Source organism: Malus sylvestris, chromosome 3 (assembly GCF_916048215.2).
Source record: "Malus sylvestris chromosome 3, drMalSylv7.2, whole genome shotgun sequence".
NCBI lineage: Eukaryota > Viridiplantae > Streptophyta > Magnoliopsida > Rosales > Rosaceae > Malus > Malus sylvestris.
In genome coordinates this window covers 9310214-9452452 of record NC_062262.1, presented here as the reverse complement: position 1 = coordinate 9452452, position 142239 = coordinate 9310214, and the positions used below count along the sequence as shown (strand labels likewise).

The 142239-nt window shown below is 36.1% G+C and overlaps 11 protein-coding genes and 3 long non-coding RNA genes across 25 annotated transcripts; 6 read left to right on the top strand and 8 right to left on the bottom strand.

Annotated features, from left to right (window-relative positions):
• Nucleotides 1-9363: 9363 nt before the first annotated feature.
• Nucleotides 9364-19916, top strand: LOC126617489 (uncharacterized). The gene is made up of 3 exons (XM_050285584.1): nt 9364-9955; nt 10032-10093; nt 19576-19916. The coding sequence occupies exons 1-3, from the start codon at nt 9702-9704 to the stop codon at nt 19629-19631; spliced, it is 372 nt and encodes a 123-aa protein (XP_050141541.1). The 5' UTR covers nt 9364-9701; the 3' UTR covers nt 19632-19916.
• Nucleotides 19917-28613: 8697 nt separating this feature from the next.
• Nucleotides 28614-39024, top strand: LOC126617490 (uncharacterized). Its single transcript, XR_007621371.1, has 2 exons — nt 28614-29203; nt 38684-39024. It is a non-coding gene; the product is annotated as an uncharacterized LOC126617490 (long non-coding RNA).
• Nucleotides 39025-46797: 7773 nt separating this feature from the next.
• LOC126616182 (mitogen-activated protein kinase homolog NTF6-like) lies at nt 46798-49926 on the top strand. The gene is made up of 6 exons (XM_050284189.1): nt 46798-47213; nt 47607-47736; nt 47845-47982; nt 48540-48872; nt 49062-49245; nt 49344-49926. Exons 1-6 carry the CDS (start codon nt 47050-47052, stop codon nt 49517-49519), a joined length of 1125 nt encoding a protein of 374 aa, XP_050140146.1. The 5' UTR covers nt 46798-47049; the 3' UTR covers nt 49520-49926.
• A 2665-nt stretch (nt 49927-52591) lies between these two features.
• LOC126616690 (enoyl-[acyl-carrier-protein] reductase, mitochondrial) lies at nt 52592-56244 on the bottom strand. 2 transcript variants are annotated; one of them, XM_050284776.1, is made up of 11 exons: nt 55970-56244; nt 55779-55897; nt 55205-55336; nt 54972-55115; nt 54798-54900; nt 54555-54654; nt 54327-54403; nt 54151-54229; nt 53307-53425; nt 53093-53199; nt 52592-52957 (listed from the first exon to the last, which is right to left on the bottom strand). In XM_050284776.1, exons 1-10 carry the CDS (start codon nt 56149-56151, stop codon nt 53100-53102), a joined length of 1155 nt encoding a protein of 384 aa, XP_050140733.1. In that variant the 5' UTR covers nt 56152-56244; the 3' UTR covers nt 52592-52957; nt 53093-53099. The 2 variants fall into 2 exon arrangements, with proteins under 2 accessions (XP_050140733.1, XP_050140734.1); XM_050284777.1 differs by having other exon boundaries at nt 52592-53199; nt 55779-55876; nt 55970-56240.
• Nucleotides 56245-68572: 12328 nt separating this feature from the next.
• LOC126617413 (probable serine/threonine-protein kinase PBL5) lies at nt 68573-72513 on the top strand. Of its 3 annotated transcripts, none has more exons than XR_007621353.1 (6): nt 68573-68849; nt 69663-69946; nt 70179-70368; nt 70499-70890; nt 71433-71834; nt 72205-72513. XR_007621353.1 is itself a non-coding variant. In XM_050285483.1 (5 exons), exons 1-5 carry the CDS (start codon nt 68762-68764, stop codon nt 71733-71735), a joined length of 1257 nt encoding a protein of 418 aa, XP_050141440.1. In that variant the 5' UTR covers nt 68573-68761; the 3' UTR covers nt 71736-72034. The 3 variants fall into 3 exon arrangements, 1 of the variants encoding a protein (XP_050141440.1); XR_007621354.1 differs by having other exon boundaries at nt 72097-72513; XM_050285483.1 differs by lacking the exon at nt 72205-72513 and having other exon boundaries at nt 71433-72034.
• Nucleotides 72514-76133: 3620 nt separating this feature from the next.
• LOC126617412 (uncharacterized) lies at nt 76134-78781 on the bottom strand. The gene is made up of 3 exons (XM_050285482.1): nt 77519-78781; nt 76598-77140; nt 76134-76396 (listed from the first exon to the last, which is right to left on the bottom strand). The coding sequence occupies exons 1-3, from the start codon at nt 78449-78451 to the stop codon at nt 76295-76297; spliced, it is 1578 nt and encodes a 525-aa protein (XP_050141439.1). The 5' UTR covers nt 78452-78781; the 3' UTR covers nt 76134-76294.
• Nucleotides 78782-79840: 1059 nt separating this feature from the next.
• LOC126617408 (putative pentatricopeptide repeat-containing protein At1g12700, mitochondrial) lies at nt 79841-96505 on the bottom strand. Of its 6 annotated transcripts, none has more exons than XM_050285470.1 (2): nt 96358-96505; nt 79841-81987 (listed from the first exon to the last, which is right to left on the bottom strand). In XM_050285470.1, exons 1-2 carry the CDS (start codon nt 96400-96402, stop codon nt 80194-80196), a joined length of 1839 nt encoding a protein of 612 aa, XP_050141427.1. In that variant the 5' UTR covers nt 96403-96505; the 3' UTR covers nt 79841-80193. The 6 variants fall into 6 exon arrangements, with proteins under 6 accessions (XP_050141427.1, XP_050141431.1, XP_050141433.1 ...); XM_050285474.1 differs by lacking the exon at nt 96358-96505 and adding an exon at nt 89575-89838; XM_050285476.1 differs by lacking the exon at nt 96358-96505 and adding an exon at nt 89031-89801 and having other exon boundaries at nt 79841-81341.
• On the bottom strand, nt 93331-96351 carry LOC126617422 (uncharacterized). 2 transcript variants are annotated; one of them, XR_007621357.1, is made up of 6 exons: nt 96035-96351; nt 95671-95884; nt 95073-95556; nt 94419-94681; nt 93825-94083; nt 93331-93726 (listed from the first exon to the last, which is right to left on the bottom strand). It is a non-coding gene; the product is annotated as an uncharacterized LOC126617422 (long non-coding RNA). The 2 variants fall into 2 exon arrangements; XR_007621356.1 differs by having other exon boundaries at nt 93331-94083.
• Nucleotides 96506-100942: 4437 nt separating the features above from the next.
• LOC126617421 (uncharacterized) lies at nt 100943-101977 on the bottom strand. The gene is made up of 2 exons (XR_007621355.1): nt 101831-101977; nt 100943-101491 (listed from the first exon to the last, which is right to left on the bottom strand). It is a non-coding gene; the product is annotated as an uncharacterized LOC126617421 (long non-coding RNA).
• On the top strand, nt 101587-104952 carry LOC126617411 (BTB/POZ domain-containing protein At5g60050-like). 2 transcript variants are annotated; one of them, XM_050285480.1, is made up of 3 exons: nt 101587-102342; nt 102382-102869; nt 103778-104952. In XM_050285480.1, the coding sequence occupies exons 1-3, from the start codon at nt 102189-102191 to the stop codon at nt 104732-104734; spliced, it is 1599 nt and encodes a 532-aa protein (XP_050141437.1). In that variant the 5' UTR covers nt 101587-102188; the 3' UTR covers nt 104735-104952. The 2 variants fall into 2 exon arrangements, with proteins under 2 accessions (XP_050141437.1, XP_050141436.1); XM_050285479.1 differs by having other exon boundaries at nt 101587-102869.
• A 411-nt stretch (nt 104953-105363) lies between these two features.
• Nucleotides 105364-120956, bottom strand: LOC126617407 (DNA-directed RNA polymerase III subunit 1). 2 transcript variants are annotated; one of them, XM_050285468.1, is made up of 28 exons: nt 120821-120956; nt 120551-120627; nt 120311-120440; nt 119816-119968; nt 118564-118741; nt 118272-118456; nt 118054-118163; nt 117802-117901; nt 116462-116677; nt 116179-116327; nt 115937-116075; nt 115706-115846; nt 114900-115088; nt 114554-114764; nt 113397-113490; nt 112524-112758; nt 112045-112236; nt 111069-111167; nt 110043-110249; nt 109689-109964; nt 109123-109270; nt 108864-109015; nt 108260-108415; nt 108068-108184; nt 107835-107944; nt 106718-106922; nt 106390-106592; nt 105364-105766 (listed from the first exon to the last, which is right to left on the bottom strand). In XM_050285468.1, the coding sequence occupies exons 2-28, from the start codon at nt 120622-120624 to the stop codon at nt 105676-105678; spliced, it is 4260 nt and encodes a 1419-aa protein (XP_050141425.1). In that variant the 5' UTR covers nt 120625-120627; nt 120821-120956; the 3' UTR covers nt 105364-105675. The 2 variants fall into 2 exon arrangements, with proteins under 2 accessions (XP_050141425.1, XP_050141426.1); XM_050285469.1 differs by lacking the exon at nt 105364-105766 and having other exon boundaries at nt 106386-106592.
• Nucleotides 120957-124268: 3312 nt separating this feature from the next.
• On the top strand, nt 124269-125406 carry LOC126617415 (uncharacterized). The gene has a single exon (XM_050285485.1). The coding sequence runs from the start codon at nt 124355-124357 to the stop codon at nt 125180-125182; it is 828 nt and encodes a 275-aa protein (XP_050141442.1). The 5' UTR covers nt 124269-124354; the 3' UTR covers nt 125183-125406.
• A 1406-nt stretch (nt 125407-126812) lies between these two features.
• On the bottom strand, nt 126813-130080 carry LOC126617410 (laccase-17-like). The gene is made up of 6 exons (XM_050285478.1): nt 129894-130080; nt 129325-129476; nt 128935-129179; nt 128719-128847; nt 127548-128516; nt 126813-127192 (listed from the first exon to the last, which is right to left on the bottom strand). Exons 1-6 carry the CDS (start codon nt 130008-130010, stop codon nt 127062-127064), a joined length of 1743 nt encoding a protein of 580 aa, XP_050141435.1. The 5' UTR covers nt 130011-130080; the 3' UTR covers nt 126813-127061.
• A 1464-nt stretch (nt 130081-131544) lies between these two features.
• LOC126617409 (laccase-17-like) lies at nt 131545-135318 on the bottom strand. The gene is made up of 6 exons (XM_050285477.1): nt 135086-135318; nt 134709-134860; nt 134336-134580; nt 133172-133300; nt 132067-133041; nt 131545-131949 (listed from the first exon to the last, which is right to left on the bottom strand). Exons 1-6 carry the CDS (start codon nt 135203-135205, stop codon nt 131819-131821), a joined length of 1752 nt encoding a protein of 583 aa, XP_050141434.1. The 5' UTR covers nt 135206-135318; the 3' UTR covers nt 131545-131818.
• Between the last annotated feature and the right edge of the window lie 6921 nt (nt 135319-142239).

Below are 142239 nucleotides of genomic sequence, written 5' to 3'. Positions count from 1 at the left end.
TTTTGAAATTTTAGAGCATCTCTAAAGAAGATGTCAAATATAATATGTCAAAATTTTATTTGATGGCTGATGTGGCAAATTGAATACAAGTGCTAAATTCCTTTCTTTTCCAATGGATTGTTTATTTTATTATTTTATTGGGTCTGAAGTTATATTAACTATTAAAAAATAATCAAAATTAATTGTAGTTTTTATTGTATTGGTTGTTAATGGGACCCATGTATTAAAAATTCAATTAAACATATTTCACTCATTCTTTGTTTGCTGTAAAAAAAGACAGCTAAAAAATAAGGAGTTAAATGACTCACATGCCACATCATATATTGCATATCCATTGGAGAACACCTAAATTTCTTTTAATCCTATTTGACATATTTGACATCTTCTTTGGAGATGGTCCTAGAATGCAATTCTGGTAATGAGTGGTTTTACTGAAATTGTTTTTTATTAGAAGTACATTGATATTTTTAAGAAGGGTAATACTAAAAAGACTAAATTTTTAAATCAAAATTTGCAAACCAAATTATGTGTCATCAATAAGAAATAAGCACGTTAATCAAAGATTAAGTAATAATTCAATCATCATCAACAATCACATCATTTGGTTTGCAAATTTGGTTTAAAAAATTTGGTCTCCATAGCATTATTCTTTTAAGAATAATCCATGTTGGTTATTCACTATCTTTTCAAGGCTCCTAATGCGGTCCCGTGAGTTCTTATGATGGATTGGAAGAATTGTCTGGTGACTTCGTCAAATGCAATTTATGTACACATATCTATAGAGAAGGAAATCAGGTTATAGATGCTTTAGCTTCTTTTTGGGCATATATTTATGCTCATACTGGTAGTCCACAATTCCAGATTTTATAGTCTTTACTCATGCTCGTGACATTTCATTTTGTCCTTATTACCATTTTTGTTTATTGTTTTTGTCTTTGTGGGACCTTGGCATATCCCCCCCCCCCCGGGGAGCTTGTTTTTTTTTTCTTTGGTTTACATTTATTTATTATCAATAAGAGAAGGGACGGCCGGGGGTTTTCTGGGTGTAATGGTCCTCACCCCTTCGGAGGAGGGTAGGTGCCTCACATGCGACTATTGAGGAAGAGCTAATCTCACCTAATCTTTCTCCATTTGAAAAGAAAAAAAGTTTGTAGAATTTCAGCGTTTTTTCTCATATCAAATACGATCAAAAGTGTTTTTGATAATCTAAAAACGCTTTTACCATTCTATTTTATCCCCATATTTTCCTTCAATCAATCACCACATTACACTAATAACTAGCTCCCCCCAAATATGTCTAACCCCACATTACATAAAACCCAAACACATGTTTGACAATTGTGTACTATGATCACCTTCCATGAAATTGCCCAACAATCACTATTCACCTTCCTTGGGAAGCCATAGTCTCATAGCCTCATAGCCTCATCCTCCTACTTCAATATTCAATATGAGATCTGTATGAAAACAGATAGTATTAGTTAAAATGCAGGTAGGTCACACTTTTTAAGTCACTTGGGAGCCCTCCGTTGGCCATGGCAGTGTACCTTTTTCTTTGCCACTGCCTTTATAATGTAAAGTATCACTCAATTTTATTCAAGGCGACTTGAATGTCCTAATAGATCCTGTGTTTTAGTGCGGAAAGGGTCAAGTGCATTACTTCTTTAGGGTTACAGATCCATTGGTTTGGGGCCATATGCCTTGGTCCACAGGTTCTTCGTACACCCAAATTTTGTCTCTAGATACCTGTCAATTTTATTTAAAAGAAAACAATCTTACTCAAATATAAAATTACTGCATAGAAGGAAAATAGGCATAAAAAAAAAGGCTTTTTAGCCAAAATGCATAACACATCACTTTGGTCTCTGAGATTTGCATAACACATCACTTTGGTCTTTGAAATTTGAAATCAATAGAAGTGATCCCTGAAATTGTCCACCATTAATCATTTTGGCCATTCCGTGCAAAATTATGTTAAATAAGGATCAAAATAACAAATATATCCTCAATTTAATAAACAATGGACCAAAATGATTTGACAAAAATTAAGGGTATTTCGGTCATTCTATTCTTATTTAATGGAGATTTTTCAAGGAAGGGCCAATATGATTGATAGTGGACAAACTCAGTGACAAATTCTATTGATTTCAAATCTCAAGGACCAAAGTGAGGAGTTATGCAAATCTCATGGATAATTTTGGCCCAAAAGCCTAAAAAAATGAAAAATGGGTGTATAGAAAAAATAATTTCAAACAAAGTAAAAGAAGGGTATTTGTGGCCACTCAATACTACGATATGGTGGTATTCCTCTTCTCTTGAAAGTGAGAGGTTTTATATTTGAATCTCATTGATGGCTAATTCGATACCAAATTAGGATGTTCATTGTGTAGCCTAGCTGAACTCTCCATCTCTTTAGTATAAAAATATCGATATACTCAAAAAAAAAAAATTAGTATTTGTAAAAGTTTAATAAATTATTTTGATTATCCAAAAAGTAAATTAAGTGTACAGATAAACAAAGGTTTCCAAAAACGAAACTTAAAGAGTACGTGGAACCACTCCTAGAATAAATGAGATTTTGATTGCTTTGGGCCCTTGGGGACCCCGGTTAGGTCAACTAGTGCTCACTTTGGCGCCCACATACTCGTATAAATTAACAGTGGGGTCATGGGTCTATGGTCGGTGCTCTTGTGGTAGCCTTGGTTTTCAACATTGTTTCATTATTCATAGTGTCACTTTACCCTAAAGCTATTTTAGAGATCAATTTACATAAACGGATTTGTCATTATATGACGTTTTAGATGAATAATAAATTATCATGTTCAAGTTTATTGTCTCATGTCAATGCATTACATTATTCAAGGTTCTAAAAAATGTTAGGTGCTAGTTGGGTGACGGGCTGGGACCTAGCGATTAGGCGGAGCCTAGGTGGGCACCTAGACGAACTAGGCGGATTTAAGTAAATCTATTATATTTTGTGTAAATAAGTTTCTATTTATACTTAAAATATATGTAATTTCATCATAAACTAGAAAATAGAATAGAATATATATTATGAAGTATTAGAACATAATGAAAACATGGAGATCAAACATATAATGTGTGTTCATTTAAGTGTTCAGTAAGTCTCTTACAATTTATTGGAAATAATAAAATGCAAGATGAAAGTTATCTATTTTCTATCTAAGTGAGTCGCAACCTAGACAAATGTCTAGGCGGGTCTGGGCAGGTTAGGCTGGTGCTTAGGCGGTCGCATCATCAAGTATAGACGTCATTCCTAATTTTCGAACGCTTAGGAATTAATCAGAACGGTAACCAACCGTCTAGCTCTTAATTCTATTCGAGAATTTTTAGAACAATGACATTAATAGACCAAAACAATTCGGTAATAATGAACTTATTTCGGGTAATTGCTCTCATTATTATGGGGCAAAAACTTTTATTGGTTTAGTTTAATTTGTAAAGTGACCCAATATTGTATTCAAGGTGAAGTCTTGTCAATGTACGGAATGTCCCTACTTTGAATATGTTATTTTAATATTGTTCTTCGAAATTGACACTTGGAGGAAGTTATTCAGCACTTTTTTTTTGGTGTGCTATTCACACACCATTTTTTATTTTTTACACATCTTTATTAATTTCTATCCGTTCATCTTCTTTAATTCATCTGATCCGACGGCCGAAAACCAAAAAAATGTGGAAGAAGTAAAAAGAGGTGTATGGATATTACATCCTCTTTTTTTTTATTTGGCCACAATTCAGCAATTTTTGAAATTTTATATTGTGTTATTCTTTTTCTATACGGTCGTTTAAAGTGGTAGAATTAAATTTAGTACTTTGAGTGTAGAGGTAAATGTTATTAATCATTTTAGAAAGAAGTGCAGAGTACCTATTTCTTTTACCTATTTTAAAGTGCAGTGCTATTACCAGCTCTTTTTTGGTTTTTATACAAAGAGTAATGCTAAGAAGATTAAATTGTTAAACCAAAATTTTAAATTAAATAAGGTGTCACCAATAAGAGATAAATACGTTAATTAACATTAAGTAATAATCTAATAATCAATATCCACATCATTTGGTTTACAAAATTTGATTTACAATTTTGATCTTTTTAGCATTACTCTTTAAATATGAGTATGTAAATAGAGTAGTGCTATTTACACATCATTTTTTTGGCTCACACACACCATTGCTAAATTTTGTCCATTGATATTCTTCAATTCATTAAATGTAACAATTGAAAATTAAAAAGTGAATGTGAAAAGTAAAAATAAGTGGTTGGATAACACGAGTGAGGATCCTCGCCATATCCTCTTTGTGAGGATTCCAGGGATTCTCAAATCACATCCGTTCATTGTACATCGTACGGTTAGAAATCATTGTAATTTTTTTATTTAAAATTGAATATAAACAATACCTGAAGAAAACTGACTACACGATGTACAATGAACGGATGTGATTTGAGGATCTCCGAAATCTTCACAAAGAGGATACGGTGAGAATCCTCTCTCGGATAACACCACCCTATAAATAACCAAAACAATGCACCATGTCAAGATGTTGGCCCTAAAAAGGAAAACCCCCCAAAGGAAAAACTGAAATAAGCAAACAAGCCCCGCTTTGTTTAAGCCATTTCCTTTGCTTGATGTATAATTTGTACCATAAACTAACATTGATAATGGGAAAACTAATCATTGGTGGTACTATAAACCAAAATGAAAATCTTTGTTTTTTATTTTTTATTTTTGCAATTTTAAACTTTTTTAAACTCTCATTTGTTCTTATCGATGACAAAGTTGAATAGTCGGTACAACAATTCATTACTAGTTAACATTATTATCGTCTTCAACTTAATTGTATATACAATCTAGTAGGTGTGCGGTTTTACATAAAAAAATATTAGTGCAATTAATGATGAAATCATCGATCTTTAATTGGGTTAGCTTTCCGCGTAAACATTCTTCTATTAGTCCTTGAAATTATTGATGTCTATCAATCATCTAACAATCAAAGTTATGCATAATTTACCATTCAGTACTACAGTTTGGTAAATTCATTTTCACTTGAAAATGAGAGGTCTTTAGTTCAAATCTCGTAAATGGCGAATTCGATATCAAATTAGGTTACCCATCGTGTGGTTTAGTCGAATTCTCATTCCTTCTAGTGTAAAAATATCGATATACTAAAAAAAAAAAGTTATGCATGATTTGTTAATGGTTGTATGTATTTAAAGTTTGCTTTTAAATTTTATGTTGATGATAACGAGGGACTTAGATTAAGATAATTAGTTTTCATTTTACTTATTTTTGTTTTTATTTATTTATTTGTTTATTTATCATGCATGCATGCATGGTAGATTAGTGGGACGCGCTTTTGCTTGCCCTACAAATTGACACAATTTTACATCATCACACAATTTCTTGTGCCAAACTCTTTGAAATCGAATATTTTGCAACATCTCGCAATCGTCACAAGCCCTCCTGACAATGACGTAGTTTTCTCTACGTCTCAGACCAAATGAAGTGATTTTTCATTATTTACATTATTTGATTGAATTTTTCAAAAATTGCCAAATGATCCAAACCGTGTTCGCTGACATTTTTCTATCTAGTCCTCCCACACATACATTAATTTAATTTGGAATATCATATATGATGATACTAATTCTTTTTATTTGGTGTGAAAGTGATAGATGAAATAGCATGACTTTAGCTTTTGTATGATATGGTGAGGTTAAAAAATGTTTGGAACATGTAGAATATAAGACCCAGCCAAATATCACCATTCTAAATAGGAATGCATCTACATCTGGATAAAAAGAAATATATAAGTAAAGAACAAATGGAAATTGATCAAAATTATTATTATTAATTTCAATTGTTGGGATGATAGCTTTTTAGTATGTCGTTGGTAGCCGATCTAGCTTGATTCGATGATGGTTGCGGACTCATGGACATATCTGTTATCGAATCGCCTTTCACGGCCAAGTATGTAATGGAGACACTTTGATTGGGTTGTCATTGACGCAAATCCGGTTGCAGAGGGGCAAGATTTGTGCGCCTTGCTTTGTCTTTGTGGAGATGAGCTGACCATGGTTTTCTTCTTGGCTTAGTTGTATTTTGTGTTTGTGTTTGTGTATGTTTGTGTTGCCTAGCGGTTTGTGCGGCCTCACATCTTTACGATGACTTTGTGTGTTCTTAGGTTTTGGATATGTTATCACTGATTTATTGTGGCAAACTATATATCGATGGTTCATGTGTTCCTTCGTTCACTGTGGTTGCCATATAGGGGTTAATTAAGTTTGCTTGTTGTGCGTGTATTCTCTTCATATCAAGAATTTGATCACTGAAAAAGATGTCCTCAATTGACACCCTTCTTATTAGTTTTTTCGTATAAATAAAGTATCCCTATCATTTATTAAAAAAAACTATAACCCTACAAAATCCATAATACTTTAAAATTATTGATGTTCCTTTTTGGGAACTAAGAACAAATTAACTAAACCACATTTCTCTGTACACTTTAATGTCTCCTTCATTACTACAATTATAATCCCACATTTCTTCTATGCACCTACGGACACGTGTTGCTAAATTAAGTTCCTCCTATATTGTTATTTTGATTAATTAACAATATCCAAGAACATTTTTTTCTGAATTAATTAGCTCTTAGTTTGTCGGAGGCCTCCCTTAAACCAAACCCTAGCATATACTATATGATGTGGGATCGGGTCAACTTTGGTGGCGGACTTCAGTTTCGATGGCTGCACTTTGAAAGGTGCATCTCTTTCTATCTGAAAAAAGAGGCACTTCATCACATCAACCTAGCTAATTGGATAACACACAATTATTGTTGATAAGATTCATACTTTTTATATACCAAACATGTACGATATATAAGAAATAATACGAAATGCTTGCAAACAAGCTACATGTGGTAAATGAAAACAAATCGATCCATTGATCGTAAGAAAAACTTTCATGTCTCGAATTTACTGTACTCCTCTCTTCCTATAAACTCGTCAACTGATCAGATTTGGAAAAAAGAGATGAATATACACTTAAACTTGTGTAAGTTATTCTTGTATATTTCAAGTTAATAAAGTTATTAGTCCTACCAAAAAGTTATGGGTCGATACATACCATAATCATTATGCATCACAATGACATGGCATAGAAAAAAATTCGTAAAATCAAATGACGAGGAATATTGCCTCAACTCTAATTGGTCTCCTGAACACTAATTTGTTCTTGGCCTAGACTTGATTTTGTCATCATGTCAAAAATAAAATATATAGCAATTAATGTCAACTTATTAGGTACTACTTGAGATGTGAGATGTGAGATTTTGAGCCCACAAAATCTAATATCTATTGTCCTCGTTTACTTTCAAATTCCTGTGTTTGAGTGAGTATAATGCACGTTAAAGAGGGAGGGACGCGGTTTTCATGTAGGATAATATAATATAAACAAAACGTTGCAAAAAGTTTTTAGCTTTTTAGCTAAAATGGTCTCTGAGATTGGCGTAATTATTAACATTAATCGCTGAGATTTGAAATTGAAAGAAATTGTCCCTGAGTTTATTTACTACCAATTATTTTGGTCATTTCGTAAAAAATTATATCAAATAAGGATAAAATGATAAAAATACCCTCAATTTTAATAAACAATAGGCCAAAATGATTAGTCAAAATTTGAGATTATTTTTATCATTTTATTCTCATTTAATGGATATTTTTCATGAAATAACCAAAATGATTGATGATGGATAAACTCAGGCACCACTTCTACTAGATTTCAAATCTCAAATACTAAAGTGAGGAATTATGTAAACCTCAGGAACCATGTAAACCAAAAAAAAAAACCTAAGTTTTTACAAAATCTCCGTGATCATCCCAAATATAAATTCATTTTGCTCTTTGTGATTTAGAACCATAAGAGCTGCATGCAAAATTATGATATATATATTTGCAAGGGTCCCACGCGTTTGATTGTAAATTTTCTTCTTGCCGGCCAATAAATTACTAAATTTGACTGTAAATTTTCTTCTTGCCGGCCAATAAATTACTATAAAATTGGTTGCTACTGCTTCTCTAAATCTCTAAAATTGCTTGTTACATGGAACAAATTAACATAAAAAATGAAAATAATTAAGAATATAATTGTGACATCCATCCATCTCTTTCTTTCGTAATGTATCCGAATATTCCAACACCGCGTTATATGACATGATTTAGAGGCCCACACATTTAACTTGTTTCCAATGGTTCATTTGTAGATGCTTAATGTTTTTTCATAACTAATAACGAAGGAAAAAGGTAAAAAGTTATGGTTTATCTGAGCTGAGGTATTGGAAAAATCATTATGTGCCCTGCACCAAAAAGTGATATAGAGCTCCTGCTTTCAAAATGGCCAAATTATATTTTTGTGAAAATATTTTTATAATTAATATTTAACAAAAATACAATTGAATTTTGAAAACAGGGTAAAGTGCACATAACTAATGCTTCTTTCAAGAAGCATTTTAAGTGCAATTGGAACTTAACAAATATGTTCTCTTAAAGTGTTTTCAGTTATTTTAAAAGTACTTCCAAACAAGTTTATAAACGGTTCACATGTTATTATATAAATGTAGACCATGAATTTGTTAAGTTTTATGATGGAATATGAACAAAATCAATCTACGTATTATCATATAAATGGATATAATTATGCATGTGGCGATGTTTCAGTCTAATGTCTTCAAAACGTCATTGACCCAAAAGATTCATATGGCCATCTTTTGAATCAATAATATTTATGTTAAAAATAAATAAATAAGAGTGGGCCCCGCCCCTTCAAACCAACCATATGATGTTTTGGGTCATTGTTATCCACGTGGAAAGTTTTTATACGACATGTACCATATTATTCAATTGCATTTCTAATTGAGAAATGATTTCTAAGCTAGAAATGCACCATGACTCCCAAATCCCATCATCTTCAATTTCCTCAACCAAACATACTTCAAGATCGTATTATAACTGTGCAACGCTATGCTTACAGTCTATTTATACTATAATTTGTACTATTTTGCTAATAAAAATAGAACCCACTAACACATATTTATTTCATCTCTATTAAAAACATAGTACGAAGAAAAGGTAAGAGTAACATTTTTTATTCTAATTCGTTTAACATTTAGGTGACAAAATGATGCTTTGTTAGTGTGGTGCCTAGTTAAGACTCCAACAACAAAAGAGAAACGAGGTAATTAGGAAGATTTTCTATTTTTATATTTAAACGCCCAACAAATTTAATTACATAAAATATTCATCTTTTGACTAGTATTGCAAACTCTATTGGTAAAAACATGCAATTTTTACAGTTAATTTTATTTTTCAAACGATAGAATACTTTATTAAACTCAAATAGAGACGCATACATCGAATGCCAAAACATTGAACAACCAATCTAGTTCTGAAACAAGGTAAATCTTAGTGAGCAAGCCAAGTCTTTTGCGCCAAAATGCAAAATGCCTCTATAAAACCATCCACTCAAAATCCCCAAAGCACATTCACTTTGTTACAATTCACTCTCTTTCTTTTCCGTCCAAGAAAATCCTCTTTTTGTTCATCCCCTCTCTCTAGACTCTAGAGAGAGAAAAAGCCTTCAACTAAACACTCTGTTCTTCTGCTCTTGTCCTCACCCTTCAAATTCATCATGTCGAATTCGAAAAAACTGGAAATCCCAGGTTCCAAGTCCAAGCACGGCCGAAATCGAAGGCTCCCTCCCAGGAGGGGACAGATCAAGATCAAGATATTTAAGGAATTGGTCAAGTTCTTGGCTCCCATGGCGGGCGGGGGAGCTCGAAAGCCGAGGGAAAATGGAGCAGTACCCACTTGGGGTTTCAGCTGGGGTTTGGGTACTGCTCCGAAGCTCAGTCTGATCGCTCCGGATCCCTCATTTTCTGAAAAGTGAGCTTCTTGTTAACTTTGTATACTATAGTTTTGTTAATTTTTTTAATTTATTTGGTTTTGAGTTTATGGGAAGGAATTCTGTTCCGCATCACCCGTCTACACAAGACACGCGAAGAGGGACCTCATTGCATTCAGGTACCAGTACCACATGGACCCACTTTGGAAGACCTGAATGCACGAATCTTTCTTAGTGTGTGTCTTGAGCATATGACGTGACACGAAATTTATATTCAGAATTTCTCGGACATGAGGCATTGAGGTTGGGGGTTAAGAGAGAAATTTGGGGAAGTGGGTTTGCTGCGTTGGTGTGTGCCCGTAGGCGATTTAGATTTTGCTGCAGAAGTGATGTAGGCCTTCAGCGTTTTGTTTAGTATTACAGTGATTTAGAACAAGAAGTGGCTGTTTTTCAGCTTTGTAATTTTACTGTGTTTTCAATGTACCCATTTTGTTCAAATAAAATACTTTACCTTCCAATTTTATCGCCAGATCTGTGTTGCTTGGTATGTTGGGAGTTGGATTTGAGCATTAATTTCAGTAAAATAACAGCCCCTTGTTGGGTACAAAGCAGCTTTTGGTACCTTTGATCGGTCGTATTCGGACATTTTTCAACGTACACAAAACACAAGACATTACACTATGTGTTATAATATAAATGATGATACAATGTAAAAATATTTCATATTATCACTTATATTATAATATGTAATTTACCGGCTTGTGTTCTGGGTGATTGATGATGCTCTAATTTTCCTTATCCTGAAATTGTTAAAGATATAGTTAATACACCTACCATAATAATTCCGTCTTTTTAAGCCTAAAATAGTGATTGTAAATAATTTTTGGTTCTTAAATTGAAGGATTATTGTTAAATGCCCAAACAAATGGAGGATTAAATATATATAATATTAGGGAAAGCGCCTTCAAGACTCAACTTTTCTCTTATTGCCCGCCCCTTTTTATTTTCAATGTTAAATTGAATGATCAAAGGTCAAAACTAAACATTATATGCAGAAAGTTAAAAATAATATGCTGAAATCATTTCCTTATAAACAGGGATCGATTGCGAAAAAGTGTTTGTCTTTTGGGGGTTTAATGCTAAAAGCCCCTTGTTTATTTAACTTTCTTAATTTTTGTTTCTTTCAAAAAAACCCTAACAATCTTATGTACATTTTGGGGCCAATACTATGAATTTATTAAATTTTAATAAAAACGTTCAAATCTAGACCGAGAAAATTAAAAAGTGACAAAGAAAATTATTAAGTGAGCCACTTCATTACAATTGCACATAAAGGAACTCGAACCACTCCAATTTTGATGCAAATCGTGCAAAGTAACTTCAATACTTACATTCATTTCCAACTCCCACTCAGCACACGGATAAAGATTAGAGGAATCTAAGTCTCATGTACTTTGACTAGTTGGTATTTGGTAGTTGCTAGTTCTTGTGTTCAATGAATTTGATTTGCTTGGAACTTATTTTCCTTTTATTCTATGTATGCGGGAATTTTAGCGCGTTTTAGGATAAGGTGATTAACAACAAGATTAGTATAATTTGGAAACTTTCTAAGTTAATTGAGGAAATCAATGGGATCTTATTGGTACACAATTATCCAACTAGTTATGTCTTGGTGGTCGCTTTCTAATCATTTATTCCAAATTTTTTTGTAGGGAAAGATGAGAAAAGATGGTTGTAGGCACAAAAAAATGTTTGTTAAATTATTAGATACTTGAAAAAGCTCAAAGCTTAGTGTAGACATGTAAATTTCGGTGCTATAAATACTCACCAACACATTAAATTTTGATATTCACGACTTAAGTGGCATGCATGCGCCATGTGTCTCACAAATCTTACAAATGGCATATGACTCATCGAGACCGAACGAGTCGTCAAGGGTGTCACCCGTCACCATTTGACGGATTGTAATTAAGGAATTATCTTAGATTAAAACATTGTCTTTTTAGGCAACGATTAAGAAGAAATTGTATTCAAGTGATTGATTAGTCAATGGATTTTCGTCTAAAGAACTTGTATTCAATTCGTGATTAGTCAATGGCTTTGGGACTACGTGTCTAATTGGTGTGCGACAAAGATTGAGAAAGTATGAAGACAAATTAGGCTGCTAATATAGGCAAAGCTAAAATTTGAAGTCGTTTGGAAATGTTTGTTTCGGTTCACACTTCACATTAATTGCCCCTCTAAATTCCAAAGGGTGCTTAATGATGCTTGGTGATATAAATTAAGGTATATGGATAAAACTCAAGTGTTAACAATTGCTTAGCTTGTTTCTTATCTTTTTTTCCTAGGCTCATTTACCAAACAAAAAACATACATAAAAACCCTAGACGTCTGAAGCAAAAATCAGAGAAAAATTATCTGTCGCCTCCTTGTTTTGGCTTTGTTGGAGTTGGTGGAAATCATCTTGACAATCATTTTTGGTATTTCTCCTCTCTTCCTTTCCATTTACTTTGTTTCGGTGTGCTACATCTCCTGTGAATTTATGTTTGAATGGTGGAGCTGTTTGATTTGCGTAATCTTCTTCACTTGGTGTTCTAGGATCGTGACAGTGATTTGCTGATACTTCATTGCAATATTTTAAATCTAATTTGCAATTACCCTTTTAGAATTGAGTTCTTCATGATATGTATTTGTAATGTCATTTTTTTCAAAGATATTATCTTCTTTAAGAATTTGACTGAATCCGGCAATGAATCTGGACATGATGTTGTACTGCTAGTCTTTTCGGTCTTCGAGTCTCCTTCGATGTGTACTACTACGTTCTAAATCTTTATGCGAATGAAGAATTTGTCTTAACACCAAGGCTTTTGTAATACGGGTTGAAATTTCATTTGATTAAACAAACAAATCAAACGACTTATTAGCTAATGCTAACCATCAGATTAGAATAAGCAACTCTCTCTTTAATTATTTGTCACTTTCATTATCCTTCTGAAAGAAAATTAGGGAATGATCGATGCTTATGTGTCGCATATGTCATGCAGTGAGCCACTACACTAGTATTGGTTTGTTGCGTATCGTTTTTGTGACAAATTTGTATTGGTGCACTTTGATTGTAGTAGTCGTGTAGGGGTTTTAATTAATCGCTTGTTTGTGCAAATTCACTCCAAATCAATGTATTGGTCACTAGAGCAATGTACCCAATTAGCACCCTTGTATTTGTTTATGATGATCAATGAAATACCACTATCGTTTCTTGTAAATGAAAAGAAAAAACATCACAGGGAGGAGGGATCACAATATGCTTGCATCACATGAAGTTGAATAGGGATCCCATTCTTCCATATATTAGGGAGTTATGGGATCTAGCCATGTTGTTTTGCTTGTAAGGACAATCGATCATGCGTGTGTTAGTGACAACTAATTACGTTGTAAATGAGTGACAATCAATCATGTGACACAATACAAATCAAAATTAGACGGCCAATTGTAATTGTTCCCAAACAAATTAGTCTCCCCCTAAAAGGACTTGTGTACATGGAACATGCACGTTGCGGTATATGCAGGAGTAGAAAATAATGATGTGGGAGGAATAAATTCAATTGAAGTCCAACGTTATTGTTATCCGAAACTCAATTAAAGTCCAACGTTATATAATAGTGTGAAGGATTGACTAATTAATCCCATGTGTGTATTGACATTTCCCTCACAAGTCTCGTACATTTTTTTTTTCCTTTAAAAATGAGAACAACTAGTGGCAAGCCATGATTATCGATTTTTTTCGGGGGTCGGGAAGACTCACATAGACATTTCAATCTCCCCTGGCCACAAGTCTAGCTTCCACACCAGCAGCGGGTTTCGAACCCGAGAACTCCGGTTTTTTGTTTTAAGGAAGCCTCATAATTCGTCATTTACCATTAGTCAGAAATCTAGTACATTGACAAAAGATATTTATACAACCAAATATAGAACGTCCAAAGAGTTATATAAAGAACAAAATTTGGCTACTCAAAGATAAGTAGGAGCTCCTACTCAAAACTCTTAGTGTTTTAATCACAGAGTTTTGTGCTTATGATTTATGATCAGAACCATTTATATTTTGAATCAATAATATTTATGTTAAAAAATAAATAAATAAGAGTCCCCCCCCCCCCCCCCTTCTCTCTTCAATCCTACGATATGATATTTTAATTCGTTTGACATTTAGGTGACAAAATGAACCTTTATTAATGTGGTGATAGTTAAGACTCCAACAATAAAAGAGAAACGAGGTAAAGGAAGATTTTCTATCTTTATATTTAAACGCCCAACAAATTTTAATATATATATATATATATATATTGTCAAAGAACAAATTTTATTATATAAAAAATTCATCTTTTGACAAGAATCGCAAACTCTAGTGGTAAAACATGCAACTTTTACATTTTTTTTTTCAAACGATAGAATTTTTTTAAGGGAACTTTAACGAAAAGCATATGGTACTGTTCACTTTAACGAAAAACCACATTTTTACACTAAAAAATCAATCTTGATACTATTCACTTTACCTTTTATTTTGTCCTTATCATTAAAACTCAAAGTTTTCAAGCCATTTTCATTAGTTTTCCTTTTTTTTAAAACTCAAATAAAAACGCATACATCATACGTTAAACATTGAACAAACAATCTAGTTCAAAACGGCTCCATCTACAAAAGTCACTCTTGTGAACTCTTTGTTTTCTTCAAATAGGCTACCAACGTAAAATTTAAAAAGAATATGTCCTTTTCCGGCATACGAAAAATAGCTTGATTGCGGAGTTTTATGTACTTGCGCAGTTTTATCTACAGACTCCACATATGCTTCTAGAATGTCTTAGTGAGGAAGCTAAGTCTTATGCAACAAATGCAAAGTGCCTCTAGATGCTCTAAGTCAGCAAGCTGAGTCTTGTGCAACAAAATGCAAAATGCCTCTATAAAACCATCCCCTCAAAATCCCCAAAGCGCATTCACTTTGTTACAACAATTCACTCTCTTTCTTTTCCGTCCAAGAAAATTCTCTTTTTGCTCATCCCCTCTCTCTAGACTCTAGAGAGAGAAAAAGCCTCCAAATAAACACTCTGTTTTCCTCTGTTCTTCATCTCTTGTCCTCACCCTTCAGATTCATCATGTCGAATTCGAAAAAACTGGAAATCCCAGGTTCCAAGTCCAAGCACAGCCGAAATCGAAGGCTCCCTCCCAGGAGGGGACAGATCAAGATCAAGATATTTAAGGAATTGGTCAAGTTCTTGGCTCCCATGGCGGGCGGGGGAGCTCGAAAGCCAAGGGAAAATGGAGCAGTACCCACTTGGGGTTTCAGCTGGGGTTTGGGTACTGCTCCGAAGCTCAGTCTGATCGCTCCGGATCCCTCATTTTCTGAAAATTGAGCTTCTTGTTAACTTTGTTTACTATGGTTTTGTTCATTTTTTATTTATTTATTTGGTCTTTGAGTTTATGGGATGTGACCGGAGATTCTTGGGTAAGGAATTCTGTTCCGCATCACCGGTCTACAAAAGACACGCGAAGAGGGACCTCATTGCATTCAGGTACCAGTGGTCCAGTACCACATGGACCCACTTTGGAAGACCTGAATGCACGAATTCTTCTTAACGTGTGTCTTGGACTTACGAGTGACGTGACACAAAATTTATATTCAGAATTTCTTGGACACGAGGGATTGAGGTTGGGGTTAAGAGAGAAGTTTGGGGAAATGGGTTTGCTGTGTTGGTGTGTGCCCGTAGGCCTTTTTGTTGCCGAAGTGATGTAGGCCTTCAGGGTTTTGTTTAGTATTTACAGTGATTTAGAACAAGAAGTGGTTGTTTTTCAGCTTTGTAATTTTGCTGTGTTTTCAATGTACCCATTTTGTTCAAATAAAATACTTTACCTTCCAATTTTATTGCCAGATCTGTGTTGCTTGGTATGTTGGGAGTTGGATTTGAGCATTTATTTCAGTAAAAGAAAAGCCCCTTTTTGGGACTTTTTCAACATATACAAAACACGAGACATTACATTATATGTTATAATATAAGTAACGATACAGTGCAAAAATATTTCATATCATCAATTATATTATAATATGTAATCTATCGGCTTGTGTTTTGGGTGATTGATGATGCTCTTATTTTCCTTACCCTAAAATTGTTAAGATATAGTTAATACACCTACCATAATAATTCTGTCTTATTAGGCCTAAAATAGTGATTATAAATAATTTTGGGTTCTTAAATTGAAGGATTATTGTTAAATCCCCAAAAAAATGGGGGGACTATATATATATATATATATAATATTAGGGAAAGTGCCTTCAAGTCTCGACTTTTCTCTTATTGCCAGCCCTTTTTTTATTTTCAATGTTAAATTGAATGATCAAGGGTCAAAACTAAACAGGATATATATATAGAAAGCCCCTTGTTTATTTAACTTTCTTAATTTTTTTTTCTTTCAAAAGCCCTAACAATCTTATGTACTTTTGTGGGCCAATACTACGAAGGAAAAGGTCGAGGAGGAGACTCTGAACCTCGGGAACTTGGTCTTCTAGGCAGTGAGTAGAGGAGCAAAACCAAGCCTGAGAGAACTAAGAGCCAGAGAGGGTGAGTTTGAGAGCGACATAAGAGAGATTTGTGAGAGAGAAGTGAAACGGAAAAAAAGAATCGAGAAGATACAGTTGAAATAGAGGGTCAGTCAATGATCGATGCGTGAAATCGAAAGGGTAAAACCGCCTGATAGGTGCATTATTTATCACATTTTCAGGTTAATTCTCACTAAGTTTTGTTAAAGAATTGGTCTTAAAAGAGCCTTACTACTTTCCTTTTCTCTGTTTCTGTCAATCTGCGCATGCAGGACATTTTTGATGATAATTTGACTTTTCGGAGGAGTTTTGATGCAAGGACAATTGGAGAAGGAAGCTAAGAGATGGAAGATCATTGTGTCCAAATTTCGTAATTTTTCATGGAGTCAAACGTTCCAGTTTTACAAATCAATCCCACAGAAGTCACTGTCCCGTCAGAACTGCGCAGTTGTGGGAGAATGAAGATTTGGAGGCTTTCCCGATTTTTCCTAGTGATGTGGGATATATTCCTGGAAAGATAAGAGATAAAGCTACGTTTTCCATATTTTTACAGATTTTTCCAGAAGATAAATCGGCTCCAAATCTGGCGTGCAAGTCAGATGCCGTGTTTACCAAGTCAAGAGGAACTCTTTCCTAATTTGTTTTATTAATTACTTAGGAGTCTGTTTTCTTTTAGGATAGTTTTTATCAGACTTATGAGGGTTTTATTAGGATATAAAAAGGGCCCGAGGGTGTCCCAAGGAGAAGCGAGAAGGGGAGAAAAACGAAATACACAAGGAAGATTCGTCCAAAGTGAAGACAGGCTGTTGAGTGTGTTCTTACCATTCTTTTCCGGATTTTATTTTTTTCCATGATTTCTGTTGTGATTTTTATTATGACCATGTGTAACTAAACTCGTCTTCTAAGGTTTATGATGAAGCCATGACATGATTATTTCCGAATTATTTTGTTGATTATTATTTGATTACATGCCATGTTTAGTTCTTAATCTTTGTGCTTAATCTATTCTAGATTTACATGTTCTTGTGATTGGCCATCATTGTGAACTTGTTTCTAGATAATTAGATAAATCTGAGAGGATGACCAATATCAATTAGGTTTATTGGAACTAAGATTAGGAAGAGTAGACAAACTAGTGAGGATAATCAATATCAAACTAGTCCTGCTTGGTTGACATAATTCTTCTGTGTTTAATGGGTTTGTATGTGTTTAACTGTATGCCTAACCAATAGGATATAGTTTTCATGTATAAGCACACGAGTGGATGCCTGACCAAGGATCAATTCATATCTTAGAAAGAACAACCTTAAATGTTGGCATGGTAATTGGATAGTAATTGGCTTGAAGGAAAGGGAATAGGATTGTTATTGGTGGATTCATAACCTTAGGCTTTCATCACATTAATTTCTTTTAAACTTTCTTTTGTTGCGTGTTTTCATTATTCACATTCTTAGTCTAATTTGAAGTAAAGTTTCAATTATTATTCATAATCAATTAATCAATCATTCGTTCCTTAGTTAAGTTAAGTTTCGCGTAATCAACTGGTTGAATTGGCATTAAAGGCAATCTCTGTGGGATCGACCTCGTATTTGCGTTTATTTCTACAATTGATTCGTGCGCTTGCGAGTTTAATTTGGTTTAAATTAATCTATTATTTAGGTTAGTTTAAATTTACATCACCGCCCTTCCACCATACAAAAACCAAGACAAACCAATTTGAGACAAATATTTGGAGAGCATTTTCGTCATGCTACTGTTAATGAATAGTAACATTTGATTTGAGTTTTAGTATATATAAATAAATATATAATTTACATAAAACAGATTTACCGTTACATAACGTTTTAATTTAATAATAAATTATCATGTTTAAGTTTGTTGTCTTATGTTATTGCACTGCAATACAAGACCAAAACAATTCGGTAATAGTAAACTCATTACGTGTAATTGCTCTCACAATTCTGGGGCAAACACTTTTATTGGTTTGGTTTAATTTGCCCAATATTATATTCAACATGAAATCTTGTCAATGTACGGAGTGTCCCTACTTTGCTTATGTTATTTTAATATTTTTCTTCGACATTGACAATTGGAGGAAGTTATTCAGCGAGGGATCCTTCTACTCTTCCCTCTCCCTCTTTCGTGCTGTCTCCCTCTCCCTCTCTCTCTCTATCCAACTGCGAAACCCACAATCTGGGTTTTGCTTCTTTTTTTTTTTAATTAAACTTTTTTTAAAATAATTATTTTTTTGAATTTTTAATTTTCACATGGACCTCTTAATGACACGTGACGTTCAGTTATTATCTATATAGGCGTCATGTCAACATTTAATATACTAAATGTTGAAAACCATAAAATATGATGGAATAAACGGAGATTTACCCTAAAAAGAATATGTTCTTTACCGGCATACGAAAAATAGCATGAGAGTTCAAGCCAGCCACTACAAAGTGCCACGTCTTGAAATACGGCCACTCCAAATAGCATGAAAGTTCCACCAAAAATCCCTAAACAAAACAAAATGCCTTTAAAACCATCACACTCTCTTTCTTTTTCGTCGAAGAAATTCTCCTTTTTCATCGCCTTCAACTAAAAACTCTGTTCTCCTCTGTTCTTCTGCTCTTGTCGTCACCCTTCAAATTCATCATGTCGAATTTGAAAAAACTGGAAATCCCAGGTTCCAAGTCCAAGCACAGCCGAAATCGAAGGCTCCCTCCCAGGAGGGGACAGATCAAGATCAAGATATTTAAGGAACTGGTCAAGTTCTTGGCTCCCATGGCGGGCAGGGGAGCTCGAAAGCCAAGGGAAAATGGAGGGTTCCTGAGCTCCAGCTCCCAAACCCCAGCTGAAACCCCAAGTGGGTACTGCTCCGATGTTCAGTCCGATCGCTCCTGATCCCTCATTTTTCTTAAAATTGAGGTTCTTGTTAACTTTGTGTAATATAGTTTTCTTCATTTTTTTAATTTATTTGGTCTTTGAGTTTATGGGATGTGACCGGAGATTCTTGGGTAAGGAATTCTGTTCTGCACCACCCGTCTACATAAGACTCGCGAAGAGGGATATCATTGCATTCAGGTACCAGTACCACACAGACCCACTTTGGAAGACCTGAATGCACGAATCCTTCTTAACGTGTGTCATGAGCATACGAGTGACGTGACATGAAATTTATATTCAGAATTTCTCGGACACAAGGGATTGAGGTTGGGGTTAAGAGAGAAATTTGGGGAAATGGGTTTGCTGTGTTGGTGTGTGCCCGTAGGCCTTTTTGTTGCAGATGTGACGTAGGCCTTCAGGGTTTTGTTTAGTATTACAGTGATTTAGAACAAGAAGGGGTTGTTTTTCAGCTTCGTAATTTTACTGTGTTTTCAATGTACCCATTTTGTTCAAATATAGTACCTTACCTTCCAATTTTATTGCCAGATCTGTGTTGCTTGGTATGTTGGGAGTTTGATTTGAGCATTTATTTCAGTAAAAGAAATGCCCCTTTTTGGGACTTTTTCAACGTATACAAAACACGAGACATTACACTATGTGTTATAATATAAATAACGATACAGTGCAAAAATATTCCATATCATCACTTATATTATAATATGTAATCTATCCGCTTGTGTTTTGGGTGATAGATGATGCTCTAATTTTCCTTACCCTAAAATTGTTAAGAAATAGTTAATACACCTACCATAATAATTCTGTCTTATTAGGCCTAAAATAGTAATTATAAATATTTTTTGGTTCTTAAATTGAAGGATTATTGTTAAATCCCCAAACAAATGGGGGGGGGGCTAAATATATATATATATATATATATATATATATATATATATATATAATATTAGGGAAAGTGCCTTCAAGACTCGACTTTTCTCTTATTGCCCGCCCTTTTTTATTTTCAGTGTTAAATTGAATGATCAAGGGTCAAAACTAAACAGGATATACAGAAAGACCCTTGTTTATTTAACTTTCTTAATATTTTTTTCCTTTCAAAAGCCCTAACAATCTTATGTATTTTTTTTGGGCCAATACTATGAATTTATTAAATTTTAATAAAAACGTTAAAATCTGGATCGAGAGAATTAAAAAGTGAGAAATAAAATTATTAAGCGAGCCACTTCATTACAATTTACAATTGTGCGTAAAGGAACTCGAAACACTCCAATTTTGATGCGCATCGTGCAAAGTAGCTTCAATACTCGCATTCATTTCCAATCCCACTCACAGGGATAAGATTAGAGGAATCTAAGTCTTACGTACTTTGACTAGTTGGTATTTGGTAGTTGCTACTTCTTGTGCTCAATTTAAGTTGATTTGGTTGGAGCTTGTTTTCCTTTTATTCTATGTATACGGAAATTTTAGCGCGTTTTAGCGCGTTCTAGCTCATTTACCAAACAAAAAACATACATAAAAACCCTACACATCTAAAGCAAAAATCAAAGAAAAATTATATGTCGCCATCTCCTTGTTTTGGCTTTTGTGGCGGTGGAAATCTTCTTGACAATCATTTTTTATATTTTTCCTCTCTCCCTTTCCATTTACTTTGTTTTGGTGTAGAATTGTCACTGTAAATGTTATAGTTGTCAGGATTGAGTTTACCTAGTACGATACTATGGGTTTAGCCAGTTCGGTGCTATGGCTCTTGGATGTCCGGAGGATGTAAAGCGGCGACGCGGTTTTATTCTTTTATTTTGTTTCTATTTAATTATATACAGGATATGCCTTGGAGTTTGGTTCGGATTTCTCATTTTATGGAAGAATTTGCTAGTTTGATTGCTCTCTATATGAGAATTGCTTCATTTTAATTTTCATTTTGGTGTGCTACATCTCTTTTGGATATATGTTTGAATGGTGGAGTGATTTGATTTGCTGAATCACCTTCACTTGGTGTTCTGGGATCATGGCAGCGATTTGCTGATACTTTATTGCAATATTTTAGATATGGTTTGCAATGACCCTTTAAGAGTTGAGTTCTTCATGATATGTATTTGTAATGCCATTTTTTTTTTCAAAGAATGAAATATCGTATCTTCTTTAAGAATATGTTGCACTGCTTGTACTTTTGGTCTTCAAGTCTCTTTCGATGTGTACTTTCTAAATCTTTATGCGAATTTCTTAATGAAGAATTTGTCTTAACACCAAGGCTTTAGTTTGTAATACGGTTGAACTTTAATTTAATTTTGAAGGGTCGTCCTCTTGATTAAATAAGCTAATCAAACGACTTATTAGCTAATGCTAACCATCAGATTAGAATAAGCAACTCTCTCTTTAATTATTTGTCACTTTCATTATCCTTCTGAAAGAAAATTAGGGGTTTATCGTTTTTGTTGCGTTTGTTGCGTTTATCGTTTTTGTGACAAATTTGTATTGGTGCACTTTGCTTGTGGTAGTCGTGTAGGGGTTTTAATTAATCGCTTGTTTGTGCAAATTCACTCCAGATCAATGTATTGGTCACTGGAGCAATGTACCCAATTAGCACCCTTGTATTTGTTTATGACGATCAATGAAATACCGCTATCATTTCTTGTAAATGAAAAGAAAAAACATCACAGGGAGGAGGGATCACAATATGCTTGCATTACATGAAGTTGAATTGGGATCCCATTCTTCCATATATATATATATATATATATTAGGGAGTTATGGAATCTAGCCATGTTGTTCTGCTTGTAGTGACAATCGATCATGTGCGTGTTAGCGACAACTAATTTTGTGAATTTCAACCTCTCCCTGGCCACAAGTTTGGCTTCCACACCAACAACGGGTTTTGAACCCGAGACCTCCAGTTTTTAGTTTTAAGAAAGCCTTGTAATCCCCTCTTTACCATTGGCTACAAGTCTTGTACATTGACAAGTGATATTTATCCAACCAAATATAGAATGTCAAAAGAATTATATAAAGAACCATACTTAGCTACTCAAAGATGAGCAAGAGTTCCTACTAAAAACTCTTAGTGTTTTTAGAACAATGACATTAATAGACCAAAACAATTCGGTAATAATGAACTTATTTCGGGTAATTGCTCTCATTATTATGGGGCAAAAACTTTTATTGGTTTAGTTTAATTTGTAAAGTGACCCAATATTGTATTCAAGGTGAAGTCTTGTCAATGTACGGAATGTCCCTACTTTGAATATGTTATTTTAATATTGTTCTTCGAAATTGACACTTGGAGGAAGTTATTCAGCACTTTTTTTTTGGTGTGCTATTCACACACCATTTTTTATTTTTTACACATCTTTATTAATTTCTATCCGTTCATCTTCTTTAATTCATCTGATCCGACGGCCGAAAACCAAAAAAATGTGGAAGAAGTAAAAAGAGGTGTATGGATATTACATCCTCTTTTTTTTTATTTGGCCACAATTCAGCAATTTTTGAAATTTTATATTGTGTTATTCTTTTTCTATACGGTCGTTTAAAGTGGTAGAATTAAATTTAGTACTTTGAGTGTAGAGGTAAATGTTATTAATCATTTTAGAAAGAAGTGCAGAGTACCTATTTCTTTTACCTATTTTAAAGTGCAGTGCTATTACCAGCTCTTTTTTGGTTTTTATACAAAGAGTAATGCTAAGAAGATTAAATTGTTAAACCAAAATTTTAAATTAAATAAGGTGTCACCAATAAGAGATAAATACGTTAATTAACATTAAGTAATAATCTAATAATCAATATCCACATCATTTGGTTTACAAAATTTGATTTACAATTTTGATCTTTTTAGCATTACTCTTTAAATATGAGTATGTAAATAGAGTAGTGCTATTTACACATCATTTTTTTGGCTCACACACACCATTGCTAAATTTTGTCCATTGATATTCTTCAATTCATTAAATGTAACAATTGAAAATTAAAAAGTGAATGTGAAAAGTAAAAATAAGTGGTTGGATAACACGAGTGAGGATCCTCGCCATATCCTCTTTGTGAGGATTCCAGGGATTCTCAAATCACATCCGTTCATTGTACATCGTACGGTTAGAAATCATTGTAATTTTTTTATTTAAAATTGAATATAAACAATACCTGAAGAAAACTGACTACACGATGTACAATGAACGGATGTGATTTGAGGATCTCCGAAATCTTCACAAAGAGGATACGGTGAGAATCCTCTCTCGGATAACACCACCCTATAAATAACCAAAACAATGCACCATGTCAAGATGTTGGCCCTAAAAAGGAAAACCCCCCAAAGGAAAAACTGAAATAAGCAAACAAGCCCCGCTTTGTTTAAGCCATTTCCTTTGCTTGATGTATAATTTGTACCATAAACTAACATTGATAATGGGAAAACTAATCATTGGTGGTACTATAAACCAAAATGAAAATCTTTGTTTTTTATTTTTTATTTTTGCAATTTTAAACTTTTTTAAACTCTCATTTGTTCTTATCGATGACAAAGTTGAATAGTCGGTACAACAATTCATTACTAGTTAACATTATTATCGTCTTCAACTTAATTGTATATACAATCTAGTAGGTGTGCGGTTTTACATAAAAAAATATTAGTGCAATTAATGATGAAATCATCGATCTTTAATTGGGTTAGCTTTCCGCGTAAACATTCTTCTATTAGTCCTTGAAATTATTGATGTCTATCAATCATCTAACAATCAAAGTTATGCATAATTTACCATTCAGTACTACAGTTTGGTAAATTCATTTTCACTTGAAAATGAGAGGTCTTTAGTTCAAATCTCGTAAATGGCGAATTCGATATCAAATTAGGTTACCCATCGTGTGGTTTAGTCGAATTCTCATTCCTTCTAGTGTAAAAATATCGATATACTAAAAAAAAAAAGTTATGCATGATTTGTTAATGGTTGTATGTATTTAAAGTTTGCTTTTAAATTTTATGTTGATGATAACGAGGGACTTAGATTAAGATAATTAGTTTTCATTTTACTTATTTTTGTTTTTATTTATTTATTTGTTTATTTATCATGCATGCATGCATGGTAGATTAGTGGGACGCGCTTTTGCTTGCCCTACAAATTGACACAATTTTACATCATCACACAATTTCTTGTGCCAAACTCTTTGAAATCGAATATTTTGCAACATCTCGCAATCGTCACAAGCCCTCCTGACAATGACGTAGTTTTCTCTACGTCTCAGACCAAATGAAGTGATTTTTCATTATTTACATTATTTGATTGAATTTTTCAAAAATTGCCAAATGATCCAAACCGTGTTCGCTGACATTTTTCTATCTAGTCCTCCCACACATACATTAATTTAATTTGGAATATCATATATGATGATACTAATTCTTTTTATTTGGTGTGAAAGTGATAGATGAAATAGCATGACTTTAGCTTTTGTATGATATGGTGAGGTTAAAAAATGTTTGGAACATGTAGAATATAAGACCCAGCCAAATATCACCATTCTAAATAGGAATGCATCTACATCTGGATAAAAAGAAATATATAAGTAAAGAACAAATGGAAATTGATCAAAATTATTATTATTAATTTCAATTGTTGGGATGATAGCTTTTTAGTATGTCGTTGGTAGCCGATCTAGCTTGATTCGATGATGGTTGCGGACTCATGGACATATCTGTTATCGAATCGCCTTTCACGGCCAAGTATGTAATGGAGACACTTTGATTGGGTTGTCATTGACGCAAATCCGGTTGCAGAGGGGCAAGATTTGTGCGCCTTGCTTTGTCTTTGTGGAGATGAGCTGACCATGGTTTTCTTCTTGGCTTAGTTGTATTTTGTGTTTGTGTTTGTGTATGTTTGTGTTGCCTAGCGGTTTGTGCGGCCTCACATCTTTACGATGACTTTGTGTGTTCTTAGGTTTTGGATATGTTATCACTGATTTATTGTGGCAAACTATATATCGATGGTTCATGTGTTCCTTCGTTCACTGTGGTTGCCATATAGGGGTTAATTAAGTTTGCTTGTTGTGCGTGTATTCTCTTCATATCAAGAATTTGATCACTGAAAAAGATGTCCTCAATTGACACCCTTCTTATTAGTTTTTTCGTATAAATAAAGTATCCCTATCATTTATTAAAAAAAACTATAACCCTACAAAATCCATAATACTTTAAAATTATTGATGTTCCTTTTTGGGAACTAAGAACAAATTAACTAAACCACATTTCTCTGTACACTTTAATGTCTCCTTCATTACTACAATTATAATCCCACATTTCTTCTATGCACCTACGGACACGTGTTGCTAAATTAAGTTCCTCCTATATTGTTATTTTGATTAATTAACAATATCCAAGAACATTTTTTTCTGAATTAATTAGCTCTTAGTTTGTCGGAGGCCTCCCTTAAACCAAACCCTAGCATATACTATATGATGTGGGATCGGGTCAACTTTGGTGGCGGACTTCAGTTTCGATGGCTGCACTTTGAAAGGTGCATCTCTTTCTATCTGAAAAAAGAGGCACTTCATCACATCAACCTAGCTAATTGGATAACACACAATTATTGTTGATAAGATTCATACTTTTTATATACCAAACATGTACGATATATAAGAAATAATACGAAATGCTTGCAAACAAGCTACATGTGGTAAATGAAAACAAATCGATCCATTGATCGTAAGAAAAACTTTCATGTCTCGAATTTACTGTACTCCTCTCTTCCTATAAACTCGTCAACTGATCAGATTTGGAAAAAAGAGATGAATATACACTTAAACTTGTGTAAGTTATTCTTGTATATTTCAAGTTAATAAAGTTATTAGTCCTACCAAAAAGTTATGGGTCGATACATACCATAATCATTATGCATCACAATGACATGGCATAGAAAAAAATTCGTAAAATCAAATGACGAGGAATATTGCCTCAACTCTAATTGGTCTCCTGAACACTAATTTGTTCTTGGCCTAGACTTGATTTTGTCATCATGTCAAAAATAAAATATATAGCAATTAATGTCAACTTATTAGGTACTACTTGAGATGTGAGATGTGAGATTTTGAGCCCACAAAATCTAATATCTATTGTCCTCGTTTACTTTCAAATTCCTGTGTTTGAGTGAGTATAATGCACGTTAAAGAGGGAGGGACGCGGTTTTCATGTAGGATAATATAATATAAACAAAACGTTGCAAAAAGTTTTTAGCTTTTTAGCTAAAATGGTCTCTGAGATTGGCGTAATTATTAACATTAATCGCTGAGATTTGAAATTGAAAGAAATTGTCCCTGAGTTTATTTACTACCAATTATTTTGGTCATTTCGTAAAAAATTATATCAAATAAGGATAAAATGATAAAAATACCCTCAATTTTAATAAACAATAGGCCAAAATGATTAGTCAAAATTTGAGATTATTTTTATCATTTTATTCTCATTTAATGGATATTTTTCATGAAATAACCAAAATGATTGATGATGGATAAACTCAGGCACCACTTCTACTAGATTTCAAATCTCAAATACTAAAGTGAGGAATTATGTAAACCTCAGGAACCATGTAAACCAAAAAAAAAAACCTAAGTTTTTACAAAATCTCCGTGATCATCCCAAATATAAATTCATTTTGCTCTTTGTGATTTAGAACCATAAGAGCTGCATGCAAAATTATGATATATATATTTGCAAGGGTCCCACGCGTTTGATTGTAAATTTTCTTCTTGCCGGCCAATAAATTACTAAATTTGACTGTAAATTTTCTTCTTGCCGGCCAATAAATTACTATAAAATTGGTTGCTACTGCTTCTCTAAATCTCTAAAATTGCTTGTTACATGGAACAAATTAACATAAAAAATGAAAATAATTAAGAATATAATTGTGACATCCATCCATCTCTTTCTTTCGTAATGTATCCGAATATTCCAACACCGCGTTATATGACATGATTTAGAGGCCCACACATTTAACTTGTTTCCAATGGTTCATTTGTAGATGCTTAATGTTTTTTCATAACTAATAACGAAGGAAAAAGGTAAAAAGTTATGGTTTATCTGAGCTGAGGTATTGGAAAAATCATTATGTGCCCTGCACCAAAAAGTGATATAGAGCTCCTGCTTTCAAAATGGCCAAATTATATTTTTGTGAAAATATTTTTATAATTAATATTTAACAAAAATACAATTGAATTTTGAAAACAGGGTAAAGTGCACATAACTAATGCTTCTTTCAAGAAGTATTTTAAGTGCAATTGGAACTTAACAAATATGTTCTCTTAAAGTGTTTTCAGTTATTTTAAAAGTACTTCCAAACAAGTTTATAAACGGTTCACATGTTATTATATAAATGTAGACCATGAATTTGTTAAGTTTTATGATGGAATATGAACAAAATCAATCTACGTATTATCATATAAATGGATATAATTATGCATGTGGCGATGTTTCAGTCTAATGTCTTCAAAACGTCATTGACCCAAAAGATTCATATGGCCATCTTTTGAATCAATAATATTTATGTTAAAAATAAATAAATAAGAGTGGGCCCCGCCCCTTCAAACCAACCATATGATGTTTTGGGTCATTGTTATCCACGTGGAAAGTTTTTATACGACATGTACCATATTATTCAATTGCATTTCTAATTGAGAAATGATTTCTAAGCTAGAAATGCACCATGACTCCCAAATCCCATCATCTTCAATTTCCTCAACCAAACATACTTCAAGATCGTATTATAACTGTGCAACGCTATGCTTACAGTCTATTTATACTATAATTTGTACTATTTTGCTAATAAAAATAGAACCCACTAACACATATTTATTTCATCTCTATTAAAAACATAGTACGAAGAAAAGGTAAGAGTAACATTTTTTATTCTAATTCGTTTGACATTTAGGTGACAAAATGATGCTTTGTTAGTGTGGTGCCTAGTTAAGACGCCAACAACAAAAGAGAAACGAGGTAATTAGGAAGATTTTCTATTTTTATATTTAAACGCCCAACAAATTTAATTACATAAAATATTCATCTTTTGACTAGTATCGCAAACTCTATTGGTAAAAACATGCAATTTTTACAGTTAATTTTATTTTTCAAACGATAGAATACTTTATTAAACTCAAATAGAGACGCATACATCGAATGCCAAAACATTGAACAACCAATCTAGTTCTGAAACAAGGTAAATCTTAGTGAGCAAGCCAAGTCTTATGCGCCAAAATGCAAAATGCCTCTATAAAACCATCCACTCAAAATCCCCAAAGCACATTCACTTTGTTACAATTCACTCTCTTTCTTTTCCGTCCAAGAAAATCCTCTTTTTGTTCATCCCCTCTCTCTAGACTCTAGAGAGAGAAAAAGCCTTCAACTAAACACTCTGTTCTTCTGCTCTTGTCCTCACCCTTCAAATTCATCATGTCGAATTCGAAAAAACTGGAAATCCCAGGTTCCAAGTCCAAGCACGGCCGAAATCGAAGGCTCCCTCCCAGGAGGGGACAGATCAAGATCAAGATATTTAAGGAATTGGTCAAGTTCTTGGCTCCCATGGCGGGCGGGGGAGCTCGAAAGCCGAGGGAAAATGGAGCAGTACCCACTTGGGATTTCAGCCGGGGTTTGGGTACTGCTCCGAAGCTCAGTCTGATCGCTCCGGATCCCTCATTTTCTGAAAATTGAGCTTCTTGTTAACTTTGTATACTATAGTTTTGTTAATTTTGTTAATTTATTTATTTGGTTTTGAGTTTATGGGAAGGAATTCTGTTCCGCATCACCCGTCTACACAAGACACGCGAAGAGGGACCTCATTGCATTCAGGTACCAGTACCACATGGACCCACTTTGGAAGACCTGAATGCACGAATCTTTCTTAGTGTGTGTCTTGAGCATATGACGTGACACGAAATTTATATTCAGAATTTCTCGGACATGAGGCATTGAGGTTGGGGGTTAAGAGAGAAATTTGGGGAAGTGGGTTTGCTGCGTTGGTGTGTGCCCGTAGGCGATTTAGATTTTGCTGCAGAAGTGATGTAGGCCTTCAGCGTTTTGTTTAGTATTACAGTGATTTAGAACAAGAAGTGGCTGTTTTTCAGCTTTGTAATTTTACTGTGTTTTCAATGTACCCATTTTGTTCAAATAAAATACTTTACCTTCCAATTTTATCGCCAGATCTGTGTTGCTTGGTATGTTGGGAGTTGGATTTGAGCATTAATTTCAGTAAAATAACAGCCCCTTGTTGGGTACAAAGCAGCTTTTGGTACCTTTGATCGGTCGTATTCGGACATTTTTCAACATACACAAAACACAAGACATTACACTATGTGTTATAATATAAATGATGATACAATGTAAAAATATTTCATATTATCACTTATATTATAATATGTAATTTACCGGCTTGTGTTCTGGGTGATTGATGATGCTCTAATTTTCCTTATCCTGAAATTGTTAAAGATATAGTTAATACACCTACCATAATAATTCCGTCTTTTTAAGCCTAAAATAGTGATTGTAAATAATTTTTGGTTCTTAAATTGAAGGATTATTGTTAAATGCCCAAACAAATGGAGGATTAAATATATATAATATTAGGGAAAGCGCCTTCAAGACTCAACTTTTCTCTTATTGCCCGCCCCTTTTTATTTTCAATGTTAAATTGAATGATCAAAGGTCAAAACTAAACATTATATGCAGAAAGTTAAAAATAATATGCTGAAATCATTTCCTTATAAACAGGGATCGATTGCGAAAAAGTGTTTGTCTTTTGGGGGTTTAATGCTAAAAGCCCCTTGTTTATTTAACTTTCTTAATTTTTGTTTCTTTCAAAAAAACCCTAACAATCTTATGTACATTTTGGGGCCAATACTATGAATTTATTAAATTTTAATAAAAACGTTCAAATCTAGACCGAGAAAATTAAAAAGTGACAAAGAAAATTATTAAGTGAGCCACTTCATTACAATTGCACATAAAGGAACTCGAACCACTCCAATTTTGATGCAAATCGTGCAAAGTAACTTCAATACTTACATTCATTTCCAACTCCCACTCAGCACACGGATAAAGATTAGAGGAATCTAAGTCTCATGTACTTTGACTAGTTGGTATTTCGTAGTTGCTAGTTCTTGTGTTCAATGAATTTGATTTGGTTGGAACTTATTTTCCTTTTATTCTATGTATGCGGGAATTTTAGCGCGTTTTAGGATAAGGTGATTAACAACAAGATTAGTATAATTTGGAAACTTTCTAAGTTAATTGAGGAAATCAATGGGATCTTATTGGTACACAATTATCCAACTAGTTATGTCTTGGTGGTCGCTTTCTAATCATTTATTCCAAATTTTTTTGTAGGGAAAGATGAGAAAAGATGGTTGTAGGCACAAAAAAATGTTTGTTAAATTATTAGATACTTGAAAAAGCTCAAAGTTTAGTGTAGACATGTAAATTTCGGTGCTATGAATACTCACCAACACATTAAATTTTGATATTCACGACTTAAGTGGCATGCATGCGCCATGTGTCTCACAAATCTTACAAATGGCATATGACTCATCGAGACCGAACGAGTCATCAAGGGTGTCACCCGTCACCATTTGACGGATTGTAATTAAGGAATTATCTTAGATTAAAACATTGTCTTTTTAGGCAACGATTAAGAAGAAATTGTATTCAAGTGATTGATTAGTCAATGGATTTTCGTCTAAAGAACTTGTATTCAATTCGTGATTAGTCAATGGCTTTGGGACTACGTGTCTAATTGGTGTGCGACAAAGATTGAGAAAGTATGAAGACAAATTAGGCTGCTAATATAGGCAAAGCTAAAATTTGAAGTCGTTTGGAAATGTTTGTTTCGGTTCACACTTCACATTAATTGCCCCTCTAAATTCCAAAGGGTGCTTAATGATGCTTGGTGATATAAATTAAGGTATATGGATAAAACTCAAGTGTTAACAATTGCTTAGCTTGTTTCTTATCTTTTTTTCCTAGGCTCATTTACCAAACAAAAAACATACATAAAAACCCTAGACGTCTGAAGCAAAAATCAGAGAAAAATTATCTGTCGCCTCCTTGTTTTGGCTTTGTTGGAGTTGGTGGAAATCATCTTGACAATCATTTTTGGTATTTCTCCTCTCTTCCTTTCCATTTACTTTGTTTCGGTGTGCTACATCTCCTGTGAATTTATGTTTGAATGGTGGAGCTGTTTGATTTGCGTAATCTTCTTCACTTGGTGTTCTAGGATCGTGACAGTGATTTGCTGATACTTCATTGCAATATTTTAAATCTAGTTTGCAATTACCCTTTTAGAATTGAGTTTTTCATGATATGTATTTGTAATGTCATTTTTTTCAAAGATATTATCTTCTTTAAGAATTTGACTGAATCCGGCAATGAATCTGGACATGATGTTGTACTGCTAGTCTTTTCGGTCTTCGAGTCTCCTTCGATGTGTACTACTACGTTCTAAATCTTTATGCGAATGAAGAATTTGTCTTAACACCAAGGCTTTTGTAATACGGGTTGAAATTTCATTTGATTAAACAAACAAATCAAACGACTTATTAGCTAATGCTAACCATCAGATTAGAATAAGCAACTCTCTCTTTAATTATTTGTCACTTTCATTATCCTTCTGAAAGAAAATTAGGGAATGATCGATGCTTATGTGTCGCATATGTCATGCAGTGAGCCACTACACTAGTATTGGTTTGTTGCGTATCGTTTTTGTGACAAATTTGTATTGGTGCACTTTGATTGTAGTAGTCGTGTAGGGGTTTTAATTAATCGCTTGTTTGTGCAAATTCACTCCAGATCAATGTATTGGTCACTAGAGCAATGTACCCAATTAGCACCCTTGTATTTGTTTATGATGATCAATGAAATACCACTATCGTTTCTTGTAAATGAAAAGAAAAAACATCACAGGGAGGAGGGATCACAATATGCTTGCATCACATGAAGTTGAATAGGGATCCCATTCTTCCATATATTAGGGAGTTATGGGATCTAGCCATGTTGCTTTGCTTGTAAGGACAATCGATCATGCGTGTGTTAGTGACAACTAATTACGTTGTAAATGAGTGACAATCAATCATGTGACACAATACAAATCAAAATTAGACGGCCAATTGTAATTGTTCCCAAACAAATTAGTCTACCCCTAAAAGGACTTGTGTACATGGAACATGCACGTTGCGGTATATGCAGGAGTAGAAAATAATGATGTGGGAGGAATAAATTCAATTGAAGTCCAACGTTATTGTTATCCGAAACTCAATTAAAGTCCAACGTTATATAATAGTGTGAAGGATTGACTAATTAATCCCATGTGTGTATTGACATTTCCCTCACAAGTCTCGTACATTTTTTTTTTCCTTTAAAAATGAGAACAACTAGTGGCAAGCCATGATTATCGATTTTTTTCGGGGGTCGGGAAGACTCACATAGACATTTCAATCTCCCCTGGCCACAAGTCTAGCTTCCACACCAGCAGCGGGTTTCGAACCCGAGACCTCCGGTTTTTTGTTTTAAGGAAGCCTCATAATTCGTCATTTACCACTAGTCAGAAATCTAGTACATTGACAAAAGATATTTATACAACCAAATATAGAACGTCCAAAGAGTTATATAAAGAACAAAATTTGGCTACTCAAAGATAAGTAGGAGCTCCTACTCAAAACTCTTAGTGTTTTAATCACAGAGTTTTGTGCTTATGATTTATGATCAGAACCATTTATATTTTGAATCAATAATATTTATGTTAAAAAATAAATAAATAAGAGTGCCCCCCCCCCCTTCTCTCTTCAATCCTACGATATGATATTTTAATTCGTTTGACATTTAGGTGACAAAATGAACCTTTATTAATGTGGTGATAGTTAAGACTCCAACAATAAAAGAGAAACGAGGTAAAGGAAGATTTTCTATCTTTATATTTAAACGCCCAACAAATTTTAATATATATATATATATATATATATTGTCAAAGAACAAATTTTATTATATAAAAAATTCATCTTTTGACAAGAATCGCAAACTCTAGTGGTAAAACATGCAACTTTTACATTTTTTTTTTCAAACGATAGAATTTTTTTAAGGGAACTTTAACGAAAAGCATATGGTACTGTTCACTTTAACGAAAAACCACATTTTTACACTAAAAAATCAATCTTGATACTATTCACTTTACCTTTTATTTTGTCCTTATTATTAAAACTCAAAGTTTTCAAGCCCTTTTCATTAGTTTTTTTTTTTTTTAAAACTCAAATAAAAACGCATACATCATACGTTAAACATTGAACAAACAATCTAGTTCAAAACGGCTCCATCTACAAAAGTCACTCTTGTGAACTCTTTGTTTTCTTCAAATAGGCTACCAACGTAAAATTTAAAAAGAATATGTCCTTTTCCGGCATACGAAAAATAGCTTGATTGCGGAGTTTTATGTACTTGCGCAGTTTTATCTACAGACTCCACATATGCTTCTAGAATGTCTTAGTGAGGAAGCTAAGTCTTATGCAACAAATGCAAAGTGCCTCTAGATGCTCTAAGTCAGCAAGCTGAGTCTTGTGCAACAAAATGCAAAATGCCTCTATAAAACCATCCCCTCAAAATCCCCAAAGCGCATTCACTTTGTTACAACAATTCACTCTCTTTCTTTTCCGTCCAAGAAAATTCTCTTTTTGCTCATCCCCTCTCTCTAGACTCTAGAGAGAGAAAAAGCCTCCAAATAAACACTCTGTTTTCCTCTGTTCTTCTTCTCTTGTCCTCACCCTTCAGATTCATCATGTCGAATTCGAAAAAACTGGAAATCCCAGGTTCCAAGTCCAAGCACAGCCGAAATCGAAGGCTCCCTCCCAGGAGGGGACAGATCAAGATCAAGATATTTAAGGAATTGGTCAAGTTCTTGGCTCCCATGGCGGGCGGGGGAGCTCGAAAGCCAAGGGAAAATGGAGCAGTACCCACTTGGGGTTTCAGCTGGGGTTTGGGTACTGCTCCGAAGCTCAGTCTGATCGCTCCGGATCCCTCATTTTCTGAAAATTGAGCTTCTTGTTAACTTTGTTTACTATGGTTTTGTTCATTTTTTATTTATTTATTTGGTCTTTGAGTTTATGGGATGTGACCGGAGATTCTTGGGTAAGGAATTCTGTTCCGCATCACCGGTCTACAAAAGACACGCGAAGAGGGACCTCATTGCATTCAGGTACCAGTGGTCCAGTACCACATGGACCCACTTTGGAAGACCTGAATGCACGAATTCTTCTTAACGTGTGTCTTGGACTTACGAGTGACGTGACACAAAATTTATATTCAGAATTTCTTGGACACGAGGGATTGAGGTTGGGGTTAAGAGAGAAGTTTGGGGAAATGGGTTTGCTGTGTTGGTGTGTGCCCGTAGGCCTTTTTGTTGCCCAAGTGATGTAGGCCTTCAGGGTTTTGTTTAGTATTTACAGTGATTTAGAACAAGAAGTGGTTGTTTTTCAGCTTTGTAATTTTGCTGTGTTTTCAATGTACCCATTTTGTTCAAATAAAATACTTTACCTTCCAATTGTATTGCCAGATCTGTGTTGCTTGGTATGTTGGGAGTTGGATTTGAGCATTTATTTCAGTAAAAGAACAGCCCCTTTTTGGGACTTTTTCAACATATACAAAACACGAGACATTACATTATATGTTATAATATAAGTAACGATACAGTGCAAAAATATTTCATATCATCAATTATATTATAATATGTAATCTATCGGCTTGTGTTTTGGGTGATTGATGATGCTCTTATTTTCCTTACCCTAAAATTGTTAAGATATAGTTAATACACCTACCATAATAATTCTGTCTTATTAGGCCTAAAATAGTGATTATAAATAATTTTGGGTTCTTAAATTGAAGGATTATTGTTAAATCCCCAAAAAAATGGGGGGACTATATATATATATATATATAATATTAGGGAAAGTGCCTTCAAGTCTCGACTTTTCTCTTATTGCCAGCCCTTTTTTTATTTTCAATGTTAAATTGAATGATCAAGGGTCAAAACTAAACAGGATATATATATAGAAAGCCCCTTGTTTATTTAACTTTCTTAATTTTTTTTTCTTTCAAAAGCCCTAACAATCTTATGTACTTTTGTGGGCCAATACTACGAAGGAAAAGGTCGAGGAGGAGACTCTGAACCTCGGGAACTTGGTCTTCTAGGCAGTGAGTAGAGGAGCAAAACCAAGCCTGAGAGAACTAAGAGCCAGAGAGGGTGAGTTTGAGAGCGACATAAGAGAGATTTGTGAGAGAGAAGTGAAACGGAAAAAAAGAATCGAGAAGATACAGTTGAAATAGAGGGTCAGTCAATGATCGATGCGTGAAATCGAAAGGGTAAAACCGCCTGATAGGTGCATTATTTATCACATTTTCAGGTTAATTCTCACTAAGTTTTGTTAAAGAATTGGTCTTAAAAGAGCCTTACTACTTTCCTTTTCTCTGTTTCTGTCAATCTGCGCATGCAGGACATTTTTGATGATAATTTGACTTTTCGGAGGAGTTTTGATGCAAGGACAATTGGAGAAGGAAGCTAAGAGATGGAAGATCATTGTGTCCAAATTTCGTAATTTTTCATGGAGTCAAACGTTCCAGTTTTACAAATCAATCCCACAGAAGTCACTGTCCCGTCAGAACTGCGCAGTTGTGGGAGAATGAAGATTTGGAGGCTTTCCCGAATTTTCCTAGTGATGTGGGATATATTCCTGGAAAGATAAGAGATAAAGCTACGTTTTCCATATTTTTACAGATTTTTCCAGAAGATAAATCGGCTCCAAATCTGGCGTGCAAGTCAGATGCCGTGTTTACCAAGTCAAGAGGAACTCTTTCCTAATTTGTTTTATTAATTACTTAGGAGTCTGTTTTCTTTTAGGATAGTTTTTATCAGACTTATGAGGGTTTTATTAGGATATAAAAAGGGCCCGAGGGTGTCCCAAGGAGAAGCGAGAAGGGGAGAAAAACGAAATACACAAGGAAGATTCGTCCAAAGTGAAGACAGGCTGTTGAGTGTGTTCTTACCATTCTTTTCCGGATTTTATTTTTTTCCATGATTTCTGTTGTGATTTTTATTATGACCATGTGTAACTAAACTCGTCTTCTAAGGTTTATGATGAAGCCATGACATGATTATTTCCGAATTATTTTGTTGATTATTATTTGATTACATGCCATGTTTAGTTCTTAATCTTTGTGCTTAATCTATTCTAGATTTACATGTTCTTGTGATTGGCCATCATTGTGAACTTGTTTCTAGATAATTAGATAAATCTGAGAGGATGACCAATATCAATTAGGTTTATTGGAACTAAGATTAGGAAGAGTAGACAAACTAGTGAGGATAATCAATATCAAACTAGTCCTGCTTGGTTGACATAATTCTTCTGTGTTTAATGGGTTTGTATGTGTTTAACTGTATGCCTAACCAATAGGATATAGTTTTCATGTATAAGCACACGAGTGGATGCCTGACCAAGGATCAATTCATATCTTAGAAAGAACAACCTTAAATGTTGGCATGGTAATTGGATAGTAATTGGCTTGAAGGAAAGGGAATAGGATTGTTATTGGTGGATTCATAACCTTAGGCTTTCATCACATTAATTTCTTTTAAACTTTCTTTTGTTGCGTGTTTTCATTATTCACATTCTTAGTCTAATTTGAAGTAAAGTTTCAATTATTATTCATAATCAATTAATCAATCATTCGTTCCTTAGTTAAGTTAAGTTTCGCGTAATCAACTGGTTGAATTGGCATTAAAGGCAATCTCTGTGGGATCGACCTCGTATTTGCGTTTATTTCTACAATTGATTCGTGCGCTTGCGAGTTTAATTTGGTTTAAATTAATCTATTATTTAGGTTAGTTTAAATTTACATCACCGCCCTTCCACCATACAAAAACCAAGACAAACCAATTTGAGACAAATATTTGGAGAGCATTTTCGTCATGCTACTGTTAATGAATAGTAACATTTGATTTGAGTTTTAGTATATATAAATAAATATATAATTTACATAAAACAGATTTACCGTTACATAACGTTTTAATTTAATAATAAATTATCATGTTTAAGTTTGTTGTCTTATGTTATTGCACTGCAATACAAGACCAAAACAATTCGGTAATAGTAAACTCATTACGTGTAATTGCTCTCACAATTCTGGGGCAAACACTTTTATTGGTTTGGTTTAATTTGCCCAATATTATATTCAACATGAAATCTTGTCAATGTACGGAGTGTCCCTACTTTGCTTATGTTATTTTAATATTTTTCTTCGACATTGACAATTGGAGGAAGTTATTCAGCGAGGGATCCTTCTACTCTTCCCTCTCCCTCTTTCGTGCTGTCTCCCTCTCCCTCTCTCTCTCTATCCAACTGCGAAACCCACAATCTGGGTTTTGCTTCTTTTTTTTTTTAATTAAACTTTTTTTAAAATAATTATTTTTTTGAATTTTTAATTTTCACATGGACCTCTTAATGACACGTGACGTTCAGTTATTATCTATATAGGCGTCATGTCAACATTTAATATACTAAATGTTGAAAACCATAAAATATGATGGAATAAACGGAGATTTACCCTAAAAAGAATATGTTCTTTACCGGCATACGAAAAATAGCATGAGAGTTCAAGCCAGCCACTACAAAGTGCCACGTCTTGAAATACGGCCACTCCAAATAGCATGAAAGTTCCACCAAAAATCCCTAAACAAAACAAAATGCCTTTAAAACCATCACACTCTCTTTCTTTTTCGTCGAAGAAATTCTCCTTTTTCATCGCCTTCAACTAAAAACTCTGTTCTCCTCTGTTCTTCTGCTCTTGTCGTCACCCTTCAAATTCATCATGTCGAATTTGAAAAAACTGGAAATCCCAGGTTCCAAGTCCAAGCACAGCCGAAATCGAAGGCTCCCTCCCAGGAGGGGACAGATCAAGATCAAGATATTTAAGGAACTGGTCAAGTTCTTGGCTCCCATGGCGGGCAGGGGAGCTCGAAAGCCAAGGGAAAATGGAGGGTTCCTGAGCTCCAGCTCCCAAACCCCAGCTGAAACCCCAAGTGGGTACTGCTCCGATGTTCAGTCCGATCGCTCCTGATCCCTCATTTTTCTTAAAATTGAGGTTCTTGTTAACTTTGTGTAATATAGTTTTCTTCATTTTTTTAATTTATTTGGTCTTTGAGTTTATGGGATGTGACCGGAGATTCTTGGGTAAGGAATTCTGTTCTGCACCACCCGTCTACATAAGACACGCGAAGAGGGATATCATTGCATTCAGGTACCAGTACCACACAGACCCACTTTGGAAGACCTGAATGCACGAATCCTTCTTAACGTGTGTCATGAGCATACGAGTGACGTGACATGAAATTTATATTCAGAATTTCTCGGACACAAGGGATTGAGGTTGGGGTTAAGAGAGAAATTTGGGGAAATGGGTTTGCTGTGTTGGTGTGTGCCCGTAGGCCTTTTTGTTGCAGATGTGACGTAGGCCTTCAGGGTTTTGTTTAGTATTACAGTGATTTAGAACAAGAAGGGGTTGTTTTTCAGCTTCGTAATTTTACTGTGTTTTCAATGTACCCATTTTGTTCAAATATAGTACCTTACCTTCCAATTTTATTGCCAGATCTGTGTTGCTTGGTATGTTGGGAGTTTGATTTGAGCATTTATTTCAGTAAAAGAAATGCCCCTTTTTGGGACTTTTTCAACGTATACAAAACACGAGACATTACACTATGTGTTATAATATAAATAACGATACAGTGCAAAAATATTCCATATCATCACTTATATTATAATATGTAATCTATCCGCTTGTGTTTTGGGTGATAGATGATGCTCTAATTTTCCTTACCCTAAAATTGTTAAGAAATAGTTAATACACCTACCATAATAATTCTGTCTTATTAGGCCTAAAATAGTAATTATAAATATTTTTTGTGGTTCTTAAATTGAAGGATTATTGTTAAATCCCCAAACAAATGGGGGGGGGGGGGCTATATATATATATATATATATATATAATATTAGGGAAAGTGCCTTCAAGACTCGACTTTTCTCTTATTGCCCGCCCTTTTTTATTTTCAGTGTTAAATTGAATGATCAAGGGTCAAAACTAAACAGGATATACAGAAAGACCCTTGTTTATTTAACTTTCTTAATATTTTTTTCCTTTCAAAAGCCCTAACAATCTTATGTATTTTTTTTGGGCCAATACTATGAATTTATTAAATTTTAATAAAAACGTTAAAATCTGGATCGAGAGAATTAAAAAGTGAGAAATAAAATTATTAAGCGAGCCACTTCATTACAATTTACAATTGTGCATAAAGGAACTCAAAACACTCCAATTTTGATGCGCATCGTGCAAAGTAGCTTCAATACTCGCATTCATTTCCAATCCCACTCACACGGATAAGATTAGAGGAATCTAAGTCTTACGTACTTTGACTAGTTGGTATTTGGTAGTTGCTACTTCTTGTGCTCAATTTAAGTTGATTTGGTTGGAGCTTGTTTTCCTTTTATTCTATGTATACGGAAATTTTAGCGCGTTTTAGCGCGTTCTAGCTCATTTACCAAACAAAAAACATACATAAAAACCCTACACATCTAAAGCAAAAATCAAAGAAAAATTATATGTCGCCATCTCCTTGTTTTGGCTTTTGTGGCGGTGGAAATCTTCTTGACAATCATTTTTTATATTTTTCCTCTCTCCCTTTCCATTTACTTTGTTTTGGTGTAAAATTGTCACTGTAAATGTTATAGTTGTCGGGATTGAGTTTACCTAGTACGATACTATGGGTTTAGCCGGTTCGGTGCTATGGCTCTTGGATGTCCGGAGGATGTAAAGCAGTGACGCGGTTTTATCCTTTTATTTTGTTTCTATTTAATAATATATAGGATATGTCTTGGAGTTTGGTTCCAATTTCTCTTTTTATGGAAGAGTTTGCTAGTTTGATTGCTCTCTATACGAGAATTGCTTCATTTTAATTTTCATTTTGGTGTGCTACATCTCTTTTGAATATATGTTTGAATGGTGGAGTTGTTTGATTTGCTGAGTCACCTTCACTTGGTGTTCTGGGATCATGGCAGCGATTTGCTGATACTTTATTGCAATATTTTAGATATGGTTTGCAATGACCTTTTAAGAGTTGAGTTCTTCATGATATGTATTTGTAATGTCATTTTTTTTTCAAAGAATGAAATATCATATCTTCTTTAAGAATATGTTGCACTGCTTGTACTTTTGGTCTTCAAGTCTCTTTCGATGTGTACTTTCTAAATCTTTATGCGAATTTCTTAATGAAGAATTTGTCTTAACACCAAGGCTTTAGTTTGTAATACGGTTGAACTTTAATTTAATTTTGAAGGGTCGTCCTCTTGATTAAATAAGCTAATCAAACGACTTATTAGCTAATGCTAACCATCAGATTAGAATAAGCAACTTTCTCTTTAATTATTTGTCACTTTCATTATCCTTCTGGAAGAAAATTAGGGAATGATCGACGCTTATGTGTCGCATATGTCATGTAGTGAGCCATTACACTAGTATTGGTTTGTTACGTTTATCGTTTTTGTGATAAATTTGTATTGGTGCACCTTACTTGTGGTAGCCGTGTAGGGTTTTAATTAATCATTTGTTTGTGCAAATTCACTCCAGATCAATGTATTGGTCACTGGAGCAATGTACCAAATTGGCACCCTTGTATTTGTTTGTGATGATCAATGAAATACTGCTATCGTTTTGTGAAAAAAAAGAAAAGAAAAAACATCACAGGGAGGAGGGAGCACAATATGCTTGCATTACATGAAGTTGAATTGGGATCCCATTCTTCCATATATATATATTAGGGAGTTATGGAATCTAGCCATGTTGTTCTGCTTGTAGTGACAATCAATGTGCGTGTTAGCGACAACTAATTACGTTATGAATTAGCGACAATCAATCATGTGACACAATACAAGTCAAAATTAGACAGCCAATTGTAATTGTTCCCTAACAAATTAGTCTCCCTCTAAAAGGACTTTTGTGTACATGGAACATGCACGTTGCGATATATGTAGGAGTAGAAAATAATGATGTGGGTGGAAGAAATTCAATTAATGTCCAGCGTTATTGTTTTTCGAAATTCAATTAAAGTCCAACGTTATAAAATAGTGTGAAGGATTGACTAATTAATCTCATGTGTGGTATTGACATTTCTTTTATCACAAGTCTTGTACACTTTTTTTCTTTAAAAATGAGGACAATTGGTGGTAAGTCATGATTATCCACTTTTTTGGGGGGCCGGGAAGATTCACAAAAGCATTTCAGCCTCTCACTGGCCACAAGTTTGGCTTCCACACCAGCAACGAGTTTTGAACCCGAGACCTCCAGTTTTTAGTTTTAAGAAAGCCTCGTAATCCCCCATTTACCATTGGCTACAAGTCTTGTACATTGACAAGTGATATTTATCCAACCAAATATAGAATGTCAAAAGAATTATATAAAGAACCATACTTAGCTACTCAAAGATGAGCAGGAGTTCCTACTCAAAACTCTTAGTGTTTTAATCACAGAGTTTTGTACTTATGATTAGAACTATTCATATTATGAATCACACTGTAAAGATCATCTCTACAAAAAATAAATTAAAACTAAGGTTGTTTGGTCAATCTATTGTAGTAAATACATAAACAGTTAGTAATATTTTTTCCAATACCGTTCATTTGTTTTTAAACAGTTTGATGACTTAACGACCTTAGTTTTAATTGATTTTTTGCAGATGCGATCTTTATAGGGTGATTTATAATATGAATGATTTTGATTATAAACATGAAGTTCTATAAATTGACAACAAACAATTTTGAGAAATTTTGAATATGAGTTCCTACTTATTTTTGAGTAGCCAAGTATTACCCTATATTTTAATGGAAGAGAGCGAGCCTTGGCACAACAAAAAGGTTGCTCCCTTGTGATCGAAAGGTCATCGGTTTAAGTCGTGGAAATAGCCTCTTTGCAAAGTAAGGGTACTGATGTGCACAATAGACGTTCCCTTTCCCTTCCGGGACTCTTGCAAAGCAGGAAGACATGTTGGTTTGGAATCATCCTTTTATATATATTGATGGAAAAAATTCAAATAATCTTCACTAGTTTTCACTTAAATCAAACTAAACTACGCATTACCTAATAAGTTGTTCTATTGCAATTAATTGGAAGGTGAAACTGGTCGAAACTATATTGTATATGTTGCTAAGTTACGTATCTACATAGTTAATGTGAAGGGAAAATACCTATTTACTTTCTTCTACGTCACATATATTGAACTTTTTGATTGATTTCGGTATGATACTGAGTTGAATGGAGAGATGGATGCATATCAAGAACAATTCCTCAAACGCCGGACTTGACTCTTTTCAAGTGGTCTAGGTTTACAGACATTGGATATCAACAGCTCAACAAGGATTGAAAAATCGGACGGAAAAGGAATAATCTTTCACCTTCGAATCTTTAATTCAATCCGTACGGGCTTTGCCACGTGTTGCAAGAAGGTGCGTTATGAGCCATTTTTTCTGGATGCAGATGTATATATAGGAAAAGGATTCTCTCCTGAGCATATGCTCAGGATCCTGCTAAGCAGAACACGAGGATCGTTGGATGAAAATCCAACGGTTACAATTATTATAACTTTAAAGCGATCCACCTTTTTATAGCCGTTGGATTTTCATCCAACGGTCCTCGTGTCCTGCTCAGCAGGATCCTGAGCATATGCTCAGGAGAGAATCCTTTTCCGTATATATAGACCCTAAGTTTCTTTTCCGCCAAGCGAAAGTAGTAAGTTTGATGCATGTTCATGCTACTGTTTGACGATGCTAACTTCCAACGACAACAAGAATTTCTTAATACTACTTTCTGACTTTTTCGTTTGTTTTGATTCAAGATAAGGAAAGAAAACCCACGACTTGTTGAGATTCCATGATTAGTACGATGCAAATGATACGGACCGATGAATCTCATGGATAAATACACATTTAACGGTCAAAATCTTTTTTCCTTCTTCTCTTTCCCTTAACTTTTCTCTTTATCCCTCGCTTCAAACCTCTCAACCTTGAACCACTAGTCACCTAAATTCCAAATCAAGTTCAACCTCACCTCAAAATCAGCCCCAACATTGCCACAACACACCCAACCCACAACCCCCAATTGCAGGCTCTCACTTTACCCTCTCCAAAATGAGCCATAGCACCGTCACATCCCTCAATTGTTGGTCTTTCGACCCTAAAATCTCAATCAATATTAACGAAACAACAAAGAGACGGGCGTGTAAAACAATGTCTTTTGGTTGCAAAGATCTTTTTCATAACCGTAGAGGAATTATAGAGAGAGAAACAAAGACCTACAATTGAATTTGGGGTTTGTCAATAGCGGTGGGTGCGGTGGTGGGGGAGAAAGGAGTTGATGGGGAAGAGAGGAAGGGGAAGACATTTTGGCCGTCGGATTTCTATCAACGGATGAGCCTAATTGGTGCCGAGGATTCCCATAAAACTGATTCGAAGAGGATCTAAAATGAAATTATTTTTTATTGAAAAATTAAATGGAATTAAATAATAAAGCCATAGGTGCCACCAGAGTCCAGTACATAACTGAAGTCATGATCTTCGTATAAATACATTTAAATGCAAAAACACAGCAAAAATTAAAGCCTAGCGTGACAGGTGGGGCACTTATCCTTAATTGATAAGGGCATTATTTCAGAACCTATTGTTTATTTTATAAGCCCAAAAACCCCCTTCTAATTGTATTTATATAAGTTTTTTTTACTGCAATTTTATATTACTATTTTTATTTCGGTGATAGAAAAATAGAGTTCATTAGTTTCAAATTTTATTGGGTGCTTTTAGTCACACCAAACAAATAGGATAATAATTTCATCCACCGTGAGGGAACGCACATGTCGCACCAGTGCCGACATAATTGGAACTATTCAATTTCTTATTTTTCATTTGAAAATTATGCGTACAACAAAAAACATTTGAATCGAAAATCGTTTATTATGTGAGTACCAAATAACAAATTCATAATGAACCACTTATTTATTTGATACGTTTGAATGACTAAATAATTTTCACTTTGATTTATTTGTATGGATGATGTTCAAATAAGATTAAAAATTTGAACGATTTCAATTATAAAATTAGGGTTAATCTCAGTTTATTACTCTCAAGTTTCGTGTGTTTCAACATTTGGTACATGAAGTTTTTTTCGTTACATAGTCATACCTAAAATGTTAATTTTGGGATAGTCTCATACATTTGTTAAGTTTTCCGTCAGAACCTCCGTTAACTGATGATGTGGCGCCCATATAGACAATGACTTGGTGCCACATGTCAATTTGGACTCACTTAAATATTAAAAAATTAAAAAAATTAAAGAATTACAAATTTTAAAAATTAATTTTGTTTCCGTCTTCTTCCTTTCTTCCTCTATCTCTCTCCCTCTTATGTGAGAAAACCCAACAACCACAACCTAACCCCGTGAGCCGCTAGAAATGGGTCCCAATCGGAGACCAAGAGAGAATGAAAGCCACCGCCGATCTCGATTTTCTATGAGCAACATCATAACAATAAAACCCTTATTTTCTTTTTGGCTTATGATTTTCCCAGCAACCAAACACCAACCCAGCCTTCTTTATCTTCAAGCAAACACCAACCCCTATTCTACAATGGTGTAGCCACTCACAAGGCTAAGGTGGGCTATAGCCCAGGGAGGTTTTTTGTAAGGGTAGTGTTATCCATGCACTCATTTTTACTTCTTACACACTTCTCTTAATTGTCGGTTGTTCGGATCGAATGAATTGAAAATGATCACTGACAAAATATTAATAAGGATGTGTTGGAAGTAAAAATGGGTTTGTAAATAGATCTATTCTTTTGTAAACTCATGCTTATAGCCTACTCAATTTCAATACATATTATTATTTAATGTATATTTAGTAGAGGAGAGGTAGTAAATAATAGTTTTATACTAAAAATGATAAATTAGCTCTATCTCCAGTCCCCCTTTATTCTATTCTTTAAAGGAAAAGACCATTTACCCTATGTAGTTTAGCCTCTATGCTTCTTACTCAAGAAAAGATTAATAAGTTCTTTAATACACAATTAAATCCCTATATCTGCAATTCCTGACTTTCCGTTGCACTTTTTCAATGGATGTCACATTTGGTACATTCTTAATCTCTTTATTTACTTATTCTTGATTGAATTATTAGGTTAATTATTTATATGGTCCTTGAATTTATCGGTTATGGTTATGATTTTGAGAATAGTTTATATTATATTGTTGTTCTTTTATATTGATTATTATATATTTTATATAAGCAAAAAAAATAATCATATGATTTTATGGTACTATTTTCAACTAGCCCACCCAAGAAAAAAATCCTAGCTCCGCCCTTGCTCTTCTAGCAGTCTTCCTCTGTTCCACATATCTCTCAGCCTCAGCATCAACACCTTTCTTCTGCTGCAACCTGGTCCTCTTCATCAACGGGAACCGGTTACTACTCGTCGACACCGCCTTGCTTGAAAACCTAAAAATCGTCCCTTCACGCTGCTCCTCGAAGCCGTTGATCTCCTATGGAAGCAGGTGAGACATAAGTGCCGACGCGACCGATGGGTTGTTGGGAACTAGGCGGGGAGGCTCCGCATTGTGGTCGGTAGCGGGATTGGGATTGGCGGGACTCTCATTTTTCTCTCTTAGCCTCCAATTGGAAACCCATTTCTGGCGGCTCACGGGGTTGGGTTGTGGGTAAAGGTTGGTGGTTGCTGGGTTTTCTCACGTGGTACCAAGTCATTATCCATGTGGGCACCACGTCATCAGTTAACAGAGGTTTTGACGAAAACTTAACGGATGTATGAGACTGTCCCAAAATTAACACTTTAGGTATGATTCTGAGACGAAAAAAACTTCATGTAACAAATGTTGAAAAACACTAAACTTGAGAGTAGTAAACTGAGATTAACCCATAAAATTAATATAAGTTATCACGAGAGGTGGGACGTGCATCCTCTTGAATGCATCATATTTATTGGTATGCCTCTTGAAACCCAAATCATGTTTCACTTTATTTATATCTTGAAACTGAAAACAAAAACAGTTAGAGAAGGAGAATACATTTTGTCGTTAAGAGAGTTTGAAGGCCCACTCCTAGTTTGTAATTTCCGGTGCAGCCCAAGCCAGAAGGCAGCTCCATCCAAGCTGCAGCCTTATGGGCCTGCTCATAGTTTGGGCCCACGAAGACGAATTTTCAAGTTTCAACAGAATGTAAAGACTGGAAAAAAAAAAACAGAAAGAAAAGACCAAAACTTGACTTATGATTTCTTGACTCACTGACTTTTCTTTTTCCGCGTTCAAATTTGAAAGTTAAAAAGTTGGAATCCAAAAGAAACAAAAAAAGCAGAAGAGCTTGGTGGCTGTCAGGCAGAGGCGGTGTCAAATGGCCCCTCCATAGCTTTCACTCACCATTTTCAGGCGGTCACTCGACCTTTTCCATATCCTTATCTCTCTCTCCCTCTCCTGTGTTTGTGGGTGTGAGAACTCCGCAGGGCTTTCTTTTTTCTTGTTTTTATTCCTTTCTCTCGGAGAATTACAAGGAAGGAAAGAAAGAGATGGAGTCTGAGAATATTGAAGCTAATCAAGCAAACAAACAAGGGATTTCTCTGTACGGTGGCAAGTATGTACAGTACAACATTCTGGGTAATCTCTTTGAAGTCTCCGCCAAATATGCCCCTCCTATTCATCCAGTCGGTCGCGGTGCATACGGCATCGTCTGGTACCTATCTCTCTCTCTCCACTTTTTTTGGTTTCTGTTTTGACTTTGGTTTTTGGCTGAGAACTGGTATCTGTTTGAATTCTGGGAAAAGCAGGGTTGAACTTTTAAGCTTGGATTTGGAAAGTTTGGTTCCAAAATTGAACTGGGTAGGCTTTAGCTTTGTGGGATTTTGCCTTTCTTGGGTCCCAAAAGGATAGATTTTGGATTCAAATTCAATGACCCAGTATTCGATTTTTTTCGTTTTGATTTCGGTTGCTGTTGTATTTGGACTGGACATAGTGTTACTTTAGTTTGATAAATTTGAGAGATTTTATTGTGAAGTTAATTTGTATCTTGATTTTTACCCAATGAGAGCACTCAGCGTAGAGGTGGTTAATGTTTCCCTTATGGCAGCTGTGCAACAAACTCTGAGACAAAAGAAGAGGTTGCAATCAAGAAAATTGGGAATGCATTTGACAATAGGATCGATGCGAAGAGGACGCTTCGAGAGATAAAGCTCCTTTGTCATATGGATCATGACAACGTAAAACCTCATCTGCTGTTCCTTCCTTGTGGAAAGTTGGAATTACCCAAATGGAGCTGAATGATAAATATTACCCAAATAAGAAATAATTGGGTTGTTGTTTTGCAGGTTATCAAAATTAAGGACATCATAAAGCCGGCAGATAGGGAAAAGTTCAATGATGTTTACTTTGTATATGAATTGATGGATACTGACTTGAATCAGATAATACACTCCAGCCAGGCTTTGACAGATGATCACTGTCAGGTGAGTTGAGCATTGTCATATTGTGATAATTGTTTTGAAGGAATGTCGATTAGTCAAAATTTCAATGGTAAAACTATTAGGTTTATGATGTCGATGAATCAAGTGCTTTGTTGTTCAAAAACAGCTACTAATCTCTTGAATAAGGTGAATGTCGCTGTTAATTATGATCGGTATCTTTACAATTCGACATGTACGTTTGCTTGAATAAGGTAAGAGGCCATGTACAGCACTGTGTCACATGCCTTTTAATATGACCTAAAAGTCTGATATGCAAATTGGTACCTGGTAAGCCAGACATAAACATTGGACACGGGCAGGCAGAATGAATATTTGATCTGTATTTCATTTTTTTGCCGCAATTCTGAAATTTCGTGTTTCTGTTTGGTTATCTTTCCATCTCCCTCTCTCGTGATGATATGTAGATTATGTATTGGTCATGTGGTATTTGCAACATGTATATATATATACTCAAAAGTGTAGTAAATTACCTAATAAGTTCTGTTGAAATCAGAGTTTAGATTACTTAAATTTTAAGCAGCATATAATGTTTCTTGCAGTATTTCCTGTATCAATTACTGCGGGGATTGAAGTACATACACTCTGCAAATGTTTTGCACCGCGACCTGAAACCGAGTAACCTGCTTCTCAATGCAAATTGTGACCTTAAGATTTGTGACTTTGGGCTTGCAAGAACTACATCAGAGACAGATTTCATGACAGAATATGTTGTAACTCGTTGGTATCGAGCACCAGAGTTACTACTCAACTGTTCAGAATACACTGCAGCAATTGATATTTGGTCAGTAGGGTGCATCTTCATGGAAATTCTTAAGAGGGAACCACTGTTTCCCGGTAAAGACTATGTTCAGCAGTTGAGTCTCATAACTGAGGTATACGCACTTTCTATCATATTTTCTAGCGACTCTCGAACATGATAGATGTGATTCAGCTTTAGCAGAGTATATTGTTTATTATTGACATTCTTTAGAAGGGATGTCAGAACTAGTTACAGAATTTGGAAGTTTATGCCGTTAATTTTATAGTTTTGATGTTTCAAATTCTTGATTGTTCAAATACAGCTGCTAGGTTCACCAGATGATTCAGATCTTGGCTTTTTAAGAAGTGATAATGCTAGGAAGTATGTCAAGCAGCTCCCACATTTCCCGAAGCAACCCTTTGCCGAGAAATTCCCAAATGTCTGGCCACTGGCAATTGATCTTGCAGAAAGAATGCTAGTTTTTGATCCAAGCAAACGTATTACTGGTAAGCCTCGTAGCATTAAATAACGCTCAGTCCTCAATTTTCTCATTCATTTTCACAGTACTAAACATTTATCTTTTTGGTTCACTATGTACGAAAAGTGGAGGAAGCACTGAACCATCCATTTTTATCAAGTCTTCACGAGATAAATGAGGAGCCTGTTTGCCCATCTCCGTTCGTCTTTGACTTTGAGCAGGCATCCCTGGATGAAGAAGATATAAAGGAGCTTATATGGAGGGAGTCTCTACACTTCAATCCAGACAACATGTTGGGATAATTTTGTCGGCCGCGACCTGTATTCTCTTTCTGTTGTGTTTTCCACCGACCGGCATCTCATTTGAAGGATGCTTTTGGTTACGGAAGGTTGGTAATGTATCTCATTTGTGAGGAGATTCTATATAAGAAGATTAACTAGGGGAGACGGGGGTTCTCCTTTGTGTTGAGAGGATGAAACGGCGGTTTCATAACGAGAGTGATATGGTAATGTGAAGCTTCTGGATTGATTCAATCTGAGAGTCTAGTAAGAGCTGAGGGTTCTCCCGGCCTTCTTTGGATTTGACGTGGTTTGTATATAAAAGTAAGAATATAGCGGTCTTTATACTTTTTTGGATTGGAGTTTCTTGTGAACCTTTTTGAGTAAATTAGCATTCACTTAGTATGCATAAATATGTGACAATTGACAAAGCTAGCGGCTATATGGTCCCTTTGGAATGATTTGCATACAACTAGTACATTGTAGCGGTGAAACTTAGCTAAAAAATGGATAACTCTGTAAATACGGTGACATTCTTCGAATAGGAATCGATTTTCCGAAAAATCTTGGCTTTCGTGCTTTGGTGGGTTTTCGAGATCCTTTCAAGGACCTATGTTGTGTTGAAGGGATATTTATATGATCCAATTGGTTGTGTAAAGTCCACAGTAGCAACATAACTGGGGAAAGTATATATAAAAGACAGTTTTTCTATCAAATTAGCATTTTCATTAGTATTATTAGTTAGTGATCTTGCTTAGTGGGTCTTTTCTTCCGTGATGAACTGTTGGCACCAGTCCTACATTTTGTCTCTGTGGACTGAAGAGAAAGGGGGCGCAACAGGAAGAGGATTGTAACACAAAAGAAGCAAGGGGTCATCTTTTGTCAAATATACAACATGGATTCTGGCAATGCAATGTAGTTGAACTCTCACGTCGATCCAAATGGATTATTCTTTCCACAAAGGTAAATCTTTGCCTGCTAGATAAGTGAGTAAATATAAATGGTAGAGCTCAGGACCAGGTTAATATTTTATTTTTATTTTTTTGCTTTTTTGTGTTAATACAAGTGATTATAAGTTTTTCTATTATGTCTGGCTAATTAGCAATTGTTTACATTTATTTTTGGAGAAGTCATTACATTTACACGGATTCCAAGTGATTATTCAAGTGGACATTATATTTTGGCCCAAAAACCCAAGAAAAATTGGAAACCGCCAAGAGACTGTTTCCAGAAAGACAAAGATATTCCCTTTACGATTTGGAAATCAATTAGAATTAGGGTAGGATTAAGAAACTGGCTCGGTACTATAAATATGCGGTTCTGCCTCACGTTTTGTTTCACCAAACTCTCTCTACATCTCTTGTTTGTATGCAATTATATAGCCCTATACACCTAGCTCTCTCTTGTCCATGGATCCCAAGTTTGCACTCCGTTTTCTTCTCGTTCTTCTTCTTACTTCACCTCTCTTTGTTATCAACACCATGCAAGCTGAAGCCGTCCAACCCTACGGAGAAACGAACCAACGCGAACCATCCGAGATAATCAACGGCGGTTTGGTATCAGTCATCCTCTCGGACAAAGGGTATCATGCCATGTCACTTACCCTAGACATCCTTCTTGAGGCTGTAAACCCTAACAGCACTGTTACCCTCTTTTGCCCACAAGACAAAGCTTTCTTCAACTCCAAGTACCCACAGCCCCCATTGACACTCCTTAAGTACCATGCTGTTCCCTTCAAGGTGGACAAAGCTTCCATGGAGGTCTCCTTCCGTCACGGTTCCAAGGTCGACACTCTCCTGCCCGGTCATCCTCTCGTCGTTACTTCCCTACCGGCTGGCACGTATGGATATGCTTCTCTTAACCTAGTCAAAGTCACTGAATGGGATCTCTATAACAATGGACGGCTGATTGTTCACGGGGTTGAAGACCTGTTTGATCCGGCTTTTCAAACCCTAAGGTATCCAGAGTACGACGTGGTTGTGAAAGATGTTGTTAGTTCTGGTGGAGTTTCTTGGCTCAAGGAGGCAACAGAGAATTGGTTTCTTGTACTAGCTCTAGCGGCTGCTTCCACTTGTGCGCTCGTTCTTGTATTTTTCTTTTGTGCAAAGCCTTCGAAGATGGATGATTTTCACTATTATCCTTTGTACTATTAGGTTCTTGGTCATGTATCATATCATATGAGGCTAATTAATAAAGGTTTTTGAACTATTCTTATTATTATTATTATTTAAATCAAGCGATAACGGTAGTAAGTTAAATTTTAGATTAATCACCAACGAAGTTCGAAATCACGCCGTCATGCAAGGATACAACATCTTTTCACCACTGTGCTTTGAAGTTTATTGTATTTTTTTTAAAACTTCAACGGTACGAGGACAATTTTATAAGGAAAAAGTGTTGTATTAACTAGATGGGTTTCTTTATTTTGGCATGCATATAAAGGTCACTAGCTAATTGGAGCTTAAAAAATAAAGAAATTTACAATTATTAAACTGGTTACAAACTTTTAATAACAAATAAAACTGAAACGTGGACATTTAACAGATAATAAAGGGTACCACACCATGATTTATATATACATACGGCTAAAAAAGTCTCACTTCGTTTTCCAATCACGGAGAAAATGTCAAAATATAACTCTTTTATCCCCTCTAAAACCTCTAATTGAAGTATGATATCGTTCATTGTAGAAATATTTCATATTAACTATATTTTTTAGAAAAGAAAAGTTTAAATATCATACCTAACTCCCACTAATATTGATGCCTTTTGTAATAAAACTTCGTCACACATGTTAGATTGTGCAGATAGTAATTGACAAGTTGGAATTTGGCATTCATATCTTGTAACGAAATGTGAGGAAGAAGAGTATGATTCGAGTAAAACTATATCTATCTAATTGCTTCCTATGTTTAAAGTGTTTTTTCTTTTAATTTCCTAAGTTAATACGTACGTTTTATCAAATTTCTAGCTTTTAGATATATTTTAAAGAATAATGCTCATGTCCCTCCACAAGGGGACTTACTTGTCCCCTCATTTACGATTGAAAATTAGTGTGTTAAATTGGGGTTGTCAATGTTAAAAGGGCTAGCTAGGTTTTCAAAGTAGCAAGTCTCCACTTGTTTGAATCATCAACTCTTTGACAATTGACATGCTTGCATGCATGGTAAACTTGTAACCCTAATCCTTTTGAGTGCATTCGTCAATCTAGCATACCGGTCGTCTTGATCCGGACACTGAACTCGAATCATGGCTTCTGATGAACTATAATCTTCTCATCCACTTCCATACCACCCACCACCACCACCAGCCGCCGCTCTTTTACTATTACAACTTGAATACGTATCCATCGCGAAAACATTGACCCACATGATGCTCTACTGTTGTTGAAGGGATGAAGGACTTGAAAGAAGCAGCTCAACATTATGGTCTTGTACTCTTCATTCCAATAGGAAGTAAATGCTGTAAATGTCCAATTCCATTTGTTCTAACAATTACATTATGCACCGGGAGATCCCACATATGACGTAAAATCCTAACGCAATAAAATCCACCACCTTCTAATAAAACCAACGATCGCCAAAACAAAAGCCTTACGTCATGCTTAAAGCTGAAAATTGATAACTTGTTTCGGTTGGCTTCCTTGTTTCCCAAGCGCGTTGTCGAGTGCAGCACTGAATTTGTCAAAAGGAACCAGCTCCATTCTACAAACAGGGAAAACCTCTAAATGTTAAAAATACAGCAACTAAAATTTGAAAAATTGGAGGAAGAAAAGAAGCCGCAAGTGTATAGAGGACAAAAGAGAACTTACTCGTATTTTAACTTCCCTTCCCGTGCTAGGTCCAGGAGGTGATCTATCAAAACTCTACACTCAAATGCCTTTTCTGTACTCATCCATTTCTGCAACCAGAATCCCCTCAAGGAAAGATCCTACACACGGAGATATATGAGACACAGTACACAAGCAGAATGAAATTATCACAAACAGATACATTAATCTGTGGAACTAATGAGAAATTTCTCTACTAACAGGAACTGGTCGGTGTACAAAATTGTGTCCTTGAAGACTATGAAATCCAAAGGCGCGCCAACCAACATGACAACCCACCATGCCCCAACAGATAATTCCTATTTCTCCCTTCATCTCCGCGGCTACGCTACGTGAAGAGCTAACCTAATCTAGGTTTTAAATGCCAGAAAGGATTTCCGTAACTATACAACTTTAAATTTCTAACCAAATTGACCTCCTAGGGTTGTAAAACTAACACTCAAGAAAACTTGCTAGAATAGTTCAAGACTAGACATACCATAAATGCATATATAATGACACCGGGTCTACTCAATCCTTTTTTCGGAACGTGCAACCTTCATTCTTTTGACCTCTATTGGTATCACCCCTATCTAACTGCTTTTCTTCTTTGTAGGATTCAGATTTTCCTATGTGCTTTTGTTATTGTTCCCTTTCCTATTTCATGGTTTCCCCACGTCCTTTTATTTCTAATCTAGCATCCCTTCTCATTTCCACATGTTTGCCTTCACTCCCTGTCGCACCCACACTAACTCGCAGTTCTCAGTGGAGAAATAAAAAATTGAGGTTTCTGTGTGCAATATACTTTCATCTAAAAAGTAAAGCCAAAAAAATAGAATTGACATACCTTAAAAATAAAAGATGAAGTTGATACAGTAATAGGTTTCTTAGACATTCCACCATATGTTACCATAGTTCCACCATGCCTAAAACAGAAATACATTAGATTTAGAAAAGGATGTCAAATTCTAATACCACTAAAAATGTTGCACTGTTCAAAGCATACAGTAGGGCATATCATACCCCAAAAACTTAAGAACCAGAGAAGCAGCATTGCCTCCAACACAGTTGAATCCCAATGAAGGTTCAGGTATACCACCCTGGTATATAATCAGATTAAACGCCAACAGATTAGTGAAACAACTAAGTGGAGGAAGAACCGAACTACAATATACAAACTAATTAACCAATTCCAGAACTTGCAGAAGACACTTGAGAATATCAACTATAACAAGGAAATAAAGATAATACCAGAAGACCCTTGACATTCTTAACTTCCAGCTGACTCTCTGTAAACACTTCATCAGCACCAAGGTTTTTGAGTTTTTCTTTTACTTCATCGGATCCAGCCCTGTAGAAAGCATACAATGGTAAAACCAAGGAAAGATTCTTTTGAGAGAAAAAAAAAGTATTTTTCTGGGTGCAGAAATCAAAGAAATATACTGCTATCAGAAAACTGTAATTTTCTTATAAACCACTCTTTCGTATTAGCACCTGTCCCTTATTATGTTAATGTTATGGATACCACGATGCTGTGCAAGCTGAATAATGCACTGCCCCACGATGCTTGTAGCTCCATTTTGAACAATAGCATCTCCTATTCAAACCAAATTAGTCAGTGATAAGACGATTAAGAAACCAGCGTAGAAATTACAGATGTTGCTATACCTTTCTTTAAAGTGGTGAAGTCTTCTAGCATTCTTAGAGCAGTCAAAGGATTAACCGTAACAGTGGCAGCATATTCCAAGGGTGAATCTTTATTGATCTTATGCCATACACTCTGATCTTTCACAATATAAGTCTGCCATGTCCCTAAGCAAACAATTATCCAAATGCATTCAAATATTTTGTTTGCATCACTGTAAATGTAATGAAACGTGATCTTGAAATGAAGAATTTACCGAAAGAAGGCGGAGATGGGATGACCAAATCGCCAGGCGAGAGACCTTTAACCGCAGACCCGACTGATTGTACCTCTCCTACGCCTTCATATCCTCCAACTGCTGGAACTTGTGGCCTCACAGGGTACACCCCTTTTCATGGTTCAATTCAAGAAAGACCCACTAGTAAGCAACAAATAGTAAATTCAATAAAAATATTGTCAAAACATGATCTTAAATTATTTTGCAACTTTGTTTACTCATGTTAATTTTTGTTTTGAATTTTTCCAAACAAGCTAAAAATAGAGGGAAAAAAGTCAGGTGTTGTCCTATTACACTTGTTATATTAGGAGTGAACGACATGATTGATATGTCACGCTTCTAAGATGTATTATAAGAAAACAAATTTACGTATTGTAATTAGGGTTAACTTCATGGGCGTGTTCCGGATACACCGAAAAATTGCTCCTAAAAATAAAGCAAAAAATCGGAGCTCATGTTAAAAGTAATAAATTTACCTCCATTTTCTGAGCAACCAAACAGATAATAAACAAAAATGAGAGACTGAACCCAGAAAATAAAAAGAGAAATAAACCTTCAATTCGATTAATATCAGAAGGGTTGATAGGAGCAGCCAACATTTTCACACACACATCGTTCTCCTTCACTTCAACCGGCGGTAATTCTATCACTCTTCCAACCAAAAAGCCCCCACTAATTTAAAAATTAAGAATTTAAAATAAAAATGAGTAATAAAAGAGGTGAAATTGTGAGAGAAAGTTAAACCTGGTGACCCTGTCGGGAGGACCGTGTTGCTCGTATACCACCGCCTTAGACGGCGGCGATAAGGTCGTGGAGAAAGCCCGCACGCTCAGGGTTTGGGACCGGCGGAGGACGGCGTCATTTAGGGTGACATTGCAAAGTGGTTTCAGTGCTCTGAGAGTAGCTGATCGAACCAGAGACGCCATTTTTCAATCTCGAGACCGTTCTCTGAGCTCCAACCCAGGGAGCTTCGAGAAGCTTAAGGGAGCTATGGGCATAAGTCAATCGTGGCCGTTGGTTGAAACCGACGCCCGAGATTAACTTAAAACTCAAACCGGGTCTAGACCTCAAATTACCCGGTTAAGATATTTGACCCGTTTTACCCCTCCTCCACGGAACATGTGTTTACATCAAATTTTGGATCCTCTTTCATCCATTGTTAATATCTGATTTACTTGGCTTATAAGAAATTCAAGAGGTACATAATTTTTCTCTGCTTGAAGGTGTTCCTCTTTCACTACCGAAGTTCCGAACTTTGACATGAAACTCCTCTGATATGTATATATATAGTAGAAAATTCCCATAATTAACATATAAGATAAAACATTTCCAAGTAAATATCGATCAGTCTTTATTTTGCACAGGCATTCAAATCATGTTGAGAATAGCTGCTATTCAACACCCATTGTAGGTTAGCTCAAAAGTTAAGCTTAGAGCAGTTAATTGGAATCAAATTGCTAAAAAGACATTTCTCTCCCTTTGGGAGACTTTTTCTCTGCTTGAAGGTGTTCCAACTGTTTGCGTGAGTGATTACAATTTTCTTCAATTCCGGTGGCGTCGACCCTGGTTTCGGCCAGGGTCAGTAGTCATTCTCTCTTCTCTCTTTGCCGCTTTTTTTCCTCCCTTATGTTATTTCCCCTATTCTCCATCTGATTTGCCCTCTTCTTACCCCACATGCGTCCCTTTTCCTTGTTCATCCAAGCTCCAATATGCAGTCACAATTCCCCACTATTTGTTGCAGTCTGTCGAGAGATGGTGCGTAGAGCTCTGGTGCTTACACCGGCTCGAGTGTTCCCAACACCGCCACCTTCTCTCTATCTACCTTTACTGATAGTGTTGCTTACGGAATCCAATGGGCTTCTTTCACTTGGTCGCTAGCTCTTTTTCACTTTATGGTCAAGATGCACTGTTGCGATGGCGGTTGCAGCAGAATTCTCAGTTTTCTTTAGTTTTGTTTATGTTTTGGGCCCCAACTGTTGGTTAGGCTCGTTTGGTTGGGCCTTTTTTGCTTGTTTGCGTTTTTCTGTCTTTGGGCCTTTAGTTTGTAGATTTGTAGTTGCCAATGAGTTTTACCTTTGTTCCAAAAAAAAAAACCACAGTTAATTGAGACAAAAAAAATTAGAGCAGTTTTCTTTTTGGTAAACTGGACATGAAATTCCCGGGCAAAGCCAAAGTACAAAGAGAGAAGCAAACAAACAAACAAACTAAACAACCGATGGTCCAAATATAAGAGTACCAAGATCAGTAAAATGGACCATCCAAACAAGTCGAAACAAAGCCCAACCAACCGTGTGGGCCCAAAACAAAAAAACAAAAGAAAGCCGAGAAGTCGACAACATCCACCGCCGCAACAGTAGTTCCAAAATTCGCCCAAGTCCATGCCTCCGACCACACGTCAACTCTTTGATCAGAACATCCAAGTCCAAGCACCACCTAGTGCGCATCCACAATCGTAGAAAACAAGCAACCGGAAAAAGAATTCCAGCTACCAGAAGAAAAAAACCTGTGAGAAGCCATGAGCAACACCGCCAACAAAGGCAAACAGAGAAAGGTTTATGGTGTTGGGAACACCCGAGCCTGTGCAAGCACCGAAGCTCTACACACCATCTCAGGAGAACAAGATGATGGCAGATTGGAGCATGGATGAAGGAGGAGGGACGCCAGTAGGAGAAGTAGAAAAGGACAAAACGAAAAAGAGAGCAGGGGTAAAACGCTGCCGAAGGAAGGAACGGAAGGAGACAAAGAAAGGAAAGGAAGATCGGCTAACCAACCCCAGCCGAAACTAGGGTTGGCGCCCCCAGATTTGCACAAAATTGAAACCCTCAAAAAAAACCACTGAGAAAACCCTCACGTAGAGAGAAAGGCTCTCACAAAGGAGAGAAGAGTTTTCAAGAAATTTTTATATTATTAAAAAAAATTAGAGCAGTTAAACAATTTTTTTCATAGTAAAACATTGTTTTGACAGTGTTTAGGTGGAAACAACATCCGATCACCGACATTTCAATTTTTCCAAATTAACCATTGCACCTTATTCAATTTCCCACCTAACAGGCAGATTAGTTCTGTCTTTGGATTATATCATGATTTCAGGAAGTCTGTCTTTGGATTACTTGAGCAATGAGTCAAGAAAGGAAAGAATATACTCCTGCAGACTGCAAAGCAGTAATGATTAATGAGAGGACACCCAAACCAAAATTAGAATGTGATAAACGAGTGGTAACCGTACAAAATACGACGCTGGATCATGTTCATCAATTATTGCTTAACTTTGAACAATATATTTTGGATGTACTATCTACACACATATTTTTATTTTTCACATATTTTTTTTTCAATTTTTAGCTTTCAAATCGAATAAATTAAAGAAAATCAAATAACAGAAATTAACAAAAAGTGTATGAATAGCACACCCCTATATTTTCTCTTCCGGCATGCCACAAACCATTATAAATGGTCAGTGGCTGATTCAATTAGTATCCAATGGAAATAAGGAGTAGGTAATCACTATGAGATGATTTAGTGGTTTTGGATTACTAGCGTTGATGAATCGTACGATGATGGTAAGAGGAAACTGAAATGTCTCTGTAAATCTTTTTTATCTCTAAAAAAATGAACTTCCGTGACAATACCACCAACTGATTTATTTATTTATTTTTAAGAAAATAAATAGGGAGTAGGTAGTGCAATCTCCAATTAAAAGTTTTTTTAATTTGTTTTTAGATTAGATAGAAATTAAAAAGGTTTTTTAGTAGCTATACGTGGATGGCGGAGCTTTTCTCTACTGAAGCACAGATCCATGCACGAGATGACTGCCCATTAACTGTCGGCTTAATGCTCTACTAATGTAGTATATTTGTGTTTAGATAACTTATTCTATAATCTATCTGACTACTCCAAATTATTAGGGTGCGTAATATCTTAGTTCATGACACGTGTGGTATAAAAAAATATATATGAAATCATCATTTTGGATTCCTCTATTGTTTTATAACAAGATGTTGGAATGAGACGTGTGTAGAACGATTATTCTAAAGTATCTGCGACATTTCTTTAATTAAGACTGTTTATAACTTAGAACTTGACTAAGTGAGATTTCGTATTAGTCTAAACCAATCTCAAAATTGTTTTGGTATACAATAATCACTAGAACTGAACATGTGGTGCATAGAGCTTTGACACTTAACAAACTGAGTGACATACATTCGGTTAAGATGCATATGTGTTAAAAGATGGATCTAACTTAAAAATTTTAATGTGGACATTAATGACAATGTTTTTTATTTTTTTATTTTATTCTCAAAACCTGTTTAGCTCAGATAAACTACAATATTCTATATTTCTAAGTGTATTATTTGTGCTTTTTTTGTTGTTTAAAAACAGGGGAATAGCTGGTGGCTTTATCACAACACTATCATTTCAGATGTCGAAAAGACTCACAAAAACATTTAAATCTCTCTCTAACCATCATTGTGATTCATCAGTGTTAGGTATTGAACTTAAAATGTGTTGTAAAAAAAAAGAAAAAAAAAAGAGTAGTATTTGAGACGGTAAATCACCACGCACTAACGCCAATTATTGTGGTTAATCTTGTTCTTCCATGTGTTGAAATTTCTGTTGGTGTGTCCACTGCATGAACAGTTGAATTTCATTAACCAATCATAAAATCATTGTAAAACTGTTTCTTCCATTGTTGTGCACCGACCATGAGCGCAACCTGATAAGAGTCTCCAACACGTCCGTGCTCGACAAAGGATTTGCTCCTTTCATCTTCCATGCAATTCTTTTGGACTGTAGACCGTTGACTTTTAATTCTTCTTGTTCCCTTCTTTCTTCCTATTATGTTGAGGTATTATTTTATAGAAGGATAATATAAGGAGATTAAAATTTTAAACTAAATTTGCAAATCAAATAATATGTCACAAATAGAAAATAAGTGACACACCCCAACCGAAGTCGAGACGTGATGGCCATCACGTGGGGGTAACGTAGCCCAGTGCGCAACAGAAATGATGGTAATAATAAGAAAATGCAACTAAGTATATACCAAAACTAAACTTACTTAAACTAGAGATAATATGTAAGTGCGTGAAAGTGATCAAGTATAAGATACACACATATTAGAGCATAGGTAAACGAAAGTGCAGTCGAACTAACTAAGTATTAATTGTACAAATTGGGAGAACATCCCTACAGTTATTTAGAAGATCATCAGAACTGCCGAGAAGTCCTCATGAACCACCAAGATGTACAGCTACCTAGGACCTAGAGGGGTGCAAAATAGAAGGGTGCGTGGGAAAAAACAAAACGTTTGAAAACACATTTATCTTTTCTAAACATAATAACCCCTCATTGTAAAACCTGTATAGTTCCAGAAAATAATACTACGTATATACATACGAATATCAATGCACAAGGCTAGTAAAACTGAAGTATGCCATGCCATAACGTTTATGCATTAAAAGATGTAAGCCAGGTGAAATCAATATAAAATAATATATCAGTCGGAGTCACCTAATGTGACTTGTACGACTGGATCTATAGCTCATCAATATATGCTAGCACACGAGTCGGAACCACCTATTGTGGTCTGTATGATAGTGCTTGGTGTAAATATGTACGCTCAAGTACTACGATCACGTGAAGGCTGTGCGAATAATAGTGGGTCACCTACGAGTCGAAACCACCTATTGTGGTCTGTACGACAGGGCTGTCACCAAACTTGGATCCAAGGTGAGCGTGCGGTGCGGGAGGTGAACATCACGTGAATGACTGTGTCCTAGCCTCGGGCGGGAGCACTAACATCGGGGTGCAGCAATGATGAGCTCTAAATGCATTTATGCATAACAATATGCCATGCAACCAATACCATCACAATATACTCACTTGAGCCTTCGCAGCATCAAACGATATAGTTCACAATTTATAATAATGCAATACATAAAATGCAACTCATTTTCAAAGTGGCATTTAAAGCATAAATCATTTTTAAAATGTTATGGAAACCACGATATATATATACTCACTGATAAGTAGTAGGATCGTAGCCCCTTAATCTTGCTTGGCCACGCTCGTCCTCGGGGTACGTCTCACCTATATGCGAAATAACTAATTTTACGTTAATTTTTAAAGCACATACAATAATTCTAGGAATAACTTCTCATACATTGCTCAAATGAGGTGTTTGAATATACCAAGATGATCTACTTGACAACACGAACACCCCATATTTTTAGAAATTTTTTTGGATGTCCGACGCGCCGCCACGCACAGGCACGTGCCTGGCATGTTGACGGAAATCCTAACATCGTTAGGAGTGTTCCATCAATTAGACAGGGTATTCCGTTAAAGATAACTGATGGTACCTGACGCCGTTAAGAATATTCCGTTATCTTTGACAGAATATTCTCCTTATTCTTCAGTCACTTCGCCGGTTTCCACCGTCTGTACTTGCCAGAAATTGGAAAATTCTTATAAAGTTTATAACTTTCTCATTTCTCAACCAAATTTCATGAAATTTATATGGATTTGAAGGTCTTGAAGAGTAGAACATGTTCGTACATATTAAAGGTCCAAAATCCAATGGAAAACGGTCGGAAAAACCTTCAAAAGTTCCGGCCAACTATGTACCCTCTCGAACTTGCCTATTCTGACGTCCACTCCACTCCAAAACTACTCCAAAATGCTAGGGAAATTGATTGGAAGCTTCCTCAAGCCTCAAAACTTCATGAATCGTTCGCGATCACGTCGTCCAAAGCTCCACTGTGACGGAGCTCGAGAGTTGACGGGTCAACGTTCACCAAAACGAAAAACTAAGGGTATGGTGATGATTGTGAAGTCGAGAGGAGGATGATGATGGTCCTTATAAGCTCGATCAGTGTCGATTTGGTTAAGCTTGCAAGCTGTGGTGTTTCGGGTGTACGGACAGAGAGAAGAGTTAAGAAGGAAGGAGAAAAAGGGTGAGGGTGTACATGTGCGTGCGTGTGCACGATTGGCAGAAGATGAAAATAATAAAATCTGATTGGGCCCAAGGGAATAGGAGCCCATATAATTGGTTCGTAATTACTCGTTTACACACTTTAATAATTGTAACTTTCTCGTTACGACTCCGATTTGAGTCTAACTCGCATCAACGCACTTGTGACGTCAAGTCTAACTTGCATCCACATTATTTGGTTTACAAAATTTAATTTAGACATTTGATATCTCTGGCATCACCCTTTATTAAATATAGGCGTTTGTTACAACGCCTTTTTTATATGTTGTCTTAACCACATTCTAGGCTTTAATTATTGGAAGTAACTTGGATTCTCAAGGATGATGAGAAGTTCATTCTAATTAACTACGTGGCCGATTTACGGAATTTTGTGCTTATGACCGGAATGGATCATATTATAAAGCACTTTGTACATATCATTTTTTGTAAATAATCAATAAAATATGAGATCATTTAGTCATTGAATTGCATAAAGACATATTGACAAATTCGGTAAAAGCTTTAAGAACCATCAATCTATTTGCAACAATTGATTGACTAAACAACCTTAATTTTAATTGATTTTTTATATAAAAATTATAGAGAAACGAACAGTTCTGATAATAAACACGAAATTCTATAATTGGCCTTTAAACGAATTGAGGAGGAACTCCTCTCGATCTTGAGAAGCCAAATATTGCTCTTAATTATTATTAACTAATATGATCCAAGTGATTAGGTTACGCCTCCAAGTGATGCGTAACTTTTCTTGCCTTGGTTCAAGTGCAGTTAGAATAATATTTCTGACGATATATTATATCAGTGACACCAACTTTAATATTGATCAGTGTAGGGTTCTGTAGATGTCTATTTATCTTTATCTTTAGCAATTAGAATGATAAAAAATGTGTTTATCATTATCTTTACATAAAGATCGCATGGAGTAAAACTACTTTTTTTTTATTAATGAGAAAAACTATTTTTGATTAAAAAAATGAGTTTGGCTCCTTAAGGTTAAACAAGAGTTTTCCTTGAAACACTTTGTAACTTATTTACAAAATTTTGTGCTTATGATCGGAACATTCATATTATAAATCAGTCTATAAAGGTCAATTCTACATAATATCAATTAAATTAAAATTGTTAAGTCAATCAAGTGTAGCAAATAGATTGTCGGTTCGTAATGTTTTTATTAAATCTGTTCATATATCTGTATACAGCTCAATAACTAAACGATCCTGATTTTAATCGAGTTCTTTTGATATGAACTTTACAAGAAGTACAACTTCATTAGTTAGCTTCTCGAATAAAATGTGCTTGAGAAAGTGCGTGCTGCATGGCATCACGATAAGTATTGGTCGTGCATGCCGGTCCTTTTCGAAATCCCTTCTGAAACACTATGTGAAGTAGACTGCTCCTAAATGTTAGAGTGACGTTTACCATGGTACAAACACTTACCATTAGAGGTAGATATATAATATTCCTCCACCTAATTTTTTTCCAAAGTTTAAAGAGAAGGAAATTGTAGTAATGATCTATCAATTTTAACTCAATTAAAGTAATGATCTCTTAATTAAAAATCCATAACAAAAGGTCCCTTAACTTCTCAAAACGTGCCGCTGTGGTCTTTTTTTTTCAACTTTGTCAAAACTTATGTCAAAACGAGTCATGTTGGAAGAATCATTGCTACAATTGGGTTAAAGTTAAGAGACCATTGCTCCAATTGGATTAAAGTTGAGGAACCATTTCTTCAATTGGGTTAAAGTTGAGAGACCATTTCTACAATTTTTTCATTTAGTTTTCCATATTTGCCCCTTGATTCTGACCTCACTTGCGTGACACGTGACTTAATTTAACGGAAGTTTTAACGATGTTGACGAAAATGACCATAACTACACGTTTTGATTTATAGTTGAGAGACTATTGCTCTAGTTAAGTTAAAGTTAAAGAACCATTACTACAATTTTCTCTTTAAAAAAAATAACATAAACTGTCTCACATATTGATAGATCATTACCTATATGTAAGTCCTAGGATCGATTTCACCTCTTCCACTATTGTGTCAAAAAACGAGTTTGATGTCATACATAGAGAGACAGGTGCATGATAACATATTTTGGAACGTTGATAACAACTTCTCATAACTAACAAAACATGTAATGCTTCGTAATAAAATCATTGTTTGCAAAAAAAATTTGGTAAATGCAATTTAACTGGAGGAAGTTGACGTATTATGAATGAAATCATAGGGAGACAAATTTTTATATGTGAAGATTCTCAATGCATGTACTTTTTCAACTAGGGTGGGTTCAAAAAATCGAAAACTGAAAAAAAAGGGGACCGAACATCGAACACCGAACCAAAACAAAAAAATAAAAAACTGAAAAGAAATAGAACCGAAAAAAAAAAATGAACCAAACCAAACCTTATTGGTTTGGTTTCGGTTTTGGAGGTTTGGAAACCGAACCAAACCGAATCCCTTTATATTTTATGAATGTATGCTCATAATGTTTTTTTTGTGAAACTTTGTTGCCAAGTTTGAAACTAAGCCTAGGGCTTTTCAAGGAGCATACTTTGTTCAGATAGGGAGAATATTTCATGGGTTATAGAGGAAAGTTTTAAAAAAGCCTTAGAACTTAGATGAGTTTCTCTATTTGTTTATTTTTTTAATGGATACGGTGATCATTTTTCGTTGTTGATAGAATATGATTGGTTTATATGCTCTTATTTATATGTACAACTACCTTTCCACTTTCCCACTTTCTCTATTTTCTTATTATTAGTCTACCAATGCAAGCCTATTTTCTAAATTTCATGATAAAAAAAAAACCGAAACCGAATCGAACAAAACTAAAATAAATAAATAAACCTAGAAAATTAAACCAAACTGAACCGAACCAAAATTTTGATTCGATTTTAGTTTTGACAAAAAATCGAACCGAATGAAATCAAACCCACCCCTATTTCCATCTACATAAAAAAAAAACATACACCGCTAAATAATAATGTGTCAATAAACTAAAAATAATTAAACAAAATTTTACACGTACTTTTATTTCGTTAACGACAGTTACTAATTCATCCGCACCATGTACATCATTTTCCTACCCAAAAATTTCTCTCCTAACTTACCCACCTAAACAGCTTTTGGGTTCAAAATTTCACAAAGTAAATTAAATACAGTCAAAGCCAAGTGCCAGCTGTGATATCCACATGTCAAATTACAATTTGTTGGACACCAAAAACTCTATTTTTTTTTCCAGTTTTATTTTCCCCTGGGAAATACGCAGCAGAGTTATGGCAGGCGAGCGCGTCGATCACCGTTTGAGACCATCGTTTCACACAGCACGGCATTATTAAGGGCAAACGCGTAAAGTCAGAGGGGCCGTAAAATGCTGATTCAGTGGGACCCACCCGGGGAATATCAAGCATCAACTTTTGTTTTATTACAGATCCGACGGCTGTGGGAAGAGCTGTGACGGATGACCATCACCTGCCGGTGAATGTTCAGAAAGAAGAGATGTTCGGTTGCTCGCCACAGGAAAAGGACAAAGATTAGTTGCGAACCAGCTCGCAACTAAAATCACGAATACCAATGATAAACGGCCACGTAACCAGAGCACTTAGGCGATAGGAACACGTTACAGACATTACAAAAAATGCCGTAAATTTAATGCGAGTTTGACCAAAGAAAGCAATGTGGCGGAGCGATAGGCACGGCTCCGACGGCTCGGATGTTGTTGTTAGTGCTACGCATGCAGCAGATTCCGGCCCTCGTTATCTGTAGGGTATTTTATTTTTGAGTAAATTATATAGTAGCCCCTCAGGTTTGAGGTCTATTACAATCGCATACAACAACTTCAAAACATTTCACTTTCATACCTCAACTACTATTTTATTTCAATATAGTACATCCGTTACATTTTTCATTTATTAATCCGTTAAATGCTGACGTGGCTGCCAAATGTCTGCCACGTGACAAATAAAATAATTTTTTAATTTTTTTTAAAACCTGAATTTTCTCAAAAACAAAAAAATTGAAAAAAAAAAAAACCCATGACTCTCATCCCTCACCCACCCCCAGCGACCTCCCCAGAAACCTAAAAAAAAATTGAAACAGAAGAAGAAGAAAAGCTCAAAACCTTTCCCTCCCCCACCCCCCCGCCCCGCCGCGACCTACAACCCACCTCCCTTCCTCCCCCGGGCTACCTTTCGGCGACCACACCCCCCCGGTGCCGCCAGATCCCTTCCTCCCCCCGGCTACCTTTCGGCGACCACACCCCCCCCCGGTGCCGCCAGATCCCTTCCTCCCCCCGGCTACCTTTCAGCGACCACCCACCCGCGCCAAGATCTCATGATTTTCAATGTGGGTGAGTTTTGAAAATACTTTGAGTTTGAGATGATTTTTGGACTAGTTTTGTGGTAGATCCGCCTAATCTCGGGTGCAATTTTTGGGGGTGCGTGATGGGATTTAAGGAGTGAGGTGTGTAGAGGAGGGAAGCAGATGTGTGCGAGGGTGGGTGTGTTGGGTTTTTTTTTCTTCTTCTTTCTGGGTTGCAAGTTGGGGTAGCGGAAGATGCGTGCGGAGGAGGTGGAGCTGGGTGTAGAGGAGGAGGTGGAGGATGGGTGTGGATCATCGGACTTCGCCGGGTATGGGATCTAGGTTTTTTTTGTTCGGGGGAGGAATAATGGGATTTGGGGTTTTTTTAATAGGAACTGGGTTTTTGCATCGGATGGGGGGGGGTAATGGGATCAGGGTTTCAGAGTTTTTTTTTTTTTTGGTTTAAGGTTCAGGTACAGGGGCTTGGGGGGAGGATCTAGATTATCTAATTTTTTTTTCCTCGTAAATTTAGAAGATTAAGGTTTAAAAAAAAAAAATTGCCACGTGGCATAAATGTGACAGCCACATCAATATTTAACGGATCAATGGATGGAAAATGTAACGGATGCATTATTTTGAAATAAAATAGTATTTGAGGTATGAAAGTGAAATATTTTAAAGATGTTGTATGGAGTTGTAATAGATCTCAAACTTGATGGGCTACTATGTAATTTACTCTTTATTTTTAGATTACGAAAGTTATGCATAAGATTAAGGAATTGGATCCTCGCCCTCCTAATCCACTAATACGGACGGTTGAATTTTGATCCAACGGTTACAATTATTATAACCTTTAGAGGGATCCTCTGCTTGTAGCCGTTGAATCAAAATCAAACGGCCCGTGTTGTTGGGTCAAAAGGATTCCGAGGCTTTGATTCGCGGATAATCTTTTTCTAAAGCCATGTTTTATTCCTTTTTAATTGTAAGTAAGAAGTTTTAAATTCAATTCTCGCCAAAGGTGGATTTGAATCACATTATTGCTAGTTCATTGTAACGCTTAACCTAGTTCCTCACCCTTTTAGTGTAGATATCGTTTAAAAAAAAATTAAAAAAAATACTTCTTGGGTGTAATTATATATTGGGGAAATACCGTAAAGAATGCCTTATTGAGGCCAAATTGCAAACTAGTCGGCCATTTAGGTTTTCAATTATGTTGTTCTAACTACGAGATATGCAATTAAAAACATCAGATTTCTAATAATATGTTTGCCATATAAAAGTTTCGTTCAGTATTTGCTTCCAAATTTCTGATTTACAAATCAAACTGAACCTTACATGCAAGAAATTTAATGACAAGTAAGCCTTCATACTAAAATGTCAAAAAAAGAAAAAAAAAGAAAAAAAAAACCATATTGTCTTACCAAACACCGAAGAAGGCTAATACCATTTTGTTGATAGATTTATGCAACCTTCCATGGACCAGGAGATGGAACGTCTATCCTACGCAGCTTTACTCTTAAATAGCAAATAGGCTGTTTCCCAATTGATTAAAATTAATAAAATAATTAAAATACACACATTGTATACATGTAGAATACAATTTAGATACATACTGTATACATACACATCGTGTTAATCAAATTATAAATATAGTTCCAAAATTGAACAATGCTACATGGATATGGTATTGGCCCATCTACTTGTCAAGAAACGTTGAACATGGTATAGGGAATGGAATTCATGATGATACATCTCGTATACACATCGTATGTGTATAGCATACGCTGTATACACATCGTAAGCATCTCGTATCAGTCGAATTATAACCATAAGTCAAAAGATAACAACGACAGACATATAACATTGCGTAATCTACTTGTCAAAAAACGTCGAATGTAAAATTCCATAGATGCGTGGTAAATAAAAGATAAAAAATAATGTTGAAAAGGGAAAGTTAATGACGTGGCGAACATCAATTTGTCAAAATTGAATTTACTTTTGCGGTTGATTTGCATCACAAACCACCCCCCTCCCCATTATATTAAAGAAAAAGTTCACAAAAAATATACAAGAGTCTGTCACTTTGTGTCTGAGTTTTGCAAACGCTTTCTTCCTTCTTCTTCTCTCGTTCTGCTCTGGTTTCTTGGTTGGTTGGCTTTCTATGCTTATCTGGTGCTCTGTTCTTGTGCGCCAGTTGAGATAAGGAGTGAGAGCACGAGAAAAAAAGAAAGGGGGAAAAACGATGAGCTGTTTTTGCTGCTCTAAGAAATCAGTCAAAGAACCAGAGAAGGAAATTACCAACATCAACACCAACAAACCCAATCATCAAGGTGAAAATTATTTTCCAGAATTATTTGATTTAAATTTGGGGTCATTGAGATGAAACCGATGTGTTATATGATCATATTTGATTTTTTTTTTTGGTATTATTTTGAGAATATTTTTGGAAGTTTTTTTTTTTTACTTTTGGCATTGTGGGTTTTATTTTCGGTTGCTATAATTTGCTTTCTTTTTCTAAATCTGTTTGAATTTCGTGGGTGGTAATCTTTATCCTACCTGGGCTTATGTGTGTCTTTCAATCTGTGAATAAAAGCCTTTAAATTTCGTTTCATTGTATGAGTTATTGACTTTCTTCCATTATTTTTTGAAATTTCGATTCAAAAGGTGGGTGCTTTTGACTTTGCCATGAAATTAGTGTGAATATTTGAAATTTTGCAGTGGGTGAGGAAAGACATATGGCTGAATGGGATTTAATCACATTTGTAAAATTTTAATCCTTTTTGTTTATCTGGGATTATGTTAAATTGTTAATTTTCTCATCTGGTGCTAAATTAATAAATTTAAATTGGTTCCTGTTGGTGTTCAATTCGTTGAGACTGTTGCTCATTCATTTTGTTTGTTTTTTTGCTTGGTTGGGAAGGTCCAATCCATATTCCACACTCCTTTTAGTTTCGAATTTTGTCAGTTTGTATTCTTTGTTTGCATTTATATATTACATGACTCCGATTTTTCACCCCATATTTGAGAGAACTAATCGATATCGAATTTTGGATTTTGCTTACCATGTGCTGTATTTTGTCTTTTTTCTTGGCATTCTCAAATCTCTCTTACTTACTTGTCTGCATATTTGGCCGTTTTGATAGGTCAAGTGAATACGAATGGTGATGTGAAAAAGGAATTGGGTGTGAAAAAGGAAATGGTTGTAAAAAAGGAGGAGGCCACGAAGGATGACCAGTTGTCGTTGGATGTAAAGGAGTTGAATATAAAAGAGGAGGGTTCCAACGATGGAAAAACCGCTGGCAAGCGGGCACAGACGTTTACATTTGCTGAACTTGCAGCATCAACTGGCAATTTCAGGTCTGATTGCTTTGTAGGTGAAGGAGGGTTTGGAAAAGTTTACAAGGGTCAACTGGAGAAAATTAATCAGGTCAGTAGTGTTTATGCGAATGTTACTTCTATCATTGAGTGCTTTTAAATTACACTGTTAAAACTGTTTTCTTCAACTGAGCTTTGAACTTGTACGTTGAGTTGAATGCTGGACATTACACGTTCCCTTTTATGCCATTGTGTAAAATATGTGTTTTGTTCCTTGATTTTCATTTAATAAATGACTTATAAGCTCAAGGGCTGACCCAATTTTGCTGTTGTTGTTGTTCTAGGTTGTTGCTATCAAGCAGCTTGATCGTAATGGATGCCAAGGAATTAGGGAATTTGTTGTCGAAGTATTGACACTTAGTTTGGCTGACCACCCTAATCTTGTCAAACTGCTTGGATTCTGTGCCGAGGGAGATCAGAGGCTATTGGTTTATGAATATATGCCATTAGGATCTTTGGAAAACCATTTGCATGGTATGCATCTGAAACACTCCAAAATCCCGTTCTTGTGTTATGATTGAGATTACCTTTTCACTTTCTTTGCATCTGCCCTTTATATCGCAATGAGTTTGACTTAAGTATCACATTTGTTTTGCTTTTACAGATCCTTCACCCAGCAGGAATGTGCTTGACTGGAATACAAGAATGAAGATAGCAGCTGGTGCTGCTAGGGGTTTAGAGTATCTGCATGAGAAAATGCAGCCCCCTGTTATATACCGTGACCTGAAATGCTCGAACATTTTGCTCGGTGAGGGGTACCATCCAAAGCTATCGGATTTTGGCTTGGCTAAAGTAGGTCCCAGTGGAGATAAAACTCATGTTTCTACTAGGGTTATGGGCACGTATGGGTATTGTGCACCGGATTATGCCATGACAGGTCAGCTGACTTTCAAATCAGATGTTTATAGCTTTGGGGTTGTTCTTTTGGAGCTTATCACAGGAAGGAAAGCTATTGATAATACAAGACCCGTCAGAGAGCAGAACCTGGTAGCATGGGTAAGATAGCTCTAGTTGCACTCTCTTCTTCGATATCTACTATTACACTTCATTTGGTGGAACTGGATATGTTAAATTCATGGTAGCTGCTGTTCTTTGAAATATTGTGTGCTACACAATAATTCTCGGAAATGCTGATATTTCTGGAAGCCTTTGTTTATCAGATTTGTAGGCATATGTTAGGTCGGGCCCAAGAGGCTGGATACAAGTATTATGATCGGATTTTGTTGAAACTTACTTTCCTTACAGATGAAGGAAATGAACAGGGGCATCATTCAGCTAAAAGGGACTATCCTTGGGGGATTTTTCATCTTGCGGTTGATTTGTTGTCCCTACTTTGATATCCAAAGTAGAAATGTTGAGTATTTCCAACTGAGTTGCCCGCACATGCATAGAAACTAGCCGATGTAGTCCATATAGAATTGGAAATATTGGTTGTTATCTTTTCAGTGGAGTAAATAGAAATTCGTTACATGTATATAATTATCAGTAGTTTGGTTTCACAACTGGTTGTGTATCCTTAACCATTATATTGTTTTCAGGCAAGACCCATGTTCAGAGACCGGAAGAAGTTCTCAATAATGGTGGATCCGTTGCTTCAAGGTCACTATCCAGTCAGGGGATTATACCAAGCTCTTGCTATTGCTGCGATGTGCGTTCAAGAGCAGCCCAATATGCGGCCTGTCATAACTGACATAGTTACAGCGCTGCATTACCTTGCATCCCAGAAATATGACCCCCAAACCGATCCAGTTCAAACCTCGATAAAGGGTCCATCTTCTCCAAAAGTGAGGAGAGATGATGATATAACACAGATTGGAGGTGACAGGCCAGAGAGAGACTAGGCCAGAGGATTACATTAAAGAATAAAGCAGCCAATAACATTTTGCGGTCTTGTAGATGATGTGCCTAGTTATCAATTTTTGCATCATAGAAGATAACAGGTACGACTGCCATCCTCAATGTTCATACACAGAATTTCTGCCTTTTCTTTTCTTCTTCTTTTTTTCTTTTTTTTTTTCGTTCTTTTCTTTTTTGCGGTGTACATGAGAGATGGCGTTTAGTGTATGTAAAAAATGCTTCATTGTAGAAACATTATTGGATTAGTTAGCCTTAATTTCTATAATAGTTCCATTCTTTCGCATATTGCCTCGTTTTTCTCTTTTTGTTTCCCACCGGGCGTGTATACTTCCGCTTTTGTTTCAGTTTCATTTTCTGCAGTACAATATAGCTGCAGAATAGTGGATGTTCTCGTGCACGAGCTTTATTGTAAAAACGAAGTGGACATATCTACTTCCTCCTTTCTGCATGCAGGTAATGCGGGGAACATCGTTGTTGGGGAGCTTATGATGCCCCTCTTCCGGTTAACCCAATTCAAAGAGGGGCATTGGAGATTCCGGTGAATGACTTGTTATTGTGTAACCGGGGCTGAGTGTGGTAAGTTTTGAGGGTTTAGGGTTTAGGAGGGTAAATATCGTTTAGGCTGCCGAAAGTGCTTTGAGCTCTTAAGTAGCATTGGACAAATTTGTAAAAAGATGTTTAACTCGTTACTTTGTTGGCAAATGGATGTTTATGGATTGGTTTGGAACTATTTTTAAAATGATTGGATGTTCTTTTAGAGAATGCATTTGGTTTTGAAAAGCACTTAAAGTGCTTCTTACAAGGAGCACTTAAAGTGCTTCGTGCTTCTTGCATGAAGTAATAAATTGCTTTTTCAGGACTTACTTGCCATTATACTAAGGATTGGTTCCAAAAGCATTTTCACTAAAAGCGCTTTCAATCATTTTAAAAGCACTTTCAAATCAGCACTACTTCAACCATAGGAATTAGTGTCCTCCCCTACTTGAAAAAAAAAAGAAAAAAAAAGAGGAATTCTTTAGACAAGACTGGCATTAATGCTATATGTGTATTAACCGTTGGATTTGATTTCCATAATTGTTAAGATCTTTTATCTCAATCTCAATTCACTCATTATTTGTATCGTTTAATGTTACATAATATTGAAGAAAAATAATTTTTTGGACAAGTCGAGCTATTTTTGGCGGTGGTGCGCGCACTTGCGACATATAGCCTTGATTTAATAAGTACCATTGAACAAATTTGTATAAAGATGTTAACTTGTTACTTTGTTGGCAAATGGATGTTTACAGGTTTGTTTGGAACTACTTTTAAAATGACTGGATGTTCTTTTAGAGAATGCTTTTGGTTTCCAAAAACACTTAAAGTGCTTCCTACAAGAAGCACTTACTTTGTGCTTCTTGCATGAAGTAATAAACTGCTTTTCCAGGGTTTACTTATCATTGTATTAAGGATTGGTTCCAAAAACAATTTCACTAAAAACACTTTTAGTTATTTTAAAAGCACTTCCAAACCAGCATTACTTCAGCCATCGGAATTAGTGTCCTCCCTTATTTGAACAAAAAAAAAAAAGAGGAATTCTTTGGATGGGACTGGCATCAATGCTATATGTGTTTTAGTCGTTAGATTTGATTTCCATAATTGTTAAGATCTTTTATTTCAATCTCATTCACTCATTATCCCGTATCGTTTTTAATGTTACATAGTATTGAAGAAAAATAATATTTTTGGACAAGTCGAGCTTTTTTTATTTCAATCAATGCGAAGAGTTAGGCTAGTGTGGGGACTTTCAGTCTCAGTTTAGCATCCAACACATGCATTGTGAGTGTTGAAAATCATAAGATACTCAATTTGTAAGCGTGGGTAGTCAAAACTGGGAGTGCCAAAATCGTTAGAGAATGTTTGCTCTGGGAATATTTTTATTCACCATCCTATTTATCATCGTTGAATGAATTTAAAATTTAAATTTATATAATGAATAGACATAAATCTCAAAATATAAATTCTATCACTTGAGGGTGATAGACCATGCAAAAAGGCACCATGTTTGCTTTGGTACAAAACGTGATGCTTGTGCTCTATTTGGTGACAAGACGTGATGAGAGATAATACCATGCAAAGCTTGACCAATTGGGAAAGTGTTACCACATTCAAAGATTTGTCTAATAAAACCAAGGCATTCATCATCATCCATTATTATTACATTATTGTGAGAGAGAGAGAGAGAGAGAGAGAGTCGTGCATACACTCTCTTATGGAAAAGCTGTACCAAAATTGATGCAATTGATATCTTCATTTTTCCCATCAAGTTATCATTGGTTATGAGTTCTACTCGCGGAAGGTATGGTTTTCCGTTTGGGAGTGTGTCTATACAAAACTGATAACTCATCCAAGTATTTTTGTTTGAAGTGCTTTTATGGAAGTATATTGACACCCATTTGGATATGCTTGTTTGGAGCAAGTCCTGTGTGCTCTTTAGCCCCGATGGACCGGCGATTCCAATCATCCAATTGCCCCAGCAATCGGCTCTAGCCCATGTGGGTAATGGGACTTGGGGGAGGCCCGATGGACAGGCCAGACGGGAATCCATCGTCCGAGAGCCTGAGGTCCAAGTGATGAATGATTGACGTCAGCCACAATATAAAAATATAAAAAATTAATTAGAAATTAATTAAAAAATGAAAAATATTAATGAAAAAAGTAAAAAATTAATAAAAAAATCCGAAAAAAAAATTGATTTAATTTTTCTATAAATATGTTATCATTATCTTCCAACTTACACCATAATTTTATATTTTCTCAAATACTTTGGATTGTAATTTCTTATTTAATGACATGTGGTACAACGAGACCGATTAAAAATCATATATGAAATTACAAATAAAATTATTTTTTATTATTTTATAAAATAAAAAATACTAATATTTTATTGCCTATTGCCATGACTATTCAGTTTAGGGGTGGAGATACAAAAGGCAGTTACTGATCACTGAAGGCTATTCAATAGTGAGTTGCCCTAGGGGGCCTTTGCAACGTTGGAGTTGCTCTTAGAAAATCACTTATGGGCTTCCATTAGAAGCACATCCAAAACTTTAATATAAGTGTTTCCTAAAATAAGCATACATCATGTACTTCTTTTTGAAAAATAGTGTTTTTTAATATTGGAGAAGTTGATGTTGCACCACACAATTAATTGCTATACCGAGAGTAGCCCAGCTATTTATAAAATATTTTGAACATTTTTTTGAAAAATATGTTATAAGCGTTTTTGGTGTTCTAAAAGCATTTCATGACCTCACCTCACTATTTTCCAACTTAGTTAATGTCATTACAAATTTTCGTAAAACCCAACCTAGTTTTATGAATGACCGTTTCATTGTTCTGAAAGGAGATCAACAATGGAAGGGATGAAATGGAAAGGATGAAATGACCATCTTAGTCTTACCTGTGAGACCCACCTGCAAGCTACTAACGGAGGGATAACAGAAGTTCTAATTTCGGGCATAAATCCTAACAAACTTAGATCACAGGGGTAAATGTGCATTTTTTTTACTACAATGGCTATCTTCCGAATACCTTATAACCACGGGAGACCATTTATCCAATTAGGCCTTAAAAATAATACCATTCTAATAATGAGTGGTGAAGGAATGAGACCGGATCATTTCTGTGAGAATCTTAAGAATCAATTCAATCTAGCCGTGCACCACGAGGCTGGAAATCATTTTGAATTCTTTTATCCTTTCCACGTAGCAAGGCTCGATCTTCTAAGTAGAAAAGTACTCAACAGCCTCATGTAAATCATAAACACACAAAAATTCAAGCAAAACCCAATTTGAATTTCGTGTTTATACGATCAAATTTGTCGACTTTTTCGCTGTGGGACTCGGAACTTTGAAGTTTACCGGGTAGATATCGCATTTGGGCACGTGGGAGGACAGAGGAACCCTCTGGTGTTTGCTGACGAGGTTGCTCACTTTGTCAACCTTCTCGTCGCACATCTAGCACAGCGCCGCCTCGTCAACGCAACAGAGGACGTTCGCCTCCACCGCCTCGCAAACGTTGCACTGAAATCTCCTTCGGACACCCCTACGCCTGCAAGTCCATCCCCAAGCGCAAGCTCCTATGATGGGAGGATTACGAGGATGTCTAGCGAGAGATTCATATCATGCACCACCTCTCCGAGGACCCCCACGTCGTCAGAATCCACGGCATCTACGAGAACGCCACTGCCGTCCATTTGGTCATGGAGCTATGTAGTTAACGGCTACGATGAATTGATCCCTAGGATCCTAGGATCCCCTCAAAAAGGATTCGGAGAGGATCCTGGTCCGAAGGAACGGGAGAGAACTTGAACAAAATCCGAATTTAACTCCCTCTAATGATGAAGTTACAACTCAGTAGCTGTCTCATTTCATTGATGATATTCTATGAACTTTCTATTGACCTTTCTGTATTCGGTTCCCATCAAGAATCTCGGACCGCGGGAAACAGAACCAGATACAAAAAAATAGATCAAGGAGATATGTTTCCCAATTCCTATAAGCTATAACTCACTAACCTCACCTAGTCTGCAATTGTCGACCAACAAGTACATGGTCGAGTTCTTCTGCGATGGAAGAATTCTACAACAATCTTTCCTTGGTGACTGCAAAAGGAAGTTTCTTTCAGTTAGTAACGGAATTGTGAACGAAAAATATGAGGATTGTATTAGGAATCTAGGATCTGTGAGTGCAGTAAAATCAGTAACCCTAATTCATAAGTCTGATTGCTATATGCTTTTACGTGTTGTAAAAGAAACCATGCATTCAAATGACGAGTCAAATTTCATGTGCTGGAAACACCATACCTTTTCCCAACGAAGAGGATCCGGCCTTTTCAGTACTACGATGGAATCAACTTGTTCTGGTGAGGCCATTTTCCATCGGCAGTGAGGAACGGGAGATTTGTGACGAGTGTAGTAGCCAATGATTTTCTTTCTACCCTCATCATAGCGAGTTGAGCTCAAGTAGAAAATGAAGGGTTTCTGACATGGGTGCTTGGACACAGGCCTAGTGTTGAATGCATATGCTGTGTAATCAGCTCTTCTATACCAATTCAGAAAGGTTCTGGAGGGCGTCTCTAGTTCTCTCGGAGACATGATTCCCCTAACAATTTGAACTACATAGCCCCATGATACAGAGATGGACCAGTATCGATCTTTATCGTAGCAGATTGATTGCTGCATTATACTAGCTGAGTCAAGCTTGACGGACCGGGATAGATGATGAAGCGCTTTCACTCGACTCATGTGCGGGAAAACTGGTTCAACTACATCCAGGTGGTGAAGCGACACCAATGGAGTCACAGGATGTGCGCTCAGAAGGCCTAGTAGGTCTCCATACACATCATACTGCACAAGCACAAGACACAGAGTTCATAGTTTGTATTTGGAAGTTATTTCAACAATTCTTGCTTACCAAGAAATGTAAAATGACACCTGAAAACTCCACCACATAAAATTTCATCTACGAAAAAGCCACAAAAATTGAAGCCAGAAAATGGCTGATGCAAAATACTCAATAAGAATGTAACTCACTAGTACTAAATCGCAAAATTCTTGTCACCGAATGAAGTGGCAGATGACACAGTCGTAAATAAACAAATGAACATTTCCACTTCATTCGGATCCAAAATTTTCCGATTCAATCAAAATACTCAGGAAAAAAATGGAAAACAAACAGAAAATCTACCGATTTTCAAACATTTTCATCTTTTGTTTCCCTCGTACCTGATGAAATCCAGTTTCCTTGGTAAGTGGCACGCCTAGCTCAGCCATGCAAGCCTGCATTCGATCATCACTGCCGTATAATCCAGGATAGCGCTGAATGCACCGGTCCTGCATCTTTTCCAATTCCACTGCCAAAGGATAACTTATAGCAAAACCTCCTCCGCCATACGCCATAGAATACGAGAAAAATATGTTCTGAATATGACTCTCTGACGAGCTTCCCACATAATAAAATTGCGTGTGGTCATACTTGTTAAGAATCCTCACCACATTTTCCACCATAAAAACCGTGTCATCGTCCCCCATCACAAACCATCTCACATCCTTCACTCCGAGCCTCAGTGTCTCCGAAACCACCCTTGAAATCCTCAACGCAGATCGCTGTCCCTGGCGATTCGTGTATTTAAATCCTCTGGTGTCACCTGAAATCCGAATCTCGGGTAGTCCCTCATTTCTTCTAGTCCTCACCTTTTTGTCCAACCAAACTACCCCTCTAGTTTCCTTAGGCCTCCACCAAACTTTGATGTATTCCTTCCTCTTCTCCCACAAATTCGACGAAGCAGCTATCCCGAACATAATGTGTTTAAGCTCCGTGTCGAATCTGTGAGGCTTTTGATAGAGTACCGGCACTTGTGGGGATTCTTCGTCGTCTTCTTTGCCATCCTCCCCGAGTTTGAGATCAGCTGAAGTAGCGACATTGGAGAGGGTTTCCAGATGGCGTTCGGTCGAGGGATCTAAAGTGGTGGTTGGACAGTCTTGGCGGTCGTAGAGAAGGCTGTTGGAATAGTAGAGGAGATAGAGAACAGAAATGGTGAGAAAAACCCAAGTGAGGGTGGCTCTTAAGCCTATCATTGGCGGAGCCACTAGTGCAGGTGATGATTTCTTTTCGGAGTCTTCGAGTTTGTGGTTGCTGTTGGTGCTGCTGCCTCCCATTTCTGTTGAGTTTGGCTTCGTGAAAGAGGTGGCAGAAAGATGGTTTCCTTGCAAAATTGTTCGGATCAGAAAAAGAGAGAGAGATGTGTGTTGTGTCTTAAAGTTTGTTATGGAATGAACGAAGTCGACTGCGAGGAAGTTGGAAGTTGATTGACCTTTCTACCTAAATGACACATTTTGATCATGTCTAAATTGCTAGGAGAAGGAGAAATTGTATGGTTTGGGGGAAAGCAGGCAGTTTTTATGACAAATATTCATGCACACCAACCTCTTTCTCATGAAGATTTTGGTTTCCTTTCAAGAATTGTAACCGAAAAGAAAAAACATTGATCATATAATTAGCATGTGGAACAATTGAATGTGAGGCAAGAGGTTTATACAAGAAGCTGGGGGAAAATTTGGGTGTGTCTTGGCAGGTTGAGTGACAAGTATTTGTCCAGTTAAAACATGTCACGTGTTAAAAGTGTTTATGTTTTCATAACACTCCGATTTTGTAACTCATGAACGAAATTGGACCTATCACTTAGCATGCTTGGTGAAAATGCACTCTCCACTCAAGTTTTCATTCCATAGAATTGTGTATGTGTGTGTGTGTGTGTTTTTTGTTATAAGTTTTGGTGCAAGGAGGTACTTTCTTGAGTCTCGACATAGAAAGCTGTTATTCACACTCATATAGTTTTAATGGTGAGTGTAAGATACCATCTTTGAGTGTCAACACCAATTTGTGGTGGCATAATAGTTAGACAAGATTAAAAAATCATGATAAATCGATTGAACTAGCCACCTAACCATGGGCGTAGCCAATAAAGGACCAAAGTCGTTACAAGCCTATCCTGACCATAGTATAAGAAATTTGTAGTGGCCTCAAGCCTAAAGTAGTAGAACCGTGAGACATGAGAAAAAAAAAAGACAAATTGTACTCGTGAAAATGTTACTTTGAATGACGTCGTGCCTTATATTTTTCTAACAGTTTTGTTATTTTGTCTTTGTGGTTTAGTGAAACTCAAGGAGGGGGTTTTAAAATCAACAAGTTAAAGTTATTTCTAAAGCAACTTAATCAACTATTATTTGCAGCTCTCCTCTCCTCTTTGCCCTCATTTTTCTGCCAAACAATTCAAATCAGATTTCTTTGTATTTTCTTCCTATATTCTGTACCTCCCACTTAGTTGTATTATACACTTCTTTTGATTCTCTCTTTTAAATTTAATGAGTATGTTGATTTTGTGAAAATTACTTCGATTGCTCTCTCACAAAGAATTCTGGCTCCGCCACTGCAACTAACGATGCTTCTAATTAGCAAAGTTGTGAGACCAACAACGACCACCCATGTCAAATGATTGAAAACCGGCTTGGTGCGTTGTTTCAGCTGTACTCATCAAAATCTAGCAGTTGGGTAATGGAATTTGGTGTGGACTCCATCATCTATATATTACATTGTTTGTTTGGTGCCAAATTCGACTGTTGCCTCACAACAAAATTATAAATAAAAAAGAATAAATGAATGATCCTGCTGCAGAACATTATCACACACTTGAATGTTAGCAATTGCAGCTCCAAACAATGACATTGCTAACCCAGTTATCACAATATGCTAAAAGTGTGGCTCCCAACCAAAAGGCAACAGTGAGAATTAATCAAACGGAGCACATGTAACATCCATGGTTTTCAAAGGTGAAGCAGCTTCAAAGTTCATGAGTAGGTTCTGTTTCAACATTCAAATACGCAAATTGACTTCACAGTGCTTATTCTATCAACGGCAACAAAGCGGGATCTACTTTATCTTTAGACAATAACTCAAGAACCAATTCGGCTGTTGATGCATCTGCAGAAAAACCATTCTCCACCATTTGTTGAATAAGTCCCATCGCCCTTGATGTCTCATTGTTATTAAAAAGCCCTCGGATAATTGTGTTATAGGTGCAACCATCTGGCGAACAGCCTATCGCTTTCATTTCTGAAAGTAAATTTTCCGCTTCATCTATTAGACCCGCATTACAAAGTCCACTAATCATTATGGTAAATGTCTTGACATTAAGCTGAAGTCCTTTTGATGATAAACTGCTAAAGAGATCCTTTGCGCATTCAACTTTTCCACTTATGCACAAACCTTCGATAAGAATACTGTAAACCACAATATTTGGATCCAAATTATTGCCTTTCATCTCTTCAAACAATTCAATTGCCTTAGACAATTGTTGGTTTTTACACAGACCATCCAGTAATACAGCATAAGTTTGAACATTTGGAAGAGGGCCACAAGCTTGCATCTTGGAAAACAGCTTTTGTGCATCGCCTATTCTGCCTTCCTTGCAGAAACCATCTATTAGTGTGCTATAAGTAACAGTATTTGGAACCAGTCCTCCACCAGACATTTCCTTAAAAAGCAACATTGCCTCATCTATCCTTCTATGCTTACAATAGCCATTTATCAATATGTTATAACTATAAGCATTAACAATGAATCCCTGGCTAAGCATTAGATCAAAGACTTCCTTCGCCTCACTCATTTCTCCTCGCAAGCAAAAACCATCCATGAGCGAACTGTAAGTAACCACGTCAGGCTCTATACCTCTTTCGGTCATCATTTCGACCATGCCTTTTGCTTTCCCAACCAAGCCCTCCTTACAAAGGGTGTCGACCAAAACACTGAAGGTTTGCAGATCTGGAAAGATACCCTTGCTCACCATTTCATTCAACAGTCTCGCAGCTTCTTTCCACTCCCCTAATTTGCATACTCCGTGAATCAAAGAATTATAGGTAATGATGTCGGGGTCAATACATTTACTCATCATTTCAGAGAAAAGGTTCAAAGCATCAACAACCATAGTATCCTTGCATAGACTGTCGATGATCGTGTTATAGGAAACAATGTCAGGCTTGCAACCTCCTTCTTCCATTTTCCTAAGTAGTTGAATAGCTGCAATATTGTTACCTTTCATGCACAGACCCTTTACTAGTGTGTTGAATGTAAACACGTCTGGCTTACAATTACCACTCTCCATCATATTATTCAGAATCCGGACAGCATCAGCCTCTCTATCCTCAAGAAGGAAGCCATTGATTAATGTGTTGAAGGTCACCACATTCGGTTCAAAACCAAGTTTGAAGAATTTTCCCAAGACTGACAAACTAAACCCCATTTGGTTGAGATGGGAAAAGCAATTAATCATTATGTTTAGGGTGTAAACATTAGGACGAATTCCCGACGCACCCATTCGGTTATTCAAGGAGATGACTGCCGAATAATGTTTTAACTTAGTGACTTGAGTCAAGATTTGAGTGAAATGGAAAACGGAAGGCAGACGACGCATTTGAAGCATTTCGTCGAACACATGGAGTGCATCCTCAAGATTAGTTACTTTGACACGTTGAAGCAAATGGGTTTTTGCAGATTTGGTTGGATAAGAACGTCGAGAGTGAAACGGAGCCAAGTAATTGTTGAAGAACAGAAAAAGAGTAGATTTATGAAGAAGACAAGGCACATGCGGCATACCTCTTGCTTTCACTCTCTGTCTGCTGCCGATGCCATAACCAACCTTCATTGTGGTCGTCCGCAGCATCTTCAGCATGTTTGCGAGCGAGCGAGTCTCAAACTTCCAACCGGCTTCGTCGATAAATCTCAAGTTTCATATCCTTCCAAATTTGCTTTTTGTTGTTTTTGTTTTGCAGAACTAAGGACCGATTTTATCACAGTTTTTTGCTGTTTTTGTTTTCCTGTTACCCTTTTAATTTCTTTGCAAATCATCATTTATCACAGTGGTGAAAATGTGTTATGCATTTACATGACGGTATGATTCGAACTCCGTTAATGATTAATTTAACATTTAACTTACTAACGCTATTGTTTCTCTAAAAAAAAAAAAAACCGATTTTATCAGTTCCAACAGAAAAACAAAACAAAAAAAAACTTATCCTTTATTTATTTTTCTTACTATTTTCTTTCATAAATAAATATATTATTATTGTATTTACCATATAATATTTAAAAATTTTGAGGGAAAAAAATATAATATTTAATTTTTTTTTCTTTTTACTGAGCCCTAAATTTGACATAGCCTTCACCTCTTCTGAAATAACCCAATGTCTTAAAAACTAGCCAAGGTTAATTAGTGCATTAATTATTTTTATTTGAAAAAGAAAGAGAAAAATAATTTAGTATATTATAAAGTAACGAGTACGTACTCTACCTTGAGTCTAGACCTGTAAACGGGTCAGTTTAATTGAGTTTGGCTCAGTTTCAACCCGAGCCCTTATGTATGGGTTATCCAAAATCAATCTGTGAATTTAACGAGTTACTCGAATCAAACCCGTTGAGCTAATGGGTCACCGTTTCACCTATTAACACCAGGTACCAATTTTTTTATATAAATTTTTTGTAGAAGTAACCATACACGATTAAAAGTGAAAGAGTTCAAGAAAAGTAGACTGAATGCTTAATGGGGCAGAAGTTCTTTCATATGTGATGAGTTGTTTTTTAGTCAAACATTGTGAAGCTTCCCAAACAAACGCCAAAATTCAGAATCTTCCCACGCTTTTCGTCCCTGTAAATCTACACAATCAAAACCTCCAACCATAAACTAACTCAAAATTTCATTTTTATATAATTGAAAAAGAAATATGATATTAAATGGATGAAGAAAATGAAAAAATGGGAGTTCTACCGCTTGAGAATGGCTTGACTACTTTCTATCGGTGGTCAGCAGGTGCTTTCTGGCCATTCGTCGAGCGGCGGCGCTTCAGCTGCTGGAAGAAAAGAAGAGCCGCAAAGGATGAGAATGGTGGTTGGGGTCCTGAGCTAGATTTTCGCATAACCGCGCGAAGGTTGCAGTTTGCTTGGAAGAGGACGGGATGAGTGACAGCGGGATGAGTATGGATCTGAGAAGAAAATAGGAATTAGCTTTTCTTTTAATGAAATTACATAAATATCCTCAATTAAAATTAAAAAAGAAAAAGAAGCCTATTTTCTAGTTTGCCGGCCATGATCCAAGACCTCCATCCAATTTTGTAACTCATGAACTAAATTGTACCTTATGTTTTAATAACTCCAATTTTGTAGAGTAAAATTCAATTTACCTTCTCATGTTTGAATGCAATTACAAATTTATAAATATTTAAAACATTTCAATCTTATACGTTTAGTTATTACTAGAAAGTTGACCCATGCTTTGCTACGAGATTAGAAATTGTATAGATAAATATGTTCGAAAAAACTGTAAACTCAAATTAAGTGTAATGAACAGATGTCTAAGTTTACAATGGCATTTAAATTTGAACCAATAAATATGTAAAATGGAAAATTGAAAATCCATTTTGGTATATTTATGTTTAGAACCAATAGGGCGTGACCAATCGATCATTTGAATAGAGTAAACAACTTTTTTTCATCAAGAAATATTTTTGTTTTGTTACTTTATAAAGAGAATTTGTTCGGAAGGATTGAAAGCAAGCGGATTCAACTTTGAAATCCCATAGTATGAGTAGATTAAAGAAACAATTTCTCCAATTACATTTAATAAATAGTCAGAAACAATGTAATCGTAAATGTAAAATCACATGATCTAATGATAAAAAACCATGTCAATCACTTAGATATCAAAAAATAAAAAGCATATGGAACTGAGGACTTACTTGAGCTAAGAATTTAGATAATATGAGTTGATGCTCTCAATTTCATCAACATAATAAAGTCTGCATTTGATGCAATTTTAGTAAATGGAAACACCTGGCATCAACAAAAGAAAAATAAATAAAGAATAAAGAAATTTACATTAAAGTTTTAGAACAATTTATAGACAAAATCAGAATGTAGGAAGTAAAATTAGTACAAATTTATGGACAAACATGAGTTAAATTACTGTAACAACATATTAAGACAATGAAGATGGAAATTGATGTACTATTTGACAAAATGAAATGAAGGGATGTTCAAAGATGAGGAAAGCATGTTGAAAAGTAGAAATTGTATCTCATATGCATTAAAATGATTTACAAATCCTAATTGACTTATCACAAAATGAGTACAGTAGAGATTGAAGAATGTAATCAAATTTGATGACCCCAACTAAAGCAAAATTAATGAACACTATGCAAATGAAGCGGGGGAGGAGGAAGAATTAGGTCTTGTTTGGCAGTTCGGACTGTACTAACTATTTATGTCGGATAGGATAAATAGCCACATGATAGTACTGACTAAATTAGTCGGACGTTTGATGCAGTATTTGACTAATAACCGTATTATTTGTACTGTGTTTGGTACTGAACCGGATAGGACAAGGGAAAAAAAATTGACAAATCTTTGTTTGTTTGTTGAACTTTTCTCATATTTATACTTATTGAAAACCACACAAATTTTCAAATAACAAAGAAAAATAGTAATTCCATACATCAAATTCAAAATATTTTCCAATAACATAAAAGAAGGTTCACAAAAAACAACTACAGTCATTACGTTATATAGATTAATCCAACCACATATCTAAATTCATAAAATATACAAATACAAGTTGGCTTCAGTAAGAAACAGTTTGTCCAGATAGCCACAATGTATGCATGCTGCTACTTTGCTTTCAATAAGACAATTCTCACATTATCTACTATGGCAGCAACTCTTATTCGAAAAATGATTGAGATTACATATCGGCAAGAAATCTGGAGAGTTACTCATATATCGTCACGTGTCACTCGATATTCGAGACGTAAAATTATTGAAATTCCATATCGACAAGAAATCTAAAGTTACTAACATATCGACATGTGGCACTCGAAAATCGTAGACATAAAATTATTGAGATTCCATATCGATAAGAAATTTGTAAAGTTACTCACATATCGACACGTGACACTCGAAATCCAAGCCAAAAAATATTGAGATTCCATATCGACAACAAATTTGGAGAGTTTTTAGCGACACGTGTCACTCGAAATCTTACTCGAAAAATTATTGAGGTAATTTAATTTAAGTAACCATATTAATTCAATTAAAATAATAAATTATGTTTGCCTTATGATCCTTTGACCTCCTTGGTTGGAGATGAATTTTTGTCACATGACTATGTTTGGCCTATGGCCCTTTGGGCCCATCGATTGGAGATGGTAAGAAATATGGTCTGTCATTGTTCATTAAAATATTAATTTTTTGGAGAGCTATAGGGATAAAGGGAGCCATCTGGCCGGACCAGGATCCTCTCCTGAGCTAAGGATGAGGATCCTTCTTATCAAGGGATGTGAGCCGTTGGATGAAAATCCAACGGCTACAATTATTATAACTTTAAAGGGATCCTCTGTTTGTAGCCGTTGAATTTTTATCCAACGGTCCACACCAATTGATGAGGAGGATCCTCATCCTTAGCTCAGGAGAGGATCCTGGTCCCCATCTGGCCCTTGTTCGGTTGGAGATGGCCGATCCGACCAGAGAACCATAGAGCTAAAAATAGTTCGAAATGACACGAAAATCATCTCCAATCGAGGGCTAAGTCAAAGGACTTATGGGCCCCATCATGGCAAAACCAGCAATTGAGGCCAATCGGCTGGCCATCCCCAGCCAGCCAACTTGCCCGATGAGCCCAGCCCACGTTTTTTTTGATGAATTTTTTTAGCCCAACTCACTTTTTTTTTTCTATTTTTTTTAGCGCAACCCACTTTTTTTTTGGAAGAATTTTTTTCTAAAAAAAAAATTCTAATTTTTTTCCTACATCATTTCTCACATACCTTTCACCATTCCATACTATTTTCCCTTATTTTATTTCAATTCTTCATATTCTATTTTCTTCCAATAATCTTTCCTTTAATTTTTTTCAATAATTCTCTAATGGCCACCTCTTTCAATAATCTTCCAATATGTCCGAAAATCTTATTTTAATATGATAGTTTAATTTAATTAACCATATTAATTCAATTAAGATAATAAATTATGTTTGGCCTATGGTCTTTTGGCCATCTCGGTTGGAGATGATATTTTTGTCACAGGGCTACGTTTGGCCTATGACCCTTTGACCCATTCTGTTGAAGATGGTATGAAATATGGCATGACACTGTTTATTAAAATATAATTTCTTGGAGGGCTATAGGGCTAAAGAGAGCCCTCTAACCCTATTTTCGTTGCCTTAGATGACTAAAAAATATATGATATTGGATGTGATATCATAATTGTCAAAGAGATAATGCACTTGAAAAATTGTAATTTTGTAGAATATGGGGGTATACTTATTATTTGAAAATTTTATTAAATGAGCATTGTTCACTATGCTTTGAAAAAAAACACTTGTTTTAGAAATATAGTAGACCCTACTTCTGCTTTTCTCCATTTTCACCACTTACCGTATATTATTTAAAAATTCTTCCTTTTTACTCTACACCAAAATTAGGTGTAGCGTGGCTGCTAGATTGATATTTTTGTGCGTTTTAAAGAAATTGTTTATGCTGTGTTGTGCTGAGAGAATAAACATCTATAAAATAAAGTTGTTGAGCGTGTGGTAAACTTTTTTTTTTTTTGTAAAAGTGCTTTAACAAAAAAAAAAAAACAGTATCTGAGTTTTTGGTAAACTTTTTTATAAAACTGATGTGAATATGTTAGCTAACTAAAAAAGATATTTGAATGTAATATAATAATTGTCAAAGAGAATAATGCACTTGAAAAAATTGTAATTTTGTAGAATATGGGGTATACTTATTATTTGAAAATTTTACTAAATGGGCATTGTTCAATATGCTTTGAAAAAAAAAAAAAAAAAACACTTGTTTTAGAAACATAGTAGACCCTACTTCTGCTTTTCTCCATTTTCACTATTTACCGTATATTAGAAACATAGTAAACCCTACTTCTGCTTAAAATCAATAAAGCAAAACGAAAGCAGAGAGCAAACACCACCAAATAACAAGCAGCATACCTCTAACAAAGTTGACAAAACGCCTACCCACAAGTAGCCTGACGCTTCCTCCCGATAGGTAACTAAGCCGAAACACTCTGCTTTGAAAACTGAAACTTGCAGCTGAGTAGATATAGCAAAAGAAAAAGAAAAAAAAGGAATAATCCTACAGCAGAAATTTAGTGCAGCTGAAATTTAGAATGTGAATCACATCAACATTAGTCGGAATAATCCTGCTGCAAGACACCATCACACACCTGAATGTTAGGCGTTGCGGTTCCACACCATGACATTGATCAATCAGATATGACCATATGCTAAAAGTTTGGCTCTCAAGGCAACAGTGAGAATTAATCAAATGGAGTACAGATAACATCCACAGTTTTCAAAGCCGTAGTAGCTTCAAAGTTCATGAGTAGGTTCTGTTTCGACATTCAAATATGCAAATTGACTTCATAGTGCTTATTCTATCAACGGCAACAAAGCGGGATCTACTTTATCTTTAGACAATAACTCAAGAACCAATTCAGCTGTTGATGCATCTGCAGAAAAACCATTCTCCACCATTTGTTGAATAAGTCCCATCGCCCTTGATGTCTCATTGTTATTAAAAAGCCCTCGGATAATTGTGTTATAGGTGCAACCATCCGGCGAACAGCCTATCGCTTTCATTTCTGAAAGTAAACTTTCTGCTTCATCTATGAGACCCGCATTACAAAGTCCACTAATCATTATGGTAAACGTCTTGACATTAAGCTGAAGTCCTTTTGATGATAAACTGCTAAAGAGATCCTTTGCGCATTCAACTTTTCCACTTATGCACAAACCTTCGATAAGAATACTGTAAACCACAATATTTGGATCCAAATTCTTGCCCTTCATCTCTTCAAACAATTCAATTGCTTTAGACAATTGTTGGTTTTTACACAGACCATCCAGTAATACAGCATAAGTTTGAACATTTGGAAGAAGGCCACAAGCTTGCATCTTGGAAAACAGCTTTTGTGCATCGCGTATTCTGCCTTGCTTGCAGAAACCATCTATTAGTGTGCTATAAGTAACAGTATTTGGAACCAGTCCTCCACCAGACATTTCCTTAAAATGCAGCATTGCCTCATCTATCCTTCTATGCTTACAATAGCCATTTATCAATATGTTATAACTATAAGCATTAACAATGGATCCCTGGCGAAGCATTAGATCAAAGACTTCCTTCGCCTCACTCATTTCTCCTCGCAAGCAAAAACCATCCATGAGCGAATTGTAAGTAACCACGTTAGGCTCAATACCTCTTTCGGTCATCATTTCGACCATGCCTTTTGCTTTCCCAATCAAGCCCTCCTTACAAAGGGTGTCTACCAAAACATTGAAGGTTTGCAGATCTGGAAAGATACCTTTGCTCACCATTTCATTCAACAGTCTCGCAGCTTCTTTCCACTCCCCTAATTTGCACACTCCGTGAATCAAAGTATTATAGGTAATGATGTTGGGGTCAATACATTTACTCATCATTTCAGAGAAAAGGTTCAAAGCATCAACAACCATAGTATCCTTGCATAGACTGTCAATGATCGTGTTATAGGAAACAATGTCAGGCTTCAAACCTCCTTCTTCCAGTTGCCTAAGTAGTTGAATAGCTGCAATATTGTTACCTTTCATGCACAGACCCTTTACTAGTGTGTTGAATGTAAACACGTCTGGCTTACAATTACCACTCTCCATCATATTATTCAGAATCCGGACAGCATCAGCCTCTCTATCCTCAAGAAGGAAGCCATTGATTAATGTGTTGAAGGTCACCACATTCGGTTCAAAACCAAGTTTGAAGAATGTTCCCAAGACAGACAAACTAAACCCCATTTGGTTGAGATGGGAAAAGCAATTAATCATTATGGTTAGGGTGTACACATTAGGACGCATTCCCGACGCACACATTCGGTTATTCAAGGAGACGACTGCCGAATAATGTTTTAACTTAGCGACTTGAGTCAAGATTTGAGTGAAATGGACAACGGAAGGCAGAGGACGCATTTGAAGCATTTCGTCGAACACATGGAGTGCATCCTCAAGATTAGTTACTTTGACACGCTGAAGCAATTGGGTTTTTGCAGATTTGGTTGGATAAGAAGGTCGAGAGTGAAACGGAGCCAAGTAATTGTTGAAGAACAGAAAAAGAGTACATTTATGAAGAAGAAGACAAGGCACAGACGGCATACCTCTCACTTTCACTCTCTGTCTGCTGCCGATGCCATAACCAACCTTCAAAGGAGAAGCAAATGTGGTCGTCCGCATCATTTTCAGCACGTCTGTGAGCGACCAAGCGAGTCTCAAACCTCCAACCGGCTTCGTCGATAAATCTCAAGTTTCATATCCTTTCAAATTTGCTTTTTGCTGTTTCTGTTTTGCACAACTAAGGACTGATTTGATCAGTTCCAACAGAAATACAAAACAAAAAAAACTTATCTATTTTTCTTATTATTTTCTTTCATAAATTAATATATTATTATTGTATTTACCATATAATATTTAAAAAGTTTGAGCCAAAAAAATATAATATTTAAAAAGTTTTTTCTTTTTACGGAGCCCTAAATTTGACATAGCTTTCACCTCTTTTGAAATAACCCAATGTCTTAAAAACTAGCCAAGGTTAATTAGTGCATTAATTATTTTTTTCTGAAAAAAGAAAAAAAAATAATTTAGTATATTATAAAGTAAAGAGTACATACTCTACCTTGAGTTTTGATCTGTAAATGGGTCAGTTTAATTGAGTTCAACTCGGTTTTAGTCCGAGCCTTTAAGTATGGATCACTCAAAGGAGAAGCAATTGTGGTCGTCTGCAACATCTTCAGCATGTTTGCGAGCGAGCGAGTCTCAAACCTCCAACCGGCTTCGTCGATAAATCTCAAGTTTCATATCCTTCCAAATTTGCTTTTTGCTGTTTTTGTTTTGCAGAACTAAGGACCTATTTTATCACAGTTTTTTGGTGTTTTTGTTTTCCTGTTACCCTTGTAATTTCTTTTCAAATGCCCTTTTTTATCACAGTGGTGAAAATGTGTTGTGCCCTTGCATGACGGCGTGAGTTCGAACTCCATCGGTAGCTAATCTAACATTTAACTTACTAATGCTATCGTTTCTCTCAAAAAAAAAAGGACCAATTTTATCAGTTCCAACAGAAAAACAAAACAAAAAAAACTTATCTTTTATTTATTTTTCTTACTATTTTCTTTCATAAATAAATATATTATTATTGTATTTACCATATAATATTTAAAATTTTTGAGCCAAAAAATATAATATTTAAAAAGTTTTTTTCTTTTTACTGAGCCCTAAATTTGACATAGCCTTCACCTCTTTTGAAATAACCCAATGTCTTAAAAACTAGCCAAGGTTAATTAGTGCATTAATTATTTTTATCTAAAAAAAGAAAAAGAAAAATAATTTAGTATATTATAAAGTAACGAGTACGTACTCTACCTTGAGTCTAGACCTGTAAACGGGCCAGTTTAATTGAGTTTGGCACGGTTTCAATCCGAGCCTTTACGTATGGGTTATCCAAAATCAATCTGGGAATTTAATGGGTTACTCGATTCAAACTCGTTGAGCTAATGGGTCACCGTTACACCCATTAACACCGGGTAACAATTTTTTTATTTAAATTTTTTGCAGAAGTAACCATACACGATTAAAACTGAAAGAGTTATAGCAACTCCACCCTTGGAGCCCTTCCCCTAGGCAATCCATTATTCAATCCACCCTGTGAACAGTAACTGCCATAATGAACAATAACTGTCTTTTGCATCTCTACTCTTGCACTTGAATAGCCCTGGCAATGGGCAATAAAATATTTATTAATTTTTTTTTACAAAATAATACTAAATAATTTTTTTTGTAATTTCGGATAAGATATTTTAAATCGTTCTCGTTGCGCCACGTGTCATTTACCCAAAACGACTATTATTGGTCATAGATTTCGATAAGAGTTTTATCAAATGTCATCGTGCCACGTATCGTTATTTTTTCAGAATCTTTGAAAATAGATTCCAATCAGATTGTAAATCGTTCTCGTTGCACCACGTGTCATTATTCAAAAAGATAATTATTGGTAATGGAATTCGATAAGATTTTTATCCAATGCCGTCGTGCCACATGTTGTTATCTTTCAGAATCTTTTAGAATATATTCTTATCAGATTTTTAACGAACGACGGCATGCCACGTGGCACTATTTACAACCTAATCATTTCAGAATCCTTCATATAATCCATCATCCATCCTTTTAAATCTCACACCAATTTTCTTAATATCTCTATCATTATTCATAGTTTTTGCTTCCTTCTTCACTAAATCAAAATCTGTATCATTATTCATAGTTTCTACTTACAATGTCTTCTTCTTCAAGCATGATGTGGGAAATCGATCAAGAAGAGGAAGAATTGTTTAACCAATCTGAAGGAATGTTCAATCTCTATATAGCCAAAAATGATAAGGAAGAGGATGAGGAGCGGAGAATGAGAGATGACGAAGCAAGAATGGCCAGAGACTCACATTCTCGTCAAGTCATCCAAGCTGTGGCTCATATATGCAGGCCCACCCGTTCCAGAAACCTTGATAGAAGCAGGCAACAACGAGGTGAAAAGTTGTTGGACGATTATTTTAGCCATAATAGTGCATTTCCTGATACGTACTTCAGACGTCGTTTTAGAATGGAACGACATTTGTTCAACAAAATCATGATTGCTGTTTGCAACCATGATTCTTACTTTGTGCAAAAGAAGGATGCTTGTGGTGTTATGGGTCTCCTTCCCGAGCAAAAAATTACTGATGCGCTGCGGATGCTTGCGTATGGAGCAGCTGCAGATCAAGTGGATGAGATAGCGAGGATGGGGAAATCAACCATTCTTGAGTCCCTGATGAGTTTTGCGGAGCAGTCGAATCTATTTACACTGCAGAGTACCTCTAGAAAGCTACTCACATGGACTTGGAAAAACTTCTGAATAAGGCCAAGATGCGAGGTTTTCCTGGGATGATTGGGAGCATTGATTGTATGCATTGGACGTGGAAAAACTGTCCAAGTGCATGGCAAGGCGCTTATGGAGACAGAAAAGAAGCAAAAAGTATCATTTTGGAAGCAATGGCATCTTTTGATACATGGATTTGGCATGCCTTTTCGGGGTTCCGAAAGCTCAAAATGACCTCAACGTCCTTGCCCAATCCCCAGTGTTCAACGATATCCTACAAGGAAATGCACCAAAAGTCACGTATGAGGTCAACAAACGTATGTACGACGGGACATACTACCTAGCTGACGACATTTACCCAAGGTGGTCAACATTTGTCAAAACAGTGCCACGTCCGCAAAGTGCAAAGGAAAAACACTTTCCAAGATGTCAAGAGGGGTGCAAGAAGGATGTGGAGCGTTGTTTCAGTATCCTCCAAGCTCGTTGGGCGATCGTTAGGAGTGCTGCCAGATCATTTGATGTAGAGTCGCTTCGATCCATCATGATGATGTGCATCATTCTTCACAACATGATTATGGAAGATGAGTATGATTACGAAGCCATTGATGAATATGAGTCAGACACGATGAACAATTCAAGAACACGTATATATTGTGCTCATGACGCCACTGATGAGCCTATGCAACATGAGCCATTAGAAAGGGATGGACGTTACAATGAAATGATCATTCAACGATATACAACATTTCAAAGGCTAAACATGCACAATGCACCGCAAAATGACTTGATAGAGCACCAATGGGTATTGAAACAAGCTGAAGATAATTAAGTTCATTTAGTGTGTTTTTATTATTTGGTATGTTTATGTAATTTTATTTGGTGTGTTTTATTTTACTTCATTTGGTGAGGTTTTTATTATTTGGTGTGTTTATGTAATTTTATTTGGTGTGTTTATGTCATTTGAATAAAGATTCTCTTCTAGTATAAATATATTACCATATTGAATAAATTTATTCTCACTTTAAATAAAGTACTAAATTCAACATAAAATACTCAATTCAATAAATAATAAATTACAACCCAAGGTGATTGGAAAACTATGGGCTCCGATTACAAAAAGTACTCTAATCATCATCACTTAACCAATTTGTGGTGCTAGGATGATCTTCTCTTGTCGTGCTAGGACCATCTCATCTTGCTCTCGCTTCTCTTGCATGCCTCATACGCACCACATCCTCTTTCTCTGACTTCCAAAAATATTTAGAATTTGGAGACTTCCCTTCTAAAGGAGTGTTCATAATCTCACGATCTCGTTGAACCATTCTTTCTTCTCTAACCAGTTCCCTTTCTTGCTTAAGTAGCTCTCTTTCTCTCTGATTAGCATGAAATTCTCTCTCAACAGCTGCAGCTTTTGCCTCATCTCTAGCCTTATCAGCCTCAAATTTCGCCATTTCCTACGCCAAAGTCAATTCACTATGGCGAGTAAGTTTTTTCATGTACTTTGCATAATCATGCTTGGAAGCACTTCATTTTCTCTTTGAAGCCTTCTTACCTTGAGGCCTAATTGGATAACGGGTCAAACCCGACGCTTGTTCAGGGATGGACGTTTCAGGCACTTCTTCTGCATCATCTTCTTGCGAGCTATTATCAGGTGTAGAGTATAGCAAGGTGCTGTTCATGACAACTTCTGGACCGACATGCACAACTCTGAATTTAGGACAATCTTTGACAATATTTCAACATTCCCACCGGTTGAATGATTTATTTTTGGTTTTGGTTTTGGCACCATACCAAGCTTGTGCTTGAATTAGCTACACAATGGGGGAGAATAAATAATTATAATTAAAGTAGGTAACAAATAAATAATACAAACAAATAATTATAATTAAAGTATGTAACAAATAAATAATACAAACAAATAATTATAATTAAAGTAGGTAACAAATAAATAATACAAACAAATAATTATAATTAAAGTAGGTAACAAATAAATAATACAAACAAATAATTATAATTAAAGTAGGTAACAAATAAATAATACAAACAAATAATTATAAATTAAACTAGGTAACAAATAAATAATACAAACAAATAATTACAATGTAAATTTGGGTATAGTACAAACAAATAAATAATAGATTGTTACCTGATCTGTGTAATTTCCCCATTTCGAAGATTACTACTAGCTTGTGCCAAGGCGTCTCTCCAAATAGTAAACGATTGGCTAAGTAATTTCCAACGACTAGACATCGATTATTTGGTTCTACTCCCACCCATTTTCTCAAGATAATTGGTATGAATAAGACTCCACATTTCTCGCAACTGCATCTCATTACCCGTAAGCGAACTATGAGTAACTTCAACCCAACTAGTACAACGCAACATCTTCAAGAAGCGATCAATTCGTACCTGCAGTAGTAGTCATTTTGTTGAAAGAAATTGGATTGAAACTTTGAGAGAAAGATAGGAATTTGATTGAAAGTAGTTGAGAAAATATGAAATTGTGGTGTAAGGTAGATGATAATGAGAAGGTATTTATAGAAAAGTAGAAACATTTTTTTTTAATTTTCAAATATTTTTTTCGGATTTTTTATTTTTTTATTCAAATAATTAATCTTTGCTGTTGGATTTAAAAAAATTTGAACTCCAACACTCCAAATTGTGCCACATGTCACAACAATAACTTTTCTTAATTTTAAAACTATTTTTTTCTTTTTTTTAAATTTATAAAGCAGATTAACATCAACCATTGATATCAGATCGAACGGTTGATATTAAATCAGCTTTTTTTTTATATTACCGTTGGAAATCGGATGGCTCGTATTAAAGAGCCGTTGGGATCGAACGGACCATGGGAAGCCACGTGGTTTTCCAACAGTCACTACATTTCCTGGTGTGCGGGCCCTGTGCCCTGTAAACTTGTCGGTTGATGCGCCCCCACTCGCAAGTGAGGGGCGCGCGCCTGACACAAAAAAAAATTAAAAAAGCACACACAACTCGGGCTGCATGCTTGTCAATTCTCCACAAGCCTGGCCCTCGGGCTTCCACATTCACTCGGGCTGCCCAAGGCTGGAGGCCTATCCATTGGCCCTCGGGCCCTTTCCCTTCGCCTGTCCCCGAGCAACCACCAAGGGTGGAGTTGCTCTTAATGAAAAGTAGAGTGGATGTGTAATGGGGCAGAAGTTCTTTCATATGTGATGAGTTGTTTTTTAGTCAAACATTGTGAAGCTTCCCAAACAAACACCAAAATTCAGAATCTTCACACGGTTTTCGTCCCTGTAAATCTACACAATAAAAAACGTCCAACCATAAACTAACTCAAAATTTTCAATTTTTATATAATTGAAAAAGAAATATGATATTAAATGGATGAAGAAAATGAAAAATGGGAGTTATACCGCTTGAGAATGGCTTGACTACTTTCTATCGACGGTCAGCAGGTGCTTCCTAGCCATTCATCGAGCGGCGGCATTTCAGCTGCTGGAAGAAAAGAAGAGCCGCAAAGGATGAGAATGGTGGTTGGGGTCCTGAACTAGATTTTCGCATAACTACGCGGAGGTTGCAGTTTGCTCGGAAGAAAACGTGATGAGTGACAGTGGGATGAGTATGGATCTGAAAAGAAAATAGGAATTAGCTTTTCTTTTAATGAAATTACAAAAATATCCTCAATTAAAATTTGAAAAAAACAAAGCCTATTTTCTAGTTTGCAGGCCATGACCCAAGAACTCCATCCAATTTTGTAACTCATGAACTAAATTGTACCTTATGTTTTAACTTAGCGACTTGAGTCAAGATTTTAAATTAGCGACTTGAGTCAAGATTTGAGTGAAATGTGCAATGGTAGGCAGAGGATGCATTTGAAGCATTTCGTCGAACACATGGAGTGCATCCTCAAGATTAGTTACTTTAACACGCTGAAGCAATTGGGTTTTTGCAGATTTGGTTGGATAAGAAGGTCGAGAGTGAAACGGAGCCAAGTAATTGTTGAAGAATAGAAAAATAGTTGATTTATGAAGAAGAAAACAAGGCACAGGTGGCATACCCCTCACTTTCACTCTCTGTCTGCTGCCGATGCCATAACCAACCTTCAAGGGAGAAGCAATTGTGGTCGTCCGCAGCATCTTCAGCATGTCTGTGAGTGAGCGAGTCTCAAACCTCCAACCGGCTTCGTCGATAAATCTCAAGTTTCATATCCTTCCATATTTGCTTTTTGCTTTTTCTGTTTTGCAGAACTAAGGACCGATTTTATCAGTTCCAACAGTAAAACAAAACAACAAAAAAAACTTATCTTTTTATTTATTTTTCTTATTATTTTCTTTCATAAATAAATATATTATTATTGTATTTACTATATAATATTTAAAAATTTTGAGCCAAAAAAATATAATATTTAAAAAGTTTTTTCTTTTTATTGAGCCCTAAATTTGACATAGCTTTCACCTTTTCTGAAATAACCCAATTTCTTAAAAACTAGCCAAGGTTAATTAGTGCATTAATTTTTTTTTTTGAAAAAAGAAAAAGCAAAATAATTTAGTATATTATAAAGTAACGAGTACGTAGTCTACCTTGAGTCTTGCTCTGTAAATGGGTCAGTTTAATTGAGTTCGGCTTGGTTTTAATCTTAGCCATTAAGTATGGGTCACTCAAAATTAATTTGTGAATTTAACGGGTTATTCGGATCAAACCTGTTGAGCTAATGGGTCACCATTTCATCCGTTAACACTAAGTAACAGTTTTTTTAATATAAATTTTTGCAGAAGTAAGCATACACGATTAAAAGTTAAAGAGTTAAAGAAAAGTAGAGTGGATGCGTAATGGGGCAGAAGTTCTTTCATATGTGTTGAGTTGTTTTTCAATCAAACATTGTGAAGCTTCCCAAACAAACGCCAAAATTCAGAATCTTCCCACGCTTTTTGTCCTTGTAAATCTACACAATAAAAAACCTCCAACTATAAAATAACTCAAAATTTTCAATTTTGATATAATTGAAAAAGAAATATGATATAAAATGGATGAAGAAAATGAAAAATGGCCTGACTACTTTCTATCGGTGGTCAGCAGGTGCTTCCTGGCCATTGGTCAAGCGGCGGCGCTTCAACTGCTGGAAGAAAAGAAGAGCCGCAAAGGATGATAATGGTGGTTGGGGTCCTGAGCTAGGTTTTTGCAGAACCGCGCGGAGATTGCAGTTTGCTCGGAAGAGGACAGGAGGAGTGACGGCAGGATGAGTATGGATCTAAGAAGAAAATAGGAATTAGCTTTTCTTTTAATAAAATTACATAAATATCCTCAATTAAAATTTGAAAAAAAAAAAAGCCCATTTTCTAGTTTGCAGGCCATGACCCAAGAATTCCATCCAATTTTGTAACTCATGAACTAAATTGTACCTTATGTTTTAAACTTTTAATAACTCCAATTTTGTAGAGTAAATTTCGTTTTACTTTCTCAGGTTTGAATACAATTACAACTTTATAAATATTTAAAACATTTCAATCTTATACGTTTAGTTATTATTTCATTTCAATTTCATATAATTGTTAGAAAAGTTGTTAAGTTGTTAGTTAAATAATGACACGGTAATATTGTATTTCACATTTCTGCTTACGAGGTTGCCAATTTGTGCCACATGGTTTTTTTTTTTTTTTAACAACCGATATTATCTACAATAAGGGGGAGGGGGTGGGCTTAGCCTTACAATGTGTTAGCAATAATTTGGTTCAAACTCGCCTTTGGCGAGAATTGAATTAAGACCTCTCACTTACAAATGAAGAAGAATACCACTAGATCGTAGTATTAAGTGACATTTGTGCCACATGGTTAGACAACTAATAATTTTTTTTTAACGGTCAGCCTCAATCCATCCGCACCCCTCCACCACCCGTTGTTGGCGACAACTCCAACACCCCTCGTTGTGTTCTCTGAGTTCTCATCTTCCAAACCCATCTCGTAGCCGGCGAAGGGGGTGGATTGCACGGAGTGTGTCTCGGATTGAAGGGGTAGGGCCCAATTTGTATTTATAATTTATTTTATAATCTATGCAGACAAATTTGATTGCCGCATCAACAAATATATAGACCCTGCATTTGCCAAGTTGTCATTTACCGATCAAATTAACTGTTTGACTAACGAATGTGATTAAAATGTTTTTAAATATTATATGAGGTTACAATTATACTCAAACCTGAGAGGGTGAAATATAATTAACCCAATTTTGTAACTCATGAACTAAATTGGACCCGTCACCTAGCGTGCTAGGTGAAAATGCACTCTCCACTCGAGTTTTTTTCCCATAGAATTGTATATATATTTTTGTTTTAAGTAGTGTAAGGAGATACTCTCTCGAGTCTCGACTTAGAAAATTGTTATTCACACTCTAAAATATTTATTAATTGTGAGAGCAAGATATTAATTTTGAGTGTCAACAACAATTCATAGTGGCATAATAGTTAGACACGATTCTAAAAGCATACTAAATCGGTTAAACTAGTCACCTAACGATTCTTCTGGTCAGTAACGTTGTGACGTCGTCATATCAGCTGTACTCATCAAAAGTTTAGAAGGAATAAATGGAATTTGGCGTGGACTCCATCGTCTATGTATTACATTGTTTGTTTGGTGCCAAATTAGACTCTTACCTCACAACATAATTATACAAACAAAATGGAAAAAAGGAATCATCCTGCTGCAGAACATCATCGCACACTTGAATGTTTGCAATTGCAGTTCCAAACCATGACATTGCTCAACCAGCTATGATAATATGCTAAAAGTTTGGCTACGACGGTGAAAATTTAGGGTTGGTTTGGTATTACTGTGCTTTGAAAAAAAAAACTATTTTTACTGTGTTGTAAGAATAAGTAGTTGTGAAATAAAACTGCTAAATGTTTGGTAAACTTTTTTGTAAAAGTGCTTTTGGAAAAAAACAGTATTATAGTATTTGGTAAACTTTTATGTAAAATAGCTGCGACTGTGAAATGACAAAAAATGGTATAATACTAGATGTGCCATTAATTTAAATAAATAAAAAAAAACCTTTTTCTCTCTCATTTCTTCCCCCAATTTCCTAACCCTAAACGCCAATCCAATCTTACTCAACAAAATCAAAATTGATATATTTAAAATGACAGTGACTTTGAAAATAAGCAGAGTTACCAAACACAAATTTTACTCCAACTTTTTTTCATCCCTACTTTTTTTTTAAGCACCTCAATGCCAAACCAGGGCTTAATCAAATGAAGTACAGATAACATACATGATCCATGGTTTTCAAAGGCGAAGCAGCTTCAAAGTTCATGAGCACATTTTGTTCCGACTTTCAAATATGCAAATTGACTTCATAATGCTTTTTATATCAATGGCAACAAAGCGGGATCCACTTCATCTTTAGAGCGTAGGTTAAGAACCAACTCGTGTGTTGATGCATCTGCCAAAAAACCTTTCTCCATCATTTTTCAAACAAGTCATATTGCCCTTGACGTCTCATTCTTATTGATAATCCCCCGGACAATGGTGTTATAGGTGTAATTGTCTCGAGGACAGCCTCTCTCTTCCATTTTTGTCAGCAACTTCTTTGCTTCGCGTATTAGCCCTTTCTTTCAAAATTCATTATCATTATGCTATATGTCCTGACAAGGCACATGCGGCATACCTCTCAGTCTCAGTCTGCTGCCGATGCCATAACCAACCTTTAAAGAAGAAGCAATTGTGGTTGTCCGCATCATCTTCACCATGTCTATGAGCGAGTGAGTGCTGTATTTCATAAATATATTAAAAAATATTATTTATTACTTTATTTACCTTATAATATTTATAAAAAATTTCTTTTTGCTCAACCCTAACTTTTATGTAGCGTTATCTCATCTTTTTTTTTCCTTTCATTTTTAATTATTTTTTATAAAGAGAACAATTATTGGCAAGTCAAGATTATTCATCCTCTCCAGGCCTAGAGAGGTTATGGATTTCATAAATATATTAAAAAAATATTATTTATTACTGTATTTACCTTATAATATTTATAAAAAATTTCTTTTTGCTCAGCCCTAACTTTTATGTAGCATTATCTCTTTTTTTTTTCTTTCATTTTTAATTATTTTTTTATAAAAAGAACAACTAGTGGTAAGTCACGGTTATCCATCCCCTCCAAGCTCAGATTTCATAAATGTATTAAAAATTATTATTTATTACTGTATTTACCTTATAATATTTATAAAAAAATTCTTTTTGCTCAGCCCTAACTTTTATGTAGCGTTATCTCTTCTTTTTTTTTTCTTTCATTTTTAATTATTTTTTATAAAGAGATTAACTAGTGACAAATCACTGTTATCCACCACCTCTAGGCCCAAAGAGGTTATGGAGAATTTCACCCTGCTCGTGGTAGTAAAACAGACTCACCAGTTCGGAGCATTGAACTCGGGACCTCCCACATTTTTTTGTTTATTTGGGAAGCTGCAATTTGCATTCTTACTACTGGGCCACTTGCTGTGGTTTAGCGTTACATCTTCTAAATTAGTGTCTAATGTCTAAAAAACTAGCCAAGGTTAATTAAGCATTCATTTATTTATTTTTTTTTTTTCCAAACAAACAAAATTATCTACACTAAGTAATGGAGGAGTGGGCTAAGTCTCACAATGGACTAGCAGTAATGTGGTTCAAATTATCACTAGATCGTAGTACTAAGTGGCCAAACTCACTCTATTATTGACTTTGCACAAATATTACAAGGATAATGGAGCAGCATTGCAAAACACAATAATGCCTCTGGGTGCTAGTCTTAAAACATCATTTGGTCCAAGCATGTGGCACTGGTTATGAATTATAATGATTCTTGTATAAACATTCACCCAGCCACACTATCTCAAGAGTAATCATCCTTCACAAATCAAATTAATACTTTAAAATCACCCACAAATAATTTAGTTTGGGCAACGTAACGTAACATGACTTCACAGAAAACTTGAAAGAAAAAAAAGTTAACTTCATGGTACCCAAATATCAGTTTCTCATCTCGAACACCCTTCAAGATTACCAGTAGAAAAACTTCAGTGCCAAAATTCATCGTTAAACCTATCTCCAGCATGTAGCTCTTCGAGCTAGGAGCGCATCACCAAGGCAGAGCAAAAACGAACATAGAATCGCGCTCCTCAAGTGATATCATTCACCCGTCGCACGGAAGTTATTTCCTATATTGCTTTAGCCACTACATATGCAATGACAGTGTCACTCCTGCACAAAACAGAATGCCTGAGACACCATTTCCCCAAACTCCTATGCCCTCCTCTGCAACTAAAACACTTTCTTTCTATCAAAAAAAGAAAAACCATTATCCCATTGTTACTATGATTAGATTATCAAAATCTGGATTAGGGTTAATTAAACCAAAGTTAGATCCATTTTATAGACTAATTAAAAGCTGATTAATATTATAATTTATACGTAATAATACACAGATGGGTCCATAAACTCCCTTCCTCCTTCATTCCCTACCCAAAAAAGCACAATTTTACAGCAAATAAAACAATATCGTACGACTGGAGTGAGTGATTGAGTGAGTGGGCAGCTCACCTGTTAATATAATTACCTTCTTCCTTCCTTGAACAAACCCTTTTTCTCAGGTTCGGTATAATCATTCACACCATTACCTCTCTCTCGATTTTCTTGGATTCCTACTTTTTCAATTTTCCCGGAAAATATTTTACCGTCTGCTTCCCGAGAAACCATTCTTTATTAATTTCCCTCTCTCTCTCTCTCTTTCTCTCTCTCTCTCTCTCTCTCTCTACTTTCCTAGAACATTTCAGTTCTTTCACTCACTCCAATCCTCCAAGAACCCATCTTTCTTTCATCCTTGCATCCCCAGAAAAATCCCACTTCTGGGTTTTCTTGATCACCCACTTAATTCCCCCACCGAGCTATCAGAGCTCCAATGGCGGCCGAGAACGCGCTGAAATCGAAGGAGGTGTCAGCCATGATCAAACAGGGCTTCATCTCCGATCAAACCCTCTCCTTCTCGCCGTCAAGATCCCTCTCCAAGTTATATTCCCCCACCTCCTCGGCCTTCAAACCCCTCTCCTCCCCTCCTTCCCAACCGCCGCCGCCGCCACCACCCCCACCGCCACCGCCGCCACCGCCGCCACCGCCACCGCCGCCACCGCCGCCACCGCCACCGCAACTCGCCAGGACAACTCAGTCCCTGACTCGGGTGACCCAGTCCCAAACCCTCCACGAGATGATGTCCGACGGCCAGCACCGGAACTCCAAGCTCCTCCCGGACCGGAAGGTCCACGAGAAAGTCCACAGGCTCCTCCAAAACGCGCCATTTCGGAACCCCAATTGGGGAGGGCTGGTGTCCGGCGACGTCAGGCTGATGGTGGTGACCAAGGACGGGTTCAGGGTCTCGATGGACGTGCACAAGAGCGTCCTGGAGGCGAAAAGCCGGTTCTTCGCCGAAAAACTCCGAAAAGATCGGGGGGTTTCGCACTGCGTGGAGATTTCGGACTGCGATGATGTGGAGGTGTATGTGGAGGCTGTGGTTCTCATGTATTATGATGATTTGAAGAGGAGGTTGATGGGTGAGGAGGTCTCTAGGGTTTTGGGTTTGCTGAAGGTATGTGCTTTTGGCTTCTAGCTTTTGTTGACTGTAGCTTATAAGCCTTTTCTCTGTTTTGTTCGTCTTCGTCTTATACTCTGTTTGGTTGGTGAGAAAATTTTGGATTAGGACATATGGGTTTTGGAAATCTGTACACTTTTGGGATAGGCAGTACACGTTCATGATGTATTGAAGTTACTAAAGCAGACGCAAACAAAAATGATCGTAATTAGGAAATTTATGTATTGCGTATTTAATTTGATATATTACTGAAAAGGTAATACTAGAAAGATTAAAATTTTAAATCAAATTGAAAATTAAATGATGTATCACGAATAAGAAATAATCACGTTAATCAACGCTTAAGGAATAATTCAATCATCAACAACCAAATAATTTGATTTGCAAATTTGGTTAAAAAAACTTAATCTCTCTAGCGGTATCCTTATTGTAAATGTCGAGATACTTAGAGTAATATTCTTTGAACTATAGTTCAATTGAAGCTTTGGTCCTTGACTTAAAATTTGTGAGTTTTTGTATCTAAATTTGTTATAATGTGGAGTGAGGATCCTTTTGTTAACTCCGTTAGGGCTTCCATGTATTGTTTTTCCTTCAAAACACTTTATTTTGGATGGAATAGAATTGACAGAATAAAAAATCTATCATAAGAATTTAAAACCTAGAAGTCCCATTTTTCATCTGCAATTTCTTGTGCAAAGCTGCATTTTTGTTTTCCTAATTCATCAAACCTTAAAACAACGACCCGACTCTGTATTATATATATATGAAAATACAAAAGAATTGTTGTAAATCGATTCAAAATTGAAAAAAAACTCGAATATTGGTTGACAAGGATCACGTCTGCGTTAATTTTGTTCATTGCGTTAGTGATGGTGGATATTTGTAAAATTAATGTTTTGTTGCAGGTATCTGCTGCTATCATGTTTGATGAAGGGATTACCTCATGCCTGGAGTATTTGGAAGCTGTTCCATGGTCTGAGGAAGAAGAGGAGAAAGTTGTATCGCAACTTGGTGAGCTCCAGCTTCATGAAGACTTAGCCGGTGAAGTTCTTATGAGAGTGTCATCTGAACCGTCCATTTCTGCAAGAGCCGATGATATCTTCATGAGATTGCTGACCGGAGTTCTTCAAGCGAAGGATGATAGAGCTCGTCGGGAAATAAAAACTCTCATTTCTCGGTTGCTCAGAGAAGATGCAGCCAGTGACGGCAACATGATTGATGTCTCTAAAGAAACCCTTTACCATCTTTGCCATAGATGTCTCAGTTCTCTTGTTCTGTGCTTATCTGAAGCGACATCCGCAGATGATGGCAGGCGGGATCGCGGGGTTTTGATGGCGGAGATAGCGAGAGAGGCCGATAACATGCAGTGGATTGTTGGTATTCTGGTGGACAAGAAAATGGGTGATGAGTTTGTGAAGTTATGGGCGGATCAGAAGGAGCTTGCTGTCCTGCATTCGAACATTCCAACCATGTACAGGCACGAAATCAGTAGAATCACTGCTCAGCTGTGCGTTGCAATTGGGAGCAGGCATTTGCTTGCGCCCAAAGAAACGAGATTCTTGCTGCTATCAACATGGCTGGAAGCTCTGTATGAAGACTTCGGATGGATGAGGAGGGCTTCTTCGAGGTCTTTTGATAAGCAACTGGTTGAAGAGGGAATAAGCCAGACAATTCTCACGCTGCCATTGCAGCAGCAGCAGACTATTTTGCTTAATTGGTTCGATCGGTTTCTAAACAAGGGAGACGACTGCCCCAACATTCGGAAGGCGTTCGAGGTTTGGTGGAGAAGAGCATTTATCAAACACGTATCGGAGCACGAAAATACCCAGGTAGAAATAACTGTTTGTGACTACCCAAGCTGAATAAAATCAACACTTCTATGTACATGTAGATATATTTTGTTTCCTGTACCGCTTTTGATGAAAACTTTAGGTTTCGAAGATCATCAATGCTGTGAAAATCTTACATAAAAAGATATATTTTGTTTCCTGTACCCACTTTTGATGAAAACTTTAGGTTTTGAAGATCATCAATGCTGTGAAAATCTTACATAAAAATTATACAGGTACTCCTTATGCAATTTTATCTGAGATAGCTACTTGTCCTTGTACCATCTATCGTAGGCAAAGTTAAAGCCGCTAATGAATCAGACGAGTTTACACAAATGATTTGAAATCCGACTGCCACATGTTGCAAAGAGCACAAGCTTCCCAGTTAAAATGAGTTCCATTAGTCGAGCGTGTGCATGATCTGGTAACCGAGCCGAATATTGGATTGCTGCGAGTAGACCTGGCATTTTGGATCCGACCTGTTAACCCGATCCGTTAATATTTAGTATTTGAATGGATGCTTAACGGATTGAGTCGCTAATGGGTGAACCCGTTAACAACCCGTTAAATAACAGGTCACTTTGGGTCAACCCGTTAGACTCGTTAGCATCCGTTAGTTGAGGATGTTTTAATAATTTCAGTCAAGTCTTAACAACAAAAAATAAACTCTATGCAAAATAATAATAATAATAATTGTTAACGGGGTGAAACGGATGATCCGTTAGCTTAACGGATCGAGTTCGGATGATCCGTTAACTTAACGGGTCGGATTGAACCCGATCCAAACCCAATAAACCCGACCCGTTTACAGGTCTAGCTGCGAGGACCACCCGATGTTCCAGTCAATCCTCAGGTAACTGAGGTGAAAGGCGAGCCATCTAGGCATGATGGTAGAGCAACCAAAATGTAAGCGTCGAGGCTGTGTGACGCAGTTGTGGAGAAGTGAGACGCTTCACAAATCGTTTTTCTTCAAATCAGGTAAGAATCGGTTGTGGCCCATAATCCAGCTGCACATCTGAACGTGATAGTCCCAAATCTGTGGGTTGCTCCAGACAAGAAGAAACACTGCTCATGGAAAAACATTCAGTTAAAGCTTCCGGGGGGTTCACAAAACAAAACCCGAAACAACAGAAAGTAAGGCCATAAAACCAACAAAATATATTAGATATGGCGCATGTTAGATACAGAAGTAGATCAAAGCATGCACACCACTATTGCGATTAGTAATGCAGTTCTTTAAATTGTCCTTCAACCAGCGGTGCACATTTGTCCAAAAAAAAAAAAAAAAAACTAGCGGTACACAGAAACTGATGCTGCCGAATGCACGACTCAAGGAAAGAAGGGGAAACAATGATTCATTAACTGAAACAGGATGGAGTTAATCCATTTAATTATAATGACTAGACAGATTGACAGTTTGCCGACTTCAAATTTGATTCGGTGAACCCAGGAGATCGGGCAAGTTCAGAATAACACTTGTCGAGAAGATTTTCAGTTGCAACCACAGTTGATTGTCAAACATATTTAGTGGTATTACTGCTCTAAGAACATAATATAATCAGACTTCCTTATCACTGTCGCATCAAAATTACTGAACGTTCGGAGAGCATACATGTGCAATAGAGTGAACAACCTACGCTACATAAGGACTCAAACTATGAACGCATGTATAAATACTAAATTCTTACCTTTGCCTAACTTTGAACATTCCAGTGCCTATCTGCATTGGGATACCCATGATGATGCTTTCACTTACGCCTTCAATCTTGTCAACTCTCCCGTTTACACTAGCATTAAATAGGATATCGTCTGTCCGCTCAAATGAAGCAAGCATCAAAACACTCTTGTCCATTTTTGAAACGCCAAATCTTGTGATTCCAAGAACTTCACCCTGTCATGTAGAATAATTTATACATGAATATGCATCCTCACTCTAACTGCATGTCTAATACATCAGTGTGCACCAATTTTGCTTTTTAGATTTCCAGTAAAAGATTCGGTATCAAAGGAATTTACCCTGTATGTCATAACATCCGCTAGAAAAATCATATGGCGATCGTCTATGTTCATTCCGTGTGATTTCATTACTTTCTTTATCTCCTCAATGATACAGACTCTAGCAGCTTCAATTCCAAGTGTCCGCTGCACTTCCATAACATCATTACTTGTCGTTTTACAACCATCAATTCCTTCAGTGCCCATTACCACTAGTAGACCGGTGCTATAAAGTAACACAACCGGCAATAAGATTAACAAAACAGCTGACATTTAGAATCATTTTCTTGGAGCAAAATAACAACTACCGCTTGGAAATTAGAAACATAACACAATACGATGAAAACTACAGAAACCACACACACACACACACATAACGAAATTCAATTAATGCCCATAATTATATTGCATAACCTATAACTCACTCAGTTTTCTTTCTGTCACGGAGGGAATGAAACAACCCTGTTCTTTCCCCTCTGGTTTCCCACCCACCACATCATTTTTGGGTTGGGTTATATCTTTTCTATTTTGTTTGTCTACGTTCGGGATAATGATATCTTTTCTTCATAAGGCATCTTCACCAATGAAAACTAAAGATTTTGACGATGGAAGCACATAACAAGTATCTGCCTATGCCAAGTTTGGCTCCTAAGGTTCATTGGTTATTGAATATTTCATCTTAGTCCTTTTCCAGGACAGAAAAGACGTGGAAGACACTACTGGGTGAAGCTTTTTTTCCTGTAAATGTTGATCAAAACTAAAAGGTGAAGTTACTGACGCCAAGGTTAAAGTATTCAGGGTACTGTTCCATCTTTCTGGAAGTGACTTTGTAATAAATAAATTAGTTTACTATGAGCAGCAACTGAAAATTCACATGGCATCACAAATAAATCATCCAATTTGGATACACATTACATCATAAATAAAGAACCCAGAAAGACTCCTAACTAAATGTGCACTAAATCATATGCCGATTGCCGAATGTGGACCAGTACAAGAGATATCAATCACCATTTTGCATGAGAAATATAATCAAACATCAGGCCAAACTGATGCAAATATAATAGTTTGAAGAGATCTAACATGTAAACCGTTCAAACCTTACGTCACGCGAAATTATATTTTATAACAAACTCACCCTTCTGCAAACAACTTGTACTTCTTTTCGTCTCCTTTAACTTCAATATCATTTTTCTCTTTTTTCTCCTTTTCTTCATTAATAACAACACGCTGAACTGTGCCTACACCCTGTTATTGAAAGAATTTAATGAATCACATCAGCTTGATATATTCTAAACTTGGTAAATCGAAACAGGAAAATAAGCACGGTCATTTATGTAATAACTTTCAGAAAAAAATTAGAAGTCTCACCCGTACAATAACTTTTGGGAGCATACTCTTTAGATAGTCGAGGTGAAAATAGAGCCTACTCCTATCAGCCTCCTGAGGAAGAATTTCTAACTTTCTGATATCCAAAACCCTAATATGCTGCATATGAGACATGACCATGAGTCATTATTAAGAACATATAAAAGTTAGCTAACTAACATGTCAAATTCTCACCTCGCTCTTCAGTTTGATTCTCGGTGTTCGTAAAATTGATTCTTTTACAACATTAGCATCTATAGACAAGTGTGCATCTTGAATCATGACCATATCAAGTGTGATGACTATAGATGCCGCTCTTGAAGTCATTACAGTTTTTATACTCTTAGCAACCTTCAAAACAACAGCCAAACGTATAAGTGAAATCATACAATGGAGATGGAGAATAGACAACCCTATCCAAGCCACCAGGAAGAAAAGTTTCGGGTGGTTAAAGAATATTAGATCCATGCACGTCCAACAATAAGTAAGATACACTACTAATGGAACATCAACCTTTACCTTAAAACATTCTGAAACAAATCAAACACTAGTTTGACTTTCTAAAAAAAACCTGTTCTTGAGCAATCCAACTAAGCCAAAAAACTTAATTGACTACCGATCCAAAGTATTTAAGAAAGGTAACAGGAAAAAAACAGAAACCTTAATTTGCATTGCCAACTAATCACGTTCAGTTGAAAACTACATATACAACAGTATAAAATATAAACTTCATTGAGTGATCAACAGTAGGCTATTGTCAAATTTACAATATTAGTAACAAATAAGTTAAAATACATACCTGCCCTAGATTTGTTTTCTCAATCCGGCCTGCTACCAGCCGTGCGAATTTCGCATTAGTATCCCACTCAAGTACTGCAGTGATGATGGGTGTACTGATCTTTTTTGCTCCATTTATTATTTCCTTGATACGAGGGACCCCAAGGGTAACGTCTAACAAAGAGTTAAGGATCAAATTTAAAACCAACCAGTAAATAGCCAAAAGTCCATGCAGCTTTTATACATATTTAACTTTACTCATTCTAATGAATCAAGGATACTCATGCTTGCAACTCCGGCAAAGTGAAAAGTTTTTAATGTCATCTGCGTCCCAGGTTCGCCAATACTTTGAGCTCCAATTACTCCAATTGCTGTCCCAGCTTCGACCTTTTTTGAATGATAACGAGAAATGCAAGTATCGAGGAAGACCTACAATTTAAATGTAAAGGAAATTCAATAGAGGCACAATCATATGTTCTAACCAACAAACTCCAAAAATGTAAAGGGCTAACTCTAGTTCTCAGAAGAAAACATTAGATAACCAGACAATTTCAAAAGATACACAAGGAATATAACACCAAATATTACAAACAGGAAATGGCTCAGCCCAAAATTACATAAACAATCTCATAATAAAAAATCGTGAACGAATGTCCAACTTGCACACTGATATAAAATACATCAAACATCCAAATGCCTTACACCAATACAATTTTGGCAAGTACACATGCAGACGCTTGCATTTGAAGTTGCTCACATTATTGATATGTCTAAGACTATAAAAAGTAAAAACAAATAGGGAATGCAAAAGGTGACTACTTGCACTAAAACATAGCAAAATAAGTACCTTCAGCTGTTGAGAAGTAACACCAGATATATTTTGGACAATCTTATCCAGAGTAGCAGACTTTTCCTTCCATGCAGGATTTTGATCCAGCACAAAAGTCTCATGTGTTTCTCTAAATGTTTTTACAAATTTATCCAGGAATTTCTCCAAAGAAGTTTTGAAACCAGCAGCACAACCGCCATCAGGAGTCATATCGTGTTTTGAAAGCCTGCTACTCACTATTTCAGACACTTCTTCAGGAGACAAGGTATCACTTCCTCCAGCAGGACATGTGGCCTGTAAATGGACCTCATCAACTCAACAATGAAAAGTCCATGATTACTTCTGAACCAAATGAAAATCAAGGTTTCATACCTTGGCTTTCAAAAACAATCGGTTGAAGTCCAAAGGAGCTCCACTTTCTTTTCCTTCCATCATTGCAGGATCCATTCCGTCATCCCCATAACAAAATTGAACTATAGATCCACTTGAATTCCTTACTGTGTTATCGTACTGGACAGATAGGTCCTCCAAAATTTTTGACAATCTACGAGACATGTATCCAGTATCAGCTGTTTTCACCTGCAAAGGTAAACAAAAATCAAAGACAAAGTATTTCAAGACCCAAAGAACTCTGTTTGGCTGATAGAACTGAACCCCACAAATACATTCAAATGTTATAATAGATTAACAATCTGTCCAGGTTTGACAATGAGGTTACTGCTAATTTTATTGAATCTTCTAATGTGTGAAGATGGAGCTAGATTCAACTGAATTCTTACATTTGTGTATAATGTGTAAAGAGAGGGAGTAGACTATCAACCAAATATTTTAAATTTTAGTGTGCATCAGCTCTTTTGCTATGTCTGTTAAAAGAAATATAGGTGTATTAGGTAATTCCAAGGTGGTGTTTTACATTTCATGCTGAGAAGCCTAAAGTACGGGACAGAGTCAGTTTGGGCTGGAGTAATTACGAGACAAAGTCAGTTTGGGGTCTCGAAACCTTGTCTATAGTAATAAAACTTCTGTTCCTTTTCTTTTTACTTTATTATTTTTTGAGTTAAATTACTGTTAGGAAACTTGAATGGCAATTTATATCATATAAAGCAACAAAATACAAACAACAACCAAATAAGGGGCTTGTCCAGGAACATTTTCATGACATATCAGCTATTCTATGTACATGCTGATCAAGTATTAACTCATACTATTCACCGTCTATAATTTTCTTGATCACCCAATATATTTTAGCTATATTAATGACCCAGTAGCAAGCAATCTGTAAGTTTGAAAAGTGATGCACAGGCCCAAATCAAGTGGGTCTAGAACCAAATAAAAAAAAAAAAAACACATTAATAATGTGACTCGGAAGATTGATGAAGTTATGACTAGTTAACATACGGCTGTATCCACAAGCCCTTCTCGCCCGCCCATTGTATGGAAAAAGAACTCAGTAGCTGTCAAGCCACTGTAAAAGGAACTAGCAACAAAGCCCTTTGCCTGCATCAATAATAACAGAATGTTCATTAAACGCATAAATTCAGACGAAAAGGTTGATAAAAACATTATATAATTCATCAAACTATAAACACAAAGTGAATACCTCCAATGCATACTAGGTTTCACAATGGACTTACAAAAACTTGCATTAAAGTTCAAATAATAAACATTCAGCTGGTTTCACTTCTTTGTTTTCACAAGAGACATAACTCTTCATTAAGATAAAAATAAAAAAAACAGTACAATGTAAGTGAACACAACAAGTAGTATACTTCTAAAAGAACAACAGCAACACCTTGGTCCTATGAGAAAACATCGAGACAAAAACAGAATTAACTACAAAACAGAAAATAAATAAATAAAATAAAAGAGAGAGAGAGAGAGAGAGAGAGAGAGAGAGAGAGAGAGAGAGAGAGAGAGAGAAAGAAAGCTCCTTAAATTCCGAAGCTATAAATTAAAAAAGAAACTTTGTCCCATAACCACTCACCTCCTCACCCGCCACATTCTCAAATATCCTCCTATTTCTTCCGAACAACTTAATCATTTTTCAGGGAGAAAAACAAAAACCAATGTTCTTGCAATGTACGAATTTTTCTAAACATAACCAATTATAGAGTTTTTCAAGGGGTTGGCATGCCTCCTTTCTTTTGAAGTATTCTATTATCTTTCTAATCTCTCCCTATTCTCTTCAATTTCAATCGTTGTCGAAGCCACAAAGAGCAACCTGCCTTCAATCCATAATGTAGACAATCTTATAGCCATATATGCCAGACAAATTTTTTTAGAGACTATATGCATGTCAAATTAGCATATGATATGAGTCACATCACATCTCACACACACATACAAAATTGATTAAAATCGGCACAGAACTTACAGCAGGCATCTTTGCAAATCTAGGGAAGTGAGGAAGGCTTCGATCTATGAATCCATTAGGTGCACGACGACCCCCAACTGATTGCTGGCCAACACAGGCAACCATCTGGCTGATATTGATAGGAGATCCTTTAGAACCACACTGGGACATGATCAAGGGACTATTTCTCCAATGGAGCTTTTGCATGCACAACTATGGAAACATGGCAAAAGACAATTTCAAAACCATCGTCTTTGAAATATTCTTGCATGACAATAGAAAATAGAAATAATTGCTAAACAAACTGTGCTACTCCAACACACATGGCGCTAAGTTTTCAAATGAAAGTAATTTTAAACAGACATACTCTAAGAAGTTAAAACTAGAATTTTGTACTTTAAAACTAAGAATTGAGATTGAGACTTAAAAAATACACTAAAAGGAAACCCAAAAGGGAAGTTCAATGCATAAACAAAGGAAACAGTAATTTAAAAACTCACCTTTCCAGTTTGATCTCTAATATTGTTTAGTAAACTAGTTATCCCAGTCTCAAGTGATTGTGCGGCATCAAAACCAGGTACAAGTGGTAGCTGTCCTTCATTATACAACTTTATCTGGCCACCGCATTTGTCATAACCTTCTTTAATTAATTTTTCTTTCTCATCGTACAAACTGTCACTTGGTTGTACATCGCTAATCCCAATTGAGAATCCATGATTACCAATCCATCGGGCACTGCCACCCATGCAAATATGACAAAATTAAACACATAATATTGTTGTATGTACCATTTAAATGCACAAAGAACAATGACATCAAAATATGGATGCATCATTTGATGAGTCATCCAACTAGAAGATTAGATGATGAATATGATTGAAAAAGATAATTTCTAATTTACGAACGCGAGGTTAGACATTCCTAAAGGGAAGCAAAATAATATACAGCATCAATATCATGGAATGTCAAAACTCGGTGATGGATAACCATCAAAGCTACAACAGGAAGACAATAATCGTCTAAGAAAAATCAAAAAATTTGCAAATAGAAACCTTCTAAGTTTTAAATCTCAACACAATATTTAGAGCATTAAAAATGTACCACCTCTAACATGATTTTTATTTTCTGATCACCCATCTCAAATACGTCGGACTAGGATTTTTTTGGGTCAGCACACATGGTATATTATGTTAAAAAATTCAACTTGTTGAGTAACTTTTAGTCATACCTTTTTAGTTAACATTTTTGATAAATGTATGCAATAAAATAAACAATAGGTTAGAAATATGACAGAAGACAATAAAACTAATTTGAAATGTCAAGATGGGTTTAAAAGAACTAGCATTCAAGAAATAATTGTGCTGCATACATACCTTAACTTTGCCAGGCGATTCATGCAAGAAGCAGCAGCATGAGCTTTATAGTCTCTCAATAGAACAGAGTAAAGTCCATCCTTATTGCCGTTCCCTGGAATGATATAAATGCAAAACTGTAAGCCTCAATGGTTCAATATCACTCACTCAGATATCCAAATGCAATATATGATAAAATGAAAATAAAAGTCCAAGAGACTTTCAAGTTTCAAATCAAGAAAATTAACTAGATCAGAAAAAGTTGTACCCAATTCTCAACTAAATTTTTTGGTAGGGTTACAAGGTTCTAAGGGAAGCCATGACTATCTTAGCTCTGTATAAAGATTCTGAGAGTTTATTATCAGTTATGCTAACCTTTACCTCATTAACTTCTTTTGAGAACAATAGGTTTACTTAAAATGGAGCGAAGCTAAGTATTTCCTTTGTTTCCCTCCAAGGAATATTGGAGTCTACGTAACACCAAAAATTTCTTCCATGTAACTACACTCTGCAGTTAACGCATTTGATTGAATGAATCATCCAAGCCAAACAAATTGAAAAATGGGTTGAGAGACCCAGGAGGACACGGCATACAAGTATGTATGGCTTTGATTTCTAGATGTGAGATTTCTCAACCCACCCCCTCACATATGAGGTGACTTGAGCCAAACATGTAGACAACATATATTGTGTGACATGGGAGCTCAGGTGGTCACTGGGCCTAACAAGCAAAATGAGTAGTTTAGCCCTTGAACCCTTGTAAATCAAAAATAAAAGAATCCTCCCCTTTCCCCTCTCTCCAGTCACATATTCACAATTCAATAAGCCCGAGCCTCGGGAGTTCTGATGAATTTTTACCCCACTACAAATGCATATTTCTTGGTTATTAATGCATATGAGGGAGCTGCTTACCTAGAAGGTTTTGTTTACTGTATTGCTTATTGTATGGTTTTCAGGTAGCTGTTAGGTCAGGTTGTTAGAGAAAATCTTATCCTCTATAACTTCAATAATCTGTTGTTACAAATTTGTTTCTCGTAAAAAATGCAAAAATTTTTTTTATCCTTCCTCTTCTATCAAATGAAATGTAGTGGAAACGGTCTATCTAGGTATTTTAAACAATGCAGGACATAGACAAACATATACTATCAAAAGACACAGAATTAATCAAGAAAACTGACCCAAAGTACCCTTCCCAAGTTGCCCAGCTATGAGCTCACTGTTACGAAAATAAACAAATCCGTCGTTTGGGCACATTGCTTCAATTTCTCTTCCATCTCCAGTCTTGGTGTAGGATTTCTCTGTAACTGTAAGATTCAAATAGACTCTCACATTTGAATTTGGGCGTACTAGAACACTAAATAATTGTTTTCCTGTCCATAGCTCTATTGGCTGCAAAACAACAGTTAAGGAGAGAAAAGATAAATACTAGAAACGATATAGACATATAACTGAAATTCTCAAGTGTAAGGGTACAATTGTGTAACAAATTTACAACAGAAATAAATGATGGCTTCAGTAACTCACCTTAATTACAGAAGGTGTTGGCAAGTCAATAGTATCCGCTCCATCCCCCATATATGAACACATGAGAGAAAAAGATGCACGGTCATAAAATGTGTCCTTCCTTGTAATAAGGAAAGAGGACGTTAGAAAATCTTGGGTGGAAGCAACCAAAACCTCTCCATTTTTTGGAGTACATAGATTGTTTTGCACCTGACAAACACACTGAAATGTTACACCAAAAACAAATGCAGCGAACAATCAACAGAAGTATAAGCCAAAAGAGACGACGCATGACTTTCCACACCAAGAAAATAGGGAATAGAAACGAAAATAAAACGCATTCACAGTCTATAATGCATCACTGATGTATGACCTCCCAGGACCAAGGAGACAACCACCAAAATTAGGGTTTTACCTAGCTTGACAGGGCAGCAACAAAGACAGTAATAGAAATAACCTACTGAAACTCATTACCATAGCAGAAACGAACAAGCTCATTTGGTCAAATTTTTTTTTTTTTTCGAGGCACCAATCTAATTAATGACAAACAATAAAGTTACAAGGGAAGTGGACAAGAAGATCAATCCAAAGAAAGCAAAGCACAATGGATTTACAGATGTTAGCGATGCTAGAAACGACCCAATCAAAGCACAACACCTAGAAAACAGCAGCTTGCCCAACTGAGCGATCAGAATAATAACACCAAGACACTGCAATGCTCAAAATATACCAATGATTGTGAATAATGTAGTGAAAAACTGTATTTTTATGCATAGCCATTAGCCATAGGCATATATCTCAATGAAGTGTGATCCAATCTTATTTACCCCCATCAACGTAAGAGCTTCTGTCCGGGCCTCTTCTGTTTGCGGGACATGCATATTCATTTCATCACCATCAAAATCAGCATTGTATGGGTTGCAAACAGATTCATTAAACCTCAATGTTCTCCAAGGCATAATCTTAGCCTGCATATACAAAATGATAACATGTGACTACATATCAACAAAATCACAAAACAATGCCACATACAAAAATAATTATAAACATTTAATCACCCTATGACACATGAGAGACATCCGATGCAAGCTTGGTTGTCTGTTGAAAAGAACAACGTCCCCGTCTTCTAGGTGGCGTTCAACTATGTCACCATATTTTAGTGAATCAGCAATGCTCTTTCTGTTAACCTTTAAAACCCTTCGGCACAAAACAATAAATTCAACATCAGCAACAAAGCAAGCATTTCAATATAAGAAAAGAACCCAAAAGCAAGCAACATTAGCACAAAACTATTACGTACCATTCAGTCCCATCGGAATTTCTAAGCACTCTGGCACCAGGGTACTTATCAGGTCCATTACTGACACACTGCCTCAACTTCTCAATATTATGATGGGAAACACGTTCTGGATAAGTTAATATTGTAGCCATTTTGATAGGGATTCCAACCTAGATTCAATCAAGATTTAGAGGAAACAAACATAACAGGCAAATAAAATTAGCACAATTGTGTCAGAGGTTTTAGCAGAATATGCAAATAAAATTAGCACAATTATGTCAGAGATTTTAGAAGAATATCTAACCTCGGTAATTTTCAGATTAGGGTCTGGTGATATAACAGTTCGACCAGTATATTCTACACGCTTCCCAGATAAATTCCCACGAAAGCGCCCTCCTTTCCCTTTCAGGCGCTGCACAAAACCAGCCAATGGCTTGGAAGTTTGCATGGAAAAGGGAACACCACGAACATCACTGTTTATGTACTGTGCAACCTCAACTTGAAGTATCTCCCAACTCGCCTGAACAACAGTTCTCAACATTAAGCATTACAAATCATACTATAGAACCACTAGCAATATCTACTATCCTATTAAACTTAACCAGCAAACAAGATATTCAAATATGTTTTAAACAGCATTTGCACAAAAAGCGGCCACATAATTAGCTCACGATTTCTAAACAGTAAGTCAGCAATCAACTAATGAATAAACAGATGCAATTCTTTTTCTTTTTATACAAAACAGAACAATTGGGTCAATAAAGGTTAACAGTACAACCAAGGGCGGAGCACCAGTCCACAAAAAGATACTATCCTCAGCCAACGAAAATAGGACAATAAACTGAATTACAACTGTACAAGAACAAGCATCCCTCAGCCAAGAAACCCCAGAACCAGCAGCCAAATAACCTACATTCGAAACATAGAAAACAGCTTCCTGAAAAGCTCTTGGTACAACATGCCTCCCAATCCAGAAGAAATGGATGAAACAGAATGTCTTTAAATTTTTTGAACAAAGAAGGCCCTGTTAAAACTAAAGTCTAATTCATTCCCAAATTGAGCTCAGATCCTCCTCCTTTCCTTCAAGATTCCATTGTTCCGGTCCAACCATATACACCACAACAAGGCCAAGGCAGCACATCTACGAAGAGTATACATCTTCTTGGATGCCCTGGCACCAAAATGGTTTCCCAAAAGCAGCACGTACCTGTTTCTAGGACACACCCACATCACCATGAACACCTTTTGAAAACCACTCTGAATCCCTATTGGCTGCAATTATATCTTTCTGAGTGATTTATGCATGTTCCATCACCAAAATTGACACAACGTATTATTTGGACAAATTTGACATGGTTAGGAACTATAAAGGTGTGTTTGTTAGGTTTTAAACTATTAAGACAAGAGTAGAATGTAGTTTGGCCAAACCAACAGAAAAAGAAGGCACAAAATCATGAATGTGACTCAAATCTCAGGAAACCTAAAATATTTGTGTGCAAATAGCATTATATACGAAACAAGATTTCTATACTAGTGCCTGGGTAGGTCTATATCAAGCATGAAGAATTACATGTACAAATGTGAAGTAAACAACGAGACACTGGTGATAAACTTTGGAGGACATATATCCTCCATGATTCATACCAAACATTTGGCTGCAGAACTTGCTTCTATTAAATCCTGTCGGAGACTAGAATTTGATTGAATAATTCTCTTCAACCTCTCTGTAATGTCATTTTCATTACTGCAATAGGAAAAGTAGAACCCTAATAAGTATTATTTGCAGCTGTACTACCATAAAAGCACTGAAAAAAGATGTTTATGGTATCTATTTACAAACATGAAAAGAAAAGGGAGCAAAAGCTTCATATTGAGTAAATAAAATATTGAGATGACCTCTGTGATCCATCCACAATAACAGAAGGACGAATAGGTATCGGCGGCACGGCAATGTTTGTCATTATGAGGTTCTCTGGTCTATCTGAAAGATAAAGCAACTCACAATCCTGCAATAACAATAGAAAATACAAATATGCTTCAAGAGGAACAGAATGCAAGAGAATATATAACCATGCACCATTTTCATTGTTCTTTAACTATTTTATAAGTAGTACCTCATCAACCATCCTTTTGAACAGCGAAAAAACTCTAGCAGGGTTTAGATTATGAGTAGCCGGATTAAAGGACGCTTTGGACTCTTTCGTGTGAGATATTGCTGATCTAAAATCATCCATAACACCAATAAATTTTGAACGATCATGGATAATGCCCAGCACACCCACAGCCTTCTTCACTGAACCTATAAAGCATAACATATCAAGCCATGACTACTTTTGAAAGATGATAGAAGATCCAGCCAGAAAAACAAAAACGATAAAGTATCAAGAGGGAATATAGGAGCCAAACCATTTATAAATCCACATTTGGAGCACTTCACTGGTCTATTATTGGTTGTCAAGCTATTACACTTCTTCACTATCACTTTCATCAACTCACTTTTCTTCATGGGCTCCATTTTGGGACGTCTCATTTTCTTCAAAAATTCGATGCGCATTCCCTCCTCCAAAAGTATGCCAGAACATAACTGCATATCATGCAATAACAACTTGAAATTCCAGTAAAAACAGGGTTTACTTGGCTAATAAGATTGCATTGTAAAGAGTCCAGTGTCAAAGCAGTTATTATTTTGAGTCATTAGTGCAACAGTATGGGTCTCTTTTACACAATGGTGAGGTTATTAATTCTAGCAAAACTGAAGTTTCCCTTATTTGCCCCATTAGTTCATGAATTTTGCAAGAGAAAACAATAAAAGCCTTAATCTATTACAAAAAAGAAAACATTCTCTAAACCATATGAAGGGAACTATGAATCACTAAAAGAAATTAAGAAACATAAATCTCAATGATGTAGTTTCAGAAAACATCAAGATTAGTATACATAAAGTTCCAGAGTTTGTGACTGTTATGGTTTGACTGATCACAACTTGTATATTTATTTGAGTCATTTTTTCTTATTTTATTCAGAAATTTACATAAAGTGTATATATATACTTTTTATTGATCATATTAGCGAATATCTTTATTTAATATTTTTTTTTGTGAATTATACAAAATAAATTATTGTGGATGGGATGGGGAACTTGACCCACATTGCGGAATCCGTTCACTCAATAGGGATCCCCATACCCAACCCGGAATGGGGAGAGGATTGGATCCAACACTCAGTGCACAAACCCGACCCTCCCCTCTTGCCAGTCCTAGGTGGTAGCAAGATACATTCAAGGTTTATGTTCTTGTCTGACCTAAATAAAAGCCAAGCTCAAGCATTTAGCCCAACACATTGTTTAGATGTAAATTTAACCACATTTCATGTATGCTAAATTCTCAAAATTATTTGAGAATCACTGAATTTCCCTTGACAGTGGCCAGATAAGGTGTAAAATGGAGAGCCTAGATTCAATTTTAGGCACTTGGTGGCCTAAACCTAAGTCTCGTAAAATCAAATATCCCAAAATCTCAACCAATCTCAAACTAAAAAGAAGAAATATATAAAAAGTTGTTAGATTTAACTTTTTAATAGGAAAAAAAAAACATATAAAGGAACATAATTCAAATTCATTAGAAAGTAATTACAAATGGAGTTAACATATTCTCTGTACCTTACAAATGCACTTCAATATGTCCACAATAGTACTTAAATACCCAACATTGAAAACAGGAAGGGCAAGCACCAAGTATCCAAAGTGCCCCGGGCAGTCCTTCGTTGTCCCACCACAGGTAGCACATGCACCACTACTCCTATTTGCAGGACCCTGAAGCAATACCAGAACATCCAAAGGAAAGAATAATCTACTGTTAGAATACTACTTGGTCATTCTTTGTTCTTTATTTGAATCGTTTCTAATTGCACCCGTCCATGTGAAATGAATGCAAACAAAACTAGAACTTTCAGAAAATGTTATTCTGTGTGTGAGTCAATTATATTGAGTGTATTGGTTAACTTGTTCCCTTAATCCTGTTTAATACTTCTTATGGTCAGTCCTAATGCCTGCACAAATCCATCGATTAGTCTAACATTTCGACAATTTCCATATAATTCAACCGAAATTGCTTCAACAAGAATCGAAAGCAACAATTAAAGGGTGGGAGAGTACCAAGCGGGGGTCCAATAAGCCGCCTTCAATAGGCTTCCGATTGGAATCATAATATTGACCTTTAAAGATTTGAACTTCAGCCATTTTCCTGATCTCCTTGTCGGACATTGCGCTGAATTTCCATTTTTCTCTACAGGCACAATGATAACAGGCATTGAATTATACAAACCGAAAGCGTCTCACTTTACAAAATTGAACAAATCAAAATTTACTTTTTGAAGAAAAATGAAAAGGGCTTACATTCTGAGGTGTCCTTCGTCTTCGATGAAAGGCTGTTTGGTAAAGATTATGGTCTTGGCTTGCCCTCTATTCATCCTCTACATTGATCATACCCAAAAGAGACGAAAACTAATTAATTAAAGATGAATTAATTAATCACAAAATTAGATTGAAATACTCGAATGCCGGCTTAATTTGATCATAACTATTGAAATTAAACGGAAAAAAAAATTGTATATTTGTATTTCCATTACACTGCTGCAAATTTAAAGATATGATAAATAGCAGTACCGGATGGTGGCTGCGGCGCCGACGGTGGAGTCTTCAATGGAGGTGGCGCAGAAGCAACTGCTGCAGTTAGAGGGAGTGAAAGAGAGAGCGCTCAGAAAGGTTTTGGGTTGGGTTTTAGGCTAGCGGCACATGCTTCAGCGACCGGTTTGGTTCGAACCGCTCAAACCGGCTGAAATGTTAAAACTGAATTTTAGAAGGTTTTTTATGGCTAAATAGCCAAAATGGTCTATGAGATTTGCATAACTCATCACTTTGGTCCCTAACATTTCAAATCGATAAAAGTGGTCCCTGAGATTGTCCACCATCCATCATTTTGGTCATTCCGTTAAAAACTTCGTTAAGTGTCCCGGAGCTCTTGGTCGGAAGTTTGGATAATTTTCAAAGCTTCATAACTCAGTCGTTTTTTAACCAAATTCGACCCATAATATATCAAAATGAAGATAGGAAAGTGTAGAATAAGATTATACCTATTTGGAAAATAGCCTCAAAGTTGACTAGTCTGAAGGAAAACTGGAAAACTCACCGAAAACTGGGTAAACTTTAAACATTCATAACTTCTTCAATACTCAACGAAATCAAGTTATTCAAAACCGAAAATCATACTTCTCAACGAGACGAAGAGAATTGTACCTTTTTGACGGCTAACTCATCGTGGTTTGGCTGGAAAACGGCTCGAAAGTGGTTGTCTTGGTCTCAATTTAGCCACTTTCGAGCCGTTTTCCGGCCAAACCAAGGCTATTTAGCCATCGAAAAAGTTACCATTTTCTTTTTCTCGTTGAGAAGTATAATTTTCGTTTTTGAATCACTTGATTTCGTTGAGTATTAAAGAAGTTATGAATGTTTAAAGTTTACCTAGTTTCCGGCGAGTTTTCCAGTTTTCCCTCGGACCAGTCAACTTTGAGGCTATTTTTCGGCCATCTCCGGCAGCCATTGGGCTTCCAAATTGGTATAATTTTATTCTACACTTTCCTATCTTCATTTTGATATATTATGGGTCGAATTTGGTTACGAAATGATTGAGTTATGAAGTTTTGAAAATTGTCCAAACTTTCGGCTAATAGCTCCGGGACATCTAACGGAGTTTTTAACAGAATGACCAAAATAATGGATGGTGGACAATTTCAGTGACCACTATTATTGATTTGAAATGTTAGGGACCAAAGTGATGAGTTATGCAAATCTCAGGGATCATTTTGGTTATTTAGCAGATTTTTTAGCACCCACTATACAATTATTATTAAATGACCTACATATTCTACATGAAATGACTGTTTAGGCCTCATAAGATTTTAATAATGAAAATAAAATTTACCAACAAAACTTTCAAATGCACTCCAACCGTATATTCTACTTTAGAACAAAGGAAGTTCTAATGAAGCACTTCCGGTACTGTTCACTTTTAACGAAAAACCTATTTTTACCTTTTCTTTGTAATATTCACTACACATTTATTTGTCATTTTTCATTAAAACTAAAGTTTTTTTTTACGTTTCGTTAGTTTTCCTTAAAACAAAACGCTAACTAATAAAAGTACAAACACATTGATGAAAAAATGTTATTTTTGACCGATGAAACATAAATTGACGTTTTGGGAGGCTTCACATTTTTCGTATTTGAGTGATTTCAACGCCATCGTGATCAATATTAAGCATGTACTTGCTTTTCTGTTGCGTTATGTCATGGAAGCTTCAGATGGAGTTTTTTTTTTCTCACGGTAAGTATAAGTAGAAAATAAAAGGAAGGTCATGCCCAAAGACTTACGAACTAATGCAAAACACCATAGCACAGAGACGGGAAAGCATAGAAATGGTACAACAAAAATAATAGCAAAAGGTGACTGCATGAAGGGTAAGTGACTTGAAGTAAAACTTCAGTCTCGACCCCATTTCTAAAAACCAAGCCCCAGAGTAAGATAGGATAGGGTTAACAGTGCAAAAGGAAGTATCGTTGCCTTCGGATTTGAAATCAGCAGACAAATGTGGTATACACAATGTTGATGTGGAGTGAATGTAGAGAATGTAAAGTATGTAGAAGATACGGGGTCCTTGAACCGTAAGCGGGTTTTTTCCATTCATTCATTGATTGATTCAAGGTAACTGTAGCTTGCTTCTAAGTTCAAGTGCTAGCGATATAATAGGCCGAAACAAATTCGTATGCCACCATGATTTCCTTTAAAAGTGTATTATTGGATTCTAACCTAGCATTCGTCCCCGTTGCGTATGTTGAGCTAGTAACTCGAGCTAGGACGACGGTATGAGCAGTAGCGAAGTCATGAATTGTCTTGGAGAGGGGCGAAATATAAAAGGGTAGACTTTCTTTTGGTCGCGCTCCATAAAACATTTGGTTGCGAAAACTCGTCAAACACTTTCACAGCCTCGCCAATTTCTCGCATTTGGAATACAATTCAATTAATGCATAACCCACAAACATATTCAATGCAACCTTGTCATGTTTCTTCTCAAACCCATGTATTATTTTCTCATATGTGAGTGTTAACCTCACACACGCCTTTAGAACAATGGGTATGGTGAAATTACTGGGCTTTTCATCATTGCCCCTTTACTCATATCGTGTTATGGAAGAGATACAAGGTATCTTTTCATCGATTCTCTCTATAGTAGCTCATGAGCGTAGCATTCATGAGAGAAACAATTAAGTTGATTAACTTGGGTGTTTTGTCAAATACCTTGCGGGCATGACCGAGTGACTCATTTAATTTATAAGCATACCTATTGGGCTGTATTCCCTCACCAACATTGCATTAGCCATCATATACCGGGTGTGGCGCATAATGGCCTTAAATAGAGTCTCACAGGACTTGAAACTTCTCTGCACACCTAATGCCTTCATACTATCAAATAACTTAAGAGAATCTTGAATAATGACAACCTTACTGTAGCCCTCCTTAATGATGCCGTTCTATATTTTTTTATCCCAGGACAACGACGTTGTTTTGGCCTATTTAAAAAAATAAAACGCAAAAGATGTAGCAAAACATAAAACACAGAAGCAGCAAAGTAGCGCATCAGATTTCGGTTGCAGTTTAGAGTACCAGAGGGGTGAAATCCTCACCCTCAATGGCGATTTCCAGCGTAATGGAGCGGCAGCCCCTCCTTGTCCCCATGTAGCTTCAACCAAGGGTGTGAGGGTACTATGGAAAATAATGTATGGTGTATTAAATTTTTAATTGAAAAAGCAGATGTGCGTGTATTTAATATGTATAATGTATTCAACAATATGTAAAGTGTGAATGAAATAACATTTTTAGAATCAATAATATTAATAGGTTAAATTATTATCTATCAGAAAATCAACATTAATGAAGATCGAACTCGAACCAAGAACATTTTCTCATTACTCCGTCACTGTAGTAAAGCGCTATTAAAAATATTTAAATAACTTGATTTTGACAGTTGGGAGGCTGAAGGGTGAGACGAATCTAGCTTCAGTTGGCAAAGCAATAAATATGCGTTTTACTTAAACCCATGTGTCCAATCTCGCCCCCTTTCACCTAAAACCCTAGAATTCCCAACCATGAAAACGGTATCGGGGATCGTCCTCTCGTCGAAGCCAATCTCTCTCTCCAAAGCGACCTCCACTCTCTCTTCCTTCGTCTCCAGCGACACCGGCGCGTCGCAAGAGTTCAGCGTCTACCTCCGACGCACCTTGGCATCGTTCAAGGAGCTGAAGCAGTTGCACAAGGAGCTCAAATCGCCGAGATCGGAAAGGAAGCGGCCGCGGCGGCACAGGTCGGAGACCGAAAACGATGACGTAGAGATCGTCGGAGAGAATCCGGCGCAGAGTACCGGTGTGAGTGAGGTGAGTCATGGGCTTGAGTCCAAGCCGGAAACGCAGCGACAGGTAGTGGATGCCCAGGTGAAGAAGAAGGAGAGGAAGAAGGGTGAAGTTCGTAAATTTGGGGAAGATGAAGGTGGAATTTCAGAGATGGGAGGGGAGGGTGGTGAAAAGAAAGAGGCAGCTGATTCAGTAGAGGTACTTAGGACGAAGAAGAAGAAGAAGAAGAGGGACAATGTAGATAATTCTAATGAAGATGGGGATCGAATTGAGAAGGGAGATGGCGGGGTCAAAATTGCAGAGAGGGCGAATGGCGGTGTTGAAAAGAGAGAGCCGGCTGATTCAGTTGATACACAAAATAAGAAGAAGAAAAAGAGGGACAATGTTGGCAATTCCGGTGAAAACGGGGGTCAAATGAAGAAGGGAGATGGCGGGGCTAAAACAGGGAGCGAAGAGGTAAAGAAGGAAGAGAGTAAGAAGAGGAAGAGTGGGGTGTTAGAAGATGGAAGCTCTGGTGCTTTAGGAGGAGAGCAAGGGGACAAGAAAAAGAAGAGGAGGAAAAGTTGAGAACACTACGACACAATTGTTCGTAGTTGTCGATTTTGAGTTTTCTGGGATTCGGTGGAGATTTGAATTCCATGAGGTCTGCTGCTCGGCACGTTCAGGGTAATTTTGTGGGGATACTATTTTCTATGTAATGCTAATTACTAAGCTGAGCTGTAGTTTGTTTTTGGTGATATTATTGATTGCAACGGAAATGTTGTTAATGCCATATCGATTTTGGTTCTTAATTTGATTGTTATTTCAATTTGTGTTTTCTGCATTCAGTTTTGTATGTCAAGTGTTATGCCGATTCTATCAATTGCAATTCTGTAGATGGCTGATGAAATAATGATATATGAGAGGGAAAAAAAAGCCTAGAAAGCAACATAAGAGGATGTTTTAAACAATTGAGAAAATTGTAGATACATTTTTAACAAATTAAGGTTGCTTCTTTCAGTTACTGGATCCCAGGCCTTTACTTTCTTTGTGCAAGTACATCCTTTTACTTTTTATTCTCTGTTCTTTTTTTTCTTCGACGGATATTTGGTACTTCCTTTGCTCTTGGATATAATGATCCTAGGCAGGCATATGCGTAAGGTTCTCCACCAGCGTATTTTAATTTTTGGCATCTTTTTCTCCTCTTGGATCAGTCCACTTATAATACAGTGAATTGTAGGATAAACATGGTTAAATAGTATGTCACATTGTTTCCGCAAGGCTTATACCTTTTTGAAGTTGGAACAGAATTACTCTTGAAGCTATCAGATACTTTGGTACATAGTTATATAACAGCACTACCAGGTTTGTTATCTCCGTATCAACTCTTGCATGTTCGTGTTTCCTCTTATTTAACAAAATTGTCCAACCATCTTGCTTTCTCTTTTGTCAATTTTTTGTTCTTCCTGTTTGTCTTATCATATCCATGTTTATTTATGTAATTGAAAACACAAAAAAGAAGCGTACACAATACCAGTTCAACAACTGAATACTGCAGAAGCTATAGAATCCTTAATTCTCTACAATGATTCTTTAGATATATTATGTATGTTTGGTATATTTGAATTCCCTCTGTTTTGGATATAAAATAAGGAAAGGTTTAATCGGTTTATGGGAACTACATGGTTCTCTGTGTTTTCGACCAGAAAAAAACATGGTTCTCTGTGTCCCAGAAGACACTAAAGTCTCCATTGGTGGAAGAAGGATTATGGGATTGCGTTTTATAGTCAAAAGCAAAGGAGAGGATGAAGTGAAATTCATCTTTGACATCAACGGGTACATCTGTGAAAGCATTGTTCTCTTCTCCTATGTATTATCTGAAGAGTTTGGGTTTGCCGGGACTGTAAGTAGGAATGCGAAAGTTGTGTGCTTCTGGGGTCTGTTGTGCAACCTCGGACCTCGTTTGGAGGTACTTGTACAGGTGAGTCACGGATGGAATATTTTTTTTTTAACAATATATATGTTTTGGTGCTGTGGTCTCATTCTTATTGAAGCATAATGTTACTGCTTTGCAAACCAGATTCATTTGATTCCTCATCAAGTATGTTGACAAGAATATATTTTTCTTGGCGGATGTCACCAACCGATAGATGCATAATAGTTATCAATTTTGTTTATTAGGAATTCAACCTGTATCATTTGAATACAAAGCATTGAATTGATTAATTAAGTAAATATTATTGAATATTGAGAGGCATTGTACATTAATAATATAATTGGAGTGTTAAGTATTGTCTCACTCTTTTGCTTCCCTCAGCTCCTCTTAAGAAATATGCAATCACACTCAAAACAATTTAATTTGGCAAATTAATTAAAATCCAAAAGGTGCCAAAGAATAAACTAATATTAATGGGTCAGGAAATTCTTTGGACAAGTTATGGTCAGAAGTAATGGATTGAAAAGATCATCAGCATTTGGGAAGATCTGCAGGGGGAGGGAGCAGTTTTTGATTGGGAAGCTTGCCATCCAAGACTACCCAACCCATCTTCAAGCCCCAGCTTGTGTGGATCTCCAGGTGGCAATGCATAAACCATACTCCTGTGTATTCACACATGATACATTAACAAGCAAGCAATCAATCAACAATTAGAATTTTTGATTTATTTGTTGAGAGTTGTTATTGGCACACTCACTATTACTAATCACACTACTGACGCATCTCTGTCTTTACGTAAGTCTTACCTCCATGATCATGATAGAATTCTTGTTCCTAGATGCCCGATTAGGGCACCATGAGTGAACGATGTTGAATCATAGAGGTTAGATGATCGAATTGCCTTGTAATCCAGAGTGTCAGACACAAGAATTTCTCTCTTATGCGATTAGTAGTGTAATAGTATATAATTATGATTTTAATAATTTACTTTTAGGTTCAATTCAATTAAATAGTTACCTGGATTATCAGCCAGAAAGCGGATAGCAACCCACCCACCAGAGGGCACACCCACAGTGTTCCTCTCAACAGGGTCAACCAGATTGAACTTTTTAGGGTCCTTATTCGGGTCAAAGTTCCCGAATCCTTGACCCACAACAAAGAAATTGAACCCATGAAGGTGCAGAGGATGGCTCTCAGCACCAAGAATGCTAGTGTCCTGCATCACCAGCTCCACCCTAGAATTAAATGGCAGCACCATCAGCTTTGTCCCATTGCTCACCATGGTATCATTTGGTGGGGGGCCAGTATAGTTAAATGGCGTTATGGGATTGGTTGGGAAGTCAGGAGTGTAGACCCCACTTGACTGGCCAGAAAAATGGGATTGTAGCAAGGCAGTGTTTGGCATTGCAAAAGAAATGTTGTTAACTGAGGCTGCAAACATTGTCCCATTGGGTCCTTGGCATCTTTGGTTGTTTTGGCTACAAGGGTTGGTTCCAAGGCCTATGGTGAAGAAAAAGTGCTTATCAACTTTTTGAGGGACATTAGCTGGGAATTGTGGGGTGTTTAAACTACGAAGTTTGTTGGCGAATTTGGTTGCGAATGATGTGTCGTTTAGGGCGGGGAGGTTGGGTTTCAACAGCGGAAGTCTCTTCGTGTTTAGGGTTTTGGTTTTAGATGGCGAATCGTACTCTAGAATGCCAGCAACTGTGGTGTTGTCAAATGTGCCTTGACCAGTCACAAATGGCCTAGCAGTCATGAAAAATGTGGCATTAGGGAAGTTGGGTTTGGTCTTCAGAAGAACATTTGTGGTTTGGCCGGGGGCAATGAGAATTGTGCGAGTCTCAAAGGGTTTGACATAAATGGCATCGGCTTCTACTACTTTGAGAGTGTGATTTGCAATGCTGAAGAAAAGCTCGTCATTGAGTGCTGCGTTGATAAGCCGGAGAAGATAGGTCTTGCCAGGTTGAACCTTCAGCTTGAATGCATCTGCAAGAAAGTCACGTGCAAAACAATTGAGATGAGAGTAACATAAATTCTTCGCGCATGATATGTTTTATAATATTGAATGGAAGCACTACATTCGCGAGACTATATCGATTTCATTTTTTATTTATTATAATGATATCGACACATTATCAATGACAATTGACAGTTTATACGAACTTCCATTCCATAGTCGATTTAATACCTTTGGCAGAACAATTGTATAAGGGCCCCGGGAATCCGTTAATGGTATAAGCATCAGAGACATTCGGCCCTCCACCTGTTTGCAAGGCCTGGCTAATTATGGCTTCAGGATCTGCATTCCACCACTCACCTGTATTTCAAGTATAAATTGTATATATACCTTTTCTCAACAGGTATGTACTATTATAGGCAGAAAATATAGTTAAAAGTTAATTACCAAAAATAATTGGAACCTCCTTGTAAGGTTTAGTGAAAGGGTACGGAACACTGTGCTTGGGAAGTATGATTAAGGGCCCATAAACAGTTGATCTGAGCCATGAAATGTGAGCATGCCAAAAAAGAGTGCCTCTTTGGCCAGTAATGGTGAAGTTGTAGACATAACTATTGCCTGTTTGTATGGGACATTGGGTCACATATGCCGGACCATCAGCCCACCCCGATTGAAGCTGTCGAATGCCGTGCCTGGTAATTTAAAGAAATTAATTAACAATATTAACCAATACTTAATTTAGATTAGTTATGCATGGTGATGGTGTGTATTAAAGTTTAAACAAAGAATGATGATTATAGTTTCAGTATTGCTTATGAAGTTGTAGTTGATGATTACCAGTGGATAGAGATGTTGTTTTGGACATGGTTAACGACTTTAATTAGGAGTTGATCACCCTCTCTAGCAATGATTTTCGGCCCAGGAAACTGCCCATTCACTGTTACTATGCTTTTTGTGTGGCAGAGTCTTGTCACCTTCTGTTGTTTGATCTGCACAACCATTCAAAAGGGAAAACATAAGAACCCAAAACAAAAAGGAAAAAAAAGGCTGCATGCATGCATCTGCAAGGGCTCAAACTTCAACTATGTTACAAGCTTTGGCTACGGGGTCAATGTTATCTTGTTAGGTATCATTAATAGTATATTTTTAGACAGTTAAACTAGACAACCTAATATAAATTCAAATGATCAATGGGAAAGACGAAGGGATTGATTTCATAGCATAATAGACCAAACTGTGATTAGAGTATCTCTCGCCTCAAAATTAAGGAAAGTGTTTGTGATGATCAAACGACCAAATGATATACAAATTTTTTATTTGAGAAACATAACATGTTAAACTGTAATATTTTTCCTCGTTGATGTGTCTATATATATTTATACATGCGTTGAGGAATATGCACATACTTCAAACTTGTAGTGCTTGGTTATGCCTGCAAGAGCATGCTGATGCATGAGACACATTACGAAAGAGAAGAGAAAGAGCCTAAGAAATGGTGAAGCTAAAAGAAGATGAACACCCATTTTATTCTCTCTCCCTCTCTCTCTCTCTCTCTTTCGTTTTTCTGCAAGAAAGTGAGAAGCTGCTCAAATCAGGTGTGAGTTGAAGATAAGCATTTGGGTTGTGTATATATATAGAGGAGAGGGAAGAGTAGTGTTTGGTCGAGTAGCTATTATATTATAGGGATATGCGTATATGGTTGTTAGAACAACTTTAGAGTGGTGTCAAAGACAATCAAAATTTTCTGTTGACCTCTCTCCTTTCCCTTCAAGTCCAACATTATTTCCACGTCCCTCTGCATAAATGGACGTGATTTTGACCTACTTAATATTAGTTTCCTGGTTTATCAACAACTATGAGAGTCTGTCACGAAGGGTAACACGCATAAACAACTCTTTGCATGCATGTATACACAAGTAGCTAGTTAAGTGAGGGAACTAATGAATATAATGTGAAATTTATTGGCACCTTGCATGTCCCTTTAAGTATCAGCAATTTGTGTGGGGGCTTCTTATTATAAAAGGAATGGCTCGTTTATAAGTGTTTTAAAAATGATTGAAAACACTTTTGATGAAAATGTTTTGAAACCAATCCTTAGTAAAAATGCAAGTGAATCTAAAAAAAAAGCACTTGAAATACTACCTACAAGAAGCACATAACTGATGCTTCTTGCATGAAGCACTTTAATGCTTTTGAAACCCAAAATAATTTTACCCAAAGCACTATCAATTATTTTAAAAATCACTTCAAAACGAGTAACTATGACCAGGTAAGAAAATGAAGACTAAAGACTTTCACTTAAAAGTTGAAAGAAATATATATCACTAAACCGTTATTTTGTTATTAAAAAAATAAAAAAGATTTGCAAAACCCTATCCTCAGCGAAAACCTAGTGCAAAAGTCGAAGTAGGGGAAAGAGGAAGGAGAAGCACTTCTACTTTTCCTCCCTCCCCTCCGCTCCGATCCCTTTTTTTCATTTTTTATACTCTATTGTTGTCAGTAAGTCACCTTTGGGGTGATTAAGTCTATGTCTAAGCTTTGTTTAGGTTTAGGTTCTCCATCACTTTTTTTTTGTCCTGTTTCAATCCAATTCTTCTCCCAAAATCCTCTCTTAGGTTTTTAAGGTAGTGTGTGAGTGGCAAGAGATCTGAATTTTTGTGATATGAATTTTCTAGATTATAGTGTCCCTTTTGTCCGTGATAGATTTGCCCTTTTGGGCTTGTGTCTTTTGTTCATGTCTCATGGTGGCGTTGATGTCCTAATGCAACCGGTAGCTTTGTTGGTGGTTTATGGTGGATTGGTGCTCCTTTTCTTCATTTCTTTCTTTGGTTTTGGGCAATGGTGTAGATAGACACCTACATTGTAGTACATCTAGAGATACAACACAAAGATGAGTTAATTTTGTTTTCTATAAATCCGGCGTTGTTATTATGAAAGTATAAAAACTGCTGTAGAGTTTTGTAGGATTGCAACTTCCTATCCTTAGTTTAGGTGATTGTCTACTTGGTTGAAAAACAATGACCGAAAACTAAACACAATTAGCTATCAGGTACGTCGTGATGAAAAATCGTACAGCATTCATTGTTTCATATTCAGCCTCTTGATTACATTAGAATATTTGAAACCTTACAGTGTCCCCTCAACCTTTTTCTTCCCCAACTCCATATGGAAAAATTCGAATGAACAAAAATTCCAGGAATCAGTACAAGAATTATTGAAAAATAATTGGACAAATACAATAAAATTTAAGTTGTGCAGTTATAAAAGAAGGGTTACAAAATAATGGCAGCAGTTTCTAATCCAAAAAATGCAGCTCAGATTGAGTCAAACATTAACATGTGGGAAGATCTGCTGGGGGAGGAAGCAACTTCTGGTTTGGAAGCTTTCCATCTAGGACTAGCCAAGCCATCTTCAAGCCCCAACTAGTATGGATCTCCAAATGGCAATGCATGAACCATACACCTGCATGTGCATTTTTGAACACATAGTTGATTAGAATAAAGTCTTTGATTAAATTGGATAAGCTACTTTAGATTTGCAACACTATATTATACTACTGCTTTCTATTAATTAACTCACCCGGGTTATCTGCTAAGAATCGTATTGCAACCCATCCACCAGAGGGCACACCCACAGTATTTCTTTCGATAGGATCGACCAAATTGAAGTTTGCAGGGTCCTTATTCCGGTCAAAGTTCCCGAACCCTTGTCCAACAACAAAGAAATTAAATCCATGAAGATGAAGAGGGTGGCTTTCGACGCCCAGAATGCTTGTGTCCTGAATCACCAACTCCACACTAGTGTTGAATGGAAGTACCATTAGCTTTGTACCATTGCCAACCATTGTATTATTAGGTGGGGTGCCTGTATAGTTAAATGGAATTAAAGGACTGCTTGGGAAGTAAGGGCTGTAAACCCCATTTGATTGCCCGGTGAAGTGGGCTTGAAGTAGAGCGGTGGTTGGCATTGCGAAAGAAACGTTATTGACTGAAGCCGCAAACATTGTTCCATTAGGTCCCTGGCAGGTTTGGTTACTGTTGCTGCATGGGTTGGTTCCAAGGCCTATTGTAAAGAAAAAGTGTTTGTCAACCTTTTGGGGGACATTAGCAGGGAATTGTGCATTGGCTAAGCTACGGAGTTTGTTGCTGAACTTTGTTGCAAATGATGTGTCGTTTAGAGCAGGCATAAATGGTTTGAAGAGCGGAAGCTTCTTCATTGGGAGGGTTGAATGGAGGGTTTTGGAGGGTGATTCATACTCTAAAATAGCAGCAACAGTGGAGTTGTCAAAGGTTCCTAGTCCAGTCGCGTATGGCCTAGCGGTCATGAAAAATGTGGCATTGGGGAAATTTGCTTTGGTCTTGAGCAGAACATTTGTAGTCTGCCCCGGGGCAATCAGAATTGTGTTGGTCTCAAAGGGTTTGACATAGATCGCATCAGCTTCTACCACTTTGAGGGTGTGGTTTGCAATGCTAAAGAAGAGCTCGTCATTGAGCGCAGCGTTGATTAGGCGGAGAAGGTAAGTCTTCCCAGATTGAACCTTCAGCTTGAATGTGTCTACAAAAAAAAAAAAAAAAAAAAAAAACGCACATGTACAATGTTGCTTGCTCAATATGATTTAAAATCGTGTCTTTCAAGTTAAAAACTATGAAATGGTCTATCATTTTTTTCCGCACTACTTTAATACCTTTGACAGAACAATTGTACAAGGGCCCTGGAAGTCCATTGATGGTATAAGCATTAGAGACATTTGGCCCTCCACCTGTCTGCAAGGCTTGGCTAATAATAGCTTCAGTGTCTACATTCCACCACTCTCCTGTATTCACATTGTATAGCTTTTGTTAGAGAGAGATTCTGGATATGCGGTCCATAACTATAAATGTTCTTTGACTAAAACCTTGTTAGCTTTCAGTTTTTTTCTATCGAAGTTTCTGACATTAATGTATGAGTATTTCTATGTAGGTTATTACATTTTCTAAATTAAACATTAAAATTTGTAGTTGTTTATATTAATGAGATTTTAAATAAAACATATAATTTGTCGAATTAAAAATATTAAAAGATGTCACTTAGTAATACGGTCTGATGGTATTCCTCTTCACTTGTAAGTGAAAGGTCTTTGGTTCAATTCTCGGCAAATACAAATTTAAATCACATTATTGTTAGCCCACTGTGAGGCTTAACCAACTCCCCACCCTTTTAGTGTAGATAATATCATTTGTTCAAAATAAAATATTAAAAGATAAATAATAGTCTCCAATCTGTTACACACACACACAATATGGGTACATTCATCAAAATTAACCAAAAAATTAATATTTCCAAAACATGTACTACCATACAAAAAAAAGAAAAAAAGAAATTAGGTTAATAACATTAGTAAATTTCTTCAATTAAACTTGACATGAATACGTTCTCAAATCAATGAAAAAGAATGTACCTATATAAGTTTTAAAAATGGATTAGAAAAAAATTGAATAGATTTTATATAAAAAAATGGGTACATTTTATATTAAAAAATATAATAAATTGATATACTTAAGAATGGGTACATTTAGGATTAAAAAATTGAAAAATTAGGAGTTTAATAAAGGTGTGAGTATTAAACCCTAAATCAATTACTATTTTTCATTTTTTAAAATTATGTAATTTGCATGTAAATTCATTAATACATTAATTAATGCTAGGGACTTCGATCAAAATCTGAAAAAATTAATAAGGTATCAGTCAATGAACATTAGTAACTAGAGACCGAATATTAATTTTTCCTTGTGAGAACATAATTGATAAGACGAAAATTTATTTCGATATATATGCTTATTTGGAGTACTGTTATGCAGATAAGCATTACCGAAGATGATCGGAACCTCCTTGTAGGGCTTAGCGAATGGGTAAGGTACACCGCGTTTGGGAAGTATGATCAAGGGACCATAAACAGTTGATCTAAGCCATGATATATGAGCATGCCAGAAAAGAGTGCCTCTTTGGCCTGTAATGGTGAAGTTGTAGACATAGTTATTGCCTTTTTGTATAGGACATTGGGTAACATATGCAGGTCCATCAGCCCACCCCGATCGAAGTTGTCGAATGCCATGCCTGGTAGTTTAAAGAAATGAATGATTAATTAACCTCCATTTTTATCCTGATTCAAATTGCATGCATGGCATCAAATTTAAGCGAGCACATATACATTCTTTCCGAACTTGTGTATAACTGTTAATTACCAGTGGATGGAAATGTTGTTTTGAACATGATTAACCACTTTAATAAGGACGTGATCACCCTCCCTAGCAACAATTCGAGGCCCTGGAAATTGCCCGTTTACTGTTACAATGCTCTTTGTGTGGCATAGTCTTGTCACATTTTGATGTTTGATCTGCAAAATCATACAAAAGACATAAAATAAGAACCAAAGGAAAATAGAAACATGTGCATGTATAGAGACAAACTTCATATGTGCGACAAGATTGTCTTAGAGGTTGCTCTGATATTGACAACTAGAATGGTATTTGAAGATTGACATCTCTACCACACATTCAAACAAGAATATATAATGTCAAACTGTTTGACAAAAGTACATTTTCTATACGTATGAACATACATCAAATTTGTAGTGCCTCGTTATGCTTGCAAGAGCATGTTGAGGAATGAGACACAACGTAATGAGAGAAAAGAGGAAGAGTCTAAGAAGTGTTGGTGACGAAAGAAGAGGAACTCCCATTTTACTCTCTCTCTCTCTCTCTCTTTGGTTTTTTTTTGGCGGGGGGGAGGAGGGGGAAGAAAGTGAGAGATATTTAGGGTTTGGATGAAGCAGCTGAAATTGAGTACTATGTGGTGTATGAAGGTTTGGGGTTGTTTTATATATAGAGAGGTGAAGAGCTTCATCAGTTTTGGTATGTATTTTAATATTTGTAATGCAATTGTTACGTAGAGTGGTTTCAAAGACATTCTATTTCTGTTGACCTCCTTTCCTTCAAGTCGATTCTTTCCTAAGTATTCTACGTCTCTCCATTGTTTGGACGTGATTTTGACCTACGAAAATACTTCTAGGCTCAGCAACAACTATATATTACGATAATGTTTAATGAAATCTATTAACAGATGGCATGCATCTGTTCTTGCAGATGCAATAGGCCTATCACAAATCAGTTTATTAATTAGTTTGCGAGGAGTAAATAGTGAAAATGTTCTAGCTAAGACTACAAAACAGAAATATTTTCAAAATAAGGAGAGATTTTTCAGTGTGACTGGTACATGAGATGATACATCACATGTCAATACACAAATGGTGGGATATGTGTGCTTAAAAGTTAATAACTTAAAAAATAAAATTTCTCGCCACTTCTATTAAAACACGTGATGTACCTCTTAAGATGTTTCGAACGTGTTCAAAAATAGAGAAAATAATATTTAATGAATAACTGATTGAATCACATTATTGCTAGCTTATTGTAAGATACTAATTATTAAAAAAAAACTGTACAAAAAATTAATTATTCAAAAAACACTGTTAAAATGACGAAAAAAACTAATTTTGGGTTGCTTTGGAAGTTTTTTGTTTAAGGGGCATTTTTGTCCAATTATTTTGGTGAAGCTTGTGACACCAAAAAAAAAACTATTCATTAGACCATTGGCTATGTATAAAGATTTGGTAATACCCATAAGCCTTCATCAGGATTCAAGAGCACCATTTCCATTAAATTTCTTTCATTTTTAATTCAACGTATTTAAACTACATTTTTGTTAACCTATTAATTGTGAGACTTAGGTCACTTCCTCACCTTTTTAGTGTGGATAGTATTGCTTGTTTTAAAAGACATTCAACGTATTTGAATAGGAGGTGATTAAAAATTGAGTGTAATTTCATACATTTGTATAATCTCTATAATAGTGGTAAGACTCACCAACGCATATGAGTCTCATCTATATTACATAAGTGGTACAAAATGATGATACAAATAGATGGTAATAAACTGGTAGTACCATTTTTGTACAAATATGTTATGGAAAATGTGGTAAGAGTGACATTTTTATTTAAAATAAGAATTGTCCCATTTAATACATGCACCATCTAACATTAAAAAGGTAATATTATACTTGTCATATTTGTATCACTTTTCTGATTTAGATAGGGCTCACCAATACAAGTGGGTCCCATTCGAGAAGTAATACAAATGTTATAGGAAAAATATGATAGAGTAGCATTTTTGCCTTAAAAATTAGTACTTCACCATCTAATAACTATTTTATTTTTAATTTTAATTTCACATTTATAATTTAGTTTTCATTTTTCTAGAAGAAAATACATGTTAGCATAAAAAAATACAGAAAAACAAAGAAAATATGATGAGGAGAGATATAGAAAGAAAAACAGTCATCCCCATTTAGATAAACCCCCCCCCCCCTCCTCTTCTAATTTTCGCATATGTTTATAGAATTTCCTCGTGGTCTAAATAGCTCTATTGTTAATTATTATAGAAAACTCCATTTTAATTTGTAAAAAAATTGTGTTTCTAATAATACCGTATGTAAGATGAAAAACTAAAAATAGTTCTTTGATTCATGTCGACATCAGCTTATATATTCTATGTTAGATTTAATTACTTTTTTATGAATTTATTATATTTTTAGTTTGCCTATATTACCCTTTTTAGGGATTCAAACGCAAACAATTTGAAAAGCATTTTGTAAATTATAAATAATGTATGAGGTGTAACGAATCAATAATACAAAAATTACTGGACCAAGTGAACTAAAACATAAAAAATACAAACCGTACCAAATTGACTAGACCTAATGAACTAAAACATAAAAAAATACAAACTGTACCAATTAACCGTACCGAATCTATCAGACCTGATGAACTAAAACATAAAAATACAAACCGTACCAAATTAATTGTACCGAATTTATTAGACCTAGTAAACTAAAACATAAAAAATACAAATCGTACCAAATCGACCGTACCAAATCTATTAGACCTAATTTATTGGACCTAGTGAACTAAAACATAAAAAATACAAATCGTACCAAATTGACCGTACTGAATTTATCATACCTAAACTATATAACTTACCTAAATGACTGTACCACAAAATTATCGAACCTAAACTAGTGCATTCTCCACACAGTATCAAATTTGAATAAATATGAAAAAACAAAATAAAAGACAATAAGTAGATAGTTATAGACAATAAAGATGACATTTTTAGATAATGAAAATGGAGGTTACGTTTATGGGTGATAATGAATCTATGGTTACATTTTTCAACTTTGATGGTGGAGGTTACATTGTAGGCAATAAAGACGACATTTTTGTAAATAGTAGTAAACCTGTGATTTTATATAAATATTTTTTTTAACAAACGATATTTTTACACTAGGGGATGAGAGAGTAGGCTAAGCCTCACAATGAGTTAAAAATAATGTGGTTCAAATTTGCCTTTGGCAAAAATCAAACCTAGAACCCTCACTTACAAGTGAAGAGAAATACCACTAGACCGTAGTACGAAGTTACCACTAGACTGTAGTATTAAGTGGCAATAAATCATCATTTTTAGATATAGAAAACCTTTCGGGTTATAAAGAATCATCTTATTTAAGTCCTTATCTCTAAAAGCCAAATTATATATCTTATTATATCGCGGACAATTCTGTTGGTTAATTTATTCAAACGTAAGTTTTAGACCTCATTTATTCCACATGCAATGCAACTTATCTCACGTACAGTGTTTAATCGTAATTAAAAAGCAGATTAAAAGGTTGCCATATGAAGCTGTCGTTGTTACAATTGTTAATATAATATTCTTTCTTTAAATTAATTATTATCTCATGGGATAAATAGTGTCGATGGGTAAACCTCACTTGACGTGATTTTTTGTTAAGCAAAGTTAGCTATGCATGCACTGAATGTCGTGATCGAAATCGACTGTGGATGGTAAGATTTCATTGTATGTACTGATCAGGTCGATATATAATGTATATATCGTCGTCATCAGGCTCACTAGACCTACCCCTGCTGGTGCACCTACTACAGGTTTTAGGTTTATCTATGCAGATATCAAATTAATTTGTTCTTAGTTAATTATTTTCTTGATCTCAATATCTCTACTTTAACCAACTAGCTATTAATATTTCTCTAATTTATAATGTGTGGTTCGTTCTCAACTCATATGTATAGTCGTGAAACATGCATGGACATTGTCAGGCATAAAGTTCATGAATCTTAGTTTGCACATCATTGTTTGGTTTTAATACTAGTTTGACGATTTGATGGTCTCGTTATATACTCACCTTTTTATTTTACCCACATTATTTTAAGTGAATTTAAGGGGAAAAAAAAATATGAAAAAGGTAGCTAGTGAATTTAATGGGAAAAAAAAATTATGAAAAAGGTAGCTAGTTTTTATTTAAAACCTAAGGGTGCGTTTGTTGCATCGGACTATCTCGAACTAGATTAGCTTCATGGACTAAGTTGGATTAGCTTAGAATAGACTAAGCTGGACTGATTTAGTAAAGTGTTTGATGCAGTGTCGGACTAAGAAGCAAAATTGCAAAATTATATTATTTTATATTAATTTAATATATATTAATTAATTTTTTATTATATATTAATTTTTCTTTTTCTTTTTCTAGAACCTTCATTTTTTTATGACGCCTCTCCATCTCCCTTTTTCCCCATTTTTGTCCCTCCACCTCTCCCTCCTATTTCCCTTTTCTCCCCATTTTTGACCCACCTGTTTTTTATGTACCAGTGTCTCCCTCTCCTCCCTTTTCTCTCTCTCTCCCCTCTTATTACTATCTTTGTGGTTTATGGTTGGTGTGTGGTGCAGGGGATTTAAGATATATAGATTAGTGGGTTGCTACCATTCTTGGCCTCTGCTTTGCTTCCATGCTTCCAACATTTGCACACCATACTTGCTACTAGACAAGAAAACTCTCTCTCTCTCTCATCCCCTCTCTGTATTTTCTGGGAAAATCAAAGTTGGTCAAGAGAAATCACTCAGTCACTGCACCCATGTTAAAGTTTCCAATCTTGCTGTCGGTGGAAGAATCTTGGTCACCATAACACCCATTTTTGTTGTTGTTTGGGTCGACCCAGATGGCAAAAAAACCCCAAATCACCGACACAGATGCCAAAAAGGCGCTAGGTTTAAAGGACGATGGAGATTGAAGACAACCATTTCTGGTTTGGTCAGTGGAGAAGGGAGGGTTGATGTTGCTCATGCGGGTTCGCGCGATGCTGCTTGCAGAAGAAGGAGACGGGACTAGCAATCCCGTTGTTGTTGGGGGCCACACTAAGACCTCTTAATGAAGCCTTTAGTGTAGGCGAGTCCGGGCTAGTCTCATTAAGACTAGTCCCGTGTGATAACAAACATCGGATTGGACTAATAGTTAGTCCAGTCTAGTCCAGTGATAGCTAGTGAGGGCAAACAAACGCCCCCTAAGAGTATGGAATTAACACAATATGTACTAAGATCACAGTCGAATAATCATACTGTTAGAAATTTTGAGTAGAATTTCATTGTCCCACATTGGTCATTACCAAAAAATTCCCTCACTTTATAAGCTTTGTCCCTTATAGAAAATGATTGGACTCATGAACAATGAAGAATAAAATTGGGCTCAACCTTGGGTTTGGGCTTTGGGGTGTACTAATTAATTGATAATTAACATATAATTAATTATCAAAAGATGGGCCTTGGGGTTCGGGTTCTAATAATTAAATTCTTTAATTAATTAATTTTAATTAATTTCGGATTTAATTAATTAATTATTTTTTTACCAATAGTTACACACCCCAACCCGGAATGCCCACTTTGACTCCCAATTGACTTGTGCTGGCTGATATCTGGAAAGTGACAAAGCCATAAAGTGTAGTGTAGTGGAAAAAAGTGAATAAATTTGAACATAATAGTGCCTAAATATAAGAGTGCGCTGGTGAGCAGGAATGAACTCATTTCACACGTAATGTCAGAGCATAAGTAAAGTACAGTAAAATAGGATGAGAATTATACCATTAAAGGTAATCTCCAATACCAATATTTGCCAAGAATCCTCGTCGATACAAAAGCTCAGCTACTAAAACCTCGAAGGGCAAAAAACAATGGTGAGTGGGCCTGAAAATAAAGTTTTAATAAAACATTTCTGAAAACATTATAACCCCTTGCCATAAAACAAGTATAGTTTCCAAAATATACATACTACGTATAGTATGAAAATACTTACCGTAGTATGCAATATCTCAAGAATTCAATACAACACAATATTTCGTAAGTACACATGACGTATGTTAATGCACAAAACCGGAGGGGTCTTGGAACAACTTAAATCCGATTGTGAATCTGCAAGAAAGTAAATAACACAAGATGTATTGTGGTTCACCCCAATGGTTGGGCTACGTCCACACTGATTATTGTATTTCTCTGAGAAGATTGTGAGGGAGAGAGCCTCTGTAGTGTGAGAATGAGGCTCTCTGAATGTGAGGGAGTTTGTCAGGTGAGAGTGAGGTCTCTGGGGGTGAGGAGGCATGCCCTAATTGTGAGAGTGAGGAGTCCCTTTTATAGAATAAAAGCTCATCACTTATTACATATTTGCCCCTTCCTTTATTACATAATTACATTTAAGTCCCCCGAGTATTTATACGAGATCTAAATACGGATGCCCTAAGTATGGTACAAACAGTAGTCCCCTAAGTCTTCAGTCAAGAGAGTCTTTTGGCTGGAGACTTGAAATTCAGTTCATGTGTGGGCCGAAGTAACTAGATGTCGTCTAGGACTGATACTTGATACGAGGCGGTGCTCAATCTGAAATGATGCTCAACTAGAAGTAGCACATGTTGTGAGGCTGCTCTACTTGTGTTGCCTTGGTTGGCTCGGCTTGTGGCGTTGAAGGTGAGGGAGTCCCTTTTATAGAATAAGGGCTCGCTTTTCATTACAAAAATGATGGGTTAGAGTTGGTGGTCGCGGCAAGGCGGTTGCTCAGCTGGCGGCGATGCTCTCTAATGATGGTGAGGGAGTCCCTTTTATAGAATAAGGGCTCGTTCCTCAATACATAAGTGATGGGTTAGGAATGATGCTCGCACCGAGGCGGTTGCTCAATTGGTGGCGATGCTCTCTAATGAAGGTGAGGGAGTCCCTTTTATAAAATAAGGGCTCGCTCCTCAGTACATGAATAATGGGTTAGGAGTGATGATCGCGGCGAGGCGGTTGCTCAGTTGGCGGCGATGCTCTCTAATGAAGGTGAGGGAGTCCCTTTTATAAAATAAGGGCTCGCTCCTAGTACATGAATAATGGGTGCTTTCTAATGAAAGTGAGGGAGTCCTTTTTATAGAATAAGGGCTCGCTCTTCAATACATAAATAATGGGCTAAGTCCTCCAAGTATTTTTCATGAGGCCCAGTTGAGGCCTAATATATGGTGTATATTGTAGTCCCCTAAGTCTTCGGTCAATAGAGTTTGTTGGCTGGAGACTTCAAATTGAATCCATGTATGGGCCGAAGTGGCGGTTGTTCGGATGCGGTATTTGTATACCTTGCACTGAAGCTTTGTAGGTGAAGCTTTGCAAGTGAAGCTTTGAAGTTAGAGCTCTATAAATGAAGCTTTTGAAGCTAAAGCTTTGTAAATGAAGCTTTTGAAGCTAGAGCTCTGTAAATGAAGCTTTCGAAGCTGGGGCTTTTGTAAATGAAGTTTTTGAAGCTAGAGCTCTGTAAATGAAGCTTTTGAAGTTAGAGCTCCGTAATAAAGCTTTTGAAGCT

Bases quoted from the DNA above. Each gene is read 5' to 3' on its own strand.
- LOC126617408 (XM_050285470.1), bottom strand. From the start codon at position 96,402: ATGCTGAAGATGCTGCGGACGACCACAATTGCTTCTCCCTTGAAG. The intron at 81,988-96,357 runs GTTGGTTATGGC...ACCACAATGAAG, and splicing joins CAATTGCTTCTCCCTTGAAG to GTTGGTTATGGCATCGGCAG.
- LOC126616182 (XM_050284189.1), top strand. From the start codon at position 47,050: ATGGAGTCTGAGAATATTGAAGCTAATCAAGCAAACAAACAAGGGATT. The intron at 47,983-48,539 runs GTGAGTTGAGCA...TGTTTCTTGCAG, and splicing joins TGACAGATGATCACTGTCAG to TATTTCCTGTATCAATTACT. The intron at 49,246-49,343 runs GTAAGCCTCGTA...ATGTACGAAAAG, and splicing joins TCCAAGCAAACGTATTACTG to TGGAGGAAGCACTGAACCAT.
- LOC126617413 (XM_050285483.1), top strand. From the start codon at position 68,762: ATGAGCTGTTTTTGCTGCTCTAAGAAATCAGTCAAAGAACCAGAGAAG. The intron at 70,369-70,498 runs GTATGCATCTGA...TTGCTTTTACAG, and splicing joins TTTGGAAAACCATTTGCATG to ATCCTTCACCCAGCAGGAAT. The intron at 70,891-71,432 runs GTAAGATAGCTC...TATTGTTTTCAG, and splicing joins AGCAGAACCTGGTAGCATGG to GCAAGACCCATGTTCAGAGA.
- LOC126617410 (XM_050285478.1), bottom strand. From the start codon at position 130,010: ATGGGTGTTCATCTTCTTTTAGCTTCACCATTTCTTAGGCTCTTTCTC. The intron at 129,477-129,893 runs GTATGTGCATAT...ATGGTTGTGCAG, and splicing joins CCAAGCACTACAAGTTTGAA to ATCAAACAACAGAAGGTGAC. The intron at 129,180-129,324 runs GTAATCATCAAC...TTAAATTACCAG, and splicing joins AACAACATCTCTATCCACTG to GCACGGCATTCGACAGCTTC.
- LOC126617489 (XM_050285584.1), top strand. From the start codon at position 9,702: ATGTCGAATTCGAAAAAACTGGAAATCCCAGGTTCCAAGTCCAAGCAC. The intron at 9,956-10,031 runs GTGAGCTTCTTG...GTTTATGGGAAG, and splicing joins GATCCCTCATTTTCTGAAAA to GAATTCTGTTCCGCATCACC. The intron at 10,094-19,575 runs GTACCAGTACCA...CATTGCATTCAG, and splicing joins AGGGACCTCATTGCATTCAG to GTACCAGTACCACACAGACC.
- LOC126617412 (XM_050285482.1), bottom strand. From the start codon at position 78,451: ATGGGAGGCAGCAGCACCAACAGCAACCACAAACTCGAAGACTCCGAA. The intron at 77,141-77,518 runs GTACGAGGGAAA...GTGCTTGTGCAG, and splicing joins AGGAAACTGGATTTCATCAG to TATGATGTGTATGGAGACCT. The intron at 76,397-76,597 runs GTATGGTGTTTC...TTCCTTTTGCAG, and splicing joins ATCCTCTTCGTTGGGAAAAG to TCACCAAGGAAAGATTGTTG.
- LOC126617409 (XM_050285477.1), bottom strand. From the start codon at position 135,205: ATGGGAGTTCCTCTTCTTTCGTCACCAACACTTCTTAGACTCTTCCTC. The intron at 133,042-133,171 runs GTATTAAAGTAG...TTTTTTTTGTAG, and splicing joins GTACAATTGTTCTGTCAAAG to ACACATTCAAGCTGAAGGTT. The intron at 131,950-132,066 runs GTGAGTTAATTA...ATGCACATGCAG, and splicing joins ATTCTTAGCAGATAACCCGG to GTGTATGGTTCATGCATTGC.
- LOC126616690 (XM_050284776.1), bottom strand. From the start codon at position 56,151: ATGGCGTCTCTGGTTCGATCAGCTACTCTCAGAGCACTGAAACCACTT. The intron at 55,116-55,204 runs GTAAATTCTTCA...TTGTTTGCTTAG, and splicing joins CCCATCTCCGCCTTCTTTCG to GGACATGGCAGACTTATATT. The intron at 54,404-54,554 runs GTATTATCTTTA...ATTATATACCAG, and splicing joins AGAATGTCAAGGGTCTTCTG to GGTGGTATACCTGAACCTTC.
- LOC126617415 (XM_050285485.1), top strand. From the start codon at position 124,355: ATGAAAACGGTATCGGGGATCGTCCTCTCGTCGAAGCCAATCTCTCTC.
- LOC126617407 (XM_050285468.1), bottom strand. From the start codon at position 120,624: ATGAATAGAGGGCAAGCCAAGACCATAATCTTTACCAAACAGCCTTTC. The intron at 118,164-118,271 runs GTACTACTTATA...TTGTTATTGCAG, and splicing joins TCAAAAGGATGGTTGATGAG to GATTGTGAGTTGCTTTATCT. The intron at 106,923-107,834 runs GTGAGTTTGTTA...GTTACTTTATAG, and splicing joins TACAAGTTGTTTGCAGAAGG to CACCGGTCTACTAGTGGTAA.
- LOC126617411 (XM_050285479.1), top strand. From the start codon at position 102,189: ATGGCGGCCGAGAACGCGCTGAAATCGAAGGAGGTGTCAGCCATGATC. The intron at 102,870-103,777 runs GTATGTGCTTTT...GTTTTGTTGCAG, and splicing joins GGGTTTTGGGTTTGCTGAAG to GTATCTGCTGCTATCATGTT.